Source organism: Oreochromis aureus, linkage group 20 (assembly GCF_013358895.1).
Source record: "Oreochromis aureus strain Israel breed Guangdong linkage group 20, ZZ_aureus, whole genome shotgun sequence".
In the NCBI taxonomy this organism is placed as follows: Eukaryota; Metazoa; Chordata; class Actinopteri; order Cichliformes; family Cichlidae; genus Oreochromis; species Oreochromis aureus.
Window position 1 is genome coordinate 33,373,022 of NC_052961.1, and position 127,134 is coordinate 33,500,155.

The following is a 127,134-nucleotide window of genomic DNA, read 5'->3' on the forward strand; positions in this document are numbered from 1 at the left end:
TTGTCCTGTCTTCCTCCCCTCACCCCCAATTGGTCGCAGCAGCCCCTCCCTGAGCCTGGTTCTGCTGAAAGTTTCTTCCTTTTTAAAAGGGAGTTTTTCCTTCCCACTGTCGACAAAGCACTTGCTCATAGGGGTCATATGATTGTTTGGGTTTTCTCTGTTTTCTCAGTAATATTGTAGGGTCTTTACCTTACAATATAAAGCACTTTGAGGCAACTATTGTTATGATTTTAAAAAATTGAATTGAATTGAAAACACCACACAGGAAACTGTAGCAGATTTGAATCACCACACTGGACCTCTCTAATGTTTTATATGTTGTTAGTGCTTTGTGGAGTGTTTTCAGTTGAGCTATTTGACAAATAACAAGCTGATACAGCCTCTCTAAGAAGTGTCTCACCATGTCCCAAGTATCTGTAACAGACACAGAGCATCCATGGTTAACAAACAACAAACTGAGTAGAGCTAGGTTGGTAACAAGAAAAGAGGGATGGAGCCTGGGATGGAAACTGATAAGAGCATCGCAGAAAGAAACAAGGTCCCATCTACAGGGACCTTGTTTTATAAGAGGGGCTACCAAGTCCGTCCAGAATGAAATTTTCATTATGTTTTTGATAGATGGTTTTAAAACAACTGAAAAAATTGGCATTTTTATAGGTTTCAATTGGAGTAAAATACCTTTTATAAGTATCAAGGTCATCACAGCACCAAAAGCCACTTTATGATGCCGGCATTTTTATTTCAAACATGCAGCAATAGAAAATTTTCAAGCAGTGACCATCAGATAGCATTCACCTCAACCTGCTGTGTCCTACACACTTGTGTTTTCTGTTGTGAGTCAACCACCACATAGTTAACATCTATTTATTTTTTGGAAAAAGGCGCCTTCAAGGCAACGTGTCCTAGTACACCAGTAAGTACACTGTGTAAATCTACATGAACGTGTGCAAACAGAAGAAGTTGAAGTCAGACACATTGTCAGAGTTGCAAACATGGCTGCAAACTCTTGTCTTGCTTCATCACTTTTTTCTCTTTTCTTCGTCTGCTCCAAAGTACACAAGGTTGAGGTATTACCTTATGTGTATTCTCTGCTCCTCTCGTGCTTTGAAGATACATCAGTGGAGTTAAGCTGAGCGTTGTGTGCTGCCAGCAGCTTCGACAGGCACTGTTTGATCTTCAGACGAAGCTCCACTTGGTGAAGTCATCCCCTCTGCCGCTGCCCCTGCAGCTAAGCGCTGCACTAAATAATGATCATTATGACTGTCGTAAACTGCTGCATGTCGAGTTCTCTCTCATCCTTCTCTATTATCTCTCCCTTCCCCTCAGCTCTCTGTTCTACCAGCTGCCAGAATCAAATTCTGTTCACCTCAGAGTATGAGACTCCTTGTAGATCACTAATGTTGATATTTTCATCTTCTGATTTGCTTGCTGTGCATCTCATTAAACTCGCATCTGTCTTGTTCCAGTGTTTGTTGATTTCCTTTTGTTTTAATCTTCATTTTTCCCCAATTCCCCACTGCACATTTTGGACTAAGTAAGTCCCTGTTGTCATTTTAACTTGATCCCCTGGACACTCTTTCTCCATTCCTTTTACCTTCATCTGTTTCTCTCTCCCCCGCCTTTTGACAGCTGCCTTGTTTCCTCTGTCTCTCTCCTCTCTCTCACTCTAACTTCTCAGTCTCTACCTTCATCAGTCTTTCTGGCTCATCTGTTTCTGTCTGAGCTTCTGAATGTGCACTCTGGATAACCCGCAGAGCAGCCTCCCCTCCGTTTCCTGCACCGAGATGCACCCTATTTATTTCATTGATTTTCAGGAGGGAAAGAATGCGCAGACCAACGACTGACTGTCTGCAGTGGGTTTAGCCAAGTGTAGCCGGTGGGTTACTCAGGGAGGGAGAGAGAGGGAGATGCTATAAACTAGCTCTTCAGATTTGTTATACAATCATTTCTAAGTGTTTCTGGTCATATCTGTTTAATATGAAAGAAAATGAACAGGAGATTTGACCCAGAATCTTCTCTTTTGTGACATACTGTGTTTTTTAAATTGTTTTTGTCGTGATTTGTTTGATTAGATGACGCGGTAGTTCCTGCTTTTGTTTTTTGATCCTACTCCTTTTCTCAGTTTGCTCATCCTTCATTTGAGATCAAAAGTTCACAGAAATGGTTTAATGGGTGATTAGTCCTTGGAGTGAATTGTTTCTGGTAATGATGAGTGAATCTCAGGGCTTGCCAGACCCAGGTCAGATTTTTGCATAATACGGTAGTAATAGTTATTACCTCTGCCGAGGAGGTTATATTTTTGGTAGTGGTTGTGTGTTTGTGTGTCACTCTTTCTGCCTGCAAAGACGATAGCTGGAAAAGTTTTGGATGAGTTCTGATAAAACTTTGCAGGGTTGTAGAGTAGGGTCATGTTAACAGTCCATTAAAATTTGGCTTATATCCATCAAGGTTTTAAAAGTCAGCTTCGCGATTTATTGGTAAAAAACTCACAAAAAGCCTTACAACTGTGATTCTTATAAGAGTGGTGTGTGGTTTCATATAAAGATTTAAAATGTTATATCACATTTGGCCTCTGACCTCTCCTTTAAGGTAAATAGACGGATCTGAAGGCCAAAGTGATAATAATGCTATACAGAGTTATTTATTAAAACTGTGTTTCTTACTGGCATTGTTTGTTTAGGAATATGGGGTATGTTATACATGTTTGTACCTCTGACCTCCTCTTCAAGGTCAAATAAGGTCAAACTTACATAAAAAGTTCTTTTATCTTTTAAACTATGCTTAAAATTCTGCTTCCTTTGTTTGCATTGGCAATATTTAGGAAATAATACAGCTACATTGGGATTCTACACATCACATTATGGTTCACATTTAACCACTGATCCCACTTTTGCATTTCACATCTTTCAGGTTGGCCCCAAAAGAGTTAAGTTGATGGTGCCTTCTTATTTTTAAGATTTCCAGCTTCTGTTTGTGTTTAAACCACAGACTATATATAAAAAATTGTTGAGCACAACATGATGTCACCAGTTGGTTTCTGAACTCTGTATTATGAAACTTCAATTTATGGGAGCCAGAGAAGGTGGCTTGATAAGCTATCGCATAAGGCCAGTGAATGTGGTTAGCAAACACATACATAGACTGTACAACAACACACGTGCCTGCTAATGAATGCTAACATAACACACTAATAAAATGCTACGATTTCACTCACCAAAACTCCAGGTTCTTCTCCAGGTTCACCAAAATTCAGCTGTGCTGCAGTACCTGAGGCCAGCCAGAAAAAGAAACAATGATAATGATCCACTCGGTGATGTGCTCGCTGAGGTGAAGGGCAATAAAACAAAAATAAAGAAACCAGCAGAAGTTTGCAGTCAGTTCTTCTTCTGCTTCAAATACACCTTGGACAGAATCTACTAAACACATCCACCAACAAAGAAAAGTGACCCATTCATAGATATACATAGAACATTTTTTATACATCTTCTTTATACCACATGCAGAAAGATAATCACTACCACCACCTCCTCCTCTTCCTCTCAGCTGACACACAAACAAAGGCTTATTGCACCATTCTTTTCATTCATCAGCTAAACATACAGATAACAGGCCATCTTTACAGCAGCCTGGAGAAGAGGCTCAAAGAAGAAATAAATAGTTCTGGTCAAATGGACCAGAACAAGAGTTCTGTGCAACAGTTCTGTCAGATGGTGCCTTCTAATCCTTAAGACTTGAGCAGAAACATGAATCAACAGTAAACAAAAACAGTGGTGTCATATTTCTAACTTTAAGTATAAATTCAAATGCAAGTCAGTCCATTATGCATATTGGGGCAAAAGTCATCCAGATTAAATATTAAGTGGAAACGAAGGTTATTACATTGATAAACTAAAGCTAAATTAAAATTTAAAACTACATGTAGGTAACATTTTAGTCAATTAAATGAAGTAATATTGTGCACTTACAGATGGAACTAAAATAGCTATTTTGGACAAATTGTGTAACACATGACCAGTACTGGTTCATATGTTTGACTGGAGTGTCCGCATGGCTCTGAGTCAGGTGTTTATATTTCATATATTTTTCTGAATTTTCTAAATCTGCTATTGACAGGTACCATTTTCTGCCACTCAACTGGGCAACGGATAACAGAGGCAGCCAGATGCCTCAACCCCCTCAGCCAGCTCTTTTTAATGCAGAGGAGTTTTACTGTTTAATCAGAGCCTCTCCCAAATGACCTCCTAAAACTGTCAATGAGTAAGTGTATAAATGTGATTTAACAGATCCCTATCACGAAGAAAAATCACAGAGGCAAGTTAATTTTTTTCAGGAAGACAGTTATGGTTCTTTTATGCTATGATGGTGGCATCTGTTTGCATAGGTATTTGCCACTGGACAGTATTTGCCACTCTACAGAGTGAGGGTTCCAACCTTTTCAACGTGGTCTTGTGCAGCCCCTCAAAAGCCCAACAGCACATAGCTTGTCTATGTATAGGGGAATGCTGACTGGATGGCGATTGTGCTGGAACTGGAAAGTTAGCAACAGCAGAAGTCACTACTACTGAGAGAAGTGTGAAAAAGGCATCAGAGATTTTAAAAAAAAAAACAGCATGTGAGTACAGTGGACATTGTTTTTATAATCTGCCACTGCACTGCCAATGGGCAACCATGTAGAGCCCATTACAAAGGCCTCACTCTGGAACATGGCCTGGGTAAGAGGTTTGAAGGTAGGCACCTACTAGCCAGGCCTTAGCCTATGAGAGTTGACCAAACACAGCTTTAAAGAACGATAAAACTCTACCGTCTTCATGTGGGCTCATCATCCTCATGAAGACCTGCAGCAATGTAGTGCTTTGTGCAGTCAGAGGTACAGTCCAGTCCCTGGTTTGTGGGAAACATTCCTGTCATACACATTTACACACAGCTGTTATCGCAGTCAGCTGCAGCAGATTGTCTGTTTCTCTCCTTTGAAGCAATGAACTGCAATGGAATGCAAAGAAAGGGAAGAAGAATGTGTGACATTTTTCTAGAAAGAATTCTCAAAAAAGTTGGGAGCCAGTTTTTTGGGAGAGTTTCTTGACTGATTTGCTATTTTTCTAACTAATAAATGAGTTAAATGTGCATAATTTTTAATGGATATTTTAGAGGACCAATGTAAGTGCATAAACTTTAGCAGATGAAGTGTGATGCACAAGATTTCCTGGTGAGGACCAAGACCTTCTACCGAATGTGTCCCTCTCACTCTTTAAACCAAACCCATGAGCTTGATCACAGTTCGCCACATATCTTTTTGTGCTGCTATCAAAACAAGTAACTAAGTTCCAAGATTTATGCCAGGATTCCAACTATTTCCTGCTTTTGGATGTTCACTTATCACTTGTTGCGTACTATCCAGCTGTTTATTGATCTCTCTTGAGCAAACACAGACAGCAAAGAGTATTTCAGTGAACAAGCAAATGAATTCAGTGCCAGTGTTTTCCTACACCAAGAGATATTGTTTATAGTGCATGAATTTATTTTGGAGCAGAGGAAAACTTTGAGGAAGGAGTTCCATTGAAGGAATCGTGTTCAAATCAAATTTGGTTAAAGATGTGCGCTTCAGTTCCACTTCAGTATGACCTTCCTCTAGATTATTCAATGATTTGTTCTGTCAACTGTCTGTGAAAAGAAACTGTAATCATGAACCTTGTTAAAGATAAATATATACTGTAAGATTTAGTGTTTGACAATTGATTAAAATATTATATAACATGACAGGATGGAGACAACTCGACGTGTGTGTGTGTGTGTGTGTGTGTGTGTGTGTGTGTGTGTGTGTGTGTGCGTGTGTGTGTGTGCGTGCGTGTGTGTGTGTGTGTGTGTGTGTGTGTGTGTGTGTGCGTTCATGCTGGGATTCCTCATGCCTGGCTTATTGTCCTGAGCCCTGTAAGACAAAGGGTTAAGTAAATGTTTGGGGAAGATAAGGCCACTCACCCTGACAGGCAGCAGGCCCCGCTGCCCAGAGGGATCCAGACCCAAATACATCACACAAACACATTCGTACAGACTTGCTCTCTCTATGCGCTTTCACACATTCTGTTACAATTATCCATCCCTCGTTTTCTCTCTTTAACATGCACACACTTATATTGGACTCGTGGAATTACTATTTTCCTTTCAGCCACTAAATCACCCAGTGAGTGTTTGACGTTTGACGTGCAGCGCAGTAGAACCCAACACCTCCACTTTTGAACTTGGTGAAAGTGCTGCATGTCTGGCAGACACAAAACGCTAATTCCTACTTCACTTGTCCCACTGTGAGGGTTTTAGCGTTGGCTAAATGTCTGCAATGCTGCTGTGGGCTTGCAGAGAAGAGGAAGATCATCAATTCTGGGACTTTGATGTCTTGAACCAGTTAGTTTTTGTGGATAGGATTGACTCAAACAGAAAGGCTATTGAGCTCTACCCATTCACCCTTTTTTAAGAAAATATACCTTAAAGCTGGTTATCCTTCTGGCATTTCATTCCCTTTACTCTAAAAACACTGAAAAATTTTTCATGAGGATGACTTACTGCCCTACAGTCCCTGACTTTTGTTTAACAGTGACTCAGGGTCTGAAAATATTCATTTAAATTCCTGAGCATGCCATCTTATTGCAACACAATCTGCTCATCCTTTCTGCTAATGGTTCATGAAATGTTCATGTTTATGGCAGCGAAACATTGTGTGGTGGGAATTTTTTAGTCCTGGAGTGTTTCACTGCTGCAGCAAAATGGTTCCTCCCAAGGAGAAGAGGCACTCCCTATTTCAGGGACATTCTCTGTGCATCTTTGTGAAGCAGCATTAATACCGAGGCAGGATAAGGAGTCCTAATATCCAGTACCAGTCAAATCATTAAAGCTTTGACTAATCTCTTCTGACTTTCAGGGCCTTTCCTTAACAATTACCCCACTGAACATTTAAAGAAGGACTACAGCTGATTTTTAGTGATGACTTAAATCTGTGTTGTAAATATATTGAGGAAAATGTCCTACACTATAGGATATGTGTCTTGAGCCATCCCTCAACTCTTTATTCTTTATATTAAAACAAACATTTATATTAAAATGTTTCATGGTAGGTATATGTATAAACACTGCTCAAAAACATTAGAGGAGCACTTTGAAAACACATCAGATCTCACTGGGTAAAAAATCATGCTGAAAATCTATACTGATATAGACTGGGAGTGTTTGGAACAAGGATGCCACATAATTTCATGGAAATGTAAATTATCAATATACAGAGGGCTCAATTCAAAGACACCCTGAAAATCAAAGTGAAAAAATTATACAGCAGCTTAGTCCATTTTGCCCAAACTGGACTGCAGCAATGTAATGCACCAATTCAAAATGATACTCAGGAGTTTGTGAGCTTGTATGCATTCTTGACAACATAAGGGAATGATCCAAATGAGACAACAGGTGGTGTCCTGGGGGATCGCCTCCCAGACCTGGATCAGGGCATCACTGAACTCCTGGACAGGTGGTCCTTCCAACCTGGCAGCAAAGGATGAACCGAAACATAATGTCCCAGAAGTGGTCTACTGGATTTGGGTCAGGCAAGCAAGGGTTCAGTCAATGGCATTATTGATGTATTGTCGTACACCATGAGGAACCCAGGTGTACGAGTAACTTGTTGGTCAAGTTACTTGAAAAAAGTAATCAGTTACTAATTACTGATTACTTCCCCAAAAAGTAATCCCGTTACTTTACTGATGACTTATTTTCAAAAGTAATTAATTACTTAGTTAGTTACTTAGTTACTTTTTAAAAACACAATTTACAACCTGAATAGGTGATAAAGCGATAGATCTTTCAGCCCAATTCTACTTTTTCTGCATAATCCATCATACAAAATGTAATCAAATGGAAACGTCTCTTTTTAAAGCTTTAAATCTTTTAACTTTATGCATCAAGCAAAAACTTAATTATATGCAACATTCTCTGACTGGAAGAAATTTGTTTAACATTTAAACCTATTTTCTGCACATTCCAGCACATAAAATAAAATATTTTTTTGTGTTTACACTCACTCTTTCAAATAGATGAAAGTAAAACACAGTAGAAAATAAATAAAATCAAAGACTAGCGGTCCTGTTGCTCTATTTTCACCTGTAAAGCAGGAGTGGGGTAGGCGGAGGTTTACCCTGGTGCAGGTGTGCCGCGGCGGTCAGTGGAAGAATCCGCGAGTTTCTCTGTGAGTTTCACATTACGTCGTAGCGCACTCGGTGCTTGCTTGGAAGTTTAGGGGGTTTTTTCGCTGTAAAAAGAAGTTTTCTTCCCACGCACAATGGACACTAATGTTTTTGTCACTTTTTATGGAATCAAACTCAAAATAAGGTCAGTACTTCCATGCTTTAAACGCTGCATGCTCATACTCTCTCCCGCACTCTATATATTATCCATTGTTGATCTGCAGACAGCTGTTGTCATGAACGTGGCACTCGCTTACGTCGCTGTCATGAGACATTCTCACAAAAAATCACGGTTTTAGTAACGCAGTAACGCAGCGTTCCTACGGGAAAGTAACAGTAATCTAATTACCGTTTTTGCAATAGTAATCCCTTACATTACTCGTCACTTGAAAAAAGTAATCAGATTACAGTAACGCATTACAAGTAACGCGTTACTGCCCATCTCTGCCCAGGACCCACTGCACAAGTGTAGGCTCTGACAGTGGGCCGAAGAATTTCATCCTAATACCTAATGGCAGTCAGGGTGCTATTCCCTGTTCCCTCTATGGATATACCTCCCCGGACCATCCCTGACGCACCACCAAATTCATCATGCTGAACAATCTTACGGGCAGCAAAACATTCTTCACGACTTCTCTAGACCCTTTCCTCATGTGTCACATGTGCTCAGGATGAACTTGCTCCCATCTGTGAAAAGTACAGGGGACCGAGTGATGGATCTGCCAATTCTAGTATTCTATGGCAAATGCCAGTTGGGTTCCATGCTGCTGGGGGGGTGAGCACAGGCCCCTCCTGAAGACTGTTTCTGTTTGTTTCATCAGACACATTCACAACAGTGGAGATCATTTTATAGTGCAGTGGTCCTGTTCAACCTTCCACAAAGGAGCAGACACTGCTAGTACTGATGGTTTGAGTCCACTCTCTATCTGTCTCCTGAAACCAACTCCATGCTCTTGAAACTGTGCTGGAAGACACAGAACAGCACATCAATATCCCAGAAGTTTAACTGGCATGATGCTATACTCTGAATAAAAGTGTAGATTAAATTTTTTGAGCAGTGTATAAAACCATGTCTGCAGCACTTGTTTAGTGACTAAAAAAGTGATAAATATTTTGTAAATGTGTTAAATGAAGAATATATTAAAATAATATAAACACACATTGTAACATTAATTATATACTTTTTACATCATAATTTCAGTATAGAAAATGTAATACCAAATGGGTTCATAAAGTGTATCATGACCTGATGATACTCATTGAAAGTTTGTTTTCTCTCCACATTGCTGCCATTCATTTTTCACCTCAAAATTCTACATAATACCTTATAGTGACAAAGTGAAAAAGCTTACTTGAAATTCTTGCCAATTTATTAAATGGAAAAACAAAAATGTAACATGTACACAGGTATTCACAGACTTTGCTCAGTACTTTGTTGAAGCACCTTTCTATCTTAGGACACTTTGTCCCATTCTTTTTGCAGAACATCAGGTTGAATGTGGAGCGTCTGTGCACAGCCATTTTCAGATCTGTCCTGCATTATTCAGTGTGGTTCAAGTCTGGGCTCTGGCTGGGCCACTCAAAGACGTTCACAGTTGTCCCAAAGCCACTCCTTTGATATCTTGGCTGTGTGTTCAGAGTTATTGTCCTGTTGGAAGATGAACCTTTGTCCCAGTTTGAGATCCAGACAGGGATTTCACTTGAGACTTAAAGTCATGTTTTTATTTATTTATTTGATGACTTACACTACTGCTTTGAGGAAAGTGGCTTTGAAAACAATTGGAAAACCAAAATGATGACATCACTGCCTGCAAGTATGAGCTCCAAGGCCTCAGAATGATGAACTGTCCATTTATTATCATCACACTTTGCTTGGCTTTTAGTGGCTGTCACACTGATGATACAGACCCTCTGCAACCACGAGTGCATTTCGGTATACAGAGAGACGTTTCGTTTTTGTAACAAATTAGCCACTTGAGTAAACAGTTCATTTAAGCCCCACAGCAGAAATATGGAGACGTCAAACAGTTTATGAATCTCCATTCTTTCACTGTGCCCGCAAGAGTGAGAGAACAGAAGCAAAGGGAGGAACTCCTCGTGGAGATCACTGAAAAAGGAGCTGTTTATCAGTTTGAGGAGTGCCTGGATGAAGCAGAGTCAAACAGGAATGGCAAATAATTCTTAAGTAATTCTTTGTTTAAACTTACTTCAATTATCAGATGATTTAGTCAAACTTAAATAAGTAGTTGATTATCAGATGCTCTACAAAGCTGACGTTAAATTTTTGTCTTGAGATTGCATATTCTTTATGACCAGTATTATATCATCTGATGGCAAAATAGATACATTCTAGTGAAACTACTGGCAGAAGTGGATTGGCTACAGGGGCAAAGTCATGTGAATTTATTGTGTCCTTTCTTAAATTTGGTAAACTTTGGTTGAAATTTCACATTGATCAACATTAAGTTGCTTTGACACTCGTGTGTCTCAAGTTAAAATAGACTCTTAATAGAGTGCTACTTAAGAGGGGAATTGTTTGCTGACAGTTCTGAGCTTGATATTGGTGTCTACAACTGTGGAAACTTGTTACAATGTCAGTTATTTTATATACGAGACAGGCGATTTGTATTTGGAGTCAGGAACACACTCAAAGCAATGTATAGGTCTAGGCTGCTGGGGGCTCCCATGATGTATTGTTTCTTCTTCACTCACTATGTGTTTATACACCACTTTGCATTTGATCATTAGTTATTATTAATGTGTGTTTTTTTCACACCCCTCACCCCTAACTGGTCACGACAGGCTTCATGTTCTTGTGATTTAGCGCCATATAAATAAAACTGAATTGAGATAAATTGAATTGAATGCTGTTAGTTTTCACACTTTGGAAACATCCCATGCTACCAAAGCAGTCATTAGTTTACATGAACAACTAGCTGTTCACATTTGTACTAATGTAAGGTGCTCGATATAAGAGGGTAGATTTCAAGATAGCATCCACTGAAGGCTTTGCTAATGTAACTCATACATGGACACCATTTAAACAGAAGTGGCAAATGTCTAACATATGCTATTTATGATACTGTTCAAATTTAGCGACCGAGACCATAACAACTTGAAAACATATATCTAGAGTAGACTGCCTTTTTTTGACAAACTGATACATCCATGTTGCCCACAGTTGTGAATACAGTGACAGACATTGATGTTTTCTGTGTCTGGCTAGAGACTGGCCACATAGGTACTAAGTTACATTAAATTTAAAGGTCACAAATAGCTCTTTCAAACTGTATATGACCATTTAACATTTTTACATGTACATTTCCATCATCTCTACTCTGTCTACTCCCTCATTTCCACCTGCTCCTCGTCTTCTTTTCCTGAAATGAAGTCAGGAAACAGGAATAAACATGCTTATGTGTTCCAATGTGTTACAGTTATCACAGTTGTGAGCAGATAAAACATGTTATCTCCAGACAGTTGACATTAAGTCAACTAAACAACAACAGCTGGTTATAAGCTAACATTATGCCAGCTAATGTCAGGCTCGAGTGTCCTAAAAGTCACACTTTCCCTCTGATAAACAGTTCGATTACATTCTCACAATGAGTGAGTTTATATGTTGTCTGAGTGTAACAATGTTAGATCCACTTCAAAGAAAGCAGATAACAGCAGCAAAAACAGAAACGTTTAGACAGAAGTAAAGCCCACCAGGCATGCAGCATGCTTTAACAAACAGGTAACATTTTCTTTTTATCCTTCTCAATTAAAGTCTATTAAATAAAATAATGTCTATTTCGTAGAAGATAAAGGTGAAAAGGGTGTAAACCCAGAAAGCTTGACAAAGACTAGCATATACAAATGTTGGTTCGCCAACCACAGCAGTTCATTTGCTTGCCTTGCAAGTAGTTCAGAGTTTCATTTATATTATGAAGAGGTATAAAGAGACTGTTACTGAAACATGACACCAGCCAAGAAGCCTTGGTTGTCCATCCCAATTATGCAAACCATCTGCACCAATTGACACTGATCTCCCAAAACTATCAGTTCACCTAACAGATAATATTTCTTTTAGAATATGAGTTCATGAGGTTCCCAACCCTTCACAACACCAAAACCAACTCTTTGTTACAATGGAAGACAGCAGCAGCAGACAGCTGTATTAAACAATGCCACCCACTCACTGTAGAACTTTTACAGACTCACTCATTAGTGGTCACTGTTTGCTGGAGATTGGGAGTGTGTAGGGGTAATAATAACCTGAAAGGGTCTCCTCTTCATCTCCTCCTCCTCCTCTGCTTTTTACTTTGCACTCTCTGTATGTCTGTCTCTCCCGCTCTCTCCCTCCCTGCTGGGTTTTATCAGTGGTTCTGGTCAATGTCCTACTGTCATGTCTTGATGTGATTTATGTCACAGGCAGTGATGTTGACTTATCTCCCTACCTCTCCCCTGTTCTCGTCCCCTCCCCCTCTCCACCCTCCTCATCTCCTCCACCCTACAGAGACTTGGCTCCCTCTGTCTCAGCCAGTCTGGCTCCTGTAACAGACACTGGGAGGAGTTTTTTTTTGTGTGTGTGTGTGTGTGTGTGGGGGTTGTGTGAAACAAAAATTCCCTCCCAGGCAGCCACCTGTCACCTAAATTAGGATCTATATGGGCACTTGGTGCAAGCATATTGTTTTCTGTGTCAAAAACAGGTCAAGTCTGCAGATGACTTTCACTAAAAGAGCAAAAGAAAAACATTCTGAAAGAACATTTGCATATAAATTATATGAACAGTTGGGTGGGTAATCCTTAAATTTTCACACTGTACTATACAAGTTATAGGTAATAGTAAATGGACTAGTATTCATCAAAGCACTTTCTTCTACACATCTCATTCACCCAGGTTATGTATACCTAAGAAACTTTATCCAACATTTGCTTAAACACGCACACAAACACACACTCTCCAATGGATTCATTAAGGATGACTCCAGACTGTTAGATCACCAGCTCTCCCACCTGATCCACAGCTGCCCCAAGGTGATGTCTTTGTATTTCTATACAACTGTACTGTATTCTTAATTATGTTACATAGGATTTTTTTTTTCCTTAATCGGTAGCTATATTATCTAGTGGTATGACATTTTTTCTGAAAGTTCACCTATGTCATATTGGCAGGGCTTAGTGCTTTTTGTCGTACTGTTTAGTTTCTTCTGTTTTAGTCTTTGGTTTAAGTTATTTAGTTAGTTATATTTAGGAAAGTACGTAGGGTTAAAATTCACTATTTCACAATGTCAGTCACATGTTAGTCGTTACAATTCCGTTTTCTGTTATTAGGCTTATGAGTTTGTGCCTGAAAATTAGCAAAATAGTTACAATACTTATAATGTGGGGAAAAAAACATTATTTATCTCCAGCAGACAATATAAATAATACTGCTGGTACCATCATTAGCACTTTTACAGCCTGATACAAAGAATGATTTTTTTTTTTTCAACTCAAGGACAGATGAACTTTTACAACTATCCCTTTTAATTAAGATCAGGTAAAGAGCTACACCTGCCTGAGATAGAACACACCTTTCAGTCAAAGAAGCCACACCTTTAACTTTAAGCCTTACCACAATGCAAAGGCTTGAGTTCACCTCTTTGGATACTGGACACTCTCATAATGTTATGAAACTATCCTTGGAGGCCAAACTTTTTGTACCAGGCTGCAAACATGTTTTTAATCTTGACCATTTTGATGTGGGAGTCTGTAGGCTCTGACTCATTCTTGCAGTGGCCTCAAGTGGCCATAGAAGAACTGAAGTTTTTTGGCACTAACATGTGTGCATTTGTCAGGCCAGGACGTTGCTGCTTAGATAGATCCTCACAGTATGTCAATTACTCAGTCCTGCAAATTACTGTTTGCATCATTTGCACAGGGACAGCTTTTAGCCCAATGGGGATAGGTTGAATGCTGGTTTGTTGAAAAGTAAAGTAGGCTTGAACAGGGGAGGGAGCAAGAGCCGGTTTAATCATGAAGAGGGAGAAGCACAAAAACATATACCCGTATTTTCACGACGATAAGGCGCACATAAAAGTCTTAGATTTTCTTCAAAAAGTGTGGCACGCCCTGTAGTGCAGTGCGCCCTGTGTGTGTTGTTGTTGTAAGGAGGACGTAGTAGAGGACGTAGTAGAGAACACCATGAGAACGCTAAAGGGGGAAGTGTGGGCGTTGATTGTATATAAAAGAACAGGTATGTGCGTCATGCAGAACATCGTTGTTTTAACAACCCTGAAAATGGCAAAGAGACACGCTTATTAAGCACAGTTTAAACTGAAGGCCATCAGCTACGCGGAGGAACATGGAAATCGAGCAGCCGCGAGAGAATTTAAGATTATTGAATCGATGGTTCGCAAGTGGAGGAAGCTGGAAAACGAGCTCCGACAGGTCAAGAAGACGCAGCTGAGTTTCCGCGGACATAAGGCGAAGTGGCCCGAGTTGGAGGAAAGACTCGAGCAGTGGATCATCGAGCAAAGAACGAGTGGGAGAAGCGTTTCAACGGTCACCATTCGACTAAAAGCAGTAACGCTAGCAGAAGAAATGAAAATTGAACATTTCCAAGGAGGTGCTTTCGTTTCATGAAACGGTGCCATTTTTCCATCCCGACCAGGACTACGGTAGCGCAGCTCCTACTGCTCCTACTGCAGCAAACACATCGCCGACAAACACATCTAGCCCAGCCACATCACTAACATGGACGAGGTGCCGCTCACTTTCGACATCCCGGTGAGTCACACTGTGGAGAAGAAGGGGACCAGCGCGGTAGCGATACGCACAACGGGGCACGAAAAGTCTTCTTTTACTGTTGTGCTTGGCTGCCATGCTAATGGACAGAAACTGCCGCCTATGGTGATTTTTAAGAGAAAGACTTTGCCTAAAGAGAAGTTTCCAGCAGGAGTCATCATTAAGGCAAATGAAAAGGGCTGGATGAATGAGGAAATGATGGAAGAGTGGCTGAGGGAGGTGTATGTAAGGAGACCAGGTGGTTTTTTCCACGCATCACCATCGCTGTTGATCTGTGACTCTATGCGTGCCCATCTCACAGCCGATGTGAAAAAACAAGTGAAGCAAATGAACTCTGAGCTTGCTGTCATTCCGGGAGGCCTGACAAAGGAACTCCAACCGCTGGACATCGGTGTGAACCGGCCGTTCAAAGTAAGGCTGCGAGCGGCGTGGGAGCGATGGATGACCGATGGAGACCACAGTTTCACTAAGAGTGGAAGGCAGCGCCGGGCGAGTTACGCCACAATCTCCGAATGGATTGTAGATGCTTGGGCTAACATGTCTGCTGGCACTGTTGTTCGAGCTTTCGCAAAAGCCGGCATCATTTCCGAGGAGCCACACAGCACGGAAAGTGACTCTGACAGTGAAGAAAGTGAACCTGGCATGTTTGATGGAGATTTAGCGCAGCTGTTCAATTCAGAAACAGAGGATGAGGACTTCGATGGGTTTGATTGATGACGATTACCGTAATAAAAATGTGAGTACCAAACTCAGTTTTGCTCCCACTCTATTTTTAAATACGCATACTTGTATGCTTGTGTGTGTTGTTGTTGTAAGGCAGACGTAGTAGAGGACACCATGAGAACGTTAAAGGGGGAAGTGTGGACGTAGATTGTATATAAAACCCACGCCCTATAATCAGGTGCGCCTTATGTGTGTGTTAAATACAGTAATGGCACACATAACTGAGACTGCGCCTTTTAGTACGGTGCGTCTTATGGTCGTGAAAATACGGTATATCAACGATTTTTTTAAAAGTACAGACTCGCTGTTGTGAACTACAGTTCTTTGCATATTACGGCTTTGGCCTAAAAGGCAAATAAAAGCAACAAACATGAACGAGAGTAGCCCACAGAACAGTTGATTGTGAGACTACCCCCTTGTGACAGTTAACAGCCGCAACATGTTAGAAGCTTCTCCGTTTTCTTGATTACAAGGCTGATGAGTTGTGCCCCATGTAGGTAACACTCTACATAGCACACAACCACTTGGGTCCCTTAAGTCAATAAATGTCTTTGTTGAATGACTTTTAGTATTACACAGCTGTGGCTGCAGTGTCTGTAGCTAAGGAGATAGAGCAGGTCATCTACTGATTGGAAGATTAGTGGTTTGATCCCTGGCTTCTCCAGTTTGCATGCTAAGTGGACTCCGATGGTTGCAACGTCCTACCCAAATCCTTGGGTAGGACGTTAACCCCAAGATGCAACCATCGGAGTATGAATGTTGGTTAGGAAGCACTGAAAAGGGGATTTGGTGAATGTGGCATGTCGTATAAAGCGTTTTGAGTACTCCAGGAGAGTAGAAAAGTACTATATGAGAATCAATCCATTTACCATGTGTTATTATTTGATACTATTCAGTAATTTTGTGTCTGATATTTTTGGTTGAATATATTAGTTACTTCCTCAGTACACGGTGCCTTCTCTTTTCCATGTTTATAGGAAATGACAGGAAATTTTTTCTCATACTGCTATGATGAACTTGTGGTGCTCTGTTACCTTTAAAACTTTCACACGCTTTTCTTTTCAAAGTGAGTGTGGCAAAATATGTGGTTAGCGTGCTAACAGCAGGTGTAATTGAGTACTGCAGCAGAAACTCATTGAAACTCTTTGTCAGAAACACTAGAGACAAGCAACTGATGTTCCCACATGGTTTTAATAAAGTATGAAAAGTAAAATTCAATGTTCCATCGTTAACTTTCAACATATCCACTCAGCATTGACTCTGGTTCCAAATACTTTATAATTTGGTTTTTTCACAATAAAAGCTTCCCTGTTTTTCATCAGTTTAACTATTCTAATATGAAATAATGGCAGTAGTAAATATTCCACTACGAGTAATGAATGTAGCTGATATGGCTGAAGAGTGTGAACAGTAAACACTGAGGCTGATATCACTGAGATAAAACTCACTTGTCCTTAGAGAGCCAATCTGAATACAACACGCCTCTACCAATAAAATCAACTCATTAAGAGATTGTTATTAATGTACATATAATGCAAAAGTGCTGACTATCTTTGATGCATTTCACATGCTTGTGATTTTCAGTTTATATCTGCACGCGTGTGTATCCTCTACCATCCACCTTTCCCTATCCTTATGCCTCTCCTTTCTCTGGCCTTTGATGTGCTTTTAAAGTGGCCCATACTCACTCTGCTTTCCCTCTCACTTGACAATTGTTTATTAGATTTGAAATGGTCTTTGAGGGCCATATGTGTCTCTCAATGGCATACTTTAAGAGAGAATAACTGGCTTTGAAACAAAGAGAGTCAAAAGATAGGAAGTGGCGGGGAGGCAAAAAAAAATGAAGAAAACTGTTTACGACTTTTATCTTGATTCTTCTGTGGAGGTTTGCTAGCTGGAGAGGCGTGTTTCTCAAAGAAATAGCAGCAAAATGTGAGGCGCAGAGAGCGGGAGAGGAGAGAATAGAGAGAAAGCAGTGGAAGAGTGTGAAAGAGAGAAGCACTGATGAACAGCAGAGGAGGAAAAGAAAGACATACAAGGAGAGAATGAGTGAGAGAGATGCCTGCAGACCACCCAGGTGTTCTGCTCCTCACTGCAGTTAGATGAATGATTTTTGGTTCACTGCCGACTTCAGATTTTATCCTGTGAGTCAGCATATATAGAACCGTGACACTGCATATAAAAACCTCAATAATACAATCTTCTAGTTTTATCTTCTTTGTTAATTTAATTTTGCAGTTGCAGTTGTTTGCATGGGAATCACTAAAGTCAATGCTAATGATTCAACTAAAGCATTTATAAGAACTAAGAACTGTTTACACCTGGCGGTGCATTTGAAATGCACTTGCAGTAAAGCCACTTCTCCTTTGTTTCACAAAGGGTCTATATTGAGTTGGCTGGGGAACTTCATCAGGATACATCCTGGGCACCGGAAGGTCCCCACGATGAAGGAGGGTTGTTTTTACAAGGTTTTATAAGGTTTGCCCACAGAAAGACTACATCTCAACTGAATCCAACTGGAGTGGCTGGAAAAGACTGCTGGGGAGACCAGGATTTGGATTACCTCCCATAGTGTTCAACCACCATGACCCAACTTCCATAAAAAAAAATAGATGAACAGATGAAAAATGTAATATGTACAGTAAGTTGTTAATAACCCTCAGAAAACAAAACTACATCAGGCCTTTAGCATTTAACCTTTCATTCTGTCCCTCCTACTCTGGTGACTTTACCCTGTCACGCCCTCTCTGAACTCTAGCACTCATTTTCCTTTCTTCTTAATACTTCTCCCCTCTTCTTTTGCTTTTGTCCTTTTTAATTCTCTTAACCCTCTCTATCATGCAGCCTTTCTCTATCCTACTCCCCTTCTCATTCTTCTTCTCTGCCATCCTCTGTGCCTTGGCTGCGGCCGTCTCTTATCGGCTCTCAAAGAGGCTGAGAAAACAGTGCGATGTGGGATCCTTATAGGACTGGTGGTGTAATTGCCTAATTGCTTTTTTTTCCTCCCTTCAAGGGGTTCTGCTTTCTGTCAGCCAGGCAGGAGCCCATAAACACAGTCCAGCTATTCCCAGCATCTCCCTCAATGTCACCGCTTTGTGCCGTGTGATTGGCTTAACTCCGAGTCTGAGCCTATTGCTCATTGGCTTCTCCCAGGATGAATGGCCCCGCTGACAGCCAATGGGGCCAAAGCAGGGTGAGAAGGGTGAGTGAGAGAGTAAACAGCATATTTCTGGAGTCAGGGACACGCAGGGATCTCTTTGTTGGGAATTCCAAGTAATGTTTCTAGTTTGGGTTCCCAGGAGACCTAAAGGTGTTTGGAATTGTACCTGAGTCCCACAATGGTTAATCATTAATCCAAACATCTGCAAGATTTGAACTATTTGCAAGCAAAATATGATGTAGAAACATATCTGACGATTCATATGGTTTAGAGCATTTTAAGTAAAAATGACTTCACAGACAACAGGGAGATTAGAAGCTGTACGGTGGTAGATGAAGGCCGTGGCCTAGAAACAGAGCATAAATCAGGGTAAAAGTCTTTGCTGCTCTCCTCCAACGCTCCCACTACTCAAGCACGCTCACTCCATCCAAGGCCAAGCAATCTGTCTGCTGAGGCAGAGAGGCCTGGGTGATAGAGGTGCCTTCTGTATCAAGTGGAAGAAAAATTTGACAAAAGCATGCCTAATACTCTCAAAACCATTCTTTATGCCCCCCTCCTTCTGAGCCAATTTTCAGTCCACTTATCAGCTGCCATAATAGATGTCCTATATCTCTCTCAGACCCTCGGTCCTCTGTCCATTTCTATCAGCTTCAATGAAGATAGATGTGGAGATTGTATATGTTCCAAGAGCCATCAATTTCAAACCATTTTATTGACATCAATGTGCTAGTATGTCCTAAAAATGGCATTACGAGAACATGGAAAACAGAAATAGACTTAGACAGTACCATTTTATCAGCAGAGCCACACACTAATCCAGGGGAGGAAGCACGTAGGCGTCCTGTCATAGAAGCATACAGGAAACAGGCTGGTACAGAAAGGAAGTTAGCAGCAACACAACAACAAGGTTCACATAGTCCTGAAACAACTCTGAACTAAACAAGTCTAAGCTCCTGACACACAAACAGTATGTGTACAGTACAGATCATACAGGTAACACAGAATAAACAACTCTGATTTATTTACAGATTTATTTATAGTGTGTACCTCAACATCGGTCCATGCCTAGCAGTAATACCTTTAGTGCTCAAAAGCTAAGCTCACAAGGAAGTGTCAAAAACTGCACACAAGTCCCCACACACTCCCATCTTGGGTTAAAATGCCCAACTACACCCATAAAAAAAACATGAACATAGCAATGAAATACTTTTTGTCTCTATAGCTAGTTGCAATGATGACAGCAACCATTTTAAGGCTATGCCATGGGCAAAATGTTGACAACAAGGCTTTAAAGTGCAAAATATAGGAAATAATTGGTGGTGTGGATCTTTTATATACAGTCTATATCAGTCTATGGGTCTTGCTGAGGTGAAAGGTTTTCTCTCTGTATATATTGTCCCTAATCCCTTACTAGGGACAGCTCCCTTACTTTGGTAGCTCTTTACTTACAAGCAAAGAGCTACCAAAAGGTTACCAACTGTTAACCATAAATTGGCCTTTAGACTGCTGGCACAAGTGTGTGTGTGTGTGTGTGTGTGTGTGTGTGTGTGTGTGTTTGTGTGTGTGTGTGTGTGTGTGTGTGTGTGTGTTAAACAGATGGAGCACAAGGAGAGACCTTGAGACATCCTCAAACTCTTTGGTTCTTTCCTGTATTTCTACTGTATACACACAATCTGATAGCTAGATATGATAAAAACAAATAACAGCCTCAGACACACATAAACAAATATGCGCACCTACATAGTGAATGGCATGTCAACACCTGTGGTATTGTGCCATAAAACCCTGGAGACACCCTCTAAAATACACACAGTCATACACTCACACCTATTTATATAAAGATTCACCACACAGAAACTCACATCTTTTCCTCTAATTCACTTCTTTTATTCTTCGTTCTTGTTATCACACACTGTCCTTCTCACCACAGCCTGTTCGGGCTCTCTTCTTCTTCCGTCCAACTTGGCTTTGGCATATTTATCCTACCTTGCTTCTTGTTTGACATCCCAGGTTTATTCATCGCACTGGGTGGCCTGGACTATGCTGCCAGCTCCTGATCCTCACTGGCTCGACTATAGAGAGGACTACATTATTCACATTCACAGTAATATGTATACTTACAACAGTGCTTTTTATATCTCAGCAGGCAATACAAGGGGAATGAAATTGCATGTGACATTTACATTTGTCATGTGCTCTGAAACGGTCAGGAGGGTGGATGTTGCTGCTCAAATGGTGAAAGAAGGTATATAATGGCTGTGGAAGGTGAAATAAGTGAAATAATGACTATAAATGTGGAATCATGTTGTACATAAGTAGTACTGGATGGCTTACCTAAAAATGAGAAGCACAAGAGTAAAAAGTATTTTTGCTACTTAGAATAATGGTGAACAGCAATTTTTTTTTTTTCTCAAAATAAACCAGGAAGTGGCCAGCCATCAACGAGGTGTGCTGCATTAGCTTTCATAGTTAGGAAATTGTTAAGGCCTAGTTAGCATTTAGATGGGCCCAGTTTTGCCATCTACTGATTAAAATCTAAGGAAATTAGCAAAAGAGTGTAAATTATCATGGTTATTGAGTTCAGTTCAGTTTTATTTATATAACACTGATTCAAAACAACAGCCACCTCAAGGCACTTTATGTTGTAAAGACTCTACAGCATTAAAGCAAAAACTCCAACTGCAACTATGAAGAAGTGCCTGGCAACAGTGGGAAGGAAAAACTCCCTTTCAACACAAAAAAGTCTCCAGCAGAACAAAGTTGGACCAGCTGGAGCTGAGGGCAAAGAACAAAAGAACATTACCAAGTGACTGTTGATCTATTATAATGATTTAATTATGATTAAAAATAATTACATTATTAAAGCATCAGGTGATTTTATATTTTTAGGATTTTTTTTTATTAGACTTTTTTATTACAGTATTACAAATTTTAAGCTATCTAATGTGTGCAATTATCAAGTTTCTTACACATTAAAGAAAAAGAAGAAATGCTGTTTATTGACAGACGCATGTCCTGCATATTAGTAGCATTCATGGCACATGTATATGTCACAGGAGTGACCTTTAATTCATAATTTTAGATGTGTAGATTAGCGACAATTTTCGATTAAAAAAGTATTTTCCCCAAAAAATGTCCTGAGATTCAGATTTCATTTTGCTGTGTTGTTCTTCTCAAGATTCTGAAAAAAATAAATCCTGCTCATCAGCTTTTGTTGTTTATTGTGTTCCTTCACCACACTATGCATGTCATCAGCAGAAAGTTATATACTATATTTTATATTTGGGCCACAAATTAATTTTGTTTTGTTTTTTTTAATTTTGGGTGACCATTTGAGGCCATGCCCTTAAAAAAAACTGTAGAAGAGACAGTTCTGCATATAGATTTCACAAGTCTCACTGATAGATCATCTCCCATATTACAAACAAAATTTTAGGTACTGGGTTGATTTGAAGGAACCAGGTGTTTATTATCGTTTATTAACACACTATGAGCTCAAGCTTGTTTCCACTGCCCTCAAGTGGCTCAGCTGATGTACATTCTGCATTTTATATTTTAAAATTCACTCAGAAAAGACCAAACGAATTAATAATACAGGAAATCATACTCAGTGTATTTTTAGTACTGCATCCAATCCCTGCTTTAGTGCCACAGTATTGTTACTGCTTTGGTGTTCAGAGGTGAGAAGTTGTACCTCTGGTTCATCCAATGTGCGCAGGTCACCTGGGATACCCTACAGTTTATATCTAAACAAAGGCATGGATCTACTGTAGCAGCTGCCCCTCCCTCTCATCAGAGCAGTGTTTTAGCTTCCTACACCCATCCTCGCTCTGGTTGAGTCCAATGACCGAGGTTTGCTGTCATGTGCGCACCAAATCAAGCTTACACACACACGCAGAGGGTGGGAAGTATGAAGGTCAATGAACTGGAGAGATAATCCACGCATGCAACCTTATCTGGAGATCAGCACAGGGACTGGCTGCCTGCTTGGCAGAAAAGCTCTTGGCACCCTCGTTTCATGAGGTCATTTATTACAGCTGTATATTGCTGGCCATTTATGTTCATTTATAATGGGTTGTGCTGTACTAATGCAATAATAGGTTCAATTCATGTGTCATATTTTTCAGAGATTTTTCAAGATTAAATAGTATGGGCTTTATGGGTAGAGAGAAAGAATATGTCTGTATGTTATTCAGATGGTTTACACAACATTTTTCTGGCATTAAATATATGTAAGACTGACTTAAACAAAGGGGGGTTAGTGTATAGGTGGGCTCTCATGTGTCCTGTACACTTCACACCCCTATTCACTACCACCTCTGTATTAAAGGACTTTCACAGTGCACCTGTCAGATGAGCTGGGGCCTCACTAAGGAGGACAGATTTACACCATCAACCATTTAAAGCCATTACTGTGACTCCCTCACAGAAATGCAAACTCTCCATCAGATTCACGGCTGTTGTTAATTTCCAAAGTGCCTGGTCCTGCGCTGCTCGGTCATGTTCTTCTCCCCCTAGTGCCTGACATAGAGAGAGCTGCATAAACATTTATGCAGCAGTATTTTTAAAGGCCCTCTGCGGTGTCTTGTAAATCTGCCCACTGCTTTGATGTCTTATCTGTGTGTGTGTGTGTGTGTGTGTGTGTGTGTGTGTGTGTGTGTTTCTAACTATTGTTGTATATGTATAAATATCTGTATTTTATGAGTATTTCTTAAGACTCACATCTAATCACTTTAGAATTTTACAAAATCTATAACCAATATTTAAAAAAGCTGAAATAATATTTGTCTGCAAGATGATTAAAATATAACATCTAGGGATGTGAACAATCCATCCCGTTTATTGGTTCCAGTTGTACTTGTGCAACAATAAGCTGATTTCAGTTCATGTGCTGGAGGAGGAAAATAGTGGCACAGTATGTGGATATGGACATTATTTTTATTTTTTTTTAGTGCACAAAAGGATGAGAGTGTAGTGTTAAAATGGAAACTGTATCCAGGGCTGACCCAACTGCATTATGCAGCTAACACAACTTTGGTTCTTTGCTAGCACCTGCACAGATAGCACGCTAACACTAAGAAACAATAAACTAATGTAAGGAGTATCATAACAAATTTAATTTCTCCTCGCAGTAATTAAGTAACCTACCTGTGTAATGTGTGTGATAATTACTTTCTTTACAGACCCAACACTAATCACAACAAACGGAGGAAATACCGCCAACATGCACAAACATTGACCACACAGTGTGCAAATAAATTACATGAATGTAATGTTTTTTACATGCTGCTTAGAGATGGTGGTTACTCTCAAATGAGCCATTGAGAACCCATTGAGGATCGATAAGAGAATCAAAAAGGAATCAATTCAAGTCTTATTTAATCCCATGCCTGATAACAGCCATCTCTTTCAAGTGAAAACAACCATTTCCTTATTTATTGTATATTTTTTATTTTTTTAAATTGCACAGATATTGTCATTTTCTGACAAACAGATTCCTTTATTATAATCCTTTCAGGTGCCCGACAGCCACTTCAAGTATTTTATAAATCTGTGGCAGTGAGGAGCAGGAACAGGAATCACATCAGAAGGGGCCCAAACAAGAAAATTAACTCAGTACAATTTTAAAACTGTTTGAAAATATATATTTTTATTTTTTTAGTTTAATCCACAGACATGACCCACAATGAAGTACAGCATTCAGTTGCTGAATGCTAACAAAAACCCATTCTGGTTGCACCAATTACTGAATGGCAAAGGGAAAGGATAAATGTCTCACACATGCACGAATTAAAGAGGTTAGGGAATGGTAGGAAGTGGACCAAACCATTTGTGAGGAATATGAGGGGGCAGTGCATTTTTGAAATAATGATAATTATAAATAAATATTTATATTTACTGTTTTACATCTAGAATTGTTGCTTTTAGCGTTTTATAAAAATATTTGTTTATATGTTTACCAGCATTTATCACCAGTAATTCACCCTGTTGGAGTGCTCTTGAGCAATACACAGACTCCCCTACATGCTAACAGCAAAAAAAGTTTGAGTGTGATTTATGCATGTCCAGCTTAACTGTGATTTAACCTTCAGCCAACTGAGTAAGAACAAGCAAGCAACTGTGTCGAGGCCCTGAGTCAATACAATAACCAAAGATTTTAGTGAGACACATTGTCCCTGTGGGAGCGTTTCCACCAAAAACCACAGATACTTCAAGCACTGATGTTATAGTCTCTTAGATGGGAAACAGATAAATTGGTTCAGTGAAAACAAACTAAAATATCCAAGCATTTTCTTAGTATTCCCAGAGAGAAAATGACAGTGTCTGTCTGATTAGTGCCGCTCAAGGAGCAACAGAGAGAGAAAGAGAGCGAGCAAGTAGTGATTTACAAGCCTGTGAGTGTTTTAGTGATGGCTGGTGCAGGTCAAGGTAATGATCATAAATATACGGCACAGGAGAGAAGAGGAGGAAGAGAAGAAGAAGGAGGGTGGGGGCAACAAGTGAGAGAGTGCGGAAGAATATCATAACAAGTCTAACAACAGGTTCAAATTCCCACAGCTCGCACATGTGGTAACTTGCAGCAGCATGTGGTGACCCAAAAAAAGAGCTGTGAAAGTGGTTGGTGGGTGAATTGGCAATAGGTTCTTCACAATGGGTTGGAAACATCTGAAAATATATACCCTATATAACAATGCCATCTCTAAGTGGAATAGTTGATAGCAAAATACAAAAAAGACAAGAATTTACAAAACCAAAGTTGAGGTGGAAAAGATGGCATTAGAAAGAGAAATATCATATTTCCATTGTGATTTTGATTTTGATGTCATAGTTTGACTAGTTTAACAGTGACATAAAAATGGAGATTTAATGGTACCATCTGTTTATCTTCAACATCTTAACTATATAACCAAACTTTTCTATTTCTGATTTTCAGAAGATTTGGTTATTACTTGGACAGAGCTCTAGCTAGTTGTTAGGTTCAACTATGTCAAGTTAAAATGTAGCTTACTTGTAATGTATCTGTTTACTAAATCACAATTTATGCACTTGTTCAAAACAAGCTGCACAGCACAAACTAGTTGTTAGTATGAGATTGATCATTTCTTTATCTTTATATGAAAATACCATATGAGGCACTGAGTGTTTTGCGTCTCTTCTTCACTTCTTCTTTGCTCCTTATACACCACTTTGCATGTAATAATTAGTTGTTAATAATCTTTGGCTTTCTACCACAGCGTGTCTTTGTCCTGTCTTCCTCCCCTCAACCCCTATATGGTTGGCTCTCCATGAGCCTGGTTCTGCCAGATGTCTCTTCCTGTTAAAAGGAAGTTTTTCTTCTCACTGTCACCAAGTGTTTGCTCATAGGCAGTCATATGATTGCTGTGGTTTACTCTGTAATGAAGCCTATGTTTAAATTCAATAAGGAAGATCTATAGTCACACACCTGTCTGCTTCCCAGGTATTTGTTGGCTAATCTATGCTTTACATCACTTCCACTTTCCCATGCTGTCAAGCTCATTGCTGACATCACTGGTCTAGTCCATCACTGGTCTAGTCCAATCACCTTTCTGCCCACCTAATCAGCCTCCATTCCGTGTACTTTAAATCTTACTGCTCATTTGTCATTGTCCCTTGCAAATGCCTTCGTGCAACCCACCTCCTCCCTATCTCCGCCTCTCCCATTTTACTCAGGCTTCATTCATTACTCAGTCGTCATCTCCACCACCACCTTCAAGACTCCAGGAGGTCTTGCCCTAATTCCTATCACTGCTGGGATTCCATTCTGTTGTGACGGGCCATTGGAGTCTGATCGCCAACTAGCTTGAGTTCTATGTATCAATAAATCATGTTTAATTCCTTCTAATGATCTGTCCTTATTGAATTGTTGTATGATCTTTACCTTGCAAAACAGAGGGTGACTGTTGATTTAGCTTTGTATATAACCAAAACTGAATTGAATTGACTTCAAATCAGGTAAAGCAACTCAGCAGCCATCTCAAAATGCATCAAATCACTTTTTTAGCAGTTGTTTTCCAGCATTAATTAAACTGACCTTAATACAAAATATGTTTTTTTCAACGTTTGTGTGTGTGTGTTGTTTTGTTTTGTTTTCTTCCTTGCAACTTAAAATGCTACCAACATGTATGCTGCTGCAAATTTCTCCTATACATTTCAATTAAGGATTTTTTGAGTATCAAGTCTGCCTGTTATGTCTCTGGCCAGACGGGCAGAAAAGGTAGAAACAGTTTGATTAAACAATTTAAATTTTCAGTCCAACAAGACAAAGCCCAACAGATGGAGGGTCTGTTTTCCCATGAACAATTTATTCAACTGTAAGGCTCAGACAGGCAAACATAGTCTCACACCCACATCCATGTGCTCAGCAAGCCTGCTGAGGTTTGCATTATTGTACCAGAAAACCCTTGAGACAGACTCACCCTGTAAAATCCACACAGGCTCTGATAGGATTGTGTGGTTGCGGCTTTCTGTTTGTTCATGTTACTCATGCTCTTGAATTGGCAGCGTTGAATCGAGGAACAGTCATACTGGACTTCACTGAACCTCTCCCTTATCAGTTTATGGCTGCACAACCTAAACCTGGATGGAAAATAAATACTGTACTTTTCATTTACCTGGAAACTAAAGTATACACAGTTAGTTTTAGGGTGTGTTCTTGCTCAGAAAACTAAAAAAAAAAAAAAATGAACACAAATAATTTTACCTTTGCTGTTGTATTATTTTGAATCCAGCATTCAAAATGCTGATGAGTTTTGTTTCCAGTCACTGTTGTTACATTAATTTATTCTAACAAATTACACAATTAATATTAGTTATGAGTTTCAACTCAAATATTTCATTCATCAATGTGTGATTTAAAAATTCTTTTAACACCTCGTCTGCTTGTCCAGACAGAAGAGGGACAACACCAATTAAAATGCTGGCTTAACCTTTCACCTGTAATTGTCCAGTACATTCTTCATTATCAGTACCTAAGCACCAGAAAAGTGCTTATACAAATTCAAAAACACTATATCACATTGCATTAGTCTGTCACTCTCACGAGCTCCATGTTGAGCCTCCCTCTGCTTTGTGATTACACTAACCCTAACCCAAGTGGGACCTCTTGTGGGTGAAAATAAACATTGCATTGCAAAGCTTTCAGCTTCAGTTAAGATAATTTTAAAATGCTGCCACTATAATTTTGCGGTATTTCCTAGGAAGCTGAGTCGTAGCACTGACAGTTGTCAGTGATTTTATTCTTGGTATCTCATCTTGAAATGTATCTATTTATGCTCTTATAGTCTATTATAGTCTGTTGTCAGTGTTTCATAGGATTAGGTTTCATTGTCTGGACTCTATATGGAACATTTTGTATTGTGCTTTTTCACATTTTTCAAAACATGTTCTTACTTTAGGTTTATTTATAGCATTTATACTCGGGGGTTAAAGTGGCGTGGAAGGAGTGCAGGTGGAAGGAGAGCAAGCATAAAGGGAGCAACATTTTTGAAGTGTCAGGTAATTTCAAATGCAACACTTCTATCAGCTTAACAAACCTCAGCAACTGTTTGTATGTGGTGTGCGGTGTCTGCTAGCTAAAGGTACAGCTGCTGTATTTCCCAGGGAGAGAAAAAATGTGAGCTAACCTTACACAGAGGTGATGGAAGATGTATGAAAACAGGACAAGAGAGGAGAGGGAAAAGACTTTACATTTATAGGTAAAGACTCCTCAGTGACACTTGACAAACTCTTTATCTGAAGTTAACAAAATGGTGTCACTTCATGTATGTTCATATTGTGAAACATCCTACAAAACAAACTAAGGTACTGCTTTGTGTTATTCAAATCTTACATGAAAATACTTGGTAGTTTTGTACAGGAAAAACAGGTTAGCTTGCAGTATTGCAGTGAATTCTAAGTAAAGCACTGTGTTGAACTGATGACTCTGACTCTAATTCATTGAATTCCACATATATATCTTTATACTCTACACAGTAAATAAAGATATTTCACTGTAGGAAATCAGCCAAGATAATTCATGAAATTTCTGCAAACATCTTATTGATTTCAGCAGGTTAGCTGATCACAGTTTCTACCCAAAGAAAATCTGCTGAAGCTAACATTAGAAATCATTTCGAGTCAATACAACAGGTTTTAGGGTTCCCCCACATGCCAAATCCTACTTTAACAACTGACTGTTTTAATTTCCCTGTTCAGGTGTGGAGGCCAGTGGAGGAAAAGTCACCCTCAGAAAATAGCTTTGTTTTTTTTTTCTCTTCTTGTTTTTTCAGTTCTCTTTCACTGTTTGTGTCCTGTGTAAGAGATTCAATCTGTGTACATTCATTAGAATTATAATTTAAATTGGAATAACATTTTTATTCTCATGCTAAAATCATTTTAGCATCATATTAATATAAAAACAGATGGTGGAATTGTGCATGTGCACGGTACTTTTTACCTTCTTACTTTAAGTACACTCTAGAGCCTATACTTTATTTTATTAGAGTAAAGAAGTTCATTCAGCTTTTACTGGAGTATTTTTAACACTCTACTCTGATCCTCAGAAAAAAAAAAAACAGAACAGTCTAGACACTCAGTTACTTCTTTCTTAAATTTATTATAGCAATCTGTTACTTAGAATTAAGACCCAAAGAGTGGAGCATATACTTATCATGTAGAAAAATTGAGACATACTGTTGAAATGGCACTTCGTTTTCCTTATATGAAGATATCTGAGACATTCAGTGCATGGTTAGATTTCTTTACACTATAAGGAACTAGAGTTTCACTGGTCTGGCCCACTCAAGGTCAAAGTGAGCTGTATGAGGCCCAAACTGAGTTTACATCTTTGCCTTTAACCAAAAGGTATAACAACATAGGAATGTAGAACCCCTGGTATAATAAACAAAGACATCTCATAGAAGACAATAGGACTTTTCAGTAGCCTTTCAATTTACTGCTGAACTTTGCAGCTTCTACTTAATCTACACAGTCTTTTATACAGGTGAGAGGGCCGTTCAGGTCGTAGCAAATGCCAGCTTGATTGGGACAACTTGACTGAGTTCAAAAGCATTATTTACAACAAAGATTTGTAACAGAAGGTGGTCTCGAAGAAGGTCTGAGTGGTCTGAGCTTCTGGAGGAGTGAACGCAAGAGTATTGGGAGCAGCTGATCCAAGTGGGCTGTGGCTAGGACTTAGCGACAGTTGGGCGGGCCAGTGCCTGGACCAGGAGACCCCATTGGATGGTATTTTCCAAGTCCCAGGTTAGTGCCCCCACAGTGCAGATTGATGGGAGGACTTTTTTAGGCTCCATCTTATTGTTGTTGTCAGCCAACTGGCAATAGTATCCCTAGAACCAGGGCAATAGCATATGTTACATTTAAAAAAAAACACAAGGACCTATGTGTCTGTTGAGAGTTCAGCCTTTAGTATTCTTCAAAGAATATTACCTTCAGTGTTTTATTTTGGTGTTAAGATACTTTTTTTCTCAAAATAAACCCAGTAAAACCATTAACTACCAGCTTTATGTTATGTTCAATAAAATCAGTGCCTGATCATAAATAACTGAGCAGACCAGGGCAGCTCTTAATTAGCTCAAGCAGTTATACGTGTTAGAAACATTAAGTTCTCCAGGTTTTCCAAAGTATCAGAATTTGACTGTAATGTGACTGCACAACTACATCTGAGGTTCTGGGTCTTTGATCCAGTGTTTTGTGTTTGTGGACTTTTGGATATTATTTACCTCTCCGTGAATCGCTACCTTATCGTGGTGGAGGGGTTTGTGTGTCCCAGGGATCCCAGGGGCTATGTTGTCTGGGGGCTTTTGCCCCCTGGTAGGGTCTCCCAAGGCAAATTGGTCCTGGGTGAGGGTCCAGACAAAGAGCGATTCAGAAGACCCTTATGAAGAGAATATCGAGGGAACAGTTTACCCTGCCGGGATAGGGTTGTCGGGGCCCCGCCCTGGAGCCAGGCCCGGGAGGGTGCCCAGCGGCGTCTGGTGGCCGGGCCTTAGTCCATGGGGCCCGGCCGGGCACAGCCCGAAGAGGAGACATGGGCCCATCCTCCCGCAGGCCCACCACCCGCAGGAGGCGCCATAGGGGTCGGGTGCATTGTGTGCTGGGCGGCGGCCAGGAGCGGAGGCCCTGGCGGACTGATCCCCGGCTGCCAAGACTGGCAATAGGGACATGGAATGTCACCTCTCTGGTGGGGAAGGAGCCTGAGTTAGTGCGTGAGGTTGAGAGGTACCGGCTAGATATAGTCGGGCTCACCTCACGCATGGCTTGGGCTCTGGAACCAGTCTCCTGGAGAGGGGCTGGACTCTGTCTCAGTCTGGAGTTGCCCCTGGTGAGGCGGCGGGCTGGGGTGGGTATTCTAATATCCCCTCGGCTTGCTGCTGGTACGTTGGGGTTTTTCCGGTGGATGAGAGGGTTTGTTCCCCGCGCCTTAGGGTCGGGGAACGGGTCCTGACTGTCATCTGCGCTTATGCGCCCGAGTGGCAGTTCAGAGTACCCAGCCTTCTTAGAGTCCCTGGGGGGTGCTGGAAGGTGCCCCATCTGGAGACTCTGTTGTCCTGCTGGGAGACTTCAATGCTCACGTGGGTAACAACAGCGAGACCTGGAGGGGCGTGATTGGGAGGAACGGCCTCCCTGATCTGAATCCGAGCGGTGTTTTGTTATTGGACTTCTGTGCAAATCACAGTTTGGCCATAACGAACACCTTGTTCGAACATAAGAGTGTCCATAAGTGCACGTGGCACCAGGATGCTCTAGGCCGCAGGTCGATGATCGATTTTGTAATCGTATCACCAGACCTGCGACCATATGTTCTGGACACTCGGGTAAAGAGAGGGGCTGAGCTGTCAACTGATCACCACCTGGTGGTGAGTTGGATCAGGTGGCGGGGAGGACGCTGGACAGACCCGGTGCACCTAAGCGTGTAGTGAGGGTGTGCTGGGAACGTCTAGCAGAGGCCCCAGTCCGTGAGATCTTCAACGCACACCTCCGGCAGAGCTTCAACAGCATTCCGAGGGAGACTGGGGACATTGAGTCCGAATGGACCATGTTCAGCGTCTCCATTGCCGAAGCTGCTGCAGTGAGCTGCGGCCGCAAGGTGGTTGGTGCCTGCCGTGGTGGTAACCCCCGAACCAAATGGTGGACACCAGAGGTGAAGGGAGCCACCAGGCTGAAGAAGGAGTCCTATCGGGCTTGGTTAGCCTGTGGGACTCCGGAAGCAGCCGACAGGTATCGACAGGCCAAGCGGAATGCGGCTCGGGCAGTGGCTGAAGCAAAAACTCGGGTGTGGGAGGAGTTCGAGAGGCCATGGAAAAAGACTTTCGGACTGCCTCGAAAAAGATTCTGGCAAACCGTCAGGCGTCTCAGGAAGGGAAAGCGGTGCTCTACCTGCACTGTGTATAGTGCTGGCGGGCGCTGCTGACGCCGACTGAGAAAATTGTCAGGCGGTGGAAGGAATACTGAGGACCTCCTTAATCCCACTGACACGTCTTCCGAGGAGGAAGCAGAGTCTGGGATGAGGGAATGACCCGCCAATTTCCGGGCGAGGTCACTGAGGCAGTTAAACAACTCCTTGGTGGCAGAGCCCCTGGTGTTGATGAGGTCCGCCCGAGTTCCTGAAGGCTCTGGACGTTGTAGGGCTGTCCTGGTTGACACGCCTCTACAATGTTGCGTGGAGATCAGGGCAGTACCCTGGACTGGCAGACCGGGTGGTGGTCCCCATCTTTAAGAGGGGAGACCGGAGGGTGTGTTTCAACTACAGGGGATCACACTCCTCAGCCTCCCTGGGAAAGTCTATGCCAGGGTGCTGGAAAGGAGAGTTCGATCCGCTAGTCGAACCTCGGATACAGGAGGAACAATGCGGTTTTCGCCCTGGTCGCGGAACACTGGACCAGCTCTTTATCCTCTCAAGGATACTCGAGGGTGCATGGGAGTTTGCCCAACCAGTCTACATGTGTTTTGTGGACTTGGAGAAGGCATTCGACCGTGTCCCTCGGGGTGTCCTGTGGGAGGTGTTCTTGGGAGTATGGGGTGTCTGGCCCATTGCTACGGGCCATTCGATCCCTATACAACCGTTGCAAGAGTTTGGTTCGCATTGCCGGCAATAAGTCGGACTCGTTCGGTGGGTGATGGGCTCCGCCAGGGCTGCCCTTTGTCACCGGTTCTGTTCATAATTTTTATGGACAGGATTTCTAGGTGCAGCCAAGTGGCGGAGGGCTTTCGCTCGGTGGCCTCAGAATCTCATCTCTGCTTTTTTGCGGATGATGTGGTTCTGTTGGCTTCATCAGGTGAAGGCCTCCAGCTCGCACTGTAACGGTTCGCAGCCGAGTGTGAAGCAGCGGAATGAGGATCAGCACCTCCAAATCTGAGGCCATGGTTCTCAGCCGGAAAAGGGTGGAGTGCCCACTCCGGGTCGGGATGAGTTCCTGCCCCAAGTGGAGGAGTTCAAATATCTCGGGGTCTTGTTCGCGAGTGATGGGAGAAGGGAGCCGGAGATCGACAGACGGATTGGTGCTGCGGCTGCAGTGATGCGGACGCTGCACCGGTCCGTCGTGGTGAAGAGGGAGCTGAGTGTAAAAGCGAAGCTCTCAATTTTCGGTCGATCTACGCCCCTACCCTCACCTATGGCCACGAGCTGTGGGTAGTGACGAAAAGAACGAGATCGCGAATACAAGCGGCAGAAATGAGCTTCCTCCGAAGGGTGGCTGGCCTCTCCCTTAGAGATAGGGTGAGAAGTTCGGCCATCCGGGAGGGGCTCCAGTAGAGCCGCTGCTCCTCCACATCGAAAGGAGCCAGTTGAGGTGGTTCGGGCATCTGACAAGGATGCCTCCTGGGCGCCTCCTGGGTGAGGTGTTCGGTCATGTCCCACGGGAGGAGGCCCAGGGGCAGACCCAGGACACGCTGGAGAGATTATATCTCTCGGCTGGCCTGGGAACGCCTTGGTGTTCCCCGGATAAGCTGGAGGAGGTGGCTGGGGAGAGGGAGGTCTGGGCTTCTCTGCTTAGGCTGCTGCCCCCGCGACCCGGCCTCGGATAAAGCGGATGAAGATGGATGGATGGATGGATGGATGGATGGATGGATGGATGGATATTATTTATTTATCATTGTTGTATTCTTAAAGAGTGATTTATATTTCTTAGTTTAATTTTCTTGTGCTTATGAGTTTAAGATTATTATTTTTCTATCTTGCGTGATTCAGGTTATTTTAGGTTGTTTAGTTATCTTTAGTGTTTCGCTTTCTGTCTTGCCCTCCATCTTTTTTCCAGGTTTATTTACCCTTCTGTCTCTTTCTCCCTCTCTCTCTCTCTCTCTCTCTCTTCCTTGGTGTCTCACTCTCTTCCGCTCTGTCTCTTATCCCAGTTATGCCTTGGTGTTCTGTTTCCCTTACCTGCTCCTGTTATGGTCTGGGTGAGTCAGTGTTTTTCCACAGTGCCTGATGCTCCTCCTCTCATCGTCGAGTCATCGTCACTCCTCGCAGGGTTCCCACCTGGAGCTGATTAGACTGGCTGTATTTAAAACCAGTGCTCACAACTAGCCTTTGCCAGATCGTCTGCTTACCTATATTACTTTGTGGCCTCGTTTACCTTTGTCTATATAGCACTCCAGCCAGACTTTATTCAGACAATGCACTCAATGATCATAACGGATGGACCATGGTGGGGTATTCCAACCCATTTATTCACAAGTTACGATAGACGCATTGTAAGAGCTGTAATCATAACATAAAACAAAATAAACATTCACTTGATATAACTACGTTTCCCTTATGCTAAATAATTCACAGAAAAGACACAGGAGGTGCTAGCATCAGCCTGCTAGATCACTCAGAAACTTGTTAACAATCAAGTAATAAGTTTACAAATTGTCCGAAATGTCAACAACAAGTACAATACACAAACATACCTGTTCGCCTTCCAGCTAGATGCTAATTTAAAGATGGATGGAAAACGATAACTTTCTCATTAAACTTTTCTGGTGAGCAAACAGTAGCAGTTCGATCTTCCTTCCCGGAAGTTGCCCATTCTGAATTTCAAAATAAGAGTCTAATGAACATTATAAAGTATAATTCGTTCAGGGATTTAAGTATCTGAAAAATATCAAATAGAACAAATAATCTGGGTCATTTACAGTCTAGTCACTGGTCTGGTTACTTACCCTTATTGTCCTGTGCTTCTAGTTGTTCCTTGGAATCCCATCCTCTCATCTTGCCATAACCATGCTTACTTGGACGCTGGTCTCTTGTGTTCCACTGCAGCCGATAACCATCCACTGTATGCTCTCTAGTCTCACCTGCCTGCCTCCCTGCCTCATTGTTTGGAACTCTGGATCTACTCGTCACCGTACTCACCCAGACCTCACAGCCATGCTTTCTCCCTCCTGTGTGACTCCACCTACAAACAAGTAAGGCATAATGGTGTTTCAACTGGAAGCTTCTCGTTCACTCCTCAAAGATGGCTCTGACTCTCCTCTCCCCCTCTCTTTCCCCAATCACGGCCCCTGCTCACAGGACCCCACGTCCTGAAATATCGTAGTTCTTGCTCCTAACTCATGTTCATGTCCATAGCTCTAGTTCATGTCCTCATTCCTAGTATTCGTTTCATGTATTGTAAATAAAGCTTTCGTTCACATCTTCTCTTGGGTCCACTTCTGTTCTGGCTTCCAGCCGTTTCCATATTCTTCGATATTTCATCCCTTGTCTCCCAGTCTGTTGTGTTTTTCACAGTCTCAGTGTCAAGCTCGTGTGTCCTTTTTGAGTCTCAGTGTGTTCATGCTACTATTTTATTTTGGTAGTCCATGTGCATTGTGTTTAGTTTTGCTTCCCCTGTCTCGTTATGTCTAAATTTTTCCCATGTGTTTCTAGCTGTTTCTCAAAGCAAAGGTGTCTTTTTTAAAGCGTCTGTTCATCTACCCTTGTTTCTTCAGTTATTAGTGTTTCTCAGTTTAGGTTTTCTGTTTTAGTTCCCTGTTCAATTTTTGGTTTTTTGGTTTTGTATTATTTGACAGTGAGCCATTTATTAACTTCTTCCTGCCTCCCAGCGGCTGCATGCACACCTTCCATACTCTGACTTAATGCTTTGATCTGAATGGACCAAGTGGATGCTTTCATGGAGCTCAGTGAGTAGATGGAGAGACTGTATAAAATTACCTCCTGAATCAGGGGGTCTATGGACCCAGAGGCTGTAAAGAGGCATTTGCCGATATACAAATAGGGCTCAACAATGACTTACACACATCCTGGCTGGAAACACTACATACACAAGTATAATATGGTTTCAATTCAATTAATTCAAATAAATTTTAGTTATATAGCACCAAATCAATTGCAAAACATAAATCAAAACAATTGCTTCAAGGTACTTAATATCATAAGTTGAAGACTCTGCGATAACACAGAGAAAACCCCAACAATCAGGTGGCCCCCTACCATAACTGTGCAAGGCATGGATGAGCGAGTTTAGTGTGGAAGAACTTGACTGGACTATACAGAGTTCTGACTTCAACCCGACAGAACCCATTGGGATGAATTAAAGTGGAGACTGCGAGCCAGGCATTCTCATCCTACACCTCTGTCTGGCCTCACAAATGCACTTCTGGAAGAATGGTCAAAAATTGCTATGAACCCACTCCTATACCTTTTGGAAACCCTTCCAAAAGAGCTGAAGCTGTAAAAGCATGATGATGTTGGACCACCTCATATTAGACCCTATGGATTAAGAATGAGATGTTACTCAAGTTTATATGCGAGTCAAGGCAGATGTGCAAATGCTTTTGGTAATATAGAGTAGCTTGATTCAGATTTAGGTGATGTTAGGGGATAGATACAGTCAATAACAAAATGTTCAAAGGTTAAAATACAGATGTTATTGGATACAATGGGACAGGTTCAGTGTCTGATTAGACTTACTTGTGATCTGGCGTGTGTGACATGATTATATAAGCTGATACATACTCAAGTTGCGGTCATGTTTTCAAGACACCTAGATGGCCCAACTCAGCGTGGAACCATGTAAAACCACATCACATAACTTCAAAGGGGTCAGAACCTGGAACATTGAATTACCTAAAAAATACTGACCAAGTGCCAAATGTTAACAAAGAGGGACCCACTTCCACATCAAATGCCATTTTCCACATTTTGTAACAAGGTGAATGGATTTTATCCTCTCCAAGTGGACAAACTTGGTCAAGTAGAGTTTTGTAAAGAGCCATCATCAAACTGTTTTTCTGGCAAATCACCATGAGAAATAAACCAAGGGATCTAAGGCAACACTAACTCAGAGGTCTGCAGATCCTTATCTTTTGCACTTGTCAAATGTATCTAAGCTCATTGTGCAAGGGACTGCACATGCTCTGGATACTCAGGAAAGTGTTTTAGTTTATGGGCATATGAGGCAAGGATGCAACACTAGCAATTAGAGAAACTTCATACTTGGCTGCCAGTGATGTAATTTCCCCAAACCATCGCTACACATCACTATCAGTGCTAGTCTCATTTCAACTTTCATCTCACCATGAAAAATGTCAAATTTCAGTACCATCTTATGCAGTAGAACACTGAGAACTTTCAGCCCCACACCCAAACCAGATATGGGCACAACCATAAAATCTCATCTGAGAATGGATTTGTAAATAAACTAGTTTTACAATATCTTTAATGGATACCGTCTCATCCCCATCCAAGAAAATCAGCAAGAAAATCAGTGGTATTAAACTGTAAATAAGACTTCAAGTCATTTCTGGAGACTTGGGTTTTCACCTCACTATCCAACATACTCAACTCCTCACAGATGGTTTGTGTCCCATTTTAGCCAGGGCATTCCATATAATGAGCAAAATTGGATTGTCCCTTATGACTACCCACTCCACCCTGCCTTCCTTTTGGTCTGTTTGTGTGTCTTGTCTGCAGGTATTGGAGGTGTCGAGTTCCTATTCCCAATTAGTGACACTGGCAACATCTGAGCCCAGTGTGGCAGTGCTCTATAAAAGCCTTCAGAGCTCAGTTGTTGGGTGGCACTTTCCCCTGAAAGTGGAAACTGATGACAGAGCAAACTCCCCCGGAGTTTGCTCGCCTTTGGTTTGGTTTTGCAAAGCACAGCATTGTGTGACACACTAATGTGTAATCCCATCAGAAGTTGTACTTGTTAAAAATGAGAGATTTGTTACCGAAGTGAACTATGTTTAAGTGGTAGTTGCATCCCCAGGCTGCCGGGTGGCGCATTGCTCAGTGAGACAGAATAGCGAGGTCATAGGTCCTCCTCTCCAATATGGCAGAAGCGAGGCAAAGAGAAACTTCACCAGTCATCTCTGTCTCATTATTTCCCTGTTTTACAGGAACATTTAATCTGTTTTACAGGCCCAAACTCTGGGTCGGTTACAATTGCATAAACCCTTGTTCGACTAATGCACTCCTCCACACCCCTGATTGTACTGACTACATACACCATGGTTTGTGTAAGGTTTCTTTTTTTTTTTTTTTTTTTAACTTAAAATAAAAGAGGTTTTTCTTGTTTTATTTCTTTGGCTCATTTAATTCAATTCAATTCACTTTTATTTATATAGCGCCAAATCACAACAGCAGTCGCCTCAAGGCGCTTTTTATTGCACAGTAGATCGTACAATAATAGATACAGAGAAAAACCCAACAATCATATGACCCCCTATGAGCAAGCACTTTGGCAACAGTGGGAAGGAAAAACTCCCTTTTAACAGGAAGAAACCTCCGGCAGAACCAGGCTCAGGGAGGGGCGGGGCCATCTGCTGCGACCGGTTGGGGTGAGAGAAGGAAAACAGGATAAAGACATGCTGTGGAAGAGAAGAGAGATTAATAACAGGTATGATTCAATGCAGAGAGGTCTATTAGCACATACTGAGTGAGAAAGGTGACTGGAAAGGAAAAACTCAATGCATCATGGGAATCCCCGGCAGCCTACGTCTATTCCAGCAGAACTAAGGGAGGATTCAGGGTCACCTGGTCCAGCCCTAACTATATGCTTTAGCAAAAGAAAGTTTTAAGCCTAATCTTAAAAGTAGAGATAGTGTCTGTCTCCCGAATCCAAACTGGAAGCTGGTTCCACAGAAGAGGGGCCTGAAAACTGAAGGCTCTGCCTCCCATTTTACTTTTAAATCAGGGGTCGGCAACCCTAGGCACGCGTGCCACCGTTGGCACGCGAAGGGTTAACTGATGGCACGCACGACCATAGCTGGACTGGCCATCGGGCATACCGGGCATTTGCTCGGTGGCCCGATGATTTTTTTTTTTTTTTTTTTTTTTTGGTGGTGGATTAGCCAGACGCTGGTCGGTGTGTAAAAATAACTCAGTTGTTTGGTGTTGGCCATGGCGTAGCTTCCACAGATTCAGTAAAATGAACAAGTGGTGGAGGCCAGCAGGTGGATGAGGGAAGGGGAGGCAGGAGGAGGAGAGACCCGAGGCAGCCGCCGGTCGGAGCGTCAGGTGAACTAAACTTCAGGTAAGAAGTTATGACCTGCAGTCTATCTGGGTCAGATATAAACCAAGTTTAGGTGGAGTTTATTTTCGTTGTGCTTACAATAACGCGTACTGCGTGCTAGCTAGCATGACGGAATTTATATACTGCTGGGCGGGTGCTATGATTTTACTGATAGTGAACTTTATTCATAAGGTTAGTTAGTAGAGTTGCCAACCGTCCCATACAAACGGAATCATCCCGCATTCAGAGAAATTATTACGCGTTTCGTGTTGAGCTGAGAAGGAACACAGTTTGTCCCGTACTTCAGCCAGGATGGAAAAAGACACAAAGCTGGAGTTATTCTGTGTCTTTGCTGCACAGCTGCATCTTCTTCTCCTCTCATTCTCCCCCCTCTCTCTCCTGTTGCTACTTCAATCATGAAACTGATCAATGATCAGCTGATCAGCTTTTCTCTCTTGTTTGTTTATGGCTCACTTTGCGCCACAAAGAGGAAACCGCTGGATATCGCGCTAAACAACAGCAGCACATTTAAGCTTGGTCAGCTGTTGTTAGAATTTATTTAATATTAATTTCTAGTATCAGCTGATGTTTGCTGGAGCCACAGCTGTAAAAGCTGCTGGTCATGATATCAGTTTGGATATGTGGTGAGAGGGAAACATGAAGATGAAACCAGGAGATGTCCTTACTGAATCATCAGAGCTGAACAGGTGATGGAGAAACAGGTTTACCTTTTAGGTGACATGGATGAGTTGAAGGGAAGTTATGAGCTGTTTCTGAGAGACAAATAACACCAGGATCCTTTTCTATGTAGCTGACAGCTAGTAACTGTGCAGGAGCGGATCTAGCAAAGTTTTACCAGGGGGCCAGGTAGGGCATTAACAGGGAAAGGGGGGTACAAAGAAATACTTTCTTATTCTCATTTAAAATGTCTGGCTGTTATTAAATAATTATCTGAAGCTTACAACCAAAGTTTTTATCTGACGTAAAATGAATAGAAATCATACATTTACCAACAAGACAGTGTACATCACTGTCACAACAGCGTTGTTTTCATTCAAAGGCTTTATGGCTTTAATATCTGGGGGCGGTCTTTAGTCAAAATGCATCCATAGACTCGAGACACAATGCATTTTGGGACTTTCAGGTGTATGGACCAATGTTTTATTTTCTGATCAAACCAGAAATCTTTAATGAGCAGCTAGATTTGTCTCGCATTAACTGCCTGAGTTAATGCCAGTTAATGTGACATCGAAGCAGCTGGAATCCACAGCTGTGGATTCATGGAGCTTGCATTTTCACCTGCTGGACATCACTACCTGACAAGTTTAACTGTCTTCAGAACATTGCAGAGGCCTTATTGACAGTATTTGGCTCTACATATCTGTGTGAGCAGATTTTCTCTCACATGAGTGTCCTCAGGTAGCCATCTGAATGCTGGACACTCGGAGACCTGTGTCTCTGAGTGGGAGACCAGAGATCACATTAACATGTGTGTCTCTGTATTAACAAACATACCATATTGGCCCAGTTTATTTTTCTTATCATTGTTGTGAGGAGACCATAAATAGCATTTGTATTTTCTGTTGTACAGTTCATTTGCTGTTATGGAGTTCTTGTTATGAATAAAAGTGTCTTTTTTTGTTTCAAAATAGCTGATAACTATTAAGCTGATAGCTGCCAACATTTGCAAACAAATACAATTCTATAAGTGGTTCTATATAATGTGTAACTGTTCATATAGAGCGTTATTAAATTTATTGCTAATGCAATCATATGGCACACTGACTTCTGAGGAAATTTTAAATGGCACTCGCCATCAGAAAGGTTGCCTACCCCTGTTTTAAATACTCTAGGAACAACAAGTAAGCCTGCAGTGCAAGAGTGAAGTGCTCTAATAGGGTGAGCGGGGTATGGTACTACAAGGTCATTAAGATAAGATGATTATTTAAGACCTTGTATGTGAGGAGCAGGATTTTGAATTCAATTCTGGATTTAACAGGAAGCCAATGAAGGGAAGCCAATACTGGAGAAATATGCTCTCTCTTTCTAGTCCCTGTCAGTACTCTTGCTCCAGCATTTTGGATTAACTGAAGGCTTTTCAGGGAGGTTTTAGGACTTCCTGATAATAATGAATTACAGTCGTCCAGCCTGGAAGTAATAAATGCATGAACTAGTTTTTCAGCGTCACTCTGAGACAGGATATTTTTAATTTTACAGATGCAAATGGAAGAAAGCAGTCTTACATATTTGTTTAATATGTGCATTGAAGGACATGTCTTGGTCAAAAATGACTCCAAGGTTCCTCACAGTATTACTGGAGGCCAAGGTAATCCCATCCAGAGTAAGAATCTGGTTAGACACCATATTTCTAAGATTTTCAGGGCCGAGTACAATAACCTCAGTTTTATCTGAATTAAGAAGCAGAAAGTTAGCGGCCATCCAGGTCTTTATGTCTTTAAGACATTCCTGCAGTTTAACTAATTGGTGTGTGTTACCTGGCTTCATGGACAGATAGAGCTGCGTGTCATCTGCATAGCAGTGAAAATGTATACTATGTCTTCTAATGATACTGCCTAAGGGAAGCATGTATAATGTAAACAGAATTGGTCCTAGCACCAAACCCTGTGGAACACCATAACTGACCTCAGTGTGTGAAGAGGACTCTCCATTTACATGCACAAATTGGAGTCTATTAGATAGATATGATACAAACCACTGCAGTGCAGTACCTGTAATACCTACAGCGTGCTCTAATCGCGCTAATAGAATATTATGGTCAACAGTATTGAACGCAGCACTGAGGTCGAGCAGGACAAGCACAGAGATGAGTCCACTGTCAGAGGCCATAAGAAGATCATTTGTAACCTTCACTAAAGCTGTTTCTGTGCTGTGATGAGCTCTGAAACCTGACTGAAACTCTTCAAATAAGCCATTCCTCTGCAGATGATCTGTTAGCTGTTTGACAACTACTCTTTCAAGGATTTTTGATATGAAAGGAAGGTTGGAGATTGGCCTATAATTAGCTAAGACAGCAGGGTCTAGGGATGGCTTTTTAAGTAAAGGTTTAACTACAGCCACCTTGAAGGCCTGTGGTACATAGCCGATTATTAGAGATAGGTTGATCATATTTAAGATTGAAGCATTAATTAATGGCAGGACTTCTTTGAGCAGTTTTGTAGGAATGGGGTCTAAAAGACACGTTGATGGTTTGGAGGAAGTAATTATTGAAGTTAACTCAGAAAGATCAATTGGAGAAAAACACTCTAAATGAATATCAATGGTACTGAAAGTAGCTGTAGATAACAGCTTACATCTGTGTTACATCTGTGTTACATCTGTGAGATGATTATTGGTAATTTTTTCTCTAATGATTAAAATTGTATTTGTGAAGAAGTTCATGAAGTCATTACTAGTTAACGTTAAAGGGATGGTTGGCTCAACAGTACTCTGACTTTTTGTCAGCCTGGCTACAGTGCTGAAGAGAAACCTGGGGTTGTTCTTATTTTCTTCAATCAGTGACGAATAGTAAGATGTTCTGGCTTTGCGTAGGGCTTTCTTATAAAGCAACACACTATTTCTCCAGGCTAAATGATGATCTTCTAAATTTGTGACACACCATTTCCTCTCCAGATACAAGTTATCTGCTTTAGGCTACGTGTTTGAGAATTATACCACAGAGTCAGGTACTTCTGATTTGAGGCCTTAGTTTTCACCAGAGCTACAGCATCCACAGTCGTACGTAGTGAGGAGATAAAATTATTAACAAGATGATTGACCTCTGTTGGAGTAGCGTTCAGGTAGCTGCCCTGCTCTGTGTTGGTACAGGGCATTGAAGATGATAACAGTGGGTGGATTATATTCTTAAACTTTGTTACAGCGCTTTCAGAAAGACATCTACTTTGATAAAGTCTACTCCCCACTGCTGTGTAATCAATTATCATAAATGTAAATGTTATCAGGAAATGATCAGACAGCAGAGGGTTTTCAGGAAACACTGTTAAATGTTCAGTTTCGATGCCATATGTTAAAACAAGATCTAGAGTGTGGTTAAAGTGGTGAGTGGGTCCTTTTACATTTTGAGAGAAGCCAATTGAGTCTCATAACAGATTAAATGCCACGTTGAGGCTGTCATATTTTGCATCTACATGAATGTTAAAATCACCCACAATAATTATTTTGTCCGAGCTGAGCACTAAATCAGATAAAAAGTCTGAGAAATCAGACAGAAACTCTGTGTAAGGCCCAGGTGGACGATAGATGGTAACAAGTAAGGCTGGTTTCTGAGTTTTACAATGTGCAATATCCTTGGTATGTGCAATATTTTTTTGGTCTTGTGCAATATTTTGGTCTCAGTAGAGTTACCATCTCCACCCTAAATGACCATAGCCCCTCCACCCTTACTTATTTATTTATTTTTTATATTTTATAATTGCCCTTGTACACAGACCCACAATGTTTCTGTTTCAATGTTTCTTACGCATTCACCATGTATATAGTTTCACTCACATATATGTATACATATATATTGCTTTTTTTTTTTTCTTTTTTTTTCCCCTCGTTGTGGTCCAGCTACCCAATTTCGGTGTGAAAGAAACTGCACAATAACAATAAAAAGCTCTAAGTCTCTCTAAGTCTCTAAGGTTTTGGACAACATTTATATGCATCTCTGGGCTTTTGTCATGTCCGTGTGGCCTGGCTTGTGACACCCTTATATTATATTATATTATATTATATCTACAGCAGTGTTGGTCAAGTTACTTGAAAAAAGTAATTTGTTACTAATTACTGATTACTTATTTTTAAAAGTAATTAGTTACTTTACTACTTAGTTACTTTTTTAAAACATGATACACAGCCAAAATACGTAATAAACCAATAGACCTTTCAACTCAATTCTATTTTTTCTGCATATTCCAGCATATAAAATAAAATAATTTTTTGTGTTTACACTCACTTTTTCAAATAGATGCAAGTAAATCACAGCAAAAAATAAATAAAATCAAAGATTCGCCCTTAAATCTATTTTTGCCTGTTTAGCAGGAGTGGGGCCAGTGGAGGATTGCCCAGTCCTAGAGTATTTAAAAATAGAATGGGAGGGAGAGCCTTCAGTTTTCAGGCCCCTCTTCTATGGAACCAGCTTCCAGTTTGGATTCGGGACACAGACACTATCTCTACTTTTAAGATTAGGATGCTGTGGGATTCCCATGATGCACTGAGTATTTCTTCTTCAGTCACCTTCTTCACTCACTATGTGTTAATAGACCTCTCTGCATTGAATCATACTTGTTATTAATCTCTGTCTCTCTCTGTCTCTCTCTCTCTCGCAGCATGTCTTTATCCTGTCTTCCTTCTCTCTCCCCAGCTGGTCGCAGCAGATGGCCCCGCCCCTCCCTGAGCCTGGTTCTGCCACAAGGTTCTTCCTGTTAAAAGTTAGTTTTTCCTTCCCACTTTCGCCAAAGTGCTTGCTCATAGGGGGTCATATGATTGTTGGATTTTTCTCTGTATGTATTATTGTAGGGTCTACCTTACAATATTAAGCGCCTTGAGGCGACTGTTGTTGTGATGTGGTGCTGTATAAATAAAATCGAATTGTACATTTAATTGAATTGCTGCAGCCCTCATGTCAGTGGGGGATCCGGGGGTTTCTCTGTGAATTTCACAATCCTGTGGCAGCGTGCTCGGTGCTTGCTCAGATTTGAAGTTTTTTTTCTGTAGAAAGTTTCCTTCTCACGCAGAGTGTACAGCGGACACTAATGTTTTTGTCACTTTTTACAGAATCAAACTCAAAGTAGTGTCAGTACTTCCAAGCTTTAAATGCTGCATGGTCGTACTCTCTCCTGCACTCCATATTATCCATTGTTGATCCGCACACTTCTGTTGTTGACAAGGACGTCGCACACTCGTACGTCATTGTCATGGGACACTCTCACAAACAAAATCACAGTTTAGTAACACAGCGTGCTTACAGGAAAGTATCAGTAATCTAATTACTTTTTTCAATAGTAATCCCTTACTTTACTCATTACGTGAAAAAAGTACTGCCCATCTCTGATTGACGGTTACCTCGGTTACCTTTTCTGACTAACAGAGGGCACTCTTACAAATACCAAATCTCATTTGACTGCAGTTTGTGTCATAGAAGTTCTTGTGTCCAGTCACAGCCATCAGTGACGGTGAGAGATGTGAGTAACACATGTGTCATAAAAATAAGGTGCCGTTTGGTCTGCATAGCATAATACACATGTATATTTTTCTTTTTTCCTTATTTTTCAAAGGAAAGGTCCATGTGATTTCTGTTATCATTTACTGTATTTTTCTTTATTGTTCTAGATGAGCCATTGATTAAACTGAAAGCCAACAATTTACTGCATTTTTGTTATAAGAATATGAACAACCAGTGCATGTTTACATTATGCTAAGATGGCTGTGCATTGTGCTTCTGGTACGCCAGAGTGTCCCTTATTTGACAGTTAAAAAGTTGGCAACCTTACCCCACACACATTGCCAATTTCAGACTTCCCGAACAATTCTTTGCTTTAGTCTTTAAAGAAACAATAATCATTCCAGTGCTCTCAGCACAGACTATAAACCTTGCCTGATTTTGACCTATCTCCAGCTCTTCTTACCTGAAAATCTGCCAAATGAAAATTCCTGTCCAAAACCTTTTTCCCCATTCCGGTCTTCTTAGGCATCAAATGCCAATAATCACACCCATATGTCAAAAGGTAATCATGAGCCAACATGGTGGTTTCCACAGCGGGTTTCTTTTTTTCTTTTTTTTAAATATAAGTCAAGATAAAGTCAGATACTGAGTTCTTAAAACTGCCAAGCCACTTTTGTGCCAAAAAATTGCTTTAAGCTCATTATAGTGTTCTGTTGCAGAGTATAGCAACTCTGATTAAACACCAAGCTAAACCTCTGTCAATGAATACAGGAGTCCGAGTAGAGTTGACTTTTTACTCAGAATCTTCATTTGACAAGCGGTGAAAACTGTAGTTGAAAAGAAATACAGAATAGAAAAAATGACCATGTTTACATGAATACTGCATCACGAAATAACTCAAAATGTGACCATACATCTTCGTATTAGCTTGAGCAACAGTAACGATCATCAAAACTAATGCCTTTTTTAACATGTACATATCAACCCTCATGAACGACAAATAAAATATAGTTTTTAACAAATACAGCTATTGATGCTTTTTTAACACCTTCATCATGAAATATATACACTTACGGCGTTGCCTGAACAATGTTCCCAAGTGGATGGCTGTGGATAAGCCTCAGAGCATGACCGCATGTCACTCTCCCTCTTAGAGCAACCAGGAAGAGGAAGTAAACAGGAAATGAAGCAATACAGGTAACCCACCAGGAAGTGAGGTTATTAGCAAGTTCACCTTCAAAATTAAATCATCTTAACATTTTAACTCCTTTTACTGTTCTTTTTAACTTAATTACATACAAATGAATTATTTTAAAGCAAACATTGAAGATAAATGACATAAATGCCTTTGAGGCATCACACTCCCCGCCTGGCCTATGTGAGGCCACTATGAACTTGAATGAGTCCAAACAACAGTCCTTAAATCAGTCCTTAGGCAGAAGAAGAACTACTTCTGCAACTGGCCTTAGGAAGGTTCTTGTGTCACCTTGGTCGGTCGTTTTTACCTCAACCTTTCTCACATGGTAAGTATTCTTTGCTCCAACGGGCCCAAAACTGGTTCGCGAGCCCTTGAACCTGCCTCCATTGTTTTGTGAAGAGGTCCTTATCTGTAAAATCTGCTGGAGGAGGTGGAACTCCTGATTTCTGTGTGAGGAGCATGGCCGGTGAAAGAATGAAAGGTTGGTGTGGGTCTGTAGACACAGGTAGGAGTGGACGTGCATTGATGATAGCTGTAATTTCTGCCATTAGTGTTGACAGCATTTCATGGGTTAGGTGACTCTTTTGATGCAAGAGCATTGAATCAAGGATTCCCTGGCAAGACCAATCATCCGTTCCCATGAGCCTCCAATGTGGGAAGCATGTGGAGGTCTGAAGTTCCAGCTATATCCTTGCTTGCTGAGGTACCCCTGTACAGTATTGTCCATCTCCAACTCCTTGCTAGCTCCAATGAAGTTGGTCCCACAATCCGACTGGAGTTCCTTTGCAGGGCCTCTGAGAGCGAAGAACCGCCTGAGAGCGTTTATACAGCTAGATGTGTCCATAGACTCAATCAGCTCAATGTGGACGGCCCTTGAACTCAAACAACTAAACATCATGGCCCACCGTTTGCTCTCTGCCTGTCCTCCTCTGGTGCGTCTGGTTACAACAGACCAAGGCCCAAAGACGTCAAGCCTTGAGATGTTCCGGTGGTAAGTCAGCCATACGTTGTTCTTCCGGTCTCCCACGCAGCTTCCGGCAGATTACGCATTTGTGTAGGACTGAATTGATTAGCCGCTTACCACCCAAAATCCACAGTCCAGCTGCCCTTACTGCACCTTCTGTGAGATGTCGACCCTGATGTCTCACCTGCTCATGGTGATGTCGTACGAGCAGTAAGGAAACGTGGCTGTCCTTGGGTAGGATTACTGGGTTCTTTTCTTCACATGTTAGTTGAGAATGTTTCAGTCTGCCTCCAACACAGATGAGACTACTTTCCAAAGTTGGACTGAGTTTATGCAACGGGCTGTTTGTGGGCACCACTTTGTTTGCTTGGAGGGCTGACAGTTCCTTGGCAAAGGCTGACCTATGTGCTGCTTGCAGAATGACATGTTTCGCTTGAGCTATTTCGTCCACAGTACGAGGTAAGCAACATATGTGCCATCCTGTACACCTGCTGTTTTGGTTTGAATGTTTGTGAGATCTTGCCACATGGATAAGGAATGCCACTGCTCGCAGTAGAGAGGTAAAGGTGGAGAAACGGCGAAAGCGATCAGGGGTAAGTACAGGTTCCTTCAGATGAGTAGTGTAGGTGCGTACCTGTGGTCGAATCTCTGAGTCATTTCCTGGGTCGATGAGCTCAAACGTCTCACCGGTTTGTGTTGTTTCTGCAGATAACTGATGCAGGAATGAAGGTCCGGTGAACCAAGAACTCTGTGCCAGATGGGATGCAGGCAAAGATCTGGATGCATGGTCCGCAGGGTTTTCTTCCGTGCACACATAATGCCATTGTTCTGGTCTGGTAGATTGTCGGATACGTTGGACTCTGTTATGGACATATGTGTAGAAGCATTTTGTCGTATTACAAATGTACCCGAGTACTACCTTACTGTCCGTGTAGAACCTGACAGCATCCAATTTCAGATCCAGCTCCTCCCAGATGAGATCCGGGAGGAGCTCATCCGGAGATTCTACTGCAAGGACACCAGTCAGTCGGTTCCGAACTAAGTTCCCTAAGAAGAGCTCGTCCCTGGATTGTGACAGGTGCCAGCATACCCATCGGATCAAAAACACTATTGACGGTAGAGAGGACTCCACGTCGGGTGAAAGGTTTGATAATAGTTGATGCAGAGAATGTGAATGTGTCTTTTCTGATCTCCCACAGCAAACCCAGGCTGCGCTGCATGGGTGCTGTCTCCCCATTCAAATCCAGATCCTTGATGAGTGGGACACAATCTTCTGGCGGGAAAGCTCCAGTGACTGCTGGACTGTTCGACACAAACTTGTGCAAGCGGAGGTTTGATTCAGCAAGTGAAGCCTGAGTCCGTTGGAGAAGGTCGATTGCTTCTGCTTCAGATGGGAGAGACACCAAGCCATCATCCACGTAAAGTGTGTCTTTCCACAAATTTCACTGTGTCGGCACCGCACTTCTGGGCACCTTCAGCAATGGCTCTTCGCAGACCATAGATGGCCACAGCCGGAGATGGTGAGTTGCCAAAGACGTGAACCCTCATGCGGTAGTCGATAACTGCCTTGGTGAGGTCGTTGTCCTCATACCACAGAAACCGGAGGAAGTTGCGGTGCCTTTCATGGACCAAAAAGCAGTGAAACATTTGTTGGATGTCGGCGAGGATAGCTACTCTCTCCCTTCGAAAGCGTAGAAGGACACCCAAGAGAGAATTGTTGAGGTCGGGACCAGTCAGAAGCACGTCGTTGAGGGAGACCCCGCAGTACTGAGCGCTGGAATCAAAAACCACCCTGATTTGGTTGGGCTTTTGTGGGTGGTATACCCCGAATGATGGAAGAAACCAGCACTCTTCATCTTCCCTCAAGGGTGGTGCCACCTCTGCATGACCATTGGCAATGGTCTTCTCCATGAATGCCACATATTGTTTCTGCATCTCGGGTTTCTTCCTGAATTGGCGTTGCAAGGATTCAAACCTCTTGACCGCATGCTCTTTATTATTTGGCAAACGTTGCCGTGGCTCCTTGAACGGCAATGGAGCAACCCAACTACCAGTGTCATCTCTGTGGACATTTGTATCCATGATCTCTAGGAAGAGGATGTCTTCTATTGATGGGGCAGGTTTGTTATCATGTTCAGATTGGTTAAACACTGTGTGTCCTAGCATCCTCTCTGGCATTTTGTTAGACTTGCTGAAGCTTGGCTGTGTTTCTTTGACCTGCATGAAACTTGCACAGGGCTGAAATATGGAATGGCGACCGCTGTCTAGCACATGGGTCTTGAATGTGTCAACCGTTGGCTTATGCACATTACCTAGGCACACCTCCCCTATCACTACCCAGCCTAGATCGAGACGTTGAGCAAAGGGAGCGTTGTGTGGCCCATTAACTTGCTGCCTGACCTTGTGTGCTCTAAGCACGTCTCTCCCGAGCAGCAAGACTATCTCTGCTTCTGGGTCCAGATTGGGGATGTGTTCGGCTATATGGTGGAGATGAGGCTGATGCAAAACTGCACCTGGTGTTGGGATTTCAGCTCGATTGTTGGGGATTTCAGGGCACTCAAGGAGTGGTGGAAGAGGTATGAGAACTTTGCCGTCCAACGACTCTATCTGGAATCCTTCTGCCTTCCTGCCGTACGTTTCGATGACGCCAGAGCATGTTCTGAGATGGTATAAGAGTGGTTTGTTCTCCACACCAAACAGCTCAAAGAACTCTGGCCTGGCTAAAAAGCGATTGCTCTGGTCGTCCAGGATTACATAAGCTTTAATGGCTTTGTGTTTTAAATGTTTGGGGTAGACCTTTGCAAGGCAGATCTTAGAGCAAGAACGACCCCACTGGCCGGGGCCACAAACCTCTGTGCAGCTGGTTCTAACATCAGTTACGTTCGAATCATCTTCTCCCTCCCCGCCGTTCTCTTGTGGTGGTGGAGGAGCCTTGGTGAGTTGAGGTTGTGGGCCAGGGTGCATGGCTGCATCATGATAGATGCTTTCACACTCTAAGCATTTCACATAAGATTTGCAGTCTTTGGCGACATGTGAAGTTGAAGAACAACACTTGAAGCATATTCCTTTCTGTTTTAGAAAGGCCTTCCTGTCATCGATGGACTTGTTTCTGAATGTCCTGCATTTTTTAAGTGGATGAGGTTTATTGTGCAATGGGCAGTTCTTATTAGGGTCCTTGTTGATTGTAGAGACATCTGTTTTGTGAACTGCGATAGACCTGTTGGTGTTAAAGCTCTTCATAGGTAATCTTTCTGGTTTTGTGGGGTTTGCGCCGTTGCTTTGGTGAATAAAGCTGGGGTCATTTCGCTTCTTTGCCTCATTACAGACAAAGTTACAAAAGTAACTAAAGGGAGGGAAGCAGCCATTGTTCTCCTCTTTGTACCACGACCCAGATGACACCCACTTCTCCTGGAGCCCTTATGGGAGCTTGTCTACTATGGGTCCAATACCTCTGGAGGTGTCTAGATACGACAGCCCAGTGAGGTATCCATCCTCCTTGGCGCCTTGTATCTCCATGAGCAAATCCCCAAGTTCACTTAATCTGATGTGATCTTTGGCCACAATTTTTGGAAAACTGTCAAGTCTCTGAAACAGTGACTGCTCAATCATCTCAGGGGCACCATAGCAGTCATTCAGCCTCTCCCATGCCTTGCGCAGAGCCAAACCGGCATTATTCATGTGCACTGAGCGTATGCATCTTATTTGCTGTCCAGACTCTCTTTTCCTAACCATTTGGTCATGAGGTCTAATTCTTGTGTTTCTGTAAGTTGAACCTCAGCCACAGCGTTAGTGAATGAGGACCGCCATGCACGGAAATTCTCTGGCTTATCATCAAATTGGTACAGTCCTGACATGACGAGATCACGTCGCGCCAAATACTGTGCCAGAGGGTCTGGTGGTTGTGACACGCTCACTGGAAGCATATGCCAGGGTGTTTGTGACTGAGCACCTATATACGTGTGAGGGTTTGTCCTTTCGATGTCAGTCTTCGATTCAGCTCTGGTCAGTTTACACAGGTTTGTTGTGGGTGGATGTGTCCCATCATCCGCTTCAGGCTTGGGCTTGCTATTGCTATGTTGGATTTCCGCTAAGCTTGCAGGTGGATGCCATGTTCTGAAACTGTCTTGTGATTCTGCACGGTCTACAGATTTAACAGGTGGGACAGACACTGGTGCAAAGGTAGACTGATTCTGATCATTTTGAGAGCAAACATATTCACTAATACGTTGCAATCTAAGCCTGTTTTCTGACTCAGATTTCACATTTTCTACATTTCCATGCATTTCTGCTACATCTTCTAACACCTGTGCTTCAGCGATGGCTGCGTCTGCTTCACGATTTAATGTTAGCACTTCCAGCTCTGTATCAATTCTAGCGGCTTCCAACTGATTTTGAGCTTCTCTAGTTTTCCTTTCTGCTTCTCTAGCAGCCTTTTCCAGTTTTAATTTAGCCTCCTGGCTAGCATATGATGCTCGTACCATAGCAGCTTCTGCTTTAGCTCTGGTGCGAGCCGCACTTACAGATGATGCCGATGTCACGTTGCTCCTGGTATTTGATGCCGATGACTTGTTGCTTGCTGCCATCACGAACGCGTAGGACCATCGAGTGCCGCCTTTTCACTATAGTGTTCTGTTGCAGAGTGTAGCAACTCTGATTAAACACCAAGCTAAACCTCTGTCAATGAATACAGGAGTCCGAGTAGAGTTGACTTTTTACTCAGAATCTTCATTTGACAAGCAGTGAAAACTGTAGTTGAAAAGAAATACAGAATAGAAAAAATGACCATGTTTACTTGAATACTGCATCACGAAATAACTCAAAATGTGACCATACATCTTCGTATTAGCTTGAGCAACAGTAACGATCATCAAAACTAATGCCTTTTTTAACATGTACATATCAACCCTCATGAACGACAAATAAAATATAGTTTTTAACAAATACAGCTATTGATGCTTTTTTAACACCTTCATCATGAAATATATACACTTACGGCGTTGCCTGAACAATGTTCCCAAGTGGATGGCTGTGGATAAGCCTCAGAGCATGACCGCATGTCACTCTCCCTCTTAGAGCAACCAGGAAGAGGAAGTAAACAGGAAATGAAGCAATACAGGTAACCCACCAGGAAGTGAGGTTATTAGCAAGTTCACCTTCAAAATTAAATCTTCTTAACATTTTAACTCCTTTTACTGTTCTTTTTAACTTAATTACATACAAATGAATTATTTTAAAGCAAACATTGAAGATAAATGACATAAATGCCTTTGAGGCATCACACTCATAATACACTCATCACCATCAACACCCGGAAAGCAGCGGGTCCAGATAACATCCCTGGTAGTGTGCTGAAAGACTGCACAGAGGAGCTGAAGAATGTCTTCACAGACATCTTTAACACCTCCCTGAGGCAAGCCACTGTCCCACCATGCTTCAAGACTGCCACCATCATACCTGTGCCAAAGAAACCATCCCCAGCCTGTTTCAATGACTACCGCCCCGTGGCACTGACACCCATTATTATGAAGTGCTTTGAACGACTAGTCATGTCACACATCAAATCCACCCTACCTCCCACCCTGGACCCATACCAGTTCGCATACAGAGCGAAACGATCCACAGAGGATGCAATCTGCTCTGCCCTCCACCCAGCTCTAAGTCATCTGGACAAGAAAGATTCATATGTGAGAATGCTGTTCATAGACTTTAGCTCAGCATTCAACACCATAATACCACAACAACTCATCTGTAAACTGGACAGACTGGGCCTCAGCACCTCCCTCTGCAACTGGCTGCTGGATTTCCTCAGCCAGAGGCCTCAAGCGGTGCGTGTGGGCAACAAGGTCTCAAACAGCATCACCTTGAGCACGGGGGCTCCACAAGGCTGTGTGCTCAGTCCTCTGCTCTTTACCCTGCTGACACATGACTGCACACCAACCTACAGCTCCAACCTCCTTGTGAAGTTTGCGGACGACACAACGCTGGTGGGTCTCATCACCAAGGGCGATGAGACCCACTACAGGAAAGAGGTTGAGCTCCTGACCACGTGGTGCAGAGACAACAACCTCCTGTTAAATGTTAGTAAGACCAAGGAGATTATTGTCAACTTCCAGAGAGGCCACACCTGTCACCCCCCATTGACCATCGACGGCGCTGCGGTGGAGAGGGTGAGCAGCACCAAGTTCCTGGGGGTGCACATCAGTGAGGACCTCTCCTGGACCACCAACACAGCATCACTGGCCAAGAAAGCACAACAGCGCCTCTACTTCCTGCGCAAACTCAAGCGGGCAAGTGCTCCACCACCCATCCTGACCACATTCTACAGAGGAACTATTGAAAGCATCCTCTCTAGCTGCATCACTGTGTGGGGCGGTAGCTGCACTGACTATAACAGGAAAGCTCTACAACGCATTGTGAGAACAGCTGAGAGGATAGTTGGTGTACCACTCCCCTCCCTGCAAGACATTTACACCACTCGCCTCACCCGCAAAGCCATCACAATTGTCAACGATGCAACCCACCTCGCGCACTGTCTGTTCAGCCTCCTGCCCTCTGGAAAGAGATACAGAAGTCTCCGCTCCCGCACTACCAGGCTCACCAACAGCTTCATCCACCAGGCTGTGAGACTGCTGAACTCTCTTCCCTCCCGGCTCCCAGCCAGCAGAATCACCAGATTGGCAGAAGTATAGGAAGACAGACTGGACTCTACCCCCCCACCCCAACCCCCATCCACGCACACTCTCCAACAAGGAAACACTCTCTGAACCAAGAACTGGAAAACATTCCTGACTGGAAACAACTACCTCTGCATTGCAATTGCATACACCTGCTGCTATATATTTTTAGTATTTTTTTTTAGCACTAATTATATTATTTATATTACTATTGCTGCGGCTATAGTCTTATGCTGCATTAAAACAAAAACCCCTACCAACCACAACCTGGGACTACCTCAAGTAGATTAGTATACTACTTTCCAGGGAACACTGTTGGAACACTTATTTTATTTATTTTATTATATGTTAGGTCTTGTCTATCCTGTTACCTATTTAATATTACCTTATTGTTAGGGCTGTTTTTGTTGTGCATCTGCACTTTATTGTTGTCAATGTCTACGCATGGGACAGTGTGAAACGTAATTTCAATTCCTTTGTATGGCAAGTACATTTGAAGAAATTGACAAATAAAGTTTTCTATCTATCTATCTAATAGCTCACTAACCCATTAACCTTGCTTCATATTACACCCCTCTGGTGTTCTGTGTGTAGTGTTAACTCTGTCATTGTCATTAATTATCTAAAGCAGATAATTAATGCTTTAATTAATCATGTTGTGATTTTGTATCTCTTCCTGAAAGTTTTGTGTCTCTTTATGGTTATTTTGTGTGTTCGTGGTCATTGTGCACCTACTATGGCCATGTTTGGTCTAATTTTGCATCTGTATGTAATTTGCATTTCATTGTAGATGGTTTGTCTAATATTGGCCCTCCCTGTGGCAGTTTTGTTTATCTTTGTTTAGTTTTTCCCTTTGTTTGGTTGTTTTTTTGTTTGTTTGTTGTTTTTCTGTTTGAACCTTTTTTTCTTATTTTGCATTCTTTCAGTTGGTTTGATCTTTGTCATTTTGTCCTTTTTTACAGCTTTTTTGCTCTTAATCATCATTTGAATGACTTTTCAACAACAGTGTTGAGAGGTTCAGGACTGAGCCACCAACTCGTTTGGTCCTTTGGTTAGGTTAGCGTCTGAGGAAAAGCATAAAAACTCTGCACTCACCCTGTGTGTTGGTGTATAGCAGCTACAAGCACATGGGAATTAGTATGTCTCTTCTCCCTCTCTCCACCTGTTTTTCTTCTGTGCGATCTTTCTTCATCAAGGGAGGAGCTCATGTGGCTCAATTCCAAACTTGGTGGCAATACCTGGAGGTTGCTCAACTGCTTCCTAGAATTATATTCTTCATTCATTGTTTTTTTTTTTACATTCAGATTGCTGTTCTTTATCTGACTTTCTAGATTTGAGGATAGGTTTTTGTACCTTCTTCTGGCCCAACTGTTGATTTGAATGGATGTGCACACAGTACATGCTGATGTTTGATAAAAATGGAACAACACTGAGTATGAATGTTTCTGTCAGCTACCAAGCATGACAACACTGCTCTGCATGCAGATGGGTTACATTTTCAGTATGAGTATGAATGAGCTAAATGTCAGCATTAGTCATCCAAGTTTACAGGCCTTGATTAAAATTTTGTTTTGTATTGTGGTTTTCTCAAGAAAACTTCCAGTGAAATGTTTAAAAATTAAGAGTTTTAAAGGCAACACCATGTGTGGCTGCAGTGTATATTATTGAAAACGGCCAACAGAAATGAGTGTTAAGTGTTTAATGTTGATATTTATTGTACCTGGGGCTGCAGGAGTGGCAGCTTGTAGGAAGAGAAACTTGATGATGATGACGACGTTGATGAAGATATCCATCGTAACCCAGTCAGGCCAGTCATAAGGAATCTGGTTTGGGAATCAGGAAGTGGCATCGCATCTAGTTTCCGAGACAACACACGTGCCTTCGCTATTGTCTGTTGTTTGCCATCGAATTTACATACCAGTACCACTGTCAATGAGTCCACCACACCCTGCTGCTCACTTCACACACACAGCTGCCCACATGTCATTTACAAAGGCACCATTCAACACCGAAGTTAGAACAATGAAAACACACTGATCAAATTTCCATACAGCTGTTAAGAAGTTCATTTACAGCTTCTGCTATATTAAGGCTTGCTATGCTTATGAACCATGCCTTTTTTTTCCTGTTTATTCGTATAAAAACTCTCAAGTCTCTGACTTCTACTTTAAATGTACAACTGCGGGTGTCTGCCTTGGACATTTCTGTTCTCTAGTCAGTTGTCCCTCTATCACCACAGGGCTTTAGGGGACCGGTTTAGCCGGTTATGTGGGATTTCAGCAGAACAGGAATATCAAGGGAGAACTTGCCCAGGCCTCTCTGTTTCTGCTCCTCAAGGGGACGACCGCCCCAACCGGTTTTCTGGGGTGGAGAGATGAGATAGAGGCAGAGTGTGAGGAGGAGGAGGAGGGTGTATGTGGGGCGTTCTCCCTCAACTCATTCTATTCTCATTCTTTTCTTTATCACACTTGGTCTCCTGCCGCCTTTATTTCACTACGTCCAGCTGTGGAAAAAAAGCGTTGGCTAGGGTAGAAGCGGCTGAGAGAGAGGCAGTCGCTGGCTGTTTGTGGTAAGTTGGAATTGATTTGGCTCTGAGTTGTTGCCTGAGGACGAAGATAGGCTTGCTGACAGGTGAGCAGCTTTGGCAGGGATTGAGACAGCACAGAGAACAGGAAACAGTCTTGACCTTACTTTAGAGGCAATTACACATTTACTTCACATTTTGTTAGAAAATGTATTCATTTACAATCCATAAATATAAATAAATACAAAGGGACAGAGTTCTTTTATAAGGACACATCTAGGGTTTATTTGAAGAGTTCAGAGAAAAGATATGTATTTAGAAGCTTTGCGGTCTTGAATTAAAATGTCTCTGTAATCATTCAGAATTAGTTCAGTCTAAGTATATGATCTTATTACGTGCCCAGTTAATGCTAGCTTAGCAAGCAGAAACCCCGTCTGCTCTTATTTGTTTCGAACAGCATCAGCTGACATTGTGCGACAGCAGTGACTGAGGACTGAACCACAAAACTTCCTGTCTCTCGCACACACACACACAACTCATCTCTGGTTTTGAACAGAAAACGTCTTGTGCTGATGGGAGGTGTTTTTAATCCCTGTGTTAAAGCTGCAGTAGTGAAATGTGCCTCTAGTGTGCTCTTTATCTCTCTTTTAAGGTGTGTGCCATCTAGAACTACATGTTTGCACATAACGTGCTAATGCTTTTGTCAACAGTCAGAAAAGTGTGATGCAGTTAGCTCGTTAGAGCTAGTGCCCTGGAAATTCTGGTTAATTTCCTAAATAATCATTTGTGCTTGTGTGTGTGTGTGTGTGTGTGTGTGTGTGTGTGTTTACGTGCATGCATATGTGCGTGTGTGTGTGTGTGTGTGTGTGTGTGTGTGTGTGTGTGTGTGTGTGTGTGTGTGTGTAAGAGTGAATAATGATCTTCCGATAGCAGAGCAGGAACATAAAAGCAGACAGGTCTTTTCTTGCTCTGCTGAGTTGATGTGAACAGCCAGTTGCCTAACATATCCTGACACGTCGAGAGAGCCGAATCCACGCCGATCAAAATGCTAAATCACAGTATTTGTGCTGTTAGCGATCATGTCTATGTATCTGCATAAATATGCAAACTTGTATTATTCATGTTATATCTCTTAACACTCACTGTGCCAGCAAAATGCAGTGAGGTAAATTTTGGTATGAAAACTGTGTTTGATAATAGGGTTTTTATTAAGGTCCCAGGTCTCAGGCTAGCGTTTTTGTATTAGTAAATAAGTAAAAGGAGACGGGAATATCTGCTGGACCACAGAGCCCTTCAAATGCTTCACTTTTAAATCTTTAGACAACTGAGGAAAGCAAACAAAATTTTCATTTTATCAAATCAAGGATAACCAAACTGACATATTTTAATTTTAATCCTTTAAGATCTAAGTCATCATCCAAACCATAACCCTAACTCTTTGTCTTAGACTCAAGGTAAAGGTTTGATTTTTGTTTGTTTGTTTTTTAACATAAATGGATTTTGAGCTGTGTCACTTGGCATGATTGCTTTCTTTGTTTCTTGGTTGCCAAGACTCAGGAGAACTTCTTTTTAAAGAAAATGTCATGTTTAAATAGCCGATGGGGTTTGAATTGGGGTCATCACTAATGATGCCCTAGGCCTCAAGGGATTATGCTATACTGGAAAAATTAAACTAAAACAATTATAGGAGAATACTGGGGTGTGCAGATTGATGGCAAAAGGAAACTTGTTTTTAAACTCAGTTTGCCGCATGTTTGTAATGAAAAGCTTTGAATTCAATCAAAAATATCAGGAAACTATTTGTGTGGGTGGCTATCTCTCCTGTCCTTTCAAGTTTAGGTCTGACTTTTGTTTCAGCTAAAAGATGAGCATCTCAGTTTGTCAGTTAATAGCTTTCATTCCATTTATGTGGTTAAAAGGGCAAAGATTCTATAAAAAGAAGTGGACATATACCTAACCCTAACCCTACGATAGACAGGTTAGTGGTGACCTGAGGGATATACTACAAGAAAAATTCACACAGTCAGGCTTTCTTATCTGACTTTCATAACATGACTTGACAAAACCTAAAACTGTAGTCAGAGGTAACGGGTATTGCAGTCATAGTTGTCGGTGTAACTGTTCAGCTTTTTGCTTCGGGCGCTGTCACAACAAAAAGAGTGTTCAAAATGAGTGTCACGTGACTCTTCTGCACAACATGATCAGATGATGATTAAATGATGATAAAAACAACACTTTCACAAATAAGAAATTAATGCTGCAAAATGTTTTAATCTTTGGATTTAGAGCACAAAGCAATAAAAAAAACTGTAAACTTTTTAACGCTGCCATTTATTTCCAATGCAGTTGTTGTACATTAGACCTCTGCAACTTTAAAATCATTTATATATTTTCTGCATCACCAACAGACTGCATGCAAATCCCTGTATGCTGCTGTAACATTACAGCTGAGCTTCATGGACTTATCAGGTACGGCTTATCAAGTTGCATTTTTAAAAAGTGCTCCTACAGCAGGGAATCTATAACTAAATATAACTTCAGGCATGCTGCTCAAAAAAATTAATTAAAACATGGCAGTTCCAGCCAATTTTAAACTGAAACTCAGAACATAACCAGCTTTTGACCAGTTTATGCATTCAGAATAAGTAAGCAGGGTGATTTAGCCAGGTAAAAAAGGAACCAGCTTTGATGATACAGAAAACTTGACTTTAACCCCAACAAATCTCATCTCATTAATCTTGTTTTGTAATACTCTGATTTTAAGAAGTTAAGCCTATGAAGTCTAATAGTCCATTTCCATCAACTTGGCTCGGCCCGACTCGGTTTTTAGAGTGGTGGTACCTGGTAGGTACTTTCTGAGTACCTATTCAGCCGGGGCTCCAAGTGATCTAAGACCATCCAAAAATGTGACATCCACAGACTGCTTGCATCGGAGAGCAAATTGGCGTTAGTATCTTGCCCAAGGATCCTTGGCACTCAAGCTGGGGGAGCTAGGAATCAAACCACTAACATTTCAATCAGTAGATGACTTGCTCTACCTCCCGAGCTACAGCCGCCATAGCCACACACTAAAGCATACACAAACTGCTTTATTATCTTTAATACTCTTAATAGGATCATCAAGTTTTATTAAAGAAGACATAAAATAGGTAACTAAGATTATTAGTTAAGAAATTGTGTTTGAAGGCCATTAAAAAAAATGCTCTTCAAACACAAAGGCTATGACCCACCACCCGATTAACTTTTCTTTGTCATTTTTTTTTTCAGATTAATTCCTTACAACCCTTTAAAATGACCTATGATGTTTCATAAAAAGCTAAATATCTAGCTCAGCTAACTAACTTATGTAACCTATCACAAAAATATAACCACAGATGACCAGTGCTAACATTTAACATGTACATGGAATTTTAAAAATTGGTAAACCAAACCATGAAGCCATTGAACAGAGTTGTTGCAGCTAGGTTAGAAAGATTGGTGACAATCAGAGAGCAGCAATATGGCAGCAATATGGCTTCATCCCCAGAAAGAGCACTACACAGGTGATGTTTGCTTTAAGTGTTAATGGAAAAGTATATAGAAAGTCAGAAGAAATTACACTGTGGCTCTAGAGAAATCATTTGATAGGTTGCCAAGAGAGGAACTGTGGTATTGCATGAGGAAGTGAGCAATGGCAGAGAAGTTTGTGAGGGTGGTGCAGCTCAGACTATATGAGGACAGTGGTGCAGTAAGAGAGACAGATGAGTTCAATGTGGGACTGGGATTGGCGGATCAGCTTGGAGACCCTTCTTGTTTGCACTGATGACAGATGAGGTCTGGCAAGAGTTTTCTGGGGTCTATGATGTTTTGAGATGACATTGTGGTCTGTGGTGAGAGTAGAGTCTGGAGAGGTGCTGATTTGCAATCTAAGTGTAGCAGTAAGAGTGAAAAGGAAGGTTTATAAGAGTCTGCTGAGTCTTGCTCTGATGTATGCTTCAGAGACACTGGCACTGACAAAAAAAAATAGGAAGCAGAGCTGGATGCGGCAAACTTGAAGATTTTTAAGGTTTTCATGTGGTAGTAACCAGGATGGACAGTACTAGAAACAAGTATATCAGAGGGACAGCTCAGGCTGAGTGGCTTCATATACGAGCTCATTCTTTAAGTGTCCAAGCCAACCTATGTTTGATCCACTCATAGAAAGTAGAAAGAAGTGAGCTTCACTGACTCCTTTCACAAAGTTTTACAGCTTCCCGCAGACTAAATAGATGTGGACACATATTGACAGCAGAGGTAAAAAGTGGACTGACAGCCTACACTTACTACAGATAAACCCTCAAAGGCCAAGTGTATATATTACCATCTACCTTCACAATAGTGAAAAAAGAAAAAGGGTATGGCTTTGATTAAAGGTGTGTCAAATACACCACCCCAAAATTGTTATAGTGTCGGTAGTGTCACACTATGTCAAAGTATGTCGCACTAGTGTCACGCTATAGTGTGAGTAGTTAAGTACACATAAAAATGGAGGCATAAGTATTTGAATTACATTAATATTAGGTCTTTGATTACTCAGCAAACTCAACAGACAAATTGAGCGTATTCATTAGCACAGCCATGTAGGTTTATGAGCTTCCCTGCTCCTTTCCAATCATGGAATATATTTTTGTGTAGTCTCCCTGTCATTGAGGTCATACTTCTTTAGTTAGGTGCATTTCAGAAACCAGAACTGAACCAAGGCGAAATGGTATAATGTCTACAAAAACCTAATGATGAAGAATTAAGTTCCCAAAAAACGCAATATGTATTAGTATCAGTTGTTGTTTACAAAGTATTTACAGTGGTAAAACTGTAAGTAATTGCAAGTACATGAGCACTCAAAAGTGTCAAGGCTGTTTTTCATATACTAGAAACACAGACTGCAGAACTAAATCCCACACCTCGCAGGACCGGTTGAACTAGTTTTAATCAGGCCTGATATAAGTAAGAATTTGCTCCCACATGTGAATAACAACAAAGTGTCCTATGCTCAGTTCTCACATGCACAGAAAGTCCTCCGGCTATAACGCCTGTGCACTTCAACTGACTTATTTACTGTGTTCCCAAGTTTTAGTTAAAAACATTGGATTTAGAGTGTGTTAACTTATTCATCAAAACTAGCTAAAACTAACAACTAAAACTGACCAACTAAAATCTTATATGTTCTGTTGTGCAAAGGTGATTGCTGTAGAAATGGAGTGTTTCAATGACCTCCTCCACAAACTGAAGGAGGTCCATGAGCGAGAAATAGAAGGTAAGTGGAATAAAAAAATTTAAAATGATTGCAATGAGTATCCAAGAGTTCCATAAGATAATTCCAACACATGTGCTCCTTAAAAGGTCTCTTATAATTTTTTCTTCAAGGATGGCAGGTGAAAGTTCAAGAGCTGTCCAACAAGAAAGGCTGGTGAGTCAATATCATATGAGCAATCACATTTAGACAGTGCTGAAAAGATGTATAAAAAAGTTCAAGTCCTCAAGTCTTTGATGACCAGACAGGTAGGTAATCAGACAGGTAGGCATGCTGGTCCTACGCCCCCCGCAAACATCACGTTTCACTAACTTGGAAGGAAGCTCATGTTGCAACAAGTTATTCTGTGAGATAATGACTCACAAAATCTTTGTTTAATTTCTGTGGAAAAGTCCACAAAGAAAACTTTTTGATAATTTAGTGAAATTAGCTTTTAAAAACAAAGTATTGGTATATGTATTTGTTTATTTTTCAATTTTTCAAAAGTATGACTGATTCTGTGGTGATATATTCAAAAATTTGTCTTTTATTCTTTTTTCCCCCTTACAAAGCTCTATCTACTTTTCTTGAGACATGTTAATATATAAATATTGTGGCGAGCTCAGACAAGGAGGAGACAGAGTTTTCGTTCGGTCTTGCTTCCCCACCGTCTTAGCCAGGAAGCACAGCCATTTATTTATATCTGCCAGAAGAACACTGCCGCTAGCTAACTGCTCAGCGCAGCAACAGCACAGCAACAACAACAAAAACAAAAGGCGCTCTCTCACCCGGAAAAACACACAGTCGCTGAGAGAGCGCGTCACCTGTCACCATGGCAACATGACAACAAAACATAACTGTAAAAACAGAACCCCGAACAGCCCTGACCCGCTACATAGCCCCCACCTAAGGGGTCAGTCGTCCCTGACAACCCCATTATCCCACACAAAGTCCTGCAAATGTCCAGGTGCCTTCTTTTGGTGCACCGGCCAGTCTCGACCGCCGGGGGAAAAGTCACTCGGGTCAGAACATGGGGTGCCACCAGCATCCCCTGCCCCGGCGTCTGCCGGAGCGAGAGGTCGGTACGGTGCGAGTCTGTCCCGGTGCAACACCACCATGCTCCCCGGGCCCGGCATGCGGATGCGGTACACCACTTCTGTCAGCCGCTCCACGACCTCCGCCGGCCCCTGCCAGTGACTGCACAGTTTGGGGGACACTCCTCTCTTGCGGACCGGGCAGTACACCCAAACCTTGTCGCCTGGCATGAAAACCCCCCCTCGGCACTTGGTGTCGTAGGCTCTTTTCTGTCGCACTCTGGTGCTGGCCTGGGCCTGGCAGGTGTAGTCATGAACCACCTGCAGCCGCTCCCTCAGCCTCCTGTAGTAGTCCATCTCTGGCCCACAATCAATCTCTGGCTCGGGGGGGGACCCGAACACCAGATCCACAGGTGTCCGGAGCTCCCGTCCAAACATCAGAGCGGCAGGTGTGCACTGGCTGGACTCCTGAACCGCAGTCCGATACGACCAAAGGACCAGGGGCAGATGTCGGTCCCAATCCCGCTGGTGGCGGCTGGTGAGAATGGCGAGCTGGGTGGCCAGCGTGCGGTTAAAGCGCTCGACCAAGCCGTCGCTTTGCGGGTGGAGCGGTGTGGTTCTCGTCTTCTCCACCCCCAGCCGCCGGCAGATCTCCCCGAAGACCTTCGATTCGAAGTTACGCCCCTGGTCACTGTGGAGCTCAGCCGGGACCCCAAAACGGGTGAACATCTCCTCCACCAGCTTCTCCGCCGTCGTCATTGCACTCTGGTCCGGCACCGCGTAGGCCTCCGGCCACTTTGTGAAATAGTCCATAGCCACCAACTCATACCGGTTCCCGGACTCCATAACAGGGAAAGGCCCTAGGATGTCCACTCCCACTCGCTCCATCGGGGCCCCCACCAGGTACTGCTGAAGGGGGGCAGTGGAGCGTTGAGTCGGGCCCTTCTGTGCCGTGCAGGTGTCACAGCAGTGCACGTGAAGTTCCACATCCCGTCGACAGCCAGGCCAGTAGAACCATCCCCTGAGGCGGCAGAGAGTTTTGGCATTCCCATAGTGGCCGGCCCCCACCGAGCCGTGGACAAGCTCGAGCACCTGCGACCGCAGCGACTGAGGCACCAACAGCTGCAGGAGATCTCTGCCCTGACCGGGGGCCCGCCATCTCTGGTACAGGAGGCCGTCGTGGGTCTCCAGGTTGTTGTACTGGGAGTAGTAGGCCTTCACTTCGGGCTCCTGTCCCGACACCCCCATCCAGAACCAACGTCGCATCGGCCTCCTGCTCCCGCTTCAGCTGCTGCGTGGTCAATGGGAGCCCTCCCCCTCCACTGGCTGTGGCCTGAGCAGTAGCCACCCCCAGCGCCTCCTGGGCCCGCTCCTCCTGTTGCAGACAGTAGCAGCACTCGATGGCCATGCAGGGCCGTCTGGAGAGGGCATCAGCGTTGCCATGCTGTCGACCAGCCCAATGCTGGATCTCGAAGTCGTAGCCCTGAAGGACCTCCAGCCAGCGAGCCACCTGACCTTCTGGGTGTTTGAAGTTCAGGAACCAAGTCAGAGATGCATGGTCAGTGCGCAGGAGGAACCGGCAGCCGTGCAGGTATGGCCGGAAGTGCCGCACCACTAGCACTACGGCCAGCAGCTCCCGCCGGATCACGCAGTAGTTCCTCTCGGCTCACCCCAGAGCACGGCTGAAGTATGCCATCACTCGTTCTATGGCCTCGTCCTGCTGGGAAAGGACCGCCCCGACTCCTACATTGCAAGCGTCAGTGTCCACAATGAAAGGTTGCCGGGCGTCGGGGTAGGCCAGGACTGGGGCTCTGGTGAGGGCCTCCTTCAGCTGTGCAAAAGCCGCAGCGCAGGCATCACCCCAGCCAAATGGCTGGCCCTTGTCAGTCAGGCGGTGGAGGGGGCTGGCTATCGTCGCAAACCCCTTGATGAACCGACGGTAGTAGGAGGCTAGGCCCAGGAAGCTCCGCAGTTCTTTGATGTTCGAGGGAGTCGGCCAGTCCCGGACCGCAGCCACCTTTGCGGGATCGGTGGCGATACCTTGAGCGCTGATCACATGGCCTAAGAACGTAGTCTCTCTCGCCAACAGCCGGCACTTCGCAGGGTTGAGCCGCAGCCCAGCTCGACGGATGGCACTGAAGACCTCGCTCAGGTGAGACAGTGCACTGTCGAAGTCGCCACCGTGCACCAACAGGTCATCCAGGTACACAACACAGCGGCTACGAGGGATGTTCACGAGCACCCTCTCCATCAGCCTCTCAAACGTCGCTGGCGCATTGCAGAGCCCAAATGGCATGACCCTGAACTGCCACAGCCCCTGTCCAATGATGAATGCAGTCTTAGGCCTTGCTTCGGGGGCTAGCTCCACCTGCCAGTAACCGCTGCGTAGGTTGAGGGAGCTGAACCAGCTGGAGCCGGTGACGTAATCTGGGGCCTCGTCAATCCGTGGAAGCAGGTACGAGTCCTTCTTTGTGACTGCATTGAGACGGCGAAAGTCCACGCAGAACCTGGGGCTGCCATCCTTCTTCCCCACCAGGACCACGGGTGCCGCCCATGGGCTGTTGGACGGCTCAATCACCCCAGCCGCAGCCATCTCACGGATCTTTTCCTCCACCACCTGCCGTTTTGAGCGGGGCATCCGGTGTGGGCGCAGACGGATGGGTTGAGCAGAGCTGGTGTCAATGGTGTGCTGGACCAGCCCCATCTGCCTGCAGTCTTTGTCACTGGCGGCAAAGATGTCCACATTCTCGTCCAGGAGGCGTCTCAACCGCTGGCGCTGATCAACCTTGGGACCTACGCTGCTGCGCTGCCACAGGTCACCAACAGCCTCGATTGTCTCGGTCGAGGGAGATTTGTCGGGCTGAGAGGCTGAGGCTGAGGCGAGTGGAGATGACCTGGAGCCACCGGCATCCGAAATCTGCTGAGCGGCAGCTGCCCACCACCGTGCATCGTCCTTGGAGGGGGGCAGGAAGCTGGAGCGGTGGTTCCCTCGCTACACCGCTCCCTCCTCGTTTCCCTGAGGCTGCGTAGTTCTGGTCTTCGGGGCTGGTGCTGGGCAGTCACGCGCCACGTGGCCAGGCTCATCGCACCGGTAGCAGCGGTTGGTCGGTCGACAAGGACGCCTCCGGGGCACAGAGGGTTGCAGCTGGCATATCTCAGCGACCTCCTCCTCCCCGTCGCAGTCTGCGGCTCTAATTTGGGGGTAGTTTGGGGGGGGCACCTGCTGGTTAGGTCGCGAGATGAGCACCAGCTCGGCCCTTTCAGCCTCAAGGAGCGCCTCACGGAGGGTCTGAGGCATGGCCAGGCGGACGTGTTGGCGTAGTCGCTCTGGGAAAAGTCCCCGCAGAAAAGCATGCAGGCTAAGCTCCTCACGGGCTGCTGCTGGAAACTCCGGGTAGCCACGACGAGCATACAGCAGCACGTCTGCTGCAAAGGTGCCCAGGCTCTCCCCCGGCCGACGGCTCCGGTTGGTCAGCCGCTCTCTGCTCTGATCAGTGGAGTGCGGCTGTCCGAATCGCCTCTCGAGTGCCGTGAGGGCCTGGAGTTCATGCTGCTCTGCCGGGGCTAGGTCAAGGAGTATCTGCAGTGCATCTCCCTCTAATGCTAGCGCTAAGTGTGTAGCAGTCTCCTCTTCACTCCAGCCACTATGTCTGGCAGCCAGCCGAACTTGTGAGAGGTAGGGCTCTAGCGGGGTTAGCCCGTTGTATTTCGGTACCTTAACTGGCGTGGTAGGCATAGCTGCTCGCGGTTGAGGGCTCGGTGTGTGGGTCAACAAAGGTAGCCCATGAAGCATTGCCCTAGCGTCTGTCGCGACGGGCCGCCACCGCGGTGCGCTCGCGCCATCAGGACCCGTCGGGGGACTTACATGGCCGCTCACATCCTCTCTTCAATCGCCAGCTTCCCAAGTGGGGAATGTTCTCCTCGACAGCTTGCTCCAGCCTCTGAATGTCTCTCTCCATTATGGCGAGGGTGAGCTATCCCACTTCTGACACCAATGTGGCAAGCTCAGACAAGGAGGAGACAGAGTTTTTGTTCGGTCTTGCTTCCCCACTGTCTTAGCCAGGGAGCACAGCCATTTATTTATATCTGCCAGAAGAACACTGCCGCTAACTAACTGCTCAGCGCGGCAACAGCACAGCAACAACAACAAAAACACACAGTCGCCGAGAGAGTGCGTCACCTGTCACCATGGCAACATGACAACAAAACATAACTGTAAAAACAGAACCCCGAACAGCCCTGACCCACTACAATATATAACGTTCATACATACGTTTTTGTCAAGGCTGGCAGGTCAGACTCAGGCGCAGACTGAGTTCTTTATTTTTCAACACCACGTGCAATATATACAAGGTGGGGGGGAAGTAGTTCCAGGGGTCAGTGGGTAGACAGGGAAAAAGGTGTTCCACTCGCTTCTCTCCTCTCACACTACTTTCTGCTCACTCACTGTGATCCTGAGATCCTCTCCACTCTGTACTGACACGTTTTGCCAGACTGTCACACTCACATTCAGGCATCCAAGGAAACAGGGGTCCAGGGAATCTATGTACAAGAGACGGGATAAATCATTACCAAGAAGAAACTACGAAATTCAGAGATGCTACAAAACCGGGGATTACACTGACGTGTTAAACAATAGTTCAGCGACAGGAGACTCTGTACCACTGCCTTAAGTAGCAGTTGGGAAACATAATGATGAGCCACAGGTGAGTGATTTGTTGCAGGTGCGTGGGCCAAAGGCAGGACCCCGGAGTGAGCTCCGTCCAGGCACAGTGGTGCAGATGAGAGAGGGAGAGAGAGATAGAGCGAGAGAAAAATCAAAACAAAAACACATTGAGGCTTGTGGGGCCAGCCGGGCAGACACAGGGACCATGACAGTACCACCCCTCAACGGGAGCCTCTCGGCAACCCACCAGGCTTACCTGGGTGCTGGCGATGAAACTCACGAAGCATATCCTTATCCAGGATAGCTGACCAAGACACCCAGGAACGTTCCTCTAATCGGTGCTGAAAACCCCTCCTCCGGCGTCTGGAGTCCATGATACGAGTGATAGAGTACGCTGGCTGGCCATCCACAATCGGCCTGAAACAGGGTTGGTTATGGCACCAATCTCGAACGGTCCGATGACAGGTACATAGCGATAGCCATACCTTCTGGCCAACTGCATATTCCGGAGTGCATATTCTGGCGAAAGTCAGGGAGAGCTTTGTTTCGCTCTTTAGTCCAGAGCACGGCGGCCCAGGTGGCTCGCCACGCGCAGCGGCACCGGCGGAGGTTATGCTGCACAGAGGTGACCGTGTGCTCCTATTACCGAGAACAGGGGGAGGTTGGAACCGCAGGAATGCTTCAAAGGGCGACATCCCAGTGGCAGATGTGAGGCTATTGTGTGCGTACAAGATCCATGCCAGTTGTTCACTCCAGGCGGCTTGGTTTTCAAAAGCAACGCAGCATGGAGCAGCCTCCAGTTCTTGATTGGTCCAATCTGTCTGCCCGTTGCTCTGGGGGTGACAACCAGATGATAGATTGACCTTTGCGCCCAGGGCGGAGCAGAACTCCCTCCATACCTGAGAGTTAAATTGGGGTCCTCGGTCTGAGACGATGTCCTCTGGAATGCCATGGAGCCGAACACGTGTGTGGTAAGCAGCTGAGCCGTTTCTATGGCTGTGGAGAGCTTTGAGAGGGCAACAAAGTGGGCAGCTTTGGAAAACCAGTCGATTATTGTCAGAATAGTGGTGTTACCTGCGGAGGGGGGCAGCCCAGTGATCAAATCAAGAGAGATGTGGAACCACAGTCAGCCAGGCTTGGGAAGAGGCTGAAGTAATCTGGACGGAGACTGCTTGGAGAGTTTGTTTTGAGCACAGGTGGTGCAGGCGGTCACATATTCCCTGGTGTCCTTTGCCAGTGTGGGCTACCAGAAGTAGCGCTGGACCCCAGGATGCTGTGTGGACCCAGTGTAGAAGGAGGAAGGGACAAAAAGCTGCCCCGGCGGGCCAGACCCAGGGTCGAGGTCAGTTTCTTGTGCCTCCCACATAAGTGACTCGATCTCCCAAGTTACTGCTCCAACCGAGCAGGAAGTGGCTTCAGGATCAGGGATCAGATCCAGTGCCCACCTGGCCTGTCGGGAGTTGAGCCTTTTGGTACTCCATGTTCTTGTGGTCAGTCCAAACGCTAAATGACTGTGCAGTGCCTTCAAGCCAATGTCTCCATTGAGTTCGTAAATATAAATTCACATCAACATTAAAAAAGTTTATACAACATTTTTGTAATGTTTGTAAAGCTGTAAATAGTAACATTAAACAAAAGTAATGACAATGACTTGTTTAATAAAAGGAAACAGAAATCATCAATATTTGTGGATTTCAGCTCACAATTAGCACAGCTGGCAAAACTGTGTGTGTCTTTCAACAATGGCTTTCAAATAATGATTATGTTGGATGCAGTGCACAAGTGGAATATTTAATACAATTAAAATATATTTTTTGAGCCAGTCAGTGAAAATACAACACACTATTAATGTTAAATCAGAGCTCTATCAACACACGGTGCAACACAAAACAACACTATATTAAATTACGTTATTACATGACAAATATTAACAAGGAACAATTATGTTTCTGCAGTTTCTTTACATTAAAACCCACAGACGTTAAATTTAAAGAAAACAAGAAATGTTTCCATGTGGCTGGTAAGCTGCTGAGGGTACTAGTTAGCTAAAACATAAGTAGAAAGGTCCACACTGCAAAATGTTATAGGTAACAAAAACATAACACTGGTATCAATACAGTGACTACTTGGGGAATAACCCAGAGCACTAATTTTATTGAATTAGATTTTTCATGTGCCTGAACCTGAACAATCATGCTAGCTTGGCAAACATCTCCTGATCTTTCACTAATATGACCGATATTAAAATAGTTTATTACTTTGCTCCATTCTGCTCCTTATTCTCATTTGAAGTTAAGTCATCGTAGTTTACCTCTATTTCTTCTTCCAATCTTCTTTCAATGCATGCTGATGTTTAAGTCATTGAAAATCATAACATGACACTGTATAAGATGGATTTCCTTCATCGTCTAGAAAGGTGCAGCAATCATTTTATTGCAGTATGTGCAAAATAATTTCTGTCACTATATATGTGACTGTTTTATGCACTTTTCTGTCAAGTATTTTTGTTATTTTCTTGCACAAATTAAGAAATACATTGCTAAATATGCAGCATCACAAAAAAAAATCTGAATCATGAAAAACTCAAGGCCCTGCCTAACACTTTCCACTTTAAACAGCTAATTGTATTGATATGACTGTAGTATTTAAAAAGACAGCTGCTTAGTTTTAATTGTGAGCATGATTATTGATCAATTAACCCAGTGGTTCCCAAACGTTTTACAAGAAAATCTTGGAGGATGTGTTTGTGCCCCTCCAGCGCGGCACAAACACATCCTCCAACCACACACACCCATATATAAACTGCAATAAATTACAGATAGCAATAGAATAAACTATTAACTCTTTTACGCTACGTCCACACCTACACGGGTATTTTCGAAAATGCAGCTGTTTCTATGTGTTTGGGCCTTTCGTCCACACGTAACTGGCATTTCGAATCACTGAAAACGGAGATTTTTTAAAACTCCTGCCAGGTTGGAGATTTTCGAAAACTCAGTTTGTGCGTTTATGTGTGGACAATGAATACGGAGTTCGTCAAAGGTGTGTGCTTTTTTCACATCAGCTGTGCTCCACATTATTGTTTACATGAGATGAATTTCTAGAATGGTGGATAGAGACAAAATACTCTTACTGTTAATTCTACTATCTGCAGTTTTTACACGCTTACATACACACATGCAGTTACTGTCCCTCCATTTAGAAAGAAGGAGGTGTCATGGTGTTATGATTTTATGTGCAGTTGGGGGTTTTTTCTGTGTGATAATATTCAAGATTGCTATCAATACATTTTTCAAAAAATGCCTCACTGTGTAAAATGGGTTCAAAAACATAAACAACTGTGGGATACTGTTTGTCCATGATTTGGACAGCAGCGTGTGCTCCTGACACAGGGGAAACTAATTCTGCTGGGGATACCTACCTTGTGCAGGTGAAGCCAAAGGCAAGATATGCTTTATCATATTTTGTAGTCTTTGGCTTGGAAGGAAGTTGGTTTGGAAACATATTTGTTCCTGTTTCCTACCTTTCTCTAGGAAACAGGAACATTATGTAGGCTGGTACGGAAATACAAGCTTGTGACAGTATTTAAACTATGAGGAAATACAATCTTTCTGAAACACATTTTTTAGTATTGATGCCTAACCATCTTGTGTTCTTTTGCGTCAATAGTGACACAAAAAGAATGGAGGAACTTTTTACCAGAAACCAACAGATGAAAGAACAACACAGATTACTCACCGAGAACATTAAGGTTCTGGAAAACAGGTACCAATGTTACATTTGTCTTTTCTTATTGTAGAAATTACTAGAAATAAAGTGGTTTGCTCACTTACAAAAAAGTGATCTACTGTCACATCATTCTAGTTATTAGGTGTGCTACTAAGTGACTTCTTGCTGCCTGTGCAGGCTTAGGGCTGGGCTGTGTGACAGATGTACAGTCACTCAAGAGGTAGCCAAGAGAAGACAACAGGAATTTGAAGCCTCCCAGATACAGAGCCTCCAGCACATCTCTCTACTTGGTATTCTGCATTCTTACTCAGTAATCCATCTATCCATATTGCATCTCTACAAAACTCATTTACAGTGAATTTCCTGTCTGTTCTTTGCCCTTTGACACCATTAATGTTTCCCCAGTTTATTTTCTACTAAAAATACTTTTTGAGGACAATTCCATTGATATGTACTCTGATCATGTCGTTTGCTGGTGTTGCAGCTGGAGAGATGAACAACCTGAAAAAAGAGAACAAGAAACTTAAAGATGAAATCAGAAACTTAAAAGCAGCACTTGAGTGAGTAGATGCTATTTAACTGTATAGTTTTAGGACATTGTTCTAATCTTTAATTTAAAAATAATACTTATACATGTTATATTTGTATTTTCTGTTTATGAGGAACATTGTTTTAGGCATATTTGTATTTTTTGATGCATGGCTAAATTTAAAACTGTCGTCATTCTGTGCCTGTGTGTGTGTTTGTGTAGCAAAGGTCACAGTGACCACTCTTCCAATAGTAGCACCACCACAGAGGTCAAGCCAAACTCTTCCCCTGCCCTTTCACCCTCATCTGGAATCCTGTCCCTTGTCAATACAACAACCAGCAGGGCAAGCAACAAGCCAGCAGATGGCAACATTTCAGTAAAGCCTGATGTCGAACTGAAAACTGAAGGTAAAGATGAACAATAGTGCTGGTTGGGTGATTACATTCTGTCATCTTACTTAATAAATTCATACAGTTTCTGGCTTTAAACAAACAGAAACCGAAGGCAGACAGTTAAGAGGAATCAACCGAAGCCAGTTTGTGAGTTTGTTTTTTCATTTTTTTATCATACATTCATTTAGAATAATAATCGATTTCATTAATCAATTAATTGCTAGTTGCACCATTCTATTAAGCAAAATGATTCAGATCAAAACTTGTAGCACCAAGTGTAAATAATCCAAATTTGCAGATAGGTATGAAAGAATAAGATATAAGATCTAAAATACTATTAAAGTGAAGAGAACAAATGGGAAACAATTATCACCAGAAAAATATGTATGCTTATTTTCCATCATCTGAAGGGACAGTGATGCCATTTGAATTACATGAGAGAAGCGTGTGGCACAACCTAACACGTGTTTTTCTACGGAATTTAATAATATTTGAGCTCAAAAGAAGCAAAATGTATTTCTGCTACAATCAAGACACACATGTTTAAGTTGTTTTGTGTACAATTACACTCTTAATGACGACAACTTACCCATTAACCAGTGATGGAACACTAGCTCTAAGACTTCTTAAAAAGCTTTTAAGGGTTATTATTTTACTTAGGATTCTATGCATACATGATAGGTAAATACAAGATGTATAACTGCCAAACATCCCTCATCTTACCATCGATCAAACATAAATGGATTATAAAACCCTACAAGAAGATGTATCGTTCATCTTAATTATTTTTTCATTAAGATGAATGCTTAAATTTGTCATTATTTATATTAATATTGGTAATTAGTTTTTTTTTCTCTGCACCAGTTAACATCAACATTTGTCTAAAGGCATTTTATATTACAAATTAAAAAACCCACAATACTAAAGAGCACTTGGCAGTAGTGGGGAGGAAGAACCCCCTTTTAATGAAAAGAGACATTCAGCAGACACAGGCTTGGGCAGCCATCTGCTTTGACTGAGTGAGGGGAAAGATCAGCTATGTTTCTATTTATCTGTCAGTATTAGTCTGTTTTTGGTGGATTTTCAAATGACTCGAGCTACAGATGTGGATAGAGCCACATGTCAAAAAATGTGTTGCTTTCATATCACTATCATTATCCAGTATAAAGGGACTTAGTTTTAAGACTGTGTTGTACCTAACCCCTCTATGTGGAGTTTTTCTTAAGCTTAGCTAACATTTTAGTTACAGGTTCCAAAAGAAGTTTTGGCAATAGGCTGGTTATTGTGATAATATAAGGTTGTACTTGGTGATGCAGCACAGTAATGAAAAAACAAATACAGAAAAGTCCATTGGGCAATTTTCACACTAACAATGACACTTTAAATAAGAAATTGCCTATACACCTTTACACTGCTTCTATACAACACTCCGTCATTGAGTCTCATATTATAGATTTATGATTGTTCCCTTTCTTCCTTAAAGTTCACATGGCCTTTTACCTACAACTTGTACAAGCTTAGCACATAAAATACTATGAATCAGATTGATTACAGTATATTTTCTGGTCTCCTCTGTAAAGAGGAGCCAAAATGTTGCTTTAGCCAGTGCACACAGTAAGCTAAAGACTGAAAATAGTGAAATCCTAGCTCTCCTAAACCTTAAAAAATTAACATATTTTGTCTTATTCTATTTATTCTGTGATGGGTATAAAGACAGCTACCTAGCTAGCTTAGTTTATTTTATTTATTTATTTTTTTCTCTTAAGCTAACTGGCTACAGATTTTGCATTTACAAATTAGATGAACCAAAAATGTTTGAGGATAATCCAAATTGTTTCCTGAACTGACAAAACATTGCTTAATGTAATATGGTGATTTCTTTTGCTGCATGCCTCTCTCTGCTCAAACAGGATGCTCTTCCAATGTCAGCCCTCACATTGCCATCATGGAAGAAAGAACACTTTGTAACTCGTGCTGGAGAGAAGAGGTAAGACATAGGAAATCACAAAATGGGCTAATCTGCCACTGTATGAGGATATATACTGCAAGTAACAGCAGAATAACCAAATTAATGATTATGTGCTCCAAAGTCAGTACTTTTTCTACATATAGTCTGAATATTACGCTTTTCACACATTTCTGCACCAGTGTTGATCCATAAAGGTTAAGGAGAACACAAAAATTACAGTTTGCATGCTTTACTTGCCAAAAATGAACAACTAGATATTTCATCATTCACTCCACTACAATTTTGTTCTTATATTGATTATATTATATTGCAATAGAACCTCCCCCCTCCCGACTTCCCACCACTACCTTATATGACACTTTCAACCAATCCAACAAATAATCTTTCTACTTCTGCTTAAGATTCAGGACTCTTTTAAAGTTATAGCTGTCCAAGATTTGGGCCTCTTTAGTTTTCCTGGCCTAGTGATAGCCTGAGCAAACATCTTCCCTCAGATAGCACATTTGGGCTTAGGACAGTATACTTGTGCTCCCAGTCAGAGCTATTGATGTGTCACATTTTAAAGCTTAATTCTTACCATCTGAGAACTGTGAAAATGAAGTTGGGTTTCATTTTACAGAAGCTCCTTAACACATTAATTATTTTATTCATGATGTGTACCTGTTGCAACATGTTACGGCCTCATAGCCTCAGCAAAACCATTTAGGAACCACTGCCCTCACCCAACCATCCATCCATTCATCCATTTTTACTGTAATTGCAGCTATCACAAGGCAAGAGGCAGCTGCTGCTCTCATGATTACTGAAGAAAAACAATCTAAGTACTGCATCACATTACCAATAAAACCCTAACTGCCAAAAGATTTTCCTACAGACTTGGCTTTCTTTCTCATATCTTAGAATTCAAAATGTTGAAGGACTCGACCAGTGTTCCTCCATGCCTACTAATTCTCTGCTTAGGAGATCTTCTGTCTCAGCTGCTGGAGAGGTGCGACCCGGCAGACATGTTGTCCATGCTCCTGTCGCCCGACATCCTCAAGCAATCAACAGCAGCTCTGCTTCTCTTCGCTGGTCCCTATCTGAATCATCTGATTGGATTACTGCTGGCACCAACCCAGTAGTGCAAACTTCACCCAATCTACACTCGCAACATTTTCACAGCTTGAACCCAACTAGGCAACAGGCCAGCCCTAGAAGGCAGGTTTTTAGTCCTCCGTTTCCTAAGCAAAGCAACGTTCAGCCCCCTGCCAGAGAGCCAACTGTAGTTTTCCGATTGACAAACCTGCCAGAATACATGGAGAGTCAAACTAAGCCCACAGAGAAAACAGAGAAAAAGGAAAACCTGCTACCCAAGGTTGAGAGGGTGTCTGAAGAAGGGTTAAAAGAGTTAAATGATGGGCCTTTGGACTTATCTGATCGGGGGAAGTCCATATCCAGTCAAGTGCCAAAAAGTGATTCATCCTCAGCCTTACAAGATGGAACAAGAGTTCAAAAGAGCCCTGAATTGGAAGTAAATACAAATTCTTCTGCAGACATAGCAGAATCATCATCTTCACCTATTGTCATTCCTTCATCATCATGTGCAACGCCAGGCAAACAGACAGAAGAGCAAGCACCTGACAAGGATCCTAACCACAAGGTAATTTAAGGTCTTCTACTTCTTACAACAAAATTAGAAGAGGCTGAAGTAAAGAGGGGGCAAATTAAATTCATGGTGTGGGGATGTTCTCATAGCAGGTAGATAAAGAGCAGGATCAGAAAGAGGAGGTGAACGGAAAGACGGATGAAAGCAAGGGGAAGAAGGTGCCTATCCTCACTCTATCATTACGGCCAGGTAAAGTGTGATGTGTCTGTGATTTTTCTTGAAATTCAGTCAAATATTGCTTTTATACCCAGGTTACTAAAAATTGACAATGCACAAGTGAAAAGTTTTTGTTATGTTTTTGTAGCAGTAGTGGTGTTGGAGACTCTGAACCCAGCTCTACAAAAGCAAGATTCCTTATCATCAAATGGCAAGGTAATTCAGCCCAACAAAACACAGAAAGTGAAGGTTTTGTTAGCACATTATCTCATTTTGTATTACAATTTTTATTGAAAAAATACAACAACAACCAAAAACAGCTGACTTTAGTTTCTATACACTTCTTTCTTTTGTGAACAATTGTGCATCCTCTTCTTTTTAACAGTCATCTTCGGCAACAGATGAGCCAGAAACCAGCTCTGATGAGCAGGACGAGGAAGACAGCCGGTCAGGACAAGAAAGCAATCAGGGCTCCAAAAGGAAAAGGGCATCTGTGGAGACAGACGCAGACAGAGATTTCAACACAGACAGCAGTAATCACCTTTTTTTTCAGATATTTCTTCCTTTCTTCAGTTTTGTTCTCTCTGTCTTGGGTGTGGGCTTTAAACAGATTTCTTTTCTTTTTTTTACATCATGAGGTCCACATACATTTCGATTTCTGTACCCCTCGCTCCAATAATAACCCTACATTTCAGAGAAAAATTACTTTTGATAATGAAAAGACATTTGATAATTAGGAAAAAATGGGAGAGTAACGTCAAAAAGAACTAAAATGATAGGTTTAAGTTTAGGTCATCATCACTGTAGTTCTTTCGCCCTTTTTTACACCATATCTTTGGCTTGGCAATTTATATTAAATAAATTAACAGAATTACAATTTTTTATTATTATTGTTGTTGTTAGTCATTGTTTACATTTTGCATTTGTAAATATGTCATTTTTACAGTTTTGTGTCTGTCAGCCAATGCATAAGTTTGTATCTACTGCCTTACGCCATACAGACATACATAGATTTTGCATGTTCTCTCAGTACCTGTGTGGGTTGTTTTCCATAGTCCACATCTTTGAACTATGGGAGGAAGTTTTAATTGATACATCAATTAAAAGTTTAATTAGTTATTCTAAATTGGCCATGGATGGATGGATGGACAAACTTTTCAACATCTGTCACCTTTATGTCTTAATTTTGCTGAAACTATTTACAAACAAACAAATAACAACAACAAATGCAACAAATAAGCAAACAGCAACAAAAAGACAATGTGGATAGAAAATTGTATCACCTTCAGTAGAAGGCTCCATACTAATCACTACGCCATACTTTTCTCTTTTTTTCAAAAGTTTCTTAGAAATAGCTCTCCAGAGATCTAACAGGGATGTTTCACTAGAGTACACTTGGGTCAGAGTAGGGCGAACAGATCTCCTGCTGTCTAAGGGATTGCAGAGCATTTATGTCTCTTTTTTTCTGGTATTTTAGCTCTATAGTTCTGAAAAGTCAATACTGAATTGACAGTTCGGTTTTCTAAAATATAAATAAAATCTGATGCAGTGTCTGTGAATAAAGCAGGGACGGCTGTTTCCCTGGAGGCACCATTTAATGTGAGTTAAACTATACACATTTGGATTCAAGCGCAAGTTAACCATTTATTGAGTGTGCCGATGCACACACACCTGAAAAATTAGGAATAAAGCCAAACCACAAATGTTATGCAGGTTTTGATGAGATCTGATGGAAACTGTCGCAAAGAAAAGGAGACATTACTACGGCATAGAGTGGGAAACAATATATACTTTGGTCAGCTTAATACAAAGCAATGGTCCAAGAGTTGGTCTTTATAATTGTGCAGACAGACTCAGACAAATAAGGTAGTAGTGGCTGAAATAACAAGTGTTTACTGCACTATGCAGCCTGTTTAATCAAAAAGATCAACAGACTATGGTACTAAGCTACCATTTTATCACTTTCCAGAGAGTATAACTTCTGCTTTAGTCGTTACCTGGGATAGCCCCAATCCCACCTCTTAAGCTTAACCCTGTTTCAAACAAAAAACAAAAGTACTTTTCTGAAAAAAATGTAAATAGTTTTTAATCCATGTCAGTTTGAATGATTACTTTCTTTGTCTCTCACCCTGTTGGAGTATGGCATAAATACAACCAGTTGTTTCTCATTCATGTCTCAATTGCACTTGTGTCTGACAAACTGATTTTTTCCAACATATCCAGATTGTTGTTTGATGATTTAGGATCCGATCTCTCTTCAATCAGCAACCAAGTCAAAAACCTATTACCTTCTCATGAACTACTACTTTCTAATGAGTTCTAATTCTATTATTTGTCGTTCACACAAAAAAAGCACTCTGAAATGCTTTCTGTTTTTGTTCCCCCCAGACAACCACCGGGAGAGGAAGCTCAAGATCACAATGAGATCAGAGGAAAAGAGCCCTAGATAAAGAGGATGTCACACTGACTTGGTAATTTTGCAAGAACTCTTCATTAACCATTTCAGAGTAAAAAGCACAACAAGCCAGTACAGGTATAATTTACAGAGGGGGGAAACAGAGTGCAGCCATCATCAGCCAATCTGATTCTGAGTCTAGCTGGTTAGTTTTTGTTTTAGCTCTGGTTCTCCGCATGTTTCTAAAGGAAATATCTGACTCTTCAGCTGCTAAACTCTCTGTTACTTTCACTGACAGCTTTCTGCGTGGTAGGAAGTACATTGTGGGTATATCTCTTCATTTCCTTATAACAGCTCTCTGCTGTGGCTAAATATTAAACTGATAAGAATGGCAAATCAAAACTGTATTTTCAGTGCAGTTGTGAGCCGTAAAATGAATATTTTACTTGCTAAATTCTAACAAAAACTCCAGATTGCTACAGTAAAAGAAGCTACGCCGTCGGGTTATTATTATCTGCAGTAAGCAACTGTTTTCATCCAAGTAGTCATGTGATCCAGTCATCAAAGACTACTTGGTAAAGGGCTTCTGCTGATTAAACTGAATTTTTCCGCCAAAACCCCAACATTTTTTTGTTTTGTTTTTATCAGCTGTACATTAACGCTTTTGTCCACTTGGGGGCAGCAACTGCCCCTAAGGAACATAGGAGTTGTGAACATCCAGCAGACACAGCAAAACTTCTGTCAAAGGGAATTCCATCTATTAGTTTCCGGAGAGTGGGATTTAAGTAAGCATGACACAAAAGCCCTGACTGACAGTGAGGATGCAGCAGTATGTCATAGGACACTGGCTAATGTTAACATTGGGTCAAGCAAGCTAAAGTGGTACCTGGTACCAAACGTCCTTTCTGACAGAAGGTGTGCTTTTCAAAAGAGCTACACACTGTAGCAGTTTTTTGTATTTACAACTTTCTCACCTAAGCTCCACCATTTTCTGCCGCGTTATATTTTTCACGTCCCTGTGGTCATAACTAGTTCAGGTTTTTTGTGCCATGTTTCCTTCTTAGGGTGGGGGGCTGTAATGCTCTACAACTTCCCTTTTCACCAGCTGTTATATATAAAGTTGAATGTTTAGCAGAGTATTATATAAGTGGCTGTTGATTTTGGTCAGTAAACAACAAAGGTTTCATTTTCACCAGGGCATTAAGTCTAAAATGATGAAAAAGATATGTGCACAAAGAATAAATACAAATAATACAAATAAATGACATTCTTTATCAGAATAAGTCTTTTCCACATGTCACCATGGAGCTAAAAATCTTCATATTTGCTATGGTCTGAGTGGAAATTTTAATGTGAGCACATGGTATATAGCAGCTATTAGCAACTGGGTGGAAAACCATCCTGTCTGACAGTCAAGCTTAGAAAGTCACCCATTTTCTAACACCTACCAACCCATTTTCAGAGTGCCAAAACACCCTCCTGTATGACCAGCTGGAGACGAGTGCAGTCAGAGTCAGTGTTCTTGTGCACAATAGTTACTTATGTATATTCTATGAGCTCTTCTCAGCTGCTGATTGGTTAAAACAGCTCAAACCTATTACGAGCTTTCAGGGTTTAATGTTCTTTGGAAACACTAAACTTTGACTAAAATCTGCAGAATTCTCTTTTGTTCCTCATCTTCGAGCGAAACGAAACACTGTCTGCACTGCTAATGCTTAAAGAACTTCAGTCTCAGTTTCCTGGCATGCCTATCACTGCTTGGCTAAAAGAAAAACACGTAAATCCTCTTACGTGGCTAACTTAGAAGAATATAAGAAAGAAAGTCCGAAGAGTAAAAGAAGTTCCTCTTCCTCTTTTCTCATTTTCAGACGGCACATATTTTGCAAGTATGAACTTTCCACTAACAGCTGTGACAACAACCTTTGCTTAGCCGGGTGGTAGATGGGAAGTGATAAAAGCAGAGAGACAGCTAAAGAAACTCTTGTGATAAAGCACTGTGAAGCCACTGAGTCCATTTTGTATCGATATAAAAAAGGATGGACTGGCAGAGTCAACTAATCTCAAATCTACTTATTTTTCCTTCATTTCATTTTTTTTAATGTCCCTGTGTATGTACCCAGATTTGCAGTCCTAATGCTGTCATATTGATTTCTCCTGTTTCTGTTATGTGTGTCTGATGCCATTATAGTCCATTAAGTGTGGTATTTTATCAATGGTCAGTGGTCTTTCCCTGCCATTCGCATCTCTTTGTTAAAGAAAATGTGATTGACTATCCTACTGTAAGTGTACTGCTATGTTCTGACTTTTAAACTGTCAAGCTAGATGATGTGCTGTTGAGAGTATTTTTTTTTACAATACTACATTGTTAGAAACTTTTTAATGAATGTACTGTTACTGATGTTGAAATAAACTTCCATTCTGAAATGTTGGTCTGGTTTGAGTAATTATATTTTAACACCATAATAAATTTACTAACCACCTGCCACAGGCAGGACAGAAAGTCATCTGCAAATAACAGGAAATAGAATATGAAATAGAAGTCAAATAGAGCATTACATCTAATGTTTGGTTTTTTTAGGGACGTTATGCAAAAGGGCTGTGGTCCATTGATCGACCTCATTGATGAACCTTAACTTACTGTCAGATAGTAGTTATGGTATCATGTAAACCCATCTAAACAAGAAAGAAGTGCAATACAGCTGATCATTTCAAGACTGCTCAAGAAATTGTAGATTTTTTTCTAGCTGCTCAGGCGAAACTGGTTTAATGGTCACATTTCCCCAACAGGAAGTGACGGATGGAAATTTAAACTATTTCAGTGTGAGATTATGCTTCCCTTTTCTTTTTGGCAGTAACCCTCATTTTAATGTGAACTGAGACCTTGTCTCCCCACAAGGATTAAAACTGGAGATATTTTAAGACCAGAAACAAACATTAAATGCTGAAGTTTTAGTTTCACTGCTGAAGTTAATTCTGGTTTCAACACAGAAACATCATTTGAACAAGAGAGCCCAGGAACTAACTACTAATTTTAAAAAAAACAAGTCCCAAATAAAAATAAAGCTCCTATTAAAGAATAGCTACTTAGCATAGGAAAGTCCTACATTAAAAATAGATGCTTAGTGTAAAGAACCTAAGACCCACATCAAGGGGCTGTACTACAAAACGAATTCAAGATACCCAGAATATGTTTTCATTTTCTGGCTTCACTAATCTTAACCTTGACTAATGAATAATGTGTAACACATCGCACATTAACACACACTTTTTGGAAGCACAACCCCAACACTGTATGACAGATTAGTCGTTCCTTAGCCAGTGAGCTTCCTAGTTCAAAGCCCTGACTGCACTCCATGAGCTGACCATGGAATTTTATATATATATATATATAAAAAGAAAAAAATTCCCCGCTCGCCCCTGTGGGCGGTCAATCCTTCAAGCTCGGGTCCTCTACCAGAGGCCTGGGAGCTTGAGGGTCCTGCGCAGTATCTTAGCTGTTCCCAGGACTGCGCTCTTCTGGACAGAGATCTCTGATGTTTTCCCGGGATCTGCTGGAGCCACTCGCCTAGCTTGGGAGTCACAGCACCGAGCACTCCGATTACCACGGGGACCAGTGGTAATTGTGTTTCTTCTTCCTGATGTTGCTGTCATTCTGTAACACTACATCTATCACGACGGCCGTCTTCTTCTGCTTGTCTACAACTACCATGTCCGTTTGGTTAGCCACCGCTATTCTGTATGTCCATATCTGGAAGTCCCACAGAATTTTAGCTCGGTCATTCTCAACCACCGTAGAAGGTGTCTCCCATTTTGACTTCAGGACTTCCAGGCCATATTCAGAACAGATGTTCCTGTCTACTATTCCGGCCACTTGGTTATGGTGTTCCATGTACACCTTGCCTGCTAGCATCTTGCACCCTGCTGTTATGTGCTGGATTGTCTCAGGGGCATCTTTATGCAGCCCGCACCTAGGGTCTTGTCTGGTGTGGTAGACCCCAGCCTCTATGGATCTTGTGCTCAGAGCTTGTTCTTGTGCTGCCATGATTAGTGCCTCTGAGCTGTCTTTCAGTTCAGCTTTGTCCAGCCACTGGTAGGATTTCTGTATGTCAGCCACTTCCATCTGCTGGTGGTACATACCATCCAGGGGCCTCTTTCTTTGGTTTCTGCTGCCTGAGGTATTCACTGAGCATGCGGTCACCCATGTCCAGCACCCTGAGGGGGTACGCTAAGCAGAAAGAAGGAGGACGGGGACTAGTGAGTGTCAGTAACATGGTCCAGGGTGAGACAACAAACATCCACGAGTACATCAAGAAGATGGCCACGACCGACGGCATGCCTAGGAACTTCCTGGTCTTGATGTCAGTGGCTTCTATCTTCTCCTTTGGTCAGCTTATTAACCCAGCAGGGTACCTGATCACGGGCTGGGCGTAGGTGCTGACAGCCCAGATGTTGTTCTTACCATTTAGCTGACTCCTCAGGACTTGCCTAGCGGCCTCTTTGCCTCTTTGTGGTTCCCATTTGCCAGCGGGATTCCCAGGTACTTGTAGCTGTCCTCGATGTCTGCAATGTTGCCTTCTGGTAGTTCAATCCCCTCAGTTCTGACTACCTTCCCTCTCTTTGTTATCATCCAACTACACTTCTCCAATCTGAATGACATTCCAATGTCGTTGCTGTATATCCTGGTGGTGTGGATCAGTGAAACGATGTCTCATTCACTCATGGCATCTATCTATCTATCTATCTATCTATCTATCTATCTATCTATCTATCTATCTATCTATATATATATACACACACACACACACACACACACACACATATATATATATATATATATATATATATATATATATATATATATATATATATATATATATATATATATATATATATATATATATATGCAAACCTGATTCTCCTGAAATTGTTTGCTCACAAGCGTGTAAAGAAAACAGGGACATAGACTTGAGCTACTACTAAGTTATAACATATAAAGCCTGCTTCCAGGTCCAAACTACACTGTATTAAGGTCATTAAGGTTGTTTTTTTTAATGTGTGTTAATGCTTTATATCTTGTTCTATTTAATCTGAATAAGGCCCTAAAACACTCAGTGATCACAATTGGCCTGTGTGGGTTTTTGATCTGAATAATCAATAGACTTAAGAGAACTAGGGTTAGTCACTGTGGCATCATTCATTGTTTGTGAAGTCCCTTGCTGAAGCCTTGAGCTGAATGTTTTCACCACTTTGCTTTTTTGAAACCAGATGTAACAAGTGAGGGGTGGATTTGACATTAAAGCAGTGAGGACATATTGGATGACTTTTCTTTATTTTTATTTTTATTATTTTTTTATACTTAGAATAAACAAATTTTTCAAATTAATGGCATTTTCTGTTAAGTATGACCAAAAATGAGAGACTGAGACGACAAACTCATCATGACACTTTTTACAGAGGTCAAGGCAGATGGCTCTTTTCCTATAGACCTGTATAGGACTGGAACTGTTTTGGCAACCACAAGCATCACCACCTGGTGGACATTGAAAAGAATGCAGGATTGGTTAAAACATATGTTATCGATATCATCATTCCCATTCCCCATCATCAGCATGGTCAGACATGACTAAAATTATACCTTTGTGTTCTGTTTAACCGATACAGTATTATTCACAGTAAGTAAATAAGTGTATATTGCAAGAGTATGTTGCATCATCAAGTAGCCATCAAGTAGCTTCTGTACTCTGTTTGCAAGTGATAGGGGTCTAGTAAGAGCAATTTTTTTTGCAATATTTCTACCTCCCCCTACCCCAAACCTCCCATCTCCACAGAGTGACAACCTGTAACCTGCAGCCATCCTGAGTTTAAATAGTACACACGTGTGGGTACAAGATGGGTTTGAATAAATTGGAATTATTGTTTAATATTATTTCAAAACCCATGTAAAAAAATAACCAGCATAAGGAGGAAATCTATAAAGATCACAGAACAGGGAAATTACAATTATGCAAAATAGCAACAGACCTCAGGAACAGGACACTGAATGTGCGGTTGAGGAGTGTAGTATCCAAGACAACAGTCTGCATGGCTCCATGGAGAATGAATTGATCTCATCCATGTTTGATCAGATAGCAACAATTTATTAATTCAACTGCATTTGTTTAGCATCATCTCATTTTATATTATAGGCTAAGGGTACAACAATATTAGTGAGAGAACTCCAACAACCATAGCGAGCACCTGCTGATGGTGTGGAATGAAGAACTGTGTTATAACAAGAAGAGAGCCTCTGCAGGGACTCCAAAACTGGTCACAGAAAATATACATGGTTAAAATAAATCTGTCCATTCAATTCGTGAAATATACAATGCTGTGCAAAAGTCTAGAGGCACACTTTATTTCTTTATGTTTTGCTATGATAGGGGGAAATTGGTACAGGCATTTATTGAAATATGTGTAAGGACACATGAAAATACAGTATATGAGGCAAAAACAGAGCTTTTACAATTATATTTAGCTTGAAAGTTAACACTTGCTCTGATCACCTCTTTTAGGCAAGCTGTCTTGTAATTTCTTTAAGTAGTCTGCGTGAATAGTTTCCCCGTCTTTGTGAAGAACATTTTAAAGCTCTTCAGTGGCCACTGTATTTTGTTCTGTTCTCTGTCAAGATGATTCCACACAGTTTCAATAATATTGAAATCGTGCTCTATAGGGAGCCCCATCCATTTCTCATAGTGTTCTATTGTGTGTTTTTCTATTATCCCAACGGAGCATTTTTCTCTTAGGGTTCAGGCTTACTTGTGGTTCCCAGAGTTTCCAACTACAGAATGGGAGACAGAGCCTTCAACTATGAGAAAACTCTCCTGTGGAACCAATTCCCACTTTGGGTTTAGGACTCTACTTTTAATTTTAGGCTTTAAACTTTCGTTTTTGGTAAGGTTTATACTTGGGGCTCCAGCACTGTTGCCCAGCACTTGCATGTAGGGAAACCACTGATCCGTTTTCTTAATTCTTTATCCAACTTAGTGTCCCAAGAGTGGGCAAAGCACAGCCTGGACAGGTCTCAAAATATGTCTTGATAGAGTATTTATATTAAAATTTAAAATACTTTGACGTGACTTTTGTTGCAATAAATAAATACACAGAATTTAACGAAATGAATTCATGCTAGGCCACCAAAATTTCCATGCAATCAGAAAAAGAAGCAATGACAAGTAAAAGGTTTTGCAAAGATAAGAAGTTGTTGATTGAAATTTGGACTTTTTTTTTGGTTGTGGTGGTAGTCATTTCTCCCTAAAGGTTTCATATGAATCTATCAGGGTGTGTGAGCTTGGTGTTATTAGATAAAGCTCACTCTGGCTTATTTTGTTGTTGTTTTTTTGCATATGGAAAGGCCCAATAAAGATATTGCAACCTCACAACACTTTAACAAATTACCCATCAGTGTACTCTGACTGTGTCTGGGTTAATAATTTAACATTGGCTTTTCACGGGCTAAATGAGGAACATTTCTCACTGAGGTTATTGAGAGTCACAAAGTGAAGCCTGTACCTTAGAATAGAAAAGGCTCACTACATCTGCAGTCACAAAGTCAGGTCATCCGCAGCTGCCTCTTTAATCCTTCATCCCTGTTTTTATCTAGGATCATCTTCATTCGATCCTAAGCCCTTATTGTACCTTTCTCTGTTTATTTTACTAATGTTATCCCTTTTATTCTTATCCCGATTCCCCTCCTCCACCTCCCGTCTCTGTTCATCACCGCAGAGACAGAGGGAACTTCGTTTCTAATCTAATCCTGACTCTTGATTAAGGATTATAGCTGGGAGCTTTCTCTCATGTGTTAATGCCGAGCCGCTGCTGTTACCCCGGGGCTGAACCGCCTACTCCTCCTCCCTCTGCTGCCTGGCCTGCCTCCAGCCCCAGAACGACCTGCTGAGCACGATAGCTGTCAAACTACTATTTGAATACCTGTTAGAGCCACCCCGTACATCATGCAAATGTGCCTCTCGCATCTGTGAACCTATCCATCCACTCTTCCCTGTGCTCAGCCACCTTTTTCCATCTGACCTGGATTAGGTTTTTAATCCAAATATGGCAAATACACAGGATACGTTATCAAGTGTGTAAACTGAACTGGAAATACAAACTCTCAGTAGTTAAGAAACTTGATGTAACTTCCTGCGTTTGGTAGCTCTCTGATCTGGAGTCCATCAAAGTATCAAAGGCACCAGCGGCTGTTTCAGTCAGTGAAACCAAGAGCACGATTGGTGTGAGCTTGTTCCTCTTTTCCCCACCTTAGATGCGTACAGCTTAAACTTCCTCCTGCAAGTCCAGTGTGCTGTGCTCCGCCGCCCTGTCAACATATCCGGGATGACCCACACGAGTTAGGAAGGGATGGAAAACACTTAAAAGAAATGAGGAATATTCGACACCCGCTCATCCTAATTTAGAAGATCATTTATAACCAAAGAGATACTAGTCGAAGCGACTGACTAAAGCGCGGTAAGTGTCCTGTTGTGTGTTCGCTTGAGTTGTGAGTGAGAGGGTATAATGTACAAATTTTAACAAAAAAAAAAAAAGATGACGGTAGGAAATAAAACGGTTACAATAAAATTATGTAAGACTTGGAAAGTGGATGTTTGACCATCCACAAGTTTTTAGTTTTATAAAGGCGATGCTCACTTCCAAAAAGAGGAAGTTCACGGTGCTTGACAGCCACCGCCTGCAGAAGTCACGGTGCATAAACTGCGATGATGAGCCGGTGGGCCGTGTTACAGGGATGTACAGCAGTAAAGCACTTTTATGAGAGCGTCCCGCATCACTTTCTAAATGTGAAAATCTTTTAAAACGAGGGTCTGAAGTACTTTACCGTGTTTGTGACAGTGCGTGTGAGTGGGTGCATGGGAGTTATTTTTAGAATGTCCATCTAGACTAAACCAGAAACAAGACTAGTTTCACTTCTGTTCTCTATTTATACACCAGCTTTCAATTTAAACATTGAATGGGTTTAAAATCAGAGCCCCTAAAGGAAGACGACGAATATGATTGCAGTGTGGAGAAGACAATTATTTGTATTTTCCTGCTCTTACCCCATAGATTCGCACTAAAAGAAAGTCCGGAGGTGTTAGACACACCGCAGAAATGCCGATATTACATCACAGTACTTAGCAGAGCTGAATACCCCGTCTTGTCTTGCGTTAATAGGCCTGAAGTCACTTCAGCGTCATTTTTCGAAAATGGTCTAAACGGAAAATTAAAGGGTTATTGCAACCCAGTTATTTTAATTACATTACAAAACATGAAACAATTATATTTTCTTGTGTAGCTAATTGTTATTCAAATTTATGTATTACGCAGTCTAAGTGGAATTGATCTGTTACGTATGTTATGTATATAGTATGATACCGAGTTTTACATCTTTTCCTGACATTTATCCTGACATGACATTTATATGAGTTAGTTTGTTAGTTTAGTTTGAAAGGAAACACAATTCTCAGACTGACTAATGACTAGACCCTCCTGATGGAAAGCTGGTGTATATGCTTCAAATGTGTTAACATTAATATATGTTAAGTATTCGTTGTTTGTTGGTTGATAAAGATGAAAACTGAAAATCAGTCAGTGCCCTATAAAGTCGCTGGGTGCAGGATTATCGGGTACAAAATGTCCCCAGTAGCCACTGCTGTAACTCTTTCATGCCAGATGAAGAAGTGACTCCGTGAAGTGGAAAAAATAATGCAAATTTTTAGTTGTTTTTTTTTTTTCAACTGAACTTAATGTGTTAAATTTATTGAACATGGTTTCAAATATTCTGCTAACTGATTTTAGCTTCTCAAATAAGACGACTAACCGGTTTTTATATTTATCATCATATAAGTGAGAGTACCTCCCTTGCTCATTGTGTTTTTTCAGTCATCTCTCTACTGGAGCAGCTTTGCGTGATTCACGGTTCAGCTTTTTTTAAGTATTTGAAGCAGTCTGAAGCCTGAGCGGTCTTTTTATGAAACTTTGGAAGTGTTTAAAATAAACATCGACCACTAGAATTGTACAGCATAACAGTCAATAAGAAAAAAGTCCTCTTAAAATGTTGTACACCTGACTACAGTCATTTGATCTATGAAAGATCAATTGTTAGAAGAAAATCCTCTCTTACTTCAAGATTTACTGGACGACAGGTCATAAAAGCAATAAAACACAAACATTTTAGAAATCTGTTGAAAACTTGTTTAATACAAACAAACAGAAAATATCTCTCTAGTTATCTATTTGGCAAAGGAAAAATTCAATTTTTTAATATTCAAATTTGAGCTGACACATTGGACTTCTCTGAGAAGTCAGAAATTAATGACGGATAACATTAAACCACCTAAACTAAATATTCTTTTCAAGAGTGCAAGTTCATAAGTGCAACCTTACACAGATTATAACTTTGTTACCCAAACCTGTCATACTAATACATAATAATAAAATAAGAATCAAAGCATAAATAAAATAGTTTGTTCATATAGAAAGTATCTATTTTTATTTCGTTTTATCACATTTTGATTGCTATGTGTCTTATCAGCCAAATTTATTAGGTGTTATTGAGTGCCAGCACTATACACAGATGCACAGGAGTAACCAACCAGGCTCACACAATGTCAACTTTCTTTCTTTCTTTCTTTTTCTGTCTTTCTCTCTGTTGGTCCCTTGCCAGGCTGGCAGGTGATGTTGTTATGGCCTGAGGCAGTACTAAACAGCTACAAAGACAGCTTGGCAGCTTTTTCATAAAAAAGAAAGGCCGCCCAACAAGGCACGCATGAATAATTCCACTCCTCTGTCCCTTGAGAGAGTTTTTGCTCATGTTTGTTGCTGTAGCAGACTAGTTTAAATGTAGGATAATAAATGAGATACTTCCTTAAAGCCATGAGCACTAAACCAGCCTGATACCATGCTCACCTGTTTACCTGTCACCTCTCAGACAGGTAAAGGAAGCAGATAGGCTCCAACTGCAAGTCTAATAGGATCTATAAAACGGATACGTATATTTATGAATACACAGCCTAGTGTTAGGAGTGGCACTCATTTGCATAGTATATCATTTGCTAATTCTGAGCTGGGCCTTTACACTATCAGCCATAGAGTTTGAGTCGGTTAGAAGGCACAGTGGTGTTATACTGTCAACATCCATATAGGATATTACTGAATAAGTATCTTAGTTTAATTGTTCATTACAAATTCTTTAAAGTCTGCATATTTATATCATTGAGTAGCTGCAATCAGAGCTCGTAATCATAAGGTTAACCCTCACTTATATGCTTTCAGAAGTTGGTATTATCAAAGTAAATGACTTGCTAGGGAGCCTATATGTTTTCTTATCTCGTATCAAAAATGCACAATTTGAAAGGCAGCACTGCTCTTCTGAAAGACATGGTTAATGTTTTCCAGAAGTGATGTCGTATTATAGACGTTGCTATTGAAAAACAAAGTGCTTATTTTAAAGTGTTCCAGCATCACTTATGAAAGAAGAAATTATAAGTTCCTCCTTCTAATAAAAAAATTGAATTCATAAGCAAAAAGACAAAAAAAAATCCCACCATTGGTTAAGTCAGTACACGGTTTTTGCCACTGCAGCCTTACTTGGTCTGGTCAAAACTGCTGACAGTCAGTGGTGTCTTTAAAGTAGATGAGCCAAGCTGATCTCAGATAATGAAGTCAAATTCATCATGCTATCGTCTTCATCAAGTCTCCTTTAGCACATGTGCAGTCTGCCTTTAAAGTGTTTTAATGACTGTTTATTAGGGCCGCCGTGGTGTTTAAATTAGATACAGGATGAAGAAAAGTCTCCTCTGTCAAACCATCAGTGCCCATATGATTATTTTATGCAGCAAAAAACAAACAGAGAAAACATTTTTTTTTAAATACAGTTTATTTATTTAAAAGAAAAGATAATGAAAAAAATACTGGCTGTGATTACAGTGGGACATTTACATTAAATCATAAATTCATGATAATTTTCCACAGAGCTCCAATTTGTGATGTTTTGAACTGAAATGTAACGTACAACATACGGTGTTCCAGTCATCACTGGCTGTTTATCTTAGGGCTATGTATATGTATGTATGTATGTATATATATATATATATATATATATATATATATATATACATATATATATATATATATATATATATATATATATATATATATATATATATATATATATATATATATATATATATATGATGACTCAGAGTTATGCTATTTGTTTAAGCCAATTTCCAGTCGTGATGCTAAGGTTACAGGTTCCTGGCCATAGCCTCTTTTTAACTTGAGCACATAGAAAACTCCCTGCTAACTCTTTACAAGAAAGTAAGTGTACTTCCCAAAAAGTATTTTGGGACGTAACCTAGTGTCAAACTCCACACTTTATCTTTTGTTGCTGTGATAAAAATCATGTTTTTGATGGGTGGAGATTGATAGCTAGATATAGATTTGGGATTTCTATCATTAAACGCCATGTGTTTTTTAAGATTTTACTGTTAAAGAAACAAGGTGACTTTACGGGTTTAACAAAGCCATTGTTCCAGGTAGTGCTTTTTTGAAGGTTGATGTGGTCTCGGCCACGAGCTGAGGAGAAAAAACAATGAGAGAACAGCATAGGCACAGAACTGAAACTGATGGCGTAGTCAAAGCATAAGAATTTTCCCATGAATTTGTCTTTCGTATCCCCAGTAAAAGGTGAAAACAAAAATGCCATAAAAGCATTTTTTTAACCAAGTTTTTTATTTTTTTACAAAACAGAAACTGATACACTTTCACATTTACACAGGACCCATGTTCTTTTACCACTCATTTTTGTATATTTTGATGAGATGAATCACTAATTAGGAGCTTCATTCCTTGTCTGCTGCAGAAGTAGATGAATAATAGGTGGCGAGTCATTCACAACTACTACAGATGTAGTTTTGTTTCCATTCTGGTCTGTGCTTCACATTTAGTGTAAAAATTTGTAGGTGTGAGAATCATAACAGACGAGAGGGTAGTGGTTTTGTTTTGCTAGCCTACTTTATGTACACAAGTTTGTTTTGTTTTTTTTTAAATTAGACTGTATTGCTACTTTGTTGTTATGAAGACCATTCTTAGAATCTAAAATCAATAGTTTAACATTTAGTGGAATAATATAGCAATATTTATTAAACACTTGTGTCAGTGCAATGACTATAAAGTTTATTTCTAGGAGTCAGTTGCCTCAGCATGAAGTGTTAAATCTGGGGAAGCCCAGATATATATATATATATATATACACAGACGCATCTTTGGCCTCTACTATTTATAAGAACAGTATCTCAGTATACTTGCCATATTGTTCAGGGGAGTGGCACCACATGTCTGTGGTCAGAGGTCTTTCAAGATCATCATGACACAATGAAATTACATTGTTGTAAAGTGGTTTGTTCATTTCTTTATGTATAGTTTATTTAGGACTACAACATCTTTCTGTTAATTTAGTTAGAAAAATGTATTATTATTTCGCCTAGCATAGCACTAAAGATGGTAACATAACATTAAGTTCTTATTAGGTAGAAATGGGTTAGCAGCCATAGTCAGACCCCCTTAGCAAAATGGATCCAGATCCAGAAATGGCAACTATTTATAAATGTATGTGGGAGGCCTAACAGCATATCTGAAGTTCATCAGTTCAGACTTTTGTGTGTTTTTTTTTTTTAATGACTTCACGCACTTTGGTTGTGGTGTTGTTCACGGTTATATTCGTATTTCCTAAGTACTGTCAAAGCAAGATATGTTAATTAGTAGTCTTTAGAAATACTTTCTTTTTGCTAGTTCAACTCAGTTGGCTTCATGTTAAGCAATCATTGTCATTTTTTTCTTTTATACTCTTCAAAAAACAAGTGTGTTCTAATCAGTATGTTTAATATTTATGTTAATTTTCGGAATTCTCAGAAAACACCTGAAAAAAAAGAGAAATTCTCTGATGAGAGGAGGAGTTGTCATCCCCTCTAATCCATAATGATGGAGTGGATGAACACGTTACGTTCACTGTGGTTAAATTCGAAAACTTCATTATTTGAGACTGGTTAGCTTTTTTGGGAGATTTGTTTTTCTTTTTAACAAAATACAACATTCAGGTTTTTGGGAATCCAAGGTCTTTCTATTGCAGAACTGATAATCCTCACACTCCCAGCTTTCATAACCTGGAGGCACAGTCCATTAGGATTAACACAGTTTTGCTGTCAGTCATGTTCATTGACAGAAAGCTCCGAATAGAAGCTACAGTAAAGTCATTAGTGGATTTGTTTTCCCAGGTGTTCCAGTGAAGAGTAGCATCTATGCATCTGTAATGTACGGGCAGAGTATAAGCACTGGGATTAACAGCATGTTGAATCATTTGCTACCACAAAGAATTTTATGACATAAACAGGGTTTATAAAGCTGCCTTTAAGTTTGTTTAGATCTAAAAATGTTGCGCACAGCTGTAAAGTGGCCCCATTGTGAGGCCCTAGCGGGGCATTTTAACCGTCACCATCTTGCCATTTTGAAACCAGACATGACAAGCGAAGTGCTGGATCTGAATGAGAAACCCTGGAGCACTGCGATAGCTACGGGTCACAAAATAAGGCCCGCTCTAAACAATGCACAGCTTTATCTGTCTTTCTGACTCTAATGGGCCCATACCTTATGAAAAACATTATTTTTTTAGTAAGACTTTAAATTATCCAAATAATTCACTGCTCGTGAAAGTGTTTACAGAGATCTGCTTTCCCATATACTTCTGCACAATCTGACTTTTTGTTATTCTAAAGGCCATTAGACCAAATACAGGTTTATTCATTCATTTATGCTTCACATTTAATCTTTTATGCCCTCTAGTTCATTGCCTGAGTGAAAAATCCTGTAAACCATTCACTATATGTGCAATAAGCTACTTTTAGCAAATAGACCAGTTTGAATTATCTGCAAAACAGATCTTGTCTTTAACTTTAGAGCTTAATTGCAGTAGATAACTCTTGGAGAAAAATGTTTTGCTGTTCTTTTTATTGCATTTATTGAGTGTTACAGAGATGTAATTGAAAAAATAGTTCCTGTGTTTATACTTTGCATAGGATAAGCAGCTTTTAAAGTTTTTAAAGTCACTGTGATGCTTTAAGGCTCTCACATACTGGTAGCAAGGGCACAGCAACAACTTGCCACCCACACAATCAAACTGATATTATACTCTTGTAAAGATTCTGCGCGTACTGGCGATGAGACATATTTAGGATATTATCACTGGATATACTGATATTCAAATTATGCTGCTATATGAAGCGCTGTTAGGATTTCATGCGCCAAAATCCCAGCCTGAGGACTCAGGTTTTTTTCCACTGCAGTGGTCCTTTTGCTGGCTCTTTTGATTCAGGCTGTGTGGACATGTTGGTTTGTCTTTGAAGTGTCTTGTAGGTGCGTCACATGTGGACAAGACACTGACAGTTGCATTTTCACAGAGTCAAACTCTCTCTTTTACTGTTTTGCTAATTTTAATTTTGCATCAGTAAAAACTGCGGCAGCATGACCGTTCATTATCTAGAGGTATTGAACTGAGAGTTTTATATAGAAGTCAAAGAGGCCTCAAGTAGACATCTGAAGAGGAACAAGGTTTGGAGCAGAGAAAAGGGGAAGTAAATATGTTAACGCCACCAATTTTGACCTCAGTAACACCACTTCCTGCGTCTAAACATTTTCCATTGCTCGCCACTGTACATAATTGACAGTACGGTAATGATTGCTGGCCATAATAATCTGCAGTTTCCAGAACAGATCAACAGCCAGTTGGAGAAAACACGAAAAATTCTATAACCGCTGATGTTTTTTGCTGCTTTGTGGCTTTTCTGTTTAGGCTTCCTTTGCTCAGGGCGATAATCTGCCTCTCTGAGGTGGCGAGAGATCAGACATGAACAGCTGTCTCTCTTGTGTCCTCTCTATCTGTGCATGTGCTATCAAACACAGTGTCCATCTCCTATCACAGACTCTCTCTTTGTTCTTGTTCCTGTAAAACTTTGTTCCATTTATCTGCATACACATTTACATATACAGACATACATGTGCTGATACAGTGTGATACAGGGATGCATTCCCTAGATGTTACAGATGAATAACAGAGACTTGTGTGGAAATTCTTTTTCTTGGCACATGACACAGAAAGACTTACTTGCCAAAACTGCAAACATCATCAAGTGAGTCACGAACATGTGTGAGAACATATGAATTATTCAGAACAAACAGCAGTAGTGTGGAGTTTGCAGAAGCCTGCAGTATATCAAAAACATTTACTCACGGTCATCTGAGTTTTAAGGCATCTTTCTCTTCTCAGTCTACCATCTGTGGTGACACATATATCTTCACATGCTGTTTTCCCACCTTACACACCCATTATTAGAGAAATTTCACAGTACATTTACAGTAAGAGCAACTGGGTTGAGATAATGTCTGCTCTCAGCCGAGCCTCAACTGATTAAACCCATGTAATGACCAATAAAATGTCAAAGGGACTTCATCACAAATGCCTTTTTACTCTAAGATTAATCTGCTTAATGTTAACCCAGTGAGAGCTCAATTATTATCATCATTAGGCCATCACCAATGATGACCACTGAGTTAATGTACCTCAAAGCTTCATACCATTATTGTTTTTGATCATCAACAATATTTGATCAGTTCAGGTCTGTATTAAACATAACTTAAAGTTAGGATTTCAACATGTGCAAATTCAAAATTCTCGAAAAATGAAATGAGAATAATAGCTAATAGCAAGTTGCTCCTCTTATTAAAGAATCACAAGAAGAGGTATATCCTTTATTTTACCAGGAAGTCCTATCAAGATCAGAGTGTCTCTTACAAAAGAAAGCTACCGACTGTGGTAGTAGCCACATATACGAGTGCTCCAAAGAAAAGTTTTAATGAAACTCCACTTCTACAAAGATTTGACATTAATCAGTTTTTAGTAAACAATTTTTTGGCTAATGGACATTTTAGATGTTGGTACCCTTCTCATGCATTTACCATACTGTCAGTCAGCAATATTCCTGACTCTCATTGATAGTCTGTGGAATGCCTCACCTCTGAATGGTGAGTAACATTACATTTTATGGTCTCTGATGACTACATTGCTCCTAGTCTCTTCCTGTGTTGACACCTATTTGGACTACATAGTTCTTAGTGTTACTGAAGGGTATGATTGGAAGTATCCAATGCTGCAATTGCACTCAGCAGCAATTATGAATTTCATAGACTTGATTAGTGACATTGACTCTGAGTTTATAAGTAACCCATTAATGTTTTTAAACTGAAACCCACAGGAAGTTTAGCTGTAAGATTAGAGTATTTTCTAGACACTATAAGTAATGCTGAGTTTTGGTTTGGAGTCGAGACTCCCATGTTCAAAGTAACATTGGCCCATCCATTCACCTCAGCCACCCCCCTGAGTTACTTCTCTTTTCCTTTATCCACATAGCAAAAATATGATACATAAGGTTTAATTGTGAGCTGTGATAAGCTAAGATATTGGTTGGTTTTAGTTGTTTCATGTGTGGACAATCCTATTTGGAAGTAAAAAAAAACAAAAATTAATGATTGTAAACAAATGAATATTCAGCTTATATTTACAAGGAAGGATCTGGCTTTACTTTAACTAAGCAAAGAATCCTCTGTAGTTCTCTCAAAGGTCATTTGAGACATTATTTATTAAGCTTACAAGCTAGCTAACTCTTTAAACATTTATTATGAATGTTGTGCTTTTTAAACATCCTAACTCCTTCTGTGTAAGAAAAGCTAGAAACATGTTTTTTGTTGCAGTTTTTGATACTATATTTACATAAAAATTCCACAATTCCTAAACTATATTAATTTAGTTTGTACACTCCACTCTCCTCTGAATAAAACCAATACAATGCTGTGTAAAAGTAACTGTCCCTAAACGGGCCATTCATGCTCAAAAACCCTCCAATGTGGTTAAATTAAAACAATTCTGCAAAGAAGAACTGGCCAAAATTCCTCCGCAGTGATGTAAAAGACTCACTGGCAGTTATTACAAATGCTTGATTGCTGTTTTTTCTGCCAAAGGTTCCACAAATAGTTATTAGGTTTAGGGGGCAAATACCCTGAAAAATATTGCTGGTGTCCAAGCTCTCACATCTTGCTGTTTCTCCTCCTGTTGTTACCTTGCAGAATTCACCATGGGTTGTGTGGGCTCAAAAAAGGAGCAAGAGCCTCACAGCAAAGGAACAGGTAATGATGATCTGCAGAACCGAGCACAGACCGCCCACTATGTCAAAGACCCAACCACAGGAAACTCTGGGAATAAAGCTGTAAGTAGTCCATTTATGTTACAACATAAAGTGTTTCATTTTGTTAGCCTGTAATTAACCTCTATTACCGCCACTGGCTATATGTTAGGTTCTACTAGATGACGCACTTAAATAATGTTAAATGTAACATTTACTGGTCTAACTCACCACACTATTAGCAATATAATTTTACCATAATTGTTGATTGAACTTGGACTGGAGTCTATCCCAGCTGTCATAGGACAAGATACAGGGTACACCTCTGACGGGTGACCAGTCCATCACAGAGACAGAGACAGACAGCCATTTATGTTCCCATTTGCTCCTACCACCAATTTCTGATCATTATTTACTTTAGTATTAGGTTAGGCCCCAGTCACACAGGCCTTTTTCAAAGGAAAAATTTGTATTTTCCAACCAATATGCAAGTGGTTGGAGGCAGTCATTATGAAAGCATCAATACAGCTCAGTAACCCTATTGTAACCACCATAAAAAAAAGTTGACAAGTGATTGATTGGTGTGCTGCACCAAAAAACCCCTGCTTTGGTCACCAGGCAATCGCTTTAGTCACCCAAAGGTTAACAATCGCAGCTTGTGTGCAACCTATAGACAACTGGTGCTGCGCGCTGTAGCACTCTCTTTGTGGCCAGTGAAAGGCAGCAGCCACTCACCAACCAGTCGAGGAATACGCAACTTCCCCTAGCGAGTGACTGTTGTAGCTACTTAATGCTACTGGGCACTTTAACCCAGTGGCTTTTAACTTAATGGTTGTTCACAGATTGAAAATGATAACATACCATTATTTTTCATATGTGCATTCCCTTTTTTCACATAATGTAATCTTTTTGAGAGAAGTGCTGGATGAATGTACCTCTTTTGTTTTAATGTTTGACGTCTTAAAATAAACAACAGCTGGTAAATAAGTGCAGTAGCTTGCAAGCATAAAGTAGAATCAAACTGAAATATATTTGTAGTAAATAAACAGAAAGTACATTCCATTTTTTGTTTTGGTCCAAATAAAAGGGGCAGACAGATTTTTGGCTTTAAAAGACAAATATTTATGATTCATAACATATTACAAGTATTTACTTTAGTGATACAGAAGAGCAAGAACACATTTCACTGACTCAGAAGTGATAGGAGTCACTTCTCCTGTGCTGCTCAACGAGGATATATGCGTGACAACACACACTCTTAACTTGAGCCTGTGACTTGTTGTGAGTTTGCATACCGGCCAGACTTTGATCTGTGGCACGGGTAAGCAGCAGTGCTGCGGTCGGTAAGTGCGGTTCCTCCGGCTACTGTTTCCTGTGTACTGACTATAACATCTCTTTCACCCTTAGTCAAGAAAGAGGAAGTAACAGAAGCAGAAGCAGAGCACAGCAGTCAGCTAGGAGATGTAGAATGAAAAGGGATAAGTCGGCTCTCGACATGCACATAGTATTCTTTTAAAGATGTCTAAATATACAGATGTTACATCTACATGCCTGGTTTCTACATAACTCTGTTTATTTTTACCATTGTAAAAAAATAAACACTTTGTGTCAAAAACTGTGTGACACAAAGAGCCGACTTAAATGTCAGAAACCTCGAACAAAATTAGCTCTACACCACATTTAGATTTCTAGATTTGATATGACAAAGTCCTTCCTTCCTTTGAAATGTGTGTTTTCAGTAACATGCCTCCAGCATGGGGTTTAAAAACATAAACCATGTCGAATAAGAATCAATTATTTTATTGAAATAGCACATTAATGTGCTTGAAACTAATAAATACATTTGCAATGAAAGAAAAGCAATTGATCAAGCTTTATCTATAGGACATTTGTCAAACTTGAATCCTGGGTAGCATATCCTTTACACAATTTTTTATAATAAAAGGGAGGGCTCCTTTGATATTCATTTTACTCACAGAGTCATCAAAATGTATAGATGGACAGAGATATGATCCAAGCTTTCCAATGTAAGATGCCTTGAGATGATTTGACACTTTATAAATAAAATGTAATTGACTGATTAAAGTGATTTCATTGCGTGTATGTTCACTGTGTGCCTCTGTGAGTTGTCACAGAGAAAAGCCCCTATAACTGAAAACTCTAAACACCAAATTGCAAACAACTGATGTAGAAAAACAACTTTTCAGCAAATAAAGAGCTAAATATTTCCATCAGGAAACAGAAGAAAATATAGAGGGGATATTAATCCAGATCTGGATTACTGAATTTCCCTCAGAGTGCTTTTTCAAGATGAGATATGCCATACTATATGTTTTCTTGTTTAGCATTTTGCCTTTATTGGATAGAGATAGTGGAGATGGAGAGGACAGCAGGGAGAGAGAGAGGGTAAGACATGCAGCAATGGGCCGCTTCTTTCTGGCCATGAGGCATGTGGTTAACGACAGCACTTAAGCTATGTCATCACACACAGTCAATTCATAACCCGATTTTTTGGATTTCAGATTACTTTGATTTCATTCAAATTTTACAGTAGTTTATTATTATTGAATTTGAAGAGAATAACTAAAATGATGTGACACCATAATACCACCAGGAAGTGGGTGGACAACAAGTCCAATTTTTAACTGCCTGTTAGTGTTTTGTGCAGGGTTTGCCATAATTACTACAGCTTTAAAAGATTTTCTTTTAGATTTTGAAATTATTATTTGAAAGAACTTACTTTTTTATCTATCTGTCTTTCCACAGGCCAAAATGCCTTCCAATGCAAACATTGCAGATGGTGAGTCTCACTCTATACATACAGCAACACTAACATGTCGGGACTTCATTCCACATCTTTTATTAAAGTAGCACGTTTAGCCAGTTACAGGTGTTTTCCTTGCCATCACAAATATATGTCAAAGATATATGAGAACAAATATGTCACGTTTAAAAAACCTAGATGTAGGTCAGTGTTGGTTAGATGCAGAAAGCTATGTCTTTTATGCCAGAAAGAGGAAGAAGACTCAGCGTGTGGGTGCAGAGCGATAACCCCTCACACTGCCTCACTACGCAGGCCTTCAAACTAGCCCTATTGCTATTATTATCAAGCATACAAGGAAGTCAGTCTTGTAGCCAGAAAATGGTGAACCTAGTGCTAGCTTAAATGCCCACTGAAACAAACAGAACAATCAGTCGCTCTCACATATTAGCAGTACTGGCCAAAAACCTCATGCACATAGATTTAAGGTGACAATGAAAAAATGAAATGAAAAAAAGTTTTACTCTGCACATGACAGCAGCAGTGCATGAGGCCTTCCTCTGCTTTCTTTTTTTCTGCTTTAGGGGAGAGTATTGCCATGGCACTGTACGACTATGAGGCCATTCACGAGGGAGACCTTGGCTTCAAGAAGGGAGATAAGCTGAAAATCTTAGAAGAGTAAGTTCAACCACAAAAAAGATGGTTTTTATTATTTGCGGTTTGAAGACTTATCAGGTTGTTCCGTGTTCCAAATTTAGTTTTGGGACTTGTGACACTTCTGACTTGTCATGTTTCTGTTAAGTCTTTACAGATGGTGTCTTTCACTCTCTCTGCAGATCAGGCGAGTGGTGGAGAGCTATGTTAATCAGCACAGGTCAGGAAGGCTACATCCCCAGTAACTATGTAGCCAAAGATACTCTGGAGGCAGAGGAGTAAGCAGACTCACACTGAACAGAAACACACACACGCACATCCACTTGTGTACCATGCTAGTAAAACGAATAATATGACATAGTGTTATTATTGATAATAGGGAAATGAGCATTATGTAAGCTAAACATATTTAAACATACTTAGATGTCACGTTTTTAAACTGAAAATGAACTTGGTAACACAGCACACAATATGAAAGTAAAATGAGGGCATGTAAAAAATAGCCACTAAAAGGTTTCAGTACTGACTATCTGTTTCCTACTGTTAAGGTGGTTCTTTAAGGGCGTAAGCAGGAAAGATGCTGAGAGGCAGTTGCTGGCCCCTGGGAACAAAATTGGATCCTTCATGATCCGAGACAGTGAGACTACCAAAGGTAAGTGATGTATATTTGAGAAAGACACTCTTTGTTCTTTTGCTGGCTAAGAGAAGAAAGTTGAAACATGGACTAAATCGTACATTAAAATAATAATATTAATATTTCTTTGTAACAAAGGACAGTATATACGTGGGCTAATTGCTTTAATGTTAATAGTTAGTTTTAGTTAGTTTTATGTTAGCATTTAGAGTCATAACTATAGAAGCGATAAAAGGAAATATGAATAAGAAATATGCACGAAAATGAATGCTACATTTCCAAAGTGTCTGAAGACTAGACACATGACTTCCTGTTAACACTAGCGTGAATAAAATTTAAATTGTGATGAAATGTCCATGTGATGCTCACAGCTTTTTCTGCTTCCTTAAAGGAAATGAAAACAAGAGAAAATACACTCCAGTTCAAGCTATATCTCTTGTGTGTTGCTTTAATTTGCTTTGGAAATTCCCTGTGGATAAGATGCTGTTTCTCCTTTTCCACAGGCAGCTACTCTCTGTCTGTCAGGGACAATGATCCTCAGTCCGGCGACACAGTGAAGCATTATAAGATTCGTACACTGGATAATGGAGGATTCTACATCTCTCCCCGCATCACTTTCACCACCCTGCAGGAGCTGGTCAGCCATTACAAGAGTGAGTTCTAACTATGAACAAATCTCACGCTCTAGTCCAGTGCTGACTCATTCGAACTTTTCACAGCTGTGCTCATAGTGTTTTAATAGCACTGTTAGGTTCTTTTCTGTCTGCATTAAAATGCTGACATTGGGACTTCTTGGGGGCTGCCAAGCAACTCCAGCTTAGTTTGCATTCCATTAAACATTATTCTAATAGTAGTGCAGAGCACACTCTGCTGGCCAACTTTAATATGGCAGCCTTTGTGGAACATTGCATTGCTCTGAGAGGAGTACTACCATCATGATTTCTCAATAGCATTATTTCTTATTTTATATTTTTCTACCACAGAGGTACAAAATCAAATTGCTAAATATTCATTCTGCTACATACAGAGCAAGGAGATGGTCTCTGTCAGTCCCTGACCAACCCATGCTTGAGTCCAAAACCTGAAAAGCCATGGGAGAAGGATGCGTGGGAAATCCCAAGATCTTCACTCAAACTGGACAAGAGGCTTGGTGCTGGCCAGTTTGGAGAAGTGTGGATGGGTGAGATAGATTTTCATCATTGTAGAATCCATTTGTTTATTGTGATGTTATATAGAAATCCATTTTCTAATTGTAATTTTTTTGTTTGTTTGTTTGTTTTAAGCCACATACAACAAACACACCAAGGTAGCAGTGAAGACCATGAAGCCTGGCAGCATGTCAGTGGAAGCCTTCATGATGGAGGCCAACCTCATGAAGACTCTACAACATGACAAATTGGTTCGACTTCATGCTGTCGTCACCAAAGAGGAGCCAATCTATATTATCACAGAGTTCATGGAGAAAGGTGTGTGTGTGTACCTGAGTGTGTATTTTGATTGATGTCAGCGATTGCTGCAACATCTTTGAAAAATGTTTTCCCATGACATTTACATTCCAAAATGTTTACACTATGTTACACTAAAAATGAAGGGAGATGCTCTTTGCTGTGAGGTAAAAGAACATTTGAAAAAGATAAGATAAGATAAGATAAGATAAGATAAGATAAGATAAGATAAAACTTTATTAATCCCTCGGGTGGGTTCCTCTGGGAAATTCGGTTTCCAAAAGCACAGCACCGACAGAAGTTACAGAACGTGAGCAGAATATTATATATATACACATATATAAATACAGAGACATATATAAATAAAATATACGAAAGGGATAAATAGAATAAATAGGAATAAGAATACAAGGGAATTGCACATTTCAAGTATTAAAGTTTATTGCACCATTGACTATTAACAAAAAGTATTGCACAAAAAGTATTGCAGAGTGAAGTGGAAGTGAAGAGGCACTACAGCTTAGTTGTTCCCCCCTCCTTTGTCCTCCTGTTTCCCCTCCCTCTCCCCTCCAGAGAGGAGTCTGATGGCATGTGGGACAAAGGAGTTTTTAAGTCTGTTGGTTCTTGTCTTTGGGAGAAGCAACCTGTCACTCAACAGACTCCTCTGGTTGTTTATGGCCGTGTGCAGAGGGTGCCCAGCATTGTCCATAATGTCCATCAATTTTTTTAGTGTCCTTTTCTCTGCCACTGACACCAGAGTGTCCAGCTTCATGCCAACCACAGAGCTAGCCTTCCTGATGATCAGTTCATCAGGAAGGCTAGCTCTGAACTGAACTGAACTGATCATAGCTAATACAAGCAGTGGCTATGGTTAAAATGGGTGATAATAATAATTATCAGTTTAATAATTAATACCATCTGTATGTTAATACTTTTGCATTTGTGTGCCTACAGGTAGTTTATTAGACTTCTTAAAGAGTGATGAGGGCAACCGAGTCCAGCTTCCAAAGCTCATTGACTTCTCTGCTCAGGTGAGAATTTCTTCGTCACATTTAGTACCGGTGCATTTGCAAGCTTGTCCCACCTGTTTCCCTGGTTTTCTGGCTGTAAATGAAACTTGTGCTTGTATGCAGTGCAAAGCACACATTCGAATATTAAAATCATTTTCAAGGTTCAGCTCTTGTGTTTATGTTCTCAGTGAGAAATTCTAACTGTAAAACTGAGTAAAGTAAAATGATTAAGACTCCCTAAAGGGTAATGTAATGGTACTGGCCTACCAGTAACACTGAACAAAATGGTCCAACCAAAGTGTTTACAGGTTACATTGTGCCATCATGCTGAATATTTTAAGAATGAACGTAAATCTTCAAAAACAGACATTTTCTGTTACACATCAACAGGATAAATTAAAATTTTCAAGCATACCATTTCTTTGAAGCTAGTGTACCTTGAGAATATGTGCTTATTTTACCCTGATTGGCTAGTTTACTCTAATTACCATTCCAGTTAAATCCTATTTAGTTTTATCTACATATCACCAGTTTGTGCTAACAGTCACTTCTTTAGCAGTAAACACAAAGCATACACACTCACCAGCCGCTTCTTTAGTTACGCCTTGCTAGCACTTGCATTCAGAGCTGCCTTAATTATTTGGGGCATAGATTCAACAAGGTACTGGACACATTCCTCAGAGATTTAGGTCTATATTGACATGACAGCTTCATGCGGTTAACGCAGTGCATCTATGATCAAAATCCCCAGTTTCACCACATGCCAGAGGTGCTCTATTTGATTAAGTTCTGATCACTTTGAGGTCTTTTGAGTAGCCTAGAGTGAACTCATATTCTAAAAACCGCTTTGAGATCATCTGCAAGCAGATATGAGAAGATACACACACTATAGTCATAAAGGCATGGTCATGCTTAGCAAAAACATTTTAATTAGATAAGCAGTGGTGGTTAAACAATGCTTAGTTAGTACTAAAAAAATCAAACTGGGCCAAGAAAATATCCCTCACACCATTATACCACAATCAGCAGCCTGCACTGTTAACAGAACGAATGCTCTGATGTTGTTTATTCGTAATTCTGACCCAAGGATGCAATGTTTTTCCAATATACTGTTATCCAATTGACCTGCATGACCTGCAGCCTGTTTCCTGTTTTTAACTGACAGCTGTGGCATATAGTATGAAGTAGTTTTTGCTACAGTAGCCCATCTGGTTCAATATCTGTGTGTTCAGAGATGTTCTTCTGCTTACCATTTTGTAAACAGTGGTTAAAGTTGTTAAACTTCATATCAGTTCAGAGCAGTCTGGCCATCCTTCTCTGACTTCTAACTTGACCATAGGCAAGCCATTTTCACTCAGGGAACTGCCACTTGCTAGGTATTTTCTCTTCTGCACTAGAGAGGGTAATGTGGGAAACCCCCAGTAGATCAGCAGTTTCTGAAATACTCAGACTAGCCCATCTAACAACTATACCACCTTCAAAGTACTGGACAAATGAATGAGACATCCAAGTTTTGCAGTTAATCCGTGGGGGTGTATGCATATTTGTTGCTGTTGAGGTGGTTCCTATTAAATACAAAGAACAGAGAGAGAAGGGGAAGGGAAAAAGGTCACCTGCTTTGATTAAATCATACCATGACTGTTTATTGGTCAGATAGCAAGAGAGGCTGATCTTATCAAGCAGTAACACAAAGGTGCTAAAGGGAAAGAGTACCCATGTGAATCCTCATGCATATTATAGCAAAATATCTGTTGCTATTATTACCAGCAGTAAAATGAACTGAAAGAAAAAGGGAACAGTGTTTCCTTGCCAGTGATATTAATTTTTGGCACCATCTTTTGTTCTCTGTCATTTTTGTTTCTAGATTGCAGAGGGGATGGCCTACATTGAGCAGAGGAACTACATCCACAGAGACTTGAGAGCTGCCAACATCCTGGTCAATAAGGCTTTGGTGTGCAAGATTGCCGACTTTGGCCTGGCTCGTATCATTGAAGACAACGAGTACACAGCCAGGGAAGGTACAGTGCAATGTTTCCTGTTACAAAAGATCTGGGCAGGTATCGTCCCAGAACAGATGAAATAGCAGCAGTCATGGTTTCATCAATCAAAGGGAAATGACTTTGTGTCAGTGAAATATCAGAACAAAATATCAAAACAAGCAGAGAATGACGATAAGAGCGACTTACCTCATGGTTTGCACATTGTAAACATGTGACCAGGAGATCCGTATCCTTAGGTGACAAGTGATGTCTTACTGTCAACATTAGTTCCTAATCTAACTGGGTTTTCAATTATTTCCAACCAGGTGCTAAGTTCCCCATTAAATGGACAGCCCCTGAGGCCATAAACTACGGTTCTTTCACAATCAAATCTGATGTCTGGTCCTTTGGCATCTTGCTGACTGAGATTATCAGCTATGGGCGTACACCATACCCCGGTAAGTGGAAAACACAAGAGTTTGACACAAATCCCATGAAAAGCAAGACATTTGCACAAGTAGTTGGCACACAGGAGAAGCTTACTTGGTTGAAAGTGGCCTACTAAAACAATTAATAAAGCTAACATGCTAGCATGGGATTTTTTGAATATATAAACATGGCTGTATAAAAAGTGAGAAGGTTACCAGAGATATTCAACACGAGACTTTATTCTTAAGGAGGACACTAAATAATCTAAAGAATGTTAAAAAACAGACATATTGTATTAAAGAAGATGAACAATAGTAGTGTTCTTGCTCTGATACACACAAAGTTGAGGTAGACAACAGTCGGGTGGAGCAGCAATTTCAGAGGCATGCTTTGAATAACAAATCCTGTCTTACTGTATGTATAAAGTACGTGTAAGTGCTCTAGTTGTTTCTATCAGGTATTGCTAGCACTTGCTTGTTAGCTTCATTGGCAGATTGCATTCTTACCATACTGTAATAACAAGTAGGAAGCTAGTTTAGGTTAACAAGTGACTTCTTTGAGTTCCTCTTAGTACAACTAAGAGTAAATAAAAGTTCATTCGCTGCAGCCAAATCAGCTTGAGTGGAAAACTATAACATAGCTGCCTTAGTTTGGATTGTTATTGTCATGAAGGGAGAAGCTATCCATAGCCTTTAGATAAACCTATCCATTAACAAAGACAGAGATTTTCCATAAGTATTTTTCTTGAGTCCATCCTGTAGTTTTTGGTCTGAATCAAAGTGGTTCATCGACCAACAAATCAAATGAGCCATCACCTTCACCACAGCACTCTAGATTGTCTTACTCCTACATTACTCCTATTCTTTTGACTTTTATTTGTTCCATTATTTTCAGGTATGACCAATCCAGAAGTGATCCGCCACTTGGAGAAGGGCTACCGAATGCAACGTATGGATAGCTGTCCCAAGGAACTATATGACATCATGATGGAGTGCTGGAAGAACAAACCTGAGGACCGCCCCACCTTTGATTACCTGCAGAGCGTCCTGGAGGATTTCTACACAGCCACAGAGAGCCAGTATCAGCAGCAGCCATGAGGCTAATGTTTCAGAGCACCTCCATTCACACCTACTGTAACTTCTACAGGAAGCAATGCAGCTCAGGTCACACACACATATATACTATCTCTACCGTTCTGTCTATCTGCCTCTCAATCTCTTTCTAATTTATAAACATATAATGCTTAGTAATAAGGGACTGTACAGCAATTATAGATGGATGAAAGTTTTCTTTAAGGAAGCAGCCACAATGTAAGATTCTTAATTTTGTTAATAGTCCCACAGGTTTGTTATATCTGCAGCCTCTGATATAATAAGTGATGCACAAATACATCCGTCATTTGTACCTGTAGTCATTTTTTTGTAGTCATTTTATTACAGACTGCACGTATCATGGATTACTGTAAGGATGAGGAATGTTACGCACAGGACACATTGTCTGACATTTTGGGATGGGTGAGTTGCATTACTTCATTTTGCAGGCGAGGCATGGGTTAGAAGGACCAGAAAGACTCTCCTGAAAAGCGTATTTCCAGGAACTCTGGAGGAATTGCAAAACCAGAGTCTACATGTAGTCTACATGTTCCAGGGAAATAATTTTACCTCCAAAAACCTCCCCCCACAAAGTCCAAGAACTCTAGATTCCAGGAACTTTAGGGGTGGAGCTTTCCGTTTTTCAACCTTTCTGTTTTCTAGAATAACACCAACTTGTCTGAACTGGAGGAGTTTGTGGTATAGCTCTATATGATGGTATAGTGCTTCCAAGCGTTTCCACATGCAAGCAGACTAGTTTACCTAACCAAAAGGAGGTCTAGACTTTCATAACCAATGCATGACGTAACCTTTTAGTTCCTTGAAAAAAAGATTCCTGGGTAATATGTATATGCACTGCACGTGAAGAGCGCCTGCAGAGTTCAGAATGGCGAATTTGCAAGAGACAGAAAACTATTTTACTAAACAAAAACAAACTATAAATAGCCCTGCGTGTTTTTGTTCTTATCAGCACTGTAATTTGTGTACAGTCCCTAACATTCGAATGCCTTTGAAGGGTTTTTTTTAAGCTCATATTAAACCATAACTCTCTCACTCACAAAATATTATGGTAGCACAAACATGGCCCCATTCACAAACACCTGGAGATTGCTGTTATGCTCTAGCGCACATTGTCCAGCCATCAACCACAACACAGATGTTCACAGGAAAATGTGTCCAGCTCTGATAAAACTATAATCAAACAAGCAATCCTGCCACTGCTCACCATCCTCCCATAAAACTGTGGTGTTTCACAGGAAAGCGGGTATTGTCTGGCTGGTTGTGCTTAAATGTACTATTTATACTTTTCATTATGCTGTGGATTCAGCATTACTTCTTTATAGTGCCTTTTGCAGTGGATCTTTCTTGCATATTCTGTATAGACATTGATATATATGAAGAGATGCAAAAATTCAGGGTCTTTAGCTAATGATACTTGATGATTCCTAAATGTTTCTCTTTTATTACTTAAATTATTGAGAAAGCAGTGCATAGGTACATTTCACATTATACATTTTTAATTTTATGATCTGAACGCCATTGTATCTTCAATGGAAGTGTCTTCCTAACAACAAAAGCCTTTTTTTTCTTTCTTTTTTGTGAAGGAACGATGACTGCTCTATTTTATTTTCATTATGTATCTCATCTTGAAAATAGTAGATTTCTTGCACAATACAACAAGCATTTTCTTCTGTAGTTGATCAGTAATAGTAAATCATATACTAAAAGCAATGCTATGTTTACTACTTGAGTGGTTCTAATGCATTTCAGGGGCCCCAGATGTCACGGGAGCTTTTTGAGGGAAATGTAAGATTTCATGATTTCATGCTGTGACAAATTTAATGCCATTCATAGAGTGGGAACTGTGAGCAAAACATATGAGAGCTTTTTTCCTTATATAAAGAGGTATGATTCATTAACAATGGTGACTAAATCATTGCCAGCACTGTATATAGTTATATTCACAAAGTTGAGGATATTTTAGTGTTTTTCTTAATTCTTCGATATAAAACCCTTGTAATATTTGTGAGATGCTTGATTCTGTCAATGCAACTGTCATGAAACAGAATAAACTACTTTAAAAACTATAAGTGTGTATTGATGTAACAGCAAGCAACATATTTTAAATGTGACTCTAGCAGTGAGGTACAGTGTGTAAAACCTGTGAGATACCTCACCATGAACCCAGACATATGCTTAATTAAAAGTACTAGGTCTTACATAGTGAGAGTCTGCTGGGGCCTTAGACAAAAAATTCATAGAGGGGTCTCCAACCAGATTTGATCATCGTTATGTTATAAATAATAAAGTTAATAATTGTTTATTTATGTGAATTTTCCATTGACTGGACAGAGATGGTAACAAAATGATATATTGTATAACAAGGAATTTAGAATGAGCTACATATGCAATATAATTAGCATTATCAGCATTTTGGGTTTTATTCTCTTTTGCTGCTTGTCCCAAAAACTGAAAGGTACAGTGTGTAAAATTTCATCGTTAGATATCAGTCAACTGCAATCAGCTGAATTCTGTTTTATACCCCTCCTAATTCACTTGCATAATTCTAGTTAATGGGCCACTGTAGGACAACCAACTCTGGCCCTAATTTATCGTAGTAAGTTTAGGCTATCAGTTCGCTGTTTACCTCATTTGTCAATGTTTTCACATCTACTACCATAAAGGAGGCTGCAAAATTTTGTGAAAGGAGTCTAATACAAGGCGTCAGTGAAGCTCACTTCTGTCTGATCACATTGATAATGAGGTGAGTTGTTGAGGATACCCTGAACTTTTCACTTGGTAAGTGTTGCTGTTTTTGATGCTGTTAGCTGCTCTTAGCTGCCATTAGTTAAATTTTCCTTGGAGTGGATCTAACATTGTTTGGCTCTTAGCAAATAAACTCTCAAAAAAATGTGACAATGTAATCAGCCTTTAGTCAGAGGAAAACATTAGCTGGTATAATGTTAGCTTTTAACCAGCTCTTGTTGTTTAGCTAGCTCGTTGTCAGCTGCCCAGAGAGGAAAGGGTGTCATGTCTAATCTGATAACAATGAGTATGAAAGTATTGTGAATAAATAAGCATATCTATCCATGTTTTTGTGTGTTAGAGCCCTGAATTGAGTTCATAATATGAGCCTTGAGGTGAGGAGCTAGAAGATGAGGTGAGAATGGGGAAAGAGAGAGCAGTGGTGGTGGAGGAGGCAAAAGATATAATGAGAAAGAAATGCTGAAAGTACATATATTCAAATTTTGAATGGTCATACATAGGTTGAAAGAGGTACTTGTCATCTCAAAATTAAAAGTAACTTATAAGACGTACTGCATGTGTGGCCACTCTCTAGTTACCTACAAAAGGATCAGGCAGAAAAGAACAATGTCCATTTCAGTCATTGTATTCAAGATGTCAGGCAACACGGGGGTTTCCACAAATCGCGCCTGCTCCTGTGTATTTTCAGCAGATTAATTCTTTTTAAGAGTACATCAGTTTGTTAGAATATCTAAATACACACTAATCAGTGTATATTTATGAGAAGAATATGTTTATTTATATCAAAAACCTCAAGGTGACCATACAATATGAGAAAGAAACCCGAACAATCAGACGACCCTCTAAGAGCAAGCACTTGGCGATAGTGGGAAGAAAAATCTCCCTTTTTACAGGAAGAAACCTTTGGCAGAACCAGGCTCAAGGTAGACGCAGCCATCTACTGTGACTGGTTGGGGGTGAGGAGAAAGAAAGGGAGCAAAAACAGAAAGGAAAATTAAAGCTGCAAGCAGCGATATGAGGGCCCTCGCACCCCATTGCGTCGAGCCAAGCCCAACACCTAAAACCAGCGCTTCTGATCTGATGTCACATTGATGGAATTCATGCATTTAACTACCAGCTAATATTTTATCTCATTCAACCATTATTATAGTCATCCCACTAGGTGGCGCTCTAACCATTACTGACAAATGGCATAACAAACATTTCCGTGCTCGAGTCTCATCATGCTTGCGACCTTTGGGAGAGATTGGACATTGTGTTTTTGAGTGACAGCAGATTACTGCTTTTTGGAGAGTGATTGAAACTCCATGTGCCGACACGACCACCCCGTTTCCCTGAACGTAAAAAGCTTCGCAATTTAACATCACAACGGTCTTTAGATTCCACACACAGGAGATCGTGTCAGTCTGATGAAATCCCTTGGAGGAGTTCGTCACAGAACGGTGCCTGAAAATTGGGGAAAATGTCGCCAAAATTACACATTCATTTTAAAATGGCTGACTTCCTGTTGGATTTGGGATATTGCTCCAAGAGACTTTTTTGTACATCTTGATATCTCCTATAAGCTCACCAGGTTTCAGACTCATAGATAAAACACAGAGCAGGGGCTGTTGTTTTGAAATTTTGTAGGGGGCGCTGTGGAGCCATTATGCACTATTCAATGAAAATGATCACATAACCAGAAAGCCCTCATCACATTGGAGGTGTGCGCCAAATTTCAAGACTTCCTAAAGTTTCCAAGCCCCTCAAAATCCGCTTCATCTTTCATGGTGAACTGCGTTGCCACCAGGGTGCGCCGTTCAGTTTAAAGTCACAATTTTCACACAGAAGCATCACGAGGGACTGATTGTGATATTCACCGCTTTTGAGGTGGCCATGATGAACCTGTGAAAATCAGTACAACAAAATGAAAGATATGACATTTCCTGTTGCCACTAGGTGGCGCTCTACGTCTTCCTGACAATGGGCATATCAATCTGTTCAGGGCGGGTCTGACATCATCCCTGTAAAATCTGGTACTGATCAGACTGGATTTCATTGAGTTACACTAATTTGTTTCTTCATGGCGAGACATCAATGTTCGCCATGCTGCAGGGGTCACACCCTCTGACGAAAAGTCACAGTTTTCTCTGTAACCCAAGACCAACTCCTTAAGGCTTTCCTGGAGAAATTTGAGGCTGCAGATGTCATCGATCACAATACTGTACCCCAAAGTGTAAAACATGACATTTCCTGTTGCCACTAGGTGGCGCTGTCCCTCATGTCAAATATGGCAGTTGAAATATGTTCAGGGCTGGAGCCTTATCATATGTGTGCTCTTTGGTCCAGGTCGGACCATGTATGACAGAATGAGAGGCAATAAGATTTTCATGGCGAGTCATCGAAATTCGCCGTGGCGCCACGGGCTCACACTATCGCGAAAACTCAAAAGCTCCGCAATTTAACATGGCCCAGGTGTGTAGTTGACACTGACCAAAGATGAAGCTTATACGACCAAATCCCAAGGAGGAGTTCGAAAAAGTTCGAGGCATGGAAATGGCAAAATTAGAGCCAAAATGTCACCTTCAATCCAAAATGGCGGACTTCCTGTTGGGTTTGCGTCAATGGTCCCATAGACTTTTTTGTTCGTCTTGGCATGATACACATGTGTGCCAGATTTCATACATGTAGCTCAAACGATGTGTTCGTAGGGCTGCATTTAACAAGGCATAGGTGGCGCTACAGAGCCATTTCCAAATGCTCATATGTAAAACCATTAAAATACAAAATTTTTCACCAGACCTGGCATGTGTGCAAAATTTCAAGAGTTTTTGAGCATGTTTAGGCCCTCAAAAAGGCCCTTGTTTTGCCTGAATAATAATAATAATAATTAAAGCTGCAAGCAGCGATATGAGGGCCCTCGCACCCCAGCACGTCGAGCCAAGCCCAACACCTAAAACCAGCGCTTCCGATCTGATGTCACATTGATGGAATTCTTGCATTTAACCACCAGCTAACATTTCATCTCATTCAATCATGATTATAGTCATCCCACTAGGTGGCGCTCTAACCATTACTGACAAATGGTATAACAAACATTTCCGAGCTCGAGTCTCATCACGCTTGCGACCTTTGGGAGAGATTGGACATTGTATTTTTGAGTGACAGCAGATTACTGCTTTTGGCTTAGTGATTGAAACTCCACGTGCCGACACGACCACCCCGCTTCCCTGAACGTAAAAGCTTCGCAATTTAACATCACAAGGGTCTTTAGATTCCACACACTGGAGATTGCGGCAATATGATGAAATCCCTTGGAGGAGTTCGTCAAAGAACGGTGCCTGAAAAAAACGGAAAATGTCGCCAAGATTACACATTAATTTTAAAATGGCTGACTTCCTGTTGGATTTGGGATATTGCTCCAAGAGACATTTTTGTACGTCTTGATATCCTCCATAAGCTTACCAGGTTTCAGTCTCATAGATAAAACACAGAGCAGGGGCTGTTGTTTTGAAAATTTGTAGGGGCGCTGTGGAGCCATTTTGCGCTAATCAATGAAAATGATCACATAATAAGATACCCCTCATCACATTGGAGGTGTGCGCCAAATTAGAAGACTTTTCAAACTTTCCAAGCCCCTCAAAAGCCATTTCAATGGTCATGGTGAACTGGGTTACCACCAGGGTGCGCCGTTCAGTTTAAAGTCACAATTTTCTCACTGAAGCATCATGAGGGACTGATGGCTATATTCACCGCTTTTCAGGTGGCCACGATGAACCTGTGAAAATCAGTACAACAAAATGAAAGACATGACATTTCCTGTTCCCACTAGGTGGCGCTCTACGTATTCCTGTCAATGGGCACATCAATCTGTTCAGGGCGGGTCTGAAATCATGCCTGTAAAGTCTGGTACGGATCAGATTGGATTTCATTGAGTTACATTAATTTGTTTCTTCATGGCGAGACATCAATGTTCGCCATGCTGCTGGGGTCACACCCTTTCGCGAAAACTCACAGTTTTCACTGTAACCCAAGTCCAACTCCTTAAGGCTTTCCTGGAGAAATTTGAGGCTGCAAATGTCACCCATAACAATACTGTACTCCAAAGTGTAAAACATGACATTTCCTGTTCCCACTAGGTGGCGCTGTCCCTGGTGTCAAATATGGCAGTTGAAATATGTTCAGGGGTGGACCCTTATCATATGTGTGCTCTTTGGTCCACGTCGGACCATGTATGACAGAATGAGAGACAATAAGATTTTCATGGCGAGTCATCGAAATTCGCCGTGGCGCCACGGGCTCACCGTATATCCGAAAACTCAAAAGCTCCGCAATTTAACATGGCCCAGGTGTGTAGTTGACACTGACCAAATATGAAGCTTATATAATCAAACCCCAAGGAGGAGTTCGCAAAAGTTCGAGGCATGGAAATGGCAAAATTAGAGCCAAAATGTCACCTTCACTTCCAAATGGCGGACTTCCTGTTGGGTTTGCGTCAATGGGCCCACAGACTTTTTTGTTCGTCTTGGCATGATACACATGTGTGCCAGATTTCATACATGTAGCTCAAACGATGTGTTCGTAGGGCTGCATTAAACAAGGGATAGGTGGCGCTCTAGAGCCATTTCCCAGTGCTCATAAGTAAAACCAATAAAATACAAAATTTTTCACCAGACCTGGCATGTGTGCAAAATTTCAAGAGTTTTGAGCATGTTAAAGCCCTCAAAAAGGCCCTTGTTTTGCCTGAATAATAATAATAATAATAATAATTAAAGCTGCAAGCAGCGTTATGAGGGCCCTCGCACCCCGGCACGTCGGGCCACGCCCAACACCTACAACCAGCACGTCCGATCTGATGTCACATTGATGGAATTCATGCCTAGAACCACCAGCTAACGATCATCATCTCATTCAATCATTATTATAGTCGTCCCACTAGGTGGCGCTCTAACCATTACTGACAAATGGGATAACAAACATTTCCGACCTTGAGTCTCATCACGCCTGCGAACTTTGGGAGAGATTGGACATTGTGTTTTTGAGTGACAGCAGATTACTGCTTTTTGGCGAGGGATTGAAACTCCACGTGCCGCCATGGCCACCCCGTTTCTCTGAACGTAAAAAGCTTCGCAATTTAACATCACAAAGGTCTTTAGATTCCACACACAGGAGATCGGGTTAATCTGATGAAATCCCTTGGAGGAGTTCGTCAAAGTATGAGGTCTGAAAAGAGGCGAAAAAGTGGCTAAAAGTACACCTTAATTTTAAAATGGCTGACTTCCTGTTGGATTTGGGATATTGCTCCAAGAGACTTTTTTGTACATCTTGATATCCTCCATAAGCTTACCAGGTTTCAGACTTATAAATAAAACACAGAGCAGGGGCTGATGTTTTGAAATTTTGTAGGGGGCGCTGTGGAGCCATTTTGCACTATTCAAGGAAAATGATCACATAACAACAAAGCCCTCATCACATTGGAGGTTTGGGCCAAATTCCAAGACTTTTTAAAATTTCCAAGCCCCTCAAAAGCCACTTCGTCTTTCATGGCGAACCGCGTTGCCACCAGAGTGCACCGTTCAGTTTAAAGTCACAATTTTCGCACAGGAGCATCATGAGGGACTGATGGTGATACTCACCACTTTTGAGGTGGCCACGATGAACCTGTGAAAATCAGTACAACAAAATGAAAGACATGACATTTCCTGGTGCCACTAGGTGGCGCTCTACGTATTCCTGACAATGGGCATATCAATCTGTTCAGGGCGGGTCTGACATCATCCCTGTAAAATCTGGTTCTGATCAGATTGGATTTCATTGAGTTACACTAATTTGTTTCTTCATGACGAGACCTCAATGTTCGCCATGCTGCTGGGGTCACACCCTTCAGCGAAAACTCACAGTTTTCTGTGTAACCCAAGACCAACTCCTTAAGGCTTTCCTGGAGAAATTTGAGGCTGCAGATGTCACCCATTACAATACTGTACCCCAAAGTGTAAAACATGACATTTCCTGTTCCCACTAGGTGGCGCTGTCCCTGGTGTCAAATATGGCAGTTGAAATATGTTCAGGGTGGAGCCTTATCATATGTGTCCACTTTGGTCAAGGTCGGACAATGTATGACAGAACGAGAGGCAATAAGATTTTCATGGCGAGTCATCGAAATTCGCCGTGGCGCCACGGCCTCACAGTAACCCGAAAACTCAAAAGCTCCGCAATTTAACATGGCCCAGGTGTGTAGTTGGCACTGACCAAATATGAAGCTTAAACAATGAAATCCCAAGGAGGAGTTCGAAAAGTTCGAGGCATGGAAATGGCAAAATTAGAGCCAAAATGTCACCTTCACTTCCAAATGGCGGACTTCCTGTTGGGTTTGCATCAATGGGCCCACAGACTTTTTTGTTCGTCTTGGCATGATACACATGTGTGCCAAATTTCATACATGTAGCTCAAATGATGTGTTCGTAGGGCTGCATTTAACAAGGCATAGGTGGCGCTACAGAGCCATTTCCCAATGCTCATATGTAAAACCATTAAAATACAAAATTTTTCACCAGACCTGGCATGTGTGCAAAATTTCATGAGTTTTTGAGCATGTTAAAGCCCTCAAAAAGGCCATTCATTTCAATGAAAAAAAATAATAATAATAATAATAATAATAATAATAAACAGAGCAGATACAATAGGGCCTTCGCACTCGAAGTGCTCGGGCCCTAATAATAATAATAATAATAATAAACAGAGCAGATACAATAGGGCCTTCGCACTCGAAGTGCTCGGGCCGTAATAAACGGAGCAGATACAATAGGGCCTTCGCACTCTCAGTGCTCGGGCCCTAATTAAAGCTGCAAGCAGCGATAGGAGGGCCCTCGCACCCCCGGCACGTCGAGCCAAGCCCAACACCTAAAACCAGCGCTTCCGATCTGATGTCACATTGATGGAATTCATGCATTTAACCACCAGCTAAAATTTCATCTCATTCAACCATTATTATAGTCGTCCCACTAGGTGGCGCTCTAACCATTACTGACAAATGGCATAACAAACATTTCCGAACTCGAGTCTCATCACGCCTGCGACCTTTGGGAGAGATTGGACATTGTGTTTTTGAGCGACAGCAGGTTACTGCTTTGTGGCGAGTGATTGAAACTCCACGTGCCGCCATGACCACCCCGTTTCCCTGAACGTAAAAAGCTTCGCAATTTAACATCACAAAGGTCTTTAGATTCCACACACAGGAGATCGCGTAAATCTAATGAAATCCCTTGGAGGAGTTCGTCAAAGTATGAGGCCTGAAAAGAGGGAAAATGTCGCCAAATTTACACATTAATTTTAAAATGGCTGACTTCCTGTTGGATTTGGGATATTGCTCCAAGAGACTTTTTTGTACATCTTGATATCTCCAATAAGCTTGCCAGGTTTCAAACTCATACATAAAACACAGAGCAGGGGCTGTTGTTTTGAAATTTTTGTAGGGGCGCTGTGGAGCCATTTTGCGCTCTTCAAGGAAAATGAACATATAAAAAGAAATCCCTCATCACATTAGAGGTGTGCGCCAAATTTCAAGACTTTTAAACTTTTCAAGCCCCTCAAAAGCCACTTCATCTTTCATGGTGAACTGCGCTGCCACCAGGGTGCGCCGTTCAGTTTATAGTCACAATTTTCTCACTGAAGCATCAAGAGGGACTGATGGTGATATTCACCACTTTTGAGGTGGCCACGATGAACCTGTGAAAATCAGTACAACAAAATGAAAGACATGACATTTCCTGGTGCCACTAGGTGGCGCTCTACGTATTCCTGACAATGGGCATACCAATCTGTTCAGGGCGGGTCTGACATCATCCCTGTAAAATCTGGTACTGATCACATTGGATTTCATTGAGTTACACTAATTTGTTTCTTCATGGCGAGACCTCAATGTTCGCCATGCTGCTGGGGTCACACCCTTCAGCGAAAACTCACAGTTTTCTCTGTTACCCAAGACCAACTCCTTAAGGCTTTCCTGGAGAAATTTGAGGCTGCAGATGTCACCCATTACAATACTGTACCCCAAAGTGTAAAACATGACATTTCCTGTTCCCACTAGGTGGCGCTGTCCCTGGTGTCAAATATGGCAGTTGAAATATGTTCAGGGTGGAGCCTTATCATATGTGTCCACTTTGGTCAAGGTCGGACAATGTATGACAGAACGAGAGGCAATAAGATTTTCATGGCGAGTCATCGAAATTCGCCGTGGCGCCACGGCCTCACAGTAACCCGAAAACTCAAAAGCTCCGCAATTTAACATGGCCCAGGTGTGTAGTTGACACTGACCAAATATGAAGCTTGTAACGATGAAATTCCAATGAGGAGTTCGCAAAAGTTCGAGGCATGGAAATGGCAAAATTAGAGCCAAAATGTCACCTTCACTTCCAAATGGCGGACTTCCTGTTGGGTTTAGGACATGGCCATAATAGACTTTTATGTGCGTCTCCGAACGTTAGATATGTGTTCGAGTTTTATACATGTAGGTCATACCCATCTCGGGGCTCGCGTTTCTCATTTTTCTAGGTGGCGCTACTGAGCCAATTTTCCCTGGACATGTCTCACGGACATTAAAATACGTAAATTTTCACCAGACCTGACGCGTCTGCAAAATTTCATGAGTTTTCGAGCATGTTTAGGCCCTCAAAAGGCCGATTCATTTGCCGAAATAATAATAATAATAATAATAATAATAATAATAATAATAATAATAATAATAATAATAATAATAAGAAACAGAGCAGATACAATAGGGCCTTCGCACTTTTGTGCTCGGGCCCTAATAATAATAATAATAATAATAATAATAATAAGAAACGGAGCAGATACAATAGGGCCTTCGCACTCTCAGTGCTCGGGCCCTAATAATAAGAAACGGAGCAGATACAATAGGGCCTTCGCACTCTCGGTGCTCGGGCCCTAATAATAATAATAATAATTAAAGCTGCAAGCAGCGATATGAGGGCCCTCGCACCCCCGGCGCGTCGAGCCAAGCCCAACACCTAAAACCAGCGCTTCCGATCTGATGTCACATTGATGGAATTCATGCATTTATCCACCAGCTAAAATTTCATCTCATTCAACCATTATTATAGTCGTCCCACTAGGTGGCGCTCTAACCATTACTGACAAATGGCATAACAAACATTTCCGAGCTCGAGTCTCATCACGCCTGCGACCTTTGGGAGAGATTGGACATTGTGTTTTTGAGCGACAGCAGGTTACTGCTTTTTGGCGAGGGATTGAAACTCCACGTGCCGCCATGACCCGAAAACTCAAAAGCTCCGCAATTTAACATGGCCCAGGTGTGTAGTTGACACTGACCAAATATGAAGCTTATGCAATCAAATCCCAAGGAGGAGTTCGCAAAAGTTCGAGGCATGGAAATGGCAAAATTAGAGCCAAAATGTCACGTTCACTTCCAAATGGCGGACTTCCTGTTGGGTTGAGGACATGGCCATAATAGACTTTTTTGTGCGTCTCCGAACGTTAGATATGTGTTCCGAGTTTCATACATGTAGGTCATACCCATCTCGGGGGCTCGCGTTTCCCATTTTTCTAGGTGGCGCTACTGAGCCAATTTTCCCTGGACATGTCTACGGACATTAAAATACGTAAATTTTCACCAGACCTGACGCGTGTGCAAAATTTCATGAGTTTTTGAGCATGTTTAGGCCCTCAAAAGGCCGATTCATTTGCCGTAATAATAATAATAATAATAATTAAAGCTGCAAGCAGCGTTATGAGGGCCCTCGCACCCTGGCACGTCGGGCCAAGCCCAACACCTACAACCAGCACGTCCGATCTGATGTCACATTGATGGAATTCATGCCTAGAACCACCAGCTAACGATTCATCTCATTCAATCATTATTATAGTCGTCCCACTAGGTGGCGCTCTAACCATTACTGACAAATGGTATAACAAACATTTCCGAGCTCGAGTCTCATCACGCTTGCGACATTTGGGAGAGATTAGACATTGTGTTTTTGAGTGATAGCCGATTACTGCTTTTTGGCGAGTGATTGAAACTCCACGTGCCGACACGACCACCCCGTTTCACTGAACGTAAAAAGCTTCGCAATTTAACATCACAAAGGTCTTTGGATTCCACGCACTGGAGATTGGTTCAATATGATGAAATCCCTTGGAGGAGTTCGTCAAAGTATGAGGCCTGAAAAGAGGGGAAATTGTCGCCAAAATTACACATTAATTTTAAAACGGCTGACTTCCTGTTGGATTTGGGATATTGCTCCAAGAGACTTTTTTGTACATCTTGATATCTTCCATAAGCTTACCAGGTTTCAGACTCATACATAAAACCCAGAGCAGGGGCTGTTGTTTTGAATATTTGTAGGGGGCGCTGTGGAGCCATTTTGCACTATTCAATGAAAATGATCAGATAACAAGATAGCCCTCATCACATTGGAGGGGTGCGCCCAATTTGAAGACTTATCAAACTTCCCAAGCCCCTCAAAAGCCACTTCAATGATCATGGTGAACTGCGTTGCCACCAGGGTGCGCTGTTCAGTTTAAAGTCACAATTTTCTCACTGAAGCATCATGAGGGACTGATGCTGATATTCACCGCTTTTGAAATGGCCACGATGAACCTGTGAAAATCAGTACAACAAAGTGAAAGACATGACATTTCCTGTTGCCACTAGGTGGCGCTCTGCGTATTCCTGACAATGGGCACATCAATCTGTTCAGGGCGGGTCTGATATCATGCCTGTAAAGTCTGGTTCTGATCAGACTGGATTTCATTGAGTTATACTAATTTGTTTCTTCATGGCGAGACATCAATGTTCGCCATTCTGCAGGGGTCACACCCTCGCGCGAAAACTCACAGTTTTCACTGTAACCCAAGACCAACTCCTTAAGGCTTTCCTGGAGAAATTTGAGGCTGCAGATGTCACCCATCACAATACTGTACCCCAAAGTGTAAAACATGACATTTCCTGTTCCCACTAGGTGGCGCTGTCTCTAATGTCAAATATGGCAGTTGAAATATGTTCAGGGGTGGAGCCTTATCATATCTGTGCGCTTTGGTCCAGGTCAGACCATGTATGACAGAATGAGAGACAATAGGATTTTCATGGCGAGCCATCGAAATTCGCCGTGGCACCACGGCTTCACCGTATCGTGAAAACTCAAAAGCTCTGCAATTTAACATGGCCCAGGTGTGTAGTTGAAACTGACCAAATATGAAGCTTATACGACCAAATCCCAAGGAGGAGTTCGAAAAAGTTCGAGGCATGGAAATGGCAAAATTAGAGCCAAAATGTCACCTTCACTTGCAAATGGCGGACTTCCTGTTGGGTTTGCATCAATGGGCCCACTGACTTTTTTGTTCGTCTTGGCATGGTACACATGTGTGCCAGATTTCATACATGTAGCTCAAACGATGTGTTCGTAGGGCTGCATTTAACAGGGCATAGGTGGCGTTCTAGAGCCATTTCCCAGTGCTCATATGTGAAACCATTAAAATACAAAATTTTTCACCAGACCTGACATGTGTGCAAAATTTCATGAGTTTTGGAGCATGTTAAAGCCCTCAAAAAGGCAATTCATTTCGGTAAAAAATAATAATAATAATAATAATTAAAGCTGCAAGCAGCGATATGAGGGCCCTCGCACCCCCGGCGCGTCGAGCCAAGCCCAACACCTAAAACCAGCGCTTCCGATCTGATGTCACATTGATGGAATTCATGCATTTAACCACCAGCTAAAATTTCATCTCATTCAACCATTATTATAGTCGTCCCACTAGGTGGCGCTCTAACCATTACTGACAAATGGCATAACAAACATTTCCGAGCTCGAGTCTCATCACGCCTGCGACCTTTGGGAGAGATTGGACATTGTGTTTTTGAGCGACAGCAGGTTACTGCTTTTGGCGAGTGATTGAAACTCCACGTGCCGCCATGACCACCCCATTTCCCTGAACGTAAAAAGCTTCGCAATTTAACATCACAAAGGTCTTTAGATTCCACACACAGGAGATCGCGTAAATCTAATGAAATCCCTTGGAGGAGTTCGTCAAAGTATGAGGCCTGAAAAGAGGGGAAAATGTCGCCAAATTTACACATTAATTTTAAAATGGCTGACTTCCTGTTGGATTTGGGATATTGCTCCAAGAGACTTTTTGTACATCTTGATATCTCCAATAAGCTTGCCAGGTTTCAAACTCATACATAAAACACAGAGCAGGGGCTGTTGTTTTGAAATTTTGTAGGGGGCGCTGTAGAGCCATTTTGCGCTGTTCAAGGAAAATGAACATATAAAAGAAATCCCTCATCACATTAGAGGTGTGCGCCAAATTTCAAGACTTTTAAACTTTTCAAGCCCCTCAAAAGCCACTTCATCTTTCATGGTGAACTGCGCTGCCACCAGGGTGCGCCGTTCAGTTTATAGTCACAATTTTCTCACTGAAGCATCAAGAGGGACTGATGGTGATATTCACCGCTTTTGAGGTGGCCACGATGAACCTGTGAAAATCAGTACAACAAAATGAAAGACATGACATTTCCTGGTGCCACTAGGTGGCGCTCTACGTATTCCTGACAATGGGCATATCAATCTGTTCAGAGCGGGTCTGACATCATCCCTGTAAAATTTGGTACTGATCAGATTGGATTTCATTGAGTTACACTAATTTGTTTCTTCATGGCGAGACCTCAATGTTCGCCATGCTGCTGGGGTCACACCCTTCAGCGAAAACTCACAGTTTTCTCTGTAACCCAAGACCAACTCCTTAAGGCTTTCCTGGAGAAATTTGAGGCTGCAGATGTCACCCATTACAATACTGTACCCCAAAGTGTAAAACATGACATTTCCTGTTCCCACTAGGTGGCGCTGTACCTGATGTCAAATATGGCAGTTGAAATATGTTCAGGGGTGGAGCCTTATCATATGTGTCCACTTTGGTCAAGGTCGGACAATGTATGACAGAACGAGAGGCAATAAGATTTTCATGGCGAGTCATCGAAATTCGCCGTGGCGCCACGGCCTCACAGTAACCCGAAAACTCAAAAGCTCCGCAATTTAACATGGCCCAGGTGTGTAGTTGACACTGACCAAATATGAAGCTTGTACGATGAAATTCCAATGAGGAGTTCGCAAAAGTTCGAGGCATGGAAATGGCAAAATTAGAGCCAAAATGTCACCTTCACTTCCAAATGGCGGACTTCCTGTTGGGTTTAGGACATGGCCATAATAGACTTTTATGTGCGTCTCCGAACGTTAGATATGTGTTCCGAGTTTTATACATGTAGGTCATACCCATCTCGGGGCTCGCATTTCTCATTTTTCTAGGTGGCGCTACTGAGCCAATTTTCCCTGGACATGTCCTACGGACATTAAAATACGTAAATTTTCACCAGACCTGACGCGTGTGCAAAATTTCATGAGTTTTCGAGCATGTTTAGGCCCTCAAAAGGCCGATTCATTTGCCGAAATAATAATAATAATAATAATAATAATAATAATAATAATAATAATAATAATTAAAGCTGCAAGCAGCGTTATGAGGGCCCTCGCACACCTGGCGCTTCGAGCCACGCCCAACTCCTACAACCAGTACGTCCGATCTGATGTCAGATTGATGGAATTCATGCATTTAACCACCAGCTAACATTTCATCTCATTCAATCATGATAATTAGTCGTCCCACTAGGTGGCGCTCTATCCATTACTGACGAATGGCATAAAAACATTTCAGAGCTCGAGTCTCATCATGCCTGCCACCTTTGGGAAAGACTGGACATTGTGTCTTTGAGTGATAGCAGATTACTGCTTTTTGGCGAGTGATTGAAACTCCACGTGCCGCCATGACCACCCCGTTTCCCTGAACGTAAAAAGCTTCGCAATTTAACATCACAAAGGTCTTTAGATTCCACACACAGGAGATCGCGGCAATGTGATGAAATCCCTTGGAGGAGTTCGTCAAAGAACGGTGCCTGAAAAGAGGTGAAAATGTCGCCAAAATTACACATTCATTTTAAAATGGCTGACTTCCTGTTGGATTTGGGATATTGCTCCAAAGAGACTTTTTTGTACATCTTGATATCTCCCATAAGCTTACCAGGTTTCAGACTCATAGATAAAACACAGAGCAGGGGCTGTTGTTTTGAAATTTTGTAGGGGGCGCTGTGGAGCCATTTTGCACTATTCAAGGAAAGTGATCACATAACAAGAAAGCCCTCATCACATTGGAGGTGTGCGCCAAATTTTAAGACTTCTTAAACTTTCCAAGCCCCTCAAAATCCACTTCATCTTTCATGGTGAACTGCGTTGCCACCAGGGTGCGCCGTTCAGTTTAAAGTCACAATTTTCGCACTGAAGCATCACGATGGACTGATGGAAACATTCACCGCTTTTGAGGATGCCACGATAAACCTGTGAAAATCAGTACAACAAAATGAAAGACATGACATTTCCTGTTGCCACTAGGTGGCGCTCTGCATATTCCTGACAATGGGCACATCAATCTGTTCAGGGCGAGTCTGACATCATCCCTGTTAAGTCTAGTACTGATCAGATTGGATTTCATTGAGTTATATTAACTTGTTTCTTCATGGCGAGACATCAACGTTCGCCATGCTGCTGGGGTCACACCCTTTCGTGAAAAGTCACAGTTTTCACTGTAACCCAAGACCAACTCCTTAAGGCTTTCCTGGAGAAATTTGAGGCTGCAGATGTCACCCATCACAATACTGTACTCCAAAGTGTAAAACATGACACTTCCTGTTCCCACTAGGTGGCGCTGTACCTGATGTCAAATATGGCAGTTTAAATATGTTCAGGGTGGAGCCTTATCATATGTGTGCTCTTTGGTGCACGGCGGACAATGTATGAGGGAATGAGAGGCAATAAGATTTTCATGGCGAGTCATCGAATTCGCCGTGGCGCCACGTCCTCACCGTATCACGAAAACTCAAAAGCTCCGCAATTTAACATGGCCCAGGTGTGTAGTTGGCACTGTCCAAACATGAAGTTTGTATGACAAAATCCCAAGGAGGAGTTCGCGAAAGTACAAGGCATGGAAATGGTAAAATCAGAGTCAAAATGTGACCTTCAATCCAAAATGGCGGACTTCCTGTTAGGTTTGCGTCAATGGGCCCATTGACTTTTTGTTCGTCTTGGCATGATACATACGTGTACCAGATTTCATGTACATGTAGCTCAAACCATGTGGTCGTAGGGCTGCATTTTATAAGGCATAGGTGGCGCTCTAGAGCAATTTTCCAATGCTCATATGTAAAACCATTAAAATACGAAATTTTTCACCAGACCTGATGCGTGTGCAAAATTTCATGAGTTTTTGAGCATGTTAAAGCCCTCAAAAAGGCAATTCATTTCAATGAAAAATAATAATAATAATAATAATAATAATAATAATAATAATTAAAGCTGCAAGCAGCGATATGAGGGCCCTCGCGCACGCGGCGTCGAGCCACGCCCAACACGTACAACCAGCGCTTCCGATCTGATGTCACATTGATGGAATTCATGCATTTAACCACCAGCTAAAATTTCATCTCATTCAACCATTATTATAGTCGTCCCACTAGGTGGCGCTCTAACCATTACTGACAAATGGCATAACAAACATTTCCGAGCTCGAGTCTCATCACGCCTGCGACCTTTGGGAGAGATTGGACATTGTGTTTTTGAGCGACAGCAGGTTACTGCTTTTTGGCGAGTGATTGAAACTCCACGTGCCGCCATGACCACCCCGTTTCCCTGAACGTAAAAGCTTCGCAATTTAACATCACCAAGGTCTTTAGATTCCACACACAGGAGATCGCGTAAATCTAATGAAATCCCTTGGAGGAGTTCGTCAAAGTATGAGGCCTGAAAGAGGGGAAAATGTCGCCAAATTTACACATTGATTTTAAAATGGCTGACTTCCTGTTGGATTTGGGATATTGCTCCAAGAGACTTTTTGTACATCTTGATATCTCCAATAAGCTTGCCAGGTTTCAACCTCATACATAAAACACAGAGCAGGGGCTGTTGTTTTGAAATTTTGTAGGGGGCGCTGTGGAGCCATTTTGCGCTGTTCAAGGAAAATGAACATATAAAAGAAATCCCTCATCACATTAGAGGTGTGCGCCAATTTTCAAGACTTTTAAACTTTCCAAGCCCCTCAAAAGCCACTTCATTGGTCATGGTGAACCATGATGCCACCAGGGTGCGCCGTTCAGTTTAAAGTCACAATTTTCTCACTGAAGCATCACGAGGGACTGATGTTAATATTCACCGCTTTTGAGGTGGCCACGATGAACCTGTGAAAATCAGTACAACAAAATGAAAGACATGACATTTCCTGTTGCCACTAGGTGGCGCTCTACGTATTCCTGACAATGGGCATATCAATCTGTTCAGGGCGGGTCTGACATCATCCCTGTAAAATCTGGTACTGATCAGATTGGATTTCATTGAGTTACACTAATTTGTTTCTTCATGGCGAGACCTCAATGTTCGCCATGCAGCTGGGGTCACACCCTTCAGCGAAAACTCACAGTTTTCTCTGTAACCCAAGACCAACTCCTTAAGGCTTTCCTGGAGAAATTTGAGGCTGCAGATGTCACCCATTACAATACTGTACCCCAAAGTGTAAAACATGACATTTCCTGTTCCCACTAGGTGGCGCTGTCCCTGATGTCAAATATGGCAGTTGAAATATGTTCAGGGGTGGAGCCTTATCATATGTGTCCACTTTGGTCAAGGTCGGACAATGTATGACAGAACGAGAGGCAATAAGATTTTCATGGCGAGTCATCGAAATTCGCCGTGGCGCCACGACCTCACAGTAACCCGAAAACTCAAAAGCTCCGCAATTTAACATGGCCCAGGTGTGTAGTTGAGACTGACCAAATATGAAGCTTGTACGATGAAATTCCAATGAGGAGTTCGCAAAAGTTCGAGGCATGGAAATGGCAAAATTAGAGCCAAAATGTCACCTTCACTTCCAAATGGCGGACTTCCTGTTGGGTTTAGGACATGGCCATAATAGACTTTTATGTGCGTCTCCGAACGTTAGATATGTGTTCGAGTTTTATACATGTAGGTCATACCCATCTCGGGGCTCGCGTTTCTCATTTTTCTAGGTGGCGCTACTGAGCCAATTTCCCTGGACATGTCTACGGACATTAAAATACGTAAATTTTCACCAGACCTGACGAGTCTGCAAAATTTCATGAGTTTTCGAGCATGTTTAGGCCCTCAAAAGGCCGATTCATTTGCCGAAATAATAATAATAATAATAATAATAATAATAATAATAATAATAATAATAATAATAATAATAATAATAATAATAATAAGAAACAGAGCAGATACAATAGGGCCTTCGCACTTTTGTGCTCGGGCCCTAATAATAATAATAATAAACAGAGCAGATACAATAGGGCCTTCGCACTCTCGGTGCTCGGGCCCTAATAATAATAAGAAACAGAGCAGATACAATAGGGCCTTCGCACTT

The 127,134-nt window shown here is 41.5% G+C and overlaps 2 protein-coding genes across 7 annotated transcripts; both read left to right on the top strand.

Annotated features, from left to right (window-relative positions):
• Nucleotides 1-56,740: 56,740 nt before the first annotated feature.
• On the top strand, nucleotides 56,741-81,043 carry rbbp8l (retinoblastoma binding protein 8-like). 6 transcript variants are annotated; one of them, XM_039604841.1, is made up of 15 exons: nucleotides 56,745-56,897; nucleotides 62,049-62,124; nucleotides 62,235-62,277; nucleotides 71,470-71,565; nucleotides 71,707-71,819; nucleotides 72,014-72,089; nucleotides 72,281-72,465; nucleotides 72,554-72,597; nucleotides 74,361-74,437; nucleotides 75,320-76,058; nucleotides 76,154-76,253; nucleotides 76,369-76,436; nucleotides 76,606-76,753; nucleotides 78,609-78,691; nucleotides 80,484-81,043. In XM_039604841.1, exons 2-14 carry the CDS (start codon nucleotides 62,064-62,066, stop codon nucleotides 78,668-78,670), a joined length of 1,812 nt encoding a protein of 603 aa, XP_039460775.1. In that variant the 5' UTR covers nucleotides 56,745-56,897; nucleotides 62,049-62,063; the 3' UTR covers nucleotides 78,671-78,691; nucleotides 80,484-81,043. The 6 variants fall into 6 exon arrangements, with proteins under 6 accessions (XP_039460778.1, XP_039460777.1, XP_039460776.1 ...); XM_039604844.1 differs by having other exon boundaries at nucleotides 56,741-56,897; nucleotides 76,157-76,253; nucleotides 76,372-76,436; nucleotides 78,609-81,043; XM_039604843.1 differs by having other exon boundaries at nucleotides 56,742-56,897; nucleotides 76,157-76,253; nucleotides 78,609-81,043.
• Nucleotides 81,044-86,848: 5,805 nt separating this feature from the next.
• hck (HCK proto-oncogene, Src family tyrosine kinase) lies at nucleotides 86,849-108,962 on the top strand. Its single transcript, XM_031733889.2, has 13 exons — nucleotides 86,849-87,114; nucleotides 96,817-96,956; nucleotides 99,639-99,672; nucleotides 100,218-100,311; nucleotides 100,470-100,565; nucleotides 100,836-100,939; nucleotides 101,425-101,574; nucleotides 101,949-102,101; nucleotides 102,205-102,387; nucleotides 103,321-103,397; nucleotides 105,241-105,394; nucleotides 105,682-105,813; nucleotides 106,679-108,962. The coding sequence occupies exons 2-13, from the start codon at nucleotides 96,825-96,827 to the stop codon at nucleotides 106,879-106,881; spliced, it is 1,512 nt and encodes a 503-aa protein (XP_031589749.1). The 5' UTR covers nucleotides 86,849-87,114; nucleotides 96,817-96,824; the 3' UTR covers nucleotides 106,882-108,962.
• The last annotated feature ends 18,172 nt before the right edge of the window (nucleotides 108,963-127,134 follow it).

Excerpts from the sequence above, each read along its gene's own strand:
- rbbp8l (XM_039604840.1), top strand. The coding sequence starts at position 62,064 with ATGGAGTGTTTCAATGACCTCCTCCACAAACTGAAGGAGGTCCATGAG. Across the intron at positions 62,125-62,234 it reads CCATGAGCGAGAAATAGAAG|GATGGCAGGTGAAAGTTCAA; the intron begins GTAAGTGGAATA and ends TTTTTCTTCAAG. Across the intron at positions 74,438-75,319 it reads ACTCGTGCTGGAGAGAAGAG|AATTCAAAATGTTGAAGGAC; the intron begins GTAAGACATAGG and ends CTCATATCTTAG.
- hck (XM_031733889.2), top strand. The coding sequence starts at position 96,825 with ATGGGTTGTGTGGGCTCAAAAAAGGAGCAAGAGCCTCACAGCAAAGGA. Across the intron at positions 100,940-101,424 it reads AGACAGTGAGACTACCAAAG|GCAGCTACTCTCTGTCTGTC; the intron begins GTAAGTGATGTA and ends CCTTTTCCACAG. Across the intron at positions 103,398-105,240 it reads TCATTGACTTCTCTGCTCAG|ATTGCAGAGGGGATGGCCTA; the intron begins GTGAGAATTTCT and ends TTTTGTTTCTAG.